Consider the following 144,179-nt stretch of genomic DNA (forward strand, 5'->3'; position numbering starts at 1 on the left):
ATGTTCATTTATTATTTTAAGGTCTTCTCAATGTTTATGTGTGTACATAGATTTTCTTGAGTATATTACTTATTAATGCAATTCCTTTTTTTACGCATAGCACTTATCCATGCATCTAATTTTCTAAATTTAGGTAATATCCATGCATTTACTTTTCTAAATTTAGGGAATATCCATGCATCTACTTTTCTAAATTTAGGGAACATCCATGCAAAATCCCTTTTTTCTTTTAGCATGATGTATTTATAAATATGATCCTTGGCTCTTACTCTAAACCTCACTTCCAAATCTTACTGCCTCCCTCTCTCTCTTATTGTATTTCTCTCCCTCATCATCATTCTCTACCTTAACAACCCTCACCATCATCCCCTAATATTTGTTGATCTCATTATGTCTTCTTCTAATGGCCTCGACTATACTCTCAAGGATACCCTTGATAGGGTTTGCAAAGATTTGTGCACAAAAATAGGCGGAGATACAAAAGCACATCTGAGAATCATGATAGAGGCGGAGATACAAAAATAGGCGGAGATACAAAAGCACATCTGAGAATCATGATAGAGGCCCACAGTCTTTGGAGCAGGATGCTAGCAAATGAGTCTATTGATTTTAGAGATTTGTATGTTTGGAATATGAAGATTGGAAGCACTATCAGCACTTGGAGGAGTTACGGGTACATTGCTGAAGAGAAGGAGTCGTCCCTTTTTGAGAGGAGTTGAAGAATAGAGTAGCCCATAAAAGTACATAGGTGTAGGAATCCTTATGTAGTTATGGTATGTTATCTTTTTGTAAACAGTATTTAAGGATGTAGCCCTTACAAGTATGTAGATGTCTTTAGTCCTCGCCTGCAAGATGATGTATCTTCCTTTCTGGAATAAAGTGGTCTTTCAACTATAGTTTGCCTTGTCTTTTTTATTAATCGCCTTGTCAAATTTTAGGTTCTTTGTTGTTTTGAGGAAACAGTATGTGATCCCAATGTAATTTCTTTTTGGGAGTAAAATTATCTCTTGTCTCGATTGGTAGCTATGTTATCCTATTCAATTTTGTATTGTTCATTGTTCTTCATGACATACTCGCTATTTCCAAAAAAGTAAGAAAAGATGCCTTCATTATTGGGGTGTAGGATTTTCAGGGAAGATGCCTTTATTATTGACATTAAAAAAGAAGTTTTTTTTTTTGGTTTAGTGTAAAATAAGAGTACACCTCTCCCACTACTATAAATATTCAGATAACCTCCATACAACTTTGTTAACCACCATTTAGCTTAGCATTCTTAGTAGAGAACACCACCCACAACCCTCCTTCATGTTGTTTGTGATGGTCATAAAAAATTAGCATTGAAGTTGTTGTTGCACATCGCCTAGGGAGGCCACCAAAGCGGAGGTCAAGCAAAACACCGTAGATGGTGCACAAGTATGGAAAGCTCTCACATCTTTACCACTTCTTAGTAGTGATGATGATATTTCTCCAGTGCAGACCAAAGTGGGTGGGATTAATTGATATATGGCGAGACCATGGTTTTATTGATGATGCTTCTGAGTGTCTCTTGCTAGAGGAAGTGTGGAAGGGAACGAACATTGTTCTCTTGCATTGTGCCTTCACCTAGGAGGCGGATAAGTGACGCACATAGAAGTAAAGATGGCAGTGTATAACAGGTATGATACAAGAGTTAAGTTGTATGTGAATGAACTTGGTTTTATTTACAATTGGAAGCAGTATTTTCGATCCTGAGGATGTAATGTTGTCATGTTGTTCTCTCTCTCACTCCCTCTTGCTCTCTCACTCCCTCTCCCTCTCAAATAATTATGTCATGTCTCTCTTTCCCTCTCTCTCCCACTTTCTTTTCTCTTCTCTCTCTTGATGGAAGGGGGAGGGAATATCTTTATTTCAAAAAAGTGAGTGGAAGTGCGGGGGAGAGAGAGAGAGAGAGAGAGAGAGAGAGAGAGAGAGAGAGAGGAAAGAGGGTGGGAGAGAGAAAGGGAAGAGGGTGGGTGAGGGGGAGAGAGTGAGAGAGGGAAGGAGAGAGGAAGAGAGGGTGGGAAAGGAAGAAATAGTGGGAGAGAGGGAAGGAGAGTTGATGCATAGGAAGGGTGAGGGAGAGGGAAGGAGAGATTATGCATAGAAAGAGTGAGGGAGAGGGCAAGGAAGGAGAGAGGGACGAGGGTGGGAGAGAGAGAGAGAGAGAGAGAGAGAGAGAGAGAGAAACGACGAGGTTGGGAGGAGGAGAGAGGGAAGAAGGTAGGAGAGGGAGAAGTAGAGGCAGAGGGAGAGAGAAAGGGACGAGGTTGTGTGTGTGTGTGTGTGTGAGAGAGAGAGAGAGAGAGAGAGAGAGAGAGAGAGAGGGAGGGTGGGAGAGAGATAGAGGGAGAAAGAGTGAGAGGGAGAGAGAGAGAGAAAGGGAAGGGGAGATTATGCATAGGGAGAGGGAAAGACAAAGGGAAGAGGAGAGGAGAGATTATGCATGGGGAGGGAGAGGGGGACACAAAGAGAGAGAGAGAGAGAGAGAGAGAGAGGGAAGGAGAGATTACGCATAGGAAGAGGGAGAGATAGAGAGAAGAGGAGATGAGAGATGATGCATAGGGAGGGACATGGAGAGAGCAAGAGAGGGTGGGAGAAGGAGAGAGAGAGGAAGAGAAAAAGGCAAGAGGTTGGGAGAGATATAGAGGGAAGGAGAGACAGAAGGACATAGAGTGAGAGGGAGGGTGGATAAGGGAGAAAGAGTGAGAGGAATAAGGGTGGGAGAGGTATAGAGGGGGAAGAGGGTGGGAGAGGGAGGGAGAGAGAGAGAGAGAGAGAGAGAGAGAGAGGAGTTAAATTGGGCTGGGCTATGAGGTGGTGGTGGAGGTTGTTAGGAGATAGTGGTGGGATGGGGGCTAGAGGTAGCAGTGGAGGGACTAGAGAGAGAATGTCCACATTTTTAAGAGAGAAGAGTTGCTAGTAAAAGCTCCCTCCACCAAGCTCCCTCAAAAAACACACTCCTCATTAAGTCCATGGGGAAAGCAACCTTCGTCCACATAATGTTGCACATCTTTGGAGCTCTGGCCATCTCGTGTCTACTATCAAGGAAACCATTACCTTCCTTCATATAGAAAGAGCTTGGGTGGCCAATGCACCAACCATTTGGTTATCTTTTCTTACCAAAAGGATGCCAAGCCTTTTGGTAAAACTCTTTTAAGCGAGGGTTTCTTACTTTATAATTCCCTTGCATTTGCTTGATGATGACTTAAGAGTCTCCCGCTACTTTCAACTCTTGCACTTCATTTTCCAAACATTTCTCAAGAGCACAAATCAAGACATAATATTTAATATTTGTTTCAACATCCATGAATATTTGTTTTCATGAGCTGAGAATCTCCCCTCATTTTCAACTCTTGCACTTCATTTTCGAAACATTTCTCAAGATAAAAAAATCAAGGCATAATATTTAACAACATTATTTGTTTCGACATCCATGAATATCTCTCCCACACCCCATACTTCTTCACCTTGAGGGTCAAACAATACAAATCCCCCTGTACCTTGTTGACATGAAAGGCTAAAGGCTCCCATCGAAGTGTATTGTGTAAGCTGTACATAGTGTCTCCATATCTTCCTCATCTTCATCCTTGCATTCCTCTCCTTTATCTCTGTGAGAATCTCCTTTTCCTATAAGCAAACAACTAAATAATCCCTTGTGGTGTTCTTAGCGAGATCAGGGTAAAGGAGAACTCTTGAAGTTTGAAGAGCCACTTAGTAAATCTCCATGTGGGGTTAGGCTTGCGAACAAAATATTGCAAGGAAGGTTGATTCATAAGAAAGTAAAAAGGGTAAGGTAGCAAGCAGTACATGAACTTATAGAAAACACCAATGAGAGTCCGTAATTTTCCATTTCTTCATACCTTTCTTTTGCTTTTATGAGTTGTCAACTTGCATAAAAGATGGGATCCATGTGCCCTAACTCTCTTTTTGTAGAAGAATTGCACCAATTGAATGAGTAGAAATGCTTGAATTAACATAGAAATATTCATCCCGATTAGGTGGTTACACAATCATGATTTTACTAATGACATCTTTGAGCTACAAGAAGGCTTTATCTTAATCTTTTGACCATTGGAAGATGACACCTTTTTTTAATTAAGCAATTTATAGGATACAACATTTTTGAAAAACATCCAAAAAAACCTCTGATAGGATTTTTCCTTTTCAATGATCCTCCTTACACCCCTTACAATTGCTGGAATTGGTAAAGAAAAAATTGCTTGTGCCTTTTTGAGATCCATTTCAATGCCATCTAAAAAAAACCACATGATCTAAAAGATTCACTTTAGTTTCTTCAATATGGCATTTGTCAAAAAAGGTCATTCATCCTTTTGCATCCTCTATCCTTTTTAAAGCAAGTTCTATCAATAGATGATCTATGCACCTTAGATAGATGTAAAAATCATCTAGAAACACTTTGATGTATTTTCCAATGTATAGCACCAATACTTGCCTCATAAACCTTTGGAATGTAGGTGGGGCATTAGTTAATCCGAATGGCATCACTATATGCATACACCCCCCAAGGTGTAAAAAAAGAAGTCATATTTTGGATAGATATGGATATGGAAATATCTAGAGTACCTATCACTAGCTTAGTACATCTTATACCTTGCAATCTGGTCCAAACTGTCATCATGAAATAGTAGAGAAAAGTAGTCCCTCTTTTTACATGCATTTACTGGGTCTAAAATTCATAGAACTACGGATTTAGGGGCCTAAAATCCATAGGAAAGTAGTCCCTCTTTATACTTGCATTTAGGAGTCTAAAATCCACAGAAATACGCCACTTTCCTCCCTTCTCTGGAGTAACCACAACTGGAGAGATCTAGTTTGAGTCTTCCACATGAAAAAGCTTTAAGTAAGTTTGTTACCTCCTTTTTTAATGTGTCATCTTAGACCACACCCAAGCACTCGAGCCTCTACACCATCGACTTACTTTGTGGCTTCAAATCAACTTTTGCTCCACCAAGGTTCCCTGATGAACTTGGGAGTAATTCTTTGCAAACAAATTGATCTAACATTTTAAAGTACTATTTCTTCTTAAAATTTGACAAGGTGCTACTAAGGAGTTTTTGATTTTGTTGGTGTCAAATGATGATATCTTTGTCTTCACTCTCATTTGTGGTTGGTGAAGAATCTTGGTGAAAAGTCTCCTTCTTTTACAAAATCAACTTGCTTTGACCTGATTTGATCATTTCCAAGAGAGAGACCAAATGCCATGGCTTCCACCTCTTTCTCTCAACAACAAGTGGGGCCATTTGAGTCTGCAGAGCTTTCTAAAGTTAAAGAGTCTTCATCCACCACTTGGTTTACATCTTTTTTGCAATGAAATTTCTCTTTCTTATAGCATTTGATTAAACTTTGGCCTTCTAGATGGTGAGTTGGTGTTGCAACATAGCTTGTGGGAATTGATACTTGCATTTGGTAGGTGGTGGGCTTGGATTTGCTATAGTGCAAGGAAATCAAAGTAGGTGTTCCTTCTTGTGAAGTATTTTTTAGGTTAGCTAAATTAGTGGGGTTTCTTTTTTAAAGTGAGTGTGTGGCCTTCACAAATATGCAATATTTTTTTTTGTAAGTACTTTTCCATATAGAATAATTTAAGAAAAATGGTTCTTCATTCTTGCATTTTTAATCAAATGGACACACTGAAGTTGGTCATAATGGACTACCATCACTTCAGCCACAAAATGACACACCCTCACCACATCAAGACACACCAAAAAGTCATTTGATAGGTATAGAATCAAGACCAAGGAATCTATGCCTACTATTTCCATTAAAAAAAATACCCATCATGATATTTCTACTACCACTATTTACATAAAAGGCATGTTTGTTGCTTCTGTATACATACCGTGCAATGATTTTAGCTCATGGCTATCGCAACTATGTCTATTGTTATTTATATATGTTTCTATCAAGATAGAGTAGCGATGTATGCTCTTGCTCTCTACATTTATACTATGACTGTAGAGAAGCCACTTCTATGTTTAACCCTATGTGTGTGTGTGTGTGTGCAATGAACAAAAGAATCACTCTGGAGGAGTGTGTGCTTCAATATGGACTCTTCTCTGCATCAGTTGGCTTCAAACCAGAATTTGAATATCAAGGTTTATCATCATGCTCACAAGAATGATATGAGCACAGGAACAAGGTTCTCTCGATTGAACTTGGCGAATCTCTCCAGGAGTTATCTCCTTAGGAACGTTTTGTTCATGATATGTTGATGGCTTTGTGGACATTAAAAAGAATTGGCAACTTCTGGATCCTAAATTCTGGTTTGATATCCTTCTCCTTTCCGTGGTTTCACCACTAAAATTCTCAAAAAATGTTGCAATGATTTTTTCCCCTGGAAAAATGCCTCTTGCGAATGTAGTGGCATAATGGATAAAATCAAAATTACAAGGAAATGTAGTTGATGGTGTGTATTGGGCTGCCGGAGGATTTTACAAGGTTCTTTTTAAAGAACCTAAACACAGAGTAGCTTTGCTGGAGAAATCGCCCCTCATATTTGGCACTTAGATGGTTCATGTATTATTGTGGTCATCGACGAATAAAGATGACGAAAGTATCATTAAGCATAAATGCCCAATTTGGGTCATAGTGAAGCATTTCTGAGAGCATTTCCGTGAACATTTCCCTGTGTTGGCTGCTTCATTGGGTAAGGTAATTTATCCTCCTTGACCTATTGAAGATGGAAATCATTTTATGATTCTCTGGGATACAACTAGGCCTATTGTTTCCTCGGTCTCTATTGGAATAAAATGTATTGATAAAAGATAGCTTGGGATTGGTCGTCAGAACTATGAGCTTATTTGGGCACCTTTGTTGGTGCACGCTTTAAATGTAAACAGTTTAGGCATATCTCCAATAAATGTCCCACTGTCATTGACAAATCACCAGTTGTGGCCCAACCTCTGGTGTGGCATCAATTCCACCTTCTACTTCTTCTACTTCTATTGCAAATGCCATTCCTATATCTATGGCTAAGCAGTAAACAAAACCAAAAGGCTCATTGCTTCTACAGCTAATCAATACGCCTCTAGATGGTTTTGTTGCCTCGAAGAAGACTTTCAAGGCACCCTAAACTTGTAATTGGACATAGACCTATGAGAATGTAGCTCATGATATGGATTCCTTAGTGGCTAACGTTCTCAATGCAAAAGCGAATACCACCACCAATGCGGTCTCGTGTAATTAGGTTCAAGTTTGTACTACTGGAGGTACTCAGATATTTGATAATTTGGAATGTATTGCAAGATCTATGCATATGGATGAGAATCATATCCTCTCATTTCTCTATCATGTATATAAGATGCTTCCAATAAAGTGTGTTACCTACAATGTACAGGGTATTTGCAATCCTCATAAATGGAGATGTTTATGGGATTATGTACATATGACGAGACCAGATATAGTTTGTTTTTGCAAGAACATAATTAGCATGAGTATGGTGGCCAGATTGGTCATTTTGCTAGATATGACATTTTCTATGCGGGAAGCAAACAATTCTCAGGTGTTTCTTTTCTTTTGCGACATGAACCGGATGGAGCCAGCATTAGAATATAATGATTCATTGGGTTGATGTATGATCGTGCAATGTATCTTGCAAGAGTGTATGGATCTCAATCTTTCCATGATGAGCAGCAAAGGATTTGAAATTTCTTCAATTCCTATCCTTGATTTTGATAACTGCTTTTGTTTGTGGAGGTTTAAACAAATCTCCACATAGGGAGGATAATACATTTGGCATTTCTCCTCTTCTTGCTCATTTTTTAGATAATGCTAACACTACGTGGTTTCGTTTTGTGCAGTGAATACTGATAGTCATTGTTGCGTATGTGGCAGGTGCTATGCTGTTGACACTAGGCAAAGAGTTGAATTGGCTAAGCGACAAATCCAGTCACTCATAATGCTCAACCATCTTCAAACTCTTACGTAAGATCAACAAAATGTATTGTGTGAAGTCAAAGTATGTGTTTCTGTGAATCAACAAAGAAAGATACAAAAATGGCAAATTTGATTGAGATGTAAGAAGCAAATCCAAGTAAAGGTTTCTCATCGAAATAATTTTTCAAAAGCTTGCATGATAATAGGAAGAGACACAAAATCGTGCATGTTAAGAAGTTTGATGGCACATGGACATCCACAAAAATGGAGCTTGCAACTAAATGTGTCAATCATTATCAAAACATATTTCAGAGTTCATTTGTTGTGGATGTTGATGTCCATGATGCTCCTATTTTAAAAAAAAAATTGTGTGCATCCCATTGTTGACAATGAATCTACTTTAAGATATGATCTCTGTTCATTGAGGAAGAGCTAACATGTGTTATAGCATTGGAAATTGGAAGTAACTTGGTTGGGATGGTTTGATGATTGAATTCTTTGTTGCCTTCTGGGATGAGCTTAAACTTCCAATCTTGACCATGATTAAAGCTGCATGGGAGACAGGACGCATGCCTACTTCCTAGAGAGAAGGCCTTGTGACTTTGGTACCCAAAAAAGCAATAGGAGAATCCTTTAATGATTGGTGACAACCAATCACGTTGATGCTAACTATCTACAAATTGGCAACTGTGCTTACAAATCGTATTGGTAGACTACATTTTATGGTTTGCGTCCACAAAAATATGGTTTTTTTCCCATAGGATAATATTGCTAATGTATATCTGGTGATGGAATATGCCAAATATACTTATCAAGACGTCCTTGTTATGTAAGTGGATGTAGAAAAAGCATTCAATGGGACTGAGGTCATGGCTGCAATGGGCATTGGTTGTGAAATGCAGTAATATATTTTTTGTTATATCAAGATAGTATTGCCTAGTGTGTTTTGGGCAGCGATCTCTCATCGAAGTGGACATTCCAAAAATTAGTGTGTCAAGGATGCCCTCTTAGTGCATTACTATATGCGATAATTGCCACACATCCACTTTTAATGTATATGGATGTCTTGACTGCACATGGAAAATTATATGGTTTGCAATTACCCAATGGTTCCCATTTTGGCCCATGCTAATGATTCTTTGTTCATGCCCAAAAATGATCCAAATTATCTCAAGTGAATCACGAGAAATTTGGAATTATTTGGTAAAGCAACAAGACTTTGAATAAACTTTTCTAATTCTTCCGTTGACTTCTTGTGTGACTGACATGTACTATTATGGCTAGGACAAATTATTTCATCAGACCACTTGGTTAGACATTTGGGATATCCATTGGCATGGTATATGTCTACGTAGGATGCCATTCATTGGGTATTGAAAAAATCGAAGGGAAGCTAGCATATTGTAAGCTTTCTACATGGCCTTTACATGTGCATCTCAAAATTGTTCAATCAATCATTATAGCCTATGTGCAATTTTACTTGCCGTTGTTGATTTGGCATAAAACAGATATTGATGTTTGGTGACATGGAATTGTAAAGGAAAACCACGCATCATACGAGAGCACTACATCTTTTGAGACGATCTTTAGTCTCCACACCTAAAATGCATGGTGGACTAAATATACTTGATCTGCAGTATCATCTCTTGGCAAGAAAGGCCACCATGATTCCCACTTTTTTAAACTTCGGCAGCCATGGGCCATAATACTTGTAGACGTATGCTTCCATCAAGACTAGAGCTTATGGCAATTGACACATTGATTAGTAAATTTGAAGGAAAAATTCTGGGATGCCCTTGTGCATCTTCCCTTCTTCATGATTGGAAATTAGCTTTGTCTTCTATTCAGTGGTATGGTAGAGACGCACTGACTAGGAATTTTCTTCGATTGGAAAGCATTCATTGGTCTTTAGTGTTTCATCAACCACTTGCAGAGTATAGGAACTACGAAAGGCCTGCTTCATTGGAGTTAACATTGTGGCTATATATATATATATATATATATATATATATATATATATATATATATATATATGTATGTATGTATAACAGATGAGGGATTTGTGTTGACTTTCCCACAAGCCTGTCTGAAACATAACTTGGGTTTGCATCACAGGAAAGTGTGGAAAACTATTACTACGTTGTTGTGGCCTTTTGAACCCATCCCAACCTTGGATGATTACAACAGACTTCATGATTGGCTACTTCTTGGTCATACAAGTTATCTTTGATTGATCTAACCTCATGCCGATACTTTATGGGGAATGCACCAGAATACTAAATGGTAGAAACAAAGGCTTCAACTAACTTGGGGTTGTAAGCTTCCTCTCAAACGTCTATTCTTATAGAGATGCCTTGTGGAAATACTTCCAATTTCCACTTTTTTAGCAAAACGCCAGACCTTCAGTGTGATAGATGTTGTAGATGTGGACGACGTGCAGAGTTTGTTCCCCATCTTCTTTGGTATTGCACGGACTCTAGGATTTTCGTGCAGGCATTGACTCGCAATCTCCGAGGAATTTTTCCTTCCTTCAAAGGAGGAAAACCCTTCTAGATTTTTGGTTAATCTTGACCATGATTAATGTCGCATGGGAGACATGATGTATGCCTACTTCCTAGAAAGAAGGCCTTGTGACTTCGGTACCTAAAAAAACATAAGGAGAATCAATGATTGGTGACAACCAATCACATTGGTGCCAGTTATCTACAAATTGGCAACTAAAATGCTTACAAATCGTATTGGTAGACTACTTTTTTATGCTTTGCATCCACAAAAATATGGTTTTTTTTCCATACGATAATATTGCTAATGTATATATGGGGATGGAATATGACAAATATATTTTACTTTTATCAGGACGTCCTTGTTATGCAAGTGGATGTAGCAAAAGCATTCAATAGGACTACATAGCTGAGGTCATGGTTGCAATGGGCTTTGGTCGTAAAATGCAGTTTTTTGTTATATCAAGATAGTATTGCCTAGTGTGTTTTGGGCAACGATCTCTCATCGAAGTGGACATTCCAAAAATCAGTGCGTCAAGGACGCCTTCTTAGTGCATTACTATATGTGATTGCCACACATCAAGACTTTGAATAAACTTTTCTAATTCTTCCGTTGACTTCTTGTGTGACTGACATGTACTGTTATGGCTAGGACAAATTATTTCATTAGACCACCTGGCTAGACATTTGGGATATCCACTAGCATGGTATATGTCTACGTAGGATGCCATTCATTGGGTATTGAACAAATCGAAGGACAAGCTAGCATATTGCAAGCTTTCTACATGGCCTTTACATGTGCATCTCAAAATTGTTCAATCAATCATTATAGCCTATGTGCAATTTTACTTGCTGTTGTTGATTTGGCATAAAACTGATATTGTTGTTTGGTGCCATGGAATTGTTGTGGAAAACCAAGCATCATACAAGAGCACCACGTCTTCTAAGACGATCTTTGGTCTTTGCACACCTAAAATGCATGGTGGACTAAATATACTTGATCTGCAGTATCATCTCTTGGCAAGAAAGGCCCCCATGATTCCTACTTTTTTTAAACTTTGGCAGCCATGGGCCATAATACTTGTAGACGTATGCTTCCATCAAGACTAGAGCTTATGGCAATTGACACATTGCTTAGTAAATTTGAAGGAAAAATTCCGAGATGCCCTTATGTATCTTCCCTTCTTCATGATTGAAAATTAGCTTTGTCTTCTATTCAGTGGTATAGAGATGCATTAACTAAGAATTCTCTTCGATTGGAAAGCATTCATCATTGGTCTTTAGTGTTTCATCAACCACTTACAGAGTATAGGAACCATGAAAGGCCTGCTTCATTGGAGTTAGCATTGTGGCTATATATATATACATTTATACATATATATGTATACATACATATATATACATATATACATACATATATATACATATACATATATACATATATACATATACATATATGCACATATATATATATACATATACATATACATATATATATGTATGTATATATAACAGATGAGAGATTTGTGGACTTTCCCACAAGCTTGTCTGAAACATAACTTGGGTCTATATCGCAGGCAAGTGTGGAAAACTATTACTACGTTGTTGTGGCCTTTTGAACCCATCCCACCCTTGGATGATTACGACAGACTTCATGATTGACTACTTCTTGGTTCTCTTCGATTGATCCAGCCTCATGCCGATACTTTAGGGAAAAATGCACAAAAATCCTAAATGGTGGAAACAAAGGCTTCAACTAATTTGGGATTGTAAGCTTCCTCTCAAACAATGTCTATTCTTATAGAGATGCCTTGTGGGAATATGAAAAACAAGGAACAACAAACTATCAAAACAAAGGTTGAATTAAAGGACATGGAAAAGAAGCCTATGGAGGACATAAACCCAAAAGATCCAAAAGCTACACATGATGCAGAAGCATCCACCTCAAAAGCCACTACACAAACCACAAAACCCATCTGTGCGACACAGGATACACAAGCCCGAAAGAAAGTTCGCTCTTGTCACATGGGCAAACATAAAGAAAACCCGACGATCCAAAGAAAGTCAAAAGATGAAACAAGTTCTAGTACGTCACTAATAAGTGAGGATGAACAAGTTTTGAGTCGTCACTAAGTACACTTAATAGACCAATCAAGAAACTACAAACCCCCAACCACCCTAAATTGAAAATCATGATCACATGACATATGCAGAACACAAAAAGCAAGCTTGGGAGAGCATGCTCAGCATGGTTGAGTGTCTTGCAGGATCACAGGTTGTAACTGAACCTCATAATACCAATCCTAAAAAAGCAACCAAAATACAAAACCCGAAGAAGTATCGCTTCCCCTTTCAAGAGGAAGACATACTCTTTATAGAAGAGTCATTAGAGACAGATTGCACGAATTATGAAGTTGAGAAAGAACGTGAGGAATTCGATGAATTCCTTACGAAATTAAAGCACTCTCTCAAAACCTCATTTGGAGGAATTCTGCTCTCATGATAGATGCAAATGTAGATGACATGCAAAGTTTGTTCCGCATCTTCTTTGGCATTGCACAGACTCATAAGACTTTCTTGAAGGCATTGACTCACAATCTCCAAGGACTTTTTCCATCCTTCAAAGGAGGAAAACCCTTCTGTATTTTTGGTGTTTTGCCATCTTGTTGGGCCGCTTTCATGGAGCACTCAAAACTATTAGGAACCATATTATGTTTTGACAACCTTCTCTAGATGCTTATGCTTTCTTTCGTGCCAATCTTCGCTAGTCCCTACATGATTGTTGACAGCTGGAGGCTATTGATACCTGATAGTTTGAAGTCTTTTTCCATTGTTTCTAGCTTTCTTCCTTGGATGACTTCTCGCATGTGGGGCCTCTGTGTGTGCGCGCGTGCACAGAAACCCTTTGCCAACCTAAGGCGTTCAAGCCTATAAAGCTGAGTAGCTGCAGTCATTGGTTGTAAAGGCCCCCAATAAAATAGTGATTCCATTTATAAGATCTACTATTTTTGGCACAAAAGAGAACCCAGGAGAGCACCATCTCGTTTTTTTGTCACATAAGATTTCACAATTATATGTATGTCGACATGCTTTGTATGACGTTGAGCAATCCAATTTACAAGATGGCTTCTGAACTTTTGTTTGCAAAGTTAATCAATGGCTCCTGCTCAAAAAACCAAACAAACCTAAGTCTTTATGCACTATAGAAACTTTAGAATTGGGCTTCCTAATCACATGCTTGCCCCTTGTCCACTCAGAACCATGTGACTTTCGAAAATCAGCAATTCAGAGGCAAGAACTTTTGCTCGGAAACTTTATGATTATGTTGTGAGCATTCATAATGCATTGTTTCTAGAGAAGCACATGAAATATTTATTCACATGTTTGATACATATCTATAGTAGAGGTGAGTGTTTTTAGTAAGACATCAGACAAGTCTTGCTGGGATGATTAATCCTTTGGCAAGCTTTGGGTCTATGAAAGCCCTAGTTCAGAGCATTTAATGAAAATTGTGGTATATAAATAACTGGGACAACTTGGACTATACAATCATTAGATGATTACAGGACTCATTAGAGCAAATGTCATACAATCATCCAACTGTTACTGTGTAACTATACTCGGACTTATGTCAGAGCAATGGGCACGTTCATCTCAAGCATGGTACGTGCAGCGGATGAAATCGAATCTGTGGTCAATTCTAAGTATTCTTAGCCACCTATGAGTGGCCTACAAGACAGGCTTGCTGGTAGGATGCTTGACTTGTTGTACTCTTCTGAGCTGCAAATGTGTTTGGCAACTTCCGTTGATTATAAAAAGGAAGGGGAGGAAAGTCTTCCTCCTTTAGCTGATAAAAGCTTTGTGCACTGCAGAAAAATTGTGTATTGTTATTGATTTGTAAGAAAAAAAAACTCATGAATCCATACATCATACATTAAAGGTAAACACACTCGTCTATATTTGAATAGTCTTGAAACTTTTCATGCTATCTCAAGACATACACCACTCAAAAAAGTAAGGTTTTCACTGAAATCTAGAGACTCTAGTAGGTGCAATGTACAATTTTGAACACAGTGGTTAAGTGTCCTTTTTTTGGTGGAGGTAGGAGGGCGGGGCATTGGGATCTAATGCCAATGTCATGTGCAAGTCTCTTACCATTTCATAACACTTTTCAGTTCCTTTAACTTTCTCTCTCTTCGATTTGATGATAATGAGCACATTAATCATAAATCAATTCCACACAAAGGTCCATAACCTGTGCGACCAGTCATGGATCACCAAAATCAAAGGAAGGCTCTTGAGACAACAGGTTTGAACAGAAAAACACTGGAGATACTGCCATTCTATTGTTTCACAAGGCAGTGGACAACGCAAGGATCAAGAGAACCCTCAGGGAAGGAAAGGATATGACATAAAAAGATATTTACACCTGCACAAGGCACATCACCTTACTTATTTGTCGCAGGAGGAACTTGCAACCTTAGCAAAGGAGCATCTGGGCAGAAGTCACCAGTACTTCACACTGTGTTTCTACTATCTGCAAGCTTTAGGTCTTTTTTGTATTTCTTTGTTGAGTGGATGCTCCAGACGTTATATTACAGATTGTATACATGTCCTATTACAGATTGGTCTCATTTCATTTTCAGTACCTTTTGTCTCCATGTTCAGAGTCTACACATGGAACGTTTGTATCATATGTTGGTTGCATAGACCCATAGGTCCTTTGTAGACGTTAATGAAATCTTTCTTTCTTTCCAAGCGGTTACAAAGACATTTGGAAGCCTTCTGTGAGCAGCCTCACAGTGAACCTCAGCAAGACCAAGGTCATGATCTTTAGCACCTCACATCAGGTGACATCCAGGCAACGCTTCACCTACATGGGATCCTGCTGAGATTGTACACGTCCTATGCATACTGTTGGCATTAGCATTTGCTGAAAGGCTATGGTGGATGAAGGATAGCCATGGTGAGAGTGTGTGTGTGTGTGTGTGTGTGTGTGTGTGTGTGTGTGTGTGTGTGTGTGTATATATATATATATATATATATATATATATATATATATATATATATAGAGAGAGAGAGAGAGAGAGAGAGAGAGAGAGAGAGAGAGAGAGAGGGTATTGCATGACTCGATTGCATGTATTGTTGTAATAACATTCAAAAAGTACAATGCTTTTATAGGCTTAAAGCCTTATCTTTTGTCCCATAGAAATCACACACTAGACAAGTGACACATGGCACACTTATCCTATCTGCACCTAAGGGTGAGATCACACATCCATAGTGAGTGTTCACACATATAGCTCTAAATCCCAACAAACCTCCCTTCGGAGCGAAGATAGAGATGCTTGAGAAGACGAGAGAGAGAGAGAGTTATATTAACGTCTACGGAAGACCCCAAGGGCCTATGAGACCAAAAGTAATACAATGGTACCATGGAAAACTGAAAGAAAAAGTAAATGAAAACATCTAACAGTACATGTGATCAACAGATGATCCTGTGTAGAGTGAGATATATTGTGATTAGCTAATGACGATACCTGCCTCACCCAAAACTGACTTGATGGTGGAGTGAATGTCAGGCCTCTGTGATGGGAGCATGTCATGTCGGCATAGAACCTCACGAATTTGTCTTTGTGTGGTGGAGGGATCTGATGCTCTGGGTCGGGGGCGTCTAGCTTGCAGAATGGATCAAGCTCTCTCGCTAAGAACGCGTGGAGCTGGAGTGCGGGTACAAGTTGTGGGCTCTGATGTCGTACTAAAGGAACTGTTGTGGGCAATGGATTCTGATGTGGATGTGTCCCACAGAAATCTGTGATGGCTCTGAGAGAGAGAGAGAGAGAGAGAGAGAGAGAGAGAGAGAGAGTATTGCACGACCCAATGATTGCTTCTATTGTTGTAATAACCTTCACCAAGTACAATGCTTTTGTAGGCATAAAGCCTTGTCTTTTGTCCCATAGAAATCACACCAAACAAGTGACACATGGCACACTAATCCTATCCACACGTAAGGGTAGGAGCACACACTCAAAGGGAGTGTTCACACATTTAGCTCCAAATCCAACAACCTCCCTTTGGAGCGAAGGTGCAGATGCTTGAGAAAACCTTCAATAGTCATAATGGTTTGGACGCAAGACTGCACTACGTGCTGAAAGGAGACACAATAGCACCAACACCTGAACTCTTATATCAGACCTGATATAAGAGCTTCACAACCTACATCATGCCCCCTTGCTCTTAGCAGGGATATGAAATGGAAATGGAGGCATTACAAGATCGAAAACACACACAAAGATTAATTCAGTTTTTGGAGGACTTCTTGGATAGGGAACCCTTGACTCACACATAGGCAACCTAGAAGGCCCAGTCATAATCTTCCTCTTCAAGAGAAAGATTTGTCATTACTGTGAGGGTATTGTCTTCTAGTGCCGTAGATGTTTTTGCTTCCTCTTCATTTTCACCTTGCATGTATCTGTGCTTGATATCTGGCCAACTTTTTGAAGCAACTTTCTTCCTTATGTCCAAGCTTTTTGTAGTAAATGCACTTGATTCTTTGGCCTTCTTTGTTCCCCTTCCAGTTGATAGCCATAGAATTGTTGGGGTTGAATGCTTTTTGGCTTGCTCCTTAAGCCGCATGTCACCAATTGGCCGACCATTTGGTCCATTCCTAGTTTTTGCGTCTCATTCACTTGAGGCCAGGCCGGTGTCTCATGTGAAGAGGCCAGTATTTTGCTGACATGGACGGGAGCCAGACTGGTGCCACCCGTGTGTTAGCAGGATGGTGTCGTATGGACGGGAGCCAGACCAGTGCCACCCGTGTATGACCTCGACTGTGTTCGATCCATGGGATTGTCACGCCATGGAAGAGCCAGTATTCGTGCCGTGTTTTGCCTATGGGACTGTCACACCATAGGGAGACTCGTGCCTGGAATTGTGTCTTACCTATGGGACTGTCACTCCATAGGAAGACCAGGATTTTATTTTTTATGTCGTGCCAGTTTTGTGCCGACAGATATTTTGTACTTGTTCCATGAACGGGAGATATGTCCATGTTACTTTTTGCACATGCACACATATTTTGCATGCTTGAAAACTGTTTTCGCATGACATGTATTCGTGTGTTTGCCTGCCTGACGTGTTACTTACTGAGCGGGGACGCCTGCCAGTGAGTCGTGAAGTCTGCCCTGTATTCTGACAAGTTTCGGTGCATGTGAACAGGTGGTAAGTATATGGTACATGTTGTTTTAATGTTATTTTATTCGAACCCCTTTATTTTATAAGGTTAGGGGTTCACACTTATTTAAAAGTGGGCACCCCCTTTGGGCACCCACTTTGGGGCCAAGGTGGGGAGCCCCACTTTTAAGTGAGTGTGGGGGTGGGCATGGTCACCAACCCCCACTAGTTCCCCCACATGCATGCGTAGAATTTACTAAGGTTATCTTCACTTTAATTTTATTAAAAAAAAGGGCCCCCCTTCAAGCGTGGAATCAATCGCTTCTCCCTGGCGCTGATTTTCACCAACCGGCGACTCTTCTCTTTCTGCTGGCGACTAGCTTGCTGCAGGCGGCTCCCTATATTCTGCACGTACCTGTCCCCAGGCGGCTGGCTGCGAACTGCACAGCAGGTGGCCACCATCTTTCTCCGTACAGCTGCGCATATTCTCATCCAGGTGGCTGCGCAGGCTGGTGTTTACCCACAGCCTGTACTCTGGCGCATGTTTTCCCCAAGGCGGCTGCTGAATTTGCTGTGCTTAGGCGGCTACTGGTTGCAGCCTGCTGCCACCACCCGAAGGCTACCTGCCTCTGTGCTCCAACAGGCTGCGCTGCCCCTTCCCAACTCTCCTCCATGCAGTCGCCAAAACATTAAACTCTGCTGGTAGCTGTGTTTATCCTCTGCTCCCAGGCGGCTGCTCCAACAGGCTGCGCTGCCCCTTCACAAGGTACTGCTGTGGCTGCTCTTAGACGTGGGCCACCTTCACAAGGCGACTACATCCCCTCCTTTCTACGCAGCCCCTCAAAGCAACTGGCTGTGTGTCCAGCACTTACAGGCTGCGTGTGCATCATCAACAAGTGGTCTCTTGCTTCTAGGACATTGTCCACCACCAGTAAGTTGTGCTCCTTTTCTCACAGCAGGCGGTGGTGGTCTTTTACGGTGACTCTTGTCTTGGTGGTTTACCACAAGGCAATTGTTTCGGCAACAAGGGTGGCTTCAGCATACCACAAGTTTTGGTCCTCTATCAACCATCTACAAGTAAGTGATTTTCAGATTTGAGTAAAGTATTATATGTTTAAATCTGATAAGGGATTCATCCCTCTACGGCCACACCCGTTCGGTGCCGGGTTGTCCAAGCTGTATTGGCGAACCTCGGTCCAAAGGTGCTGAGATCGGGAGAGCCAGGCGTTAGTACGAGAGCGCCTGTTTGTGCGTGGTCTCGGAACACCAGTGAGGCGCTCTCCGCGGAGTCCAGTGAAAGCACAGGACCGTAGAGATTGGACCACACTAGTGGTCGTTCTGCTTCGAGTTTTCTACATCGAAATTCGAGCCTATTTGTTTGGTACTGTTTTCATATGTACATGGACATTATCTGGTTCTTAGAACCCATGGAGCATTGTATTCATTAAATACTCCCAATAAATATATCATATATTGAGGGGGGGGTCGGCCCGTTCCGGCCCCAGTGCTGGTGTCAATCTTTCCATTTCTGTTCATTTAAATTCAAGTTGTTTTAAAAGTTGTCCATTTCAAATTTGTGGTTTTAAAGTTGTGCTATTAAGCGTGTGGATGTCCAACGGAGTCTTTCCCACTTGACGGGATTGGTTTCATTGGTATCAGAGCACAGTTGTTTCCCTCTTCCTAGTGGGGAAACGAACCTGTGTACTGGACATCCCGCTTTTAGCAAACTTTGAACACAATGGACAGCCAAGGCAACCCTTTGGAAGTGCCAAATTCGAGGGGTCCATCTAGTGCTTCTCGTGGGTCTGATGCCCTGCGAGGTAGACACAAGCCCCTTGAAAGGGTTCTTGATAGTGAATCCAAGGGTCAACTGTCTCCAGGAAAGACAGTTATGCTTGAACAAGAGCCTGAAGCTATGAGGGCTGAAATGGAACATATGAGAAAACTTTTGCAGACTCAAGAGCAAGAATTAAAGTTTTTGCATGAAGATCCACATCTGCAAAGTGCTATTGAAGCCAGGAAGGCTGATGCTATGGTTGATGTAACTTTTGAATCAATGGCTCGTGAAGTGGGCAAGAAACCAAGGGAGTTGGCACTTGCCTATCTCCTTCGCAAAGGTGATATCAAAGAGGGGGATGACGGAGAGCTGAAATTCAGAAATCCACCTCGTTTGAAGCATGGAGATCCCGCATCCCAGAGGCTGAAATCTTTTATGCAAAGGGAAGAGGTGACTGTCACTTCTCGACATGCATCTTCTCCCCAAGGCACTAAGCCTGATAGATTTATGTATGCCAGTGCTCATGGAGGGCATCAAAGTCACATGCATGCAAGATATGTATCTCATGGTGACAGGTCTGCTTCCAGAAAAATTTTGCCTTCTGAGTAGTCTCATGGAGAGACTATGCCATATGCAGGTAAGTCACATGCATCTGAGCTTCGAGTTCGTGGAGCACATGCCACCGTGCCCCATGAAGCTTCTTTGACGGCCCATGGAGCCCATGCAGACAGGACTACCCCGTTGGATAAGGGGAAAAGAAAAAGAGAGGACCATGAGCCTCATGCCAGGAAGCTCAAGGAGTTCAAAGCAGGTGATAAATCTGTCAAATTTGATGTCTTTCATGGTGAACATGATGCTTCTAAGGTGTTAGCGTTTGTGGCACAGTTCGACATTGCTTTTAGCGATGAGGACTTTACAGAAAAATCAAAGGTGCGCCATGCTAGCATGTTTCTGAAAGGCACTGCTGCCCATTGGTGGATCACCGAAAAGATCACCAAGGATCCCATCTCTACTTGGAAGGAATTCAAAGATAGATTTTATGCTCAGTTCTTGCCACCCAATGCGGAGCAAACTCTCACTCAAAAGTGGGACAAGCTGGAACAAAAAGATAATGAGAGTGTGCAACAGTATGTTAATAAATTTTAGAAAGTGTTGCTGGAAGTGACTCCCTTCATGCTAATCACAGAGGATGAAAGAAAGAGGAAGTTTCGTTCTGGATTGCAACCAGCATATAGATCAGGTATTGAATTGCACCCAAAACATACGTTGCAACAACTCACAGCTTCTGCCCTTGCTACAGAACAATTGGTGCTCAAGATTAAGCAGGATCAAGGAGGTTCCAAGGGGAAGGACAAGGCTGTCCCAAATCAGCAAAAGGGTGGACAGCCACCTAAAAAGAACTTCCAAGAGCCTTACAAGGGTGGTAAAGCTGAAAATAACACATCAAAAGAACAGGGCCCAAGGAAGAACAAATTTGGACTAACCCCGGAGCAAAGAGAGCAATATGCTAAGGATGGAAAATGCTTTTCTTGTGGTAGCAAAGACCACATGTTTCGGCAATGCCCAGATCGCAAACCAAAGCACGAGGACAAGCACACCAAAGCAAATGTTCATGCAGTTCCTGATGTGCAAGGTAATACAGGTCATGATGCAAAAGAGCGTATGGTTTGCAAGGCTTGGGGGCAAATCAAGGATCAGCCCGCACTCTTTATGTTTGATGACTGTGCAACTGACAATTTCATCTCTATGCAAATGGCAGCTGCATTGGGTATTGAGGTTGAAAACATGGGACCTCAAATTGAAGCTGAAGCTGCATTTATTGGCAAAGAGGTGCAGGTTACCCCTTTGATTGGGAAGTTGCGTATTCATATACAGGGCTATCTTGATAATGAGCATTTCCTAGTTGCTCCACTGAATGGATGTGATGTATTGTTGGGCAAGCCGTGGCACCATAGGCTTGAGCCCCGCAAAGACTATAAGTCTAATATGATTTCTTTTATGCATAAACGCCGCATGTACTTTATTGATGCTGGCAAAGAAGGGGATTCTATCCCAGTTGTATCACACATCCAAATTAATAAAGCAATGAAAAAGAGTCTTTCAGCGTACTTGGTTTTTGTGCGTGATAGTCTTGTGCCAAATCATCAAAATGTGGATGCTATGTCTAATGATAGGCTGAATTTTCTTAATGCATTCAACGACTGTTTTGCTGACTCATTGCCAGGTGAATTACCTCCCCAAAGGCCCGAAGATCACCGCATAGATCTTGTGCCAGGTAGTTCTCCTCCTAACAAACCCGCATACCGAGTGAGTGCTGCACAGCAAGAAGAAATTATGAAGCAGGTAAACGAGCTTTTAGAGAAAGGTTTGGTTCAGCCCAGTTCCTCACCTTACTGCTCTCCTGTGCTTCTTGTTCAAAAGAAGGACGGATCATTCCGTATGTGTGTAGACTATAGAGCTTTGAACAAGCTTACCATCAAGAACAGATTCCCTATTCCACGTATTGATGATATTTTGGATAAGCTTGATGGTTCAGCTTGCTTTAGCAGACTTGATTTGAAGAGTGGTTATCACCAAATACGCGTGGTGCCACAAGATGTCCATAAGACTGCATTCAGGACAGCCTTCGGATTATATGAATTCTTGGTAATGCCTTTTGGTCTCACCAATGCTCCTGCTACTTTTAATCGTATGATGGATAGGATATTCCGACCCCATCGCAAGTTTACAGGAGTCTTCTTTAATGATATCTTGGTTTTCTCCAAGAATGAGCAGGAACACAGAACTCATTTGGTCACAGTGTTCGAAGAGTTGCGGAAGCATAAACTTTTCGTCAATGCCAAGAAAAGTGAGTTCTTCCCTTCAGAGATTCATTATCTGGGACATATTGTATCCAAGGATGGACTTACAATGGATCCTGCAAAGATAGAGACTATTCGGAATTGGCCCGAATTGCAAAACGTACATCAAGTACGTAGTTTTCTGGGATTATGTTCATATTACAAGCGTTTCATAAGGCATTTCGCCATGATTGCCACTCCTCTACATGATCTCACGAAGAAGAAAATTGCTTTCAAATGGACTTCAAAGGAACAGGATGCTTTCTTGCAGCTCAAGCATGCGATCATATGTGGTCCGGTATTGATTGTTCCTGACTTGCACAAGTCATTCGTGGTTGAATGTGATGCTTGTGGTGATTGCATAGGAGCTGTCCTAAATCAAGAAGGGCATGCACTTGCATACGAGAGCCGTCGTTTGCATGATGCTGAGCTTCATATGGATATCTATGAGAAAGAGCTCTTGGCTGTAATTCACGCCTTAAAGATTTGGAAACACTACCTTCTTGGGGCTGAATTTGTAGTCAAGACAGATCATCAAAGCTTGAGATACTTTCTATCTCAAACCAAGCTTTCAGAGAAGCAGATGAGAATGGCAAACTTTCTTTCCATGTTTCATTTTCAGATTGTGCATACCCCAGGAAAGTAAAATGTGGTGGCCGATGCACTATCTAGGAGGCCTTATGTTGCTGCAATATCAGTGGCCTCTCATGGAGATCTATCTGCTATGAGAGATTTGTATCATTTGGATGCTGATTTTTGCCATATATGGACTGATTTGATGGCTGGTCATTCACATGCCTCTTATGTTATCAACGAGGGTTATCTCATGAAGGATAATTGCCTATGTGTGGTGAAGGATTTGCGTTCAAAGGTTATGGACGAATGTCACGCTCCACCATATGCTGGTCACAGAGGTATTATGCCTACTACTCGCATGATTAAGAGGTATTTCTTTTGGCCAAGCATGCGTAAAGACATTGAGGCTTATGTGCGTGCATGTATCACTTGCCAAAAGGTGAAATTCGATAGGCAAAAGCCTCCAGGTTTGCTTCAGCCATTGCCTATTCCCTCGCAACCTTGGGAAAGTATCACGATGGATTTTATTATGGATTTGCCTAGATCCCAGCATGGGAATGATGCTATTTGGACTATTGTGGACAGGTTTAGCAAGCAAGCTCACTTCTTGCCCGTCAAGAAAACCATTAAAGCTGATCATATGGTAAAGCTTTTTCTTGCTAATATTTTCAAGCATCATGGTATGCCTAAATCCATTGTTGGGGATAGAGATCCCAGGACTACAAGCCTATTTTGGAGGGCTTTATTTGATAATATGGGTACTAAGCTTGAGTTTTCATCAGCTTATCATCCCCAAACGGATGGCCAAAGTGAAGCTGCAAATTCAGCCATGTTGGATTTGTTGAAATGTTATGTGGCAGATCAAAAGAGTGCATGGGAGAAGTATCTTCCACTTGTTGAGTTTGCCTACAACAATACGATCCATGCTTCCACGGGCAAGGCTCCGTTTGAGATTATTTATGGCAGAGTGGTCTTGCCACCCATCCTTCGTACCAAGGATGAGATTTTTGCAGCTGATGAATATGTTCGTGACTTGGATGTTGCCTTTGGTGAGGTGCGGACAGCCATTGCAAGATCTCAGGATAAGCATAAAATGGCTGCTGACAAGCATAGAAGGGACATGGAAGTCAAAGAAGGTGATTGGGTATTGCTGAAATTTGAGAAGGCTAGGCTTCGGAAGAGGCCAGGACGAGAAGGATCATATCCTAAGCTTTCTCCTCGCTATTATGGACCCTTCAAGGTGATTCAGAAGATCAATGAAGTGTCCTACAGGCTTGCTTTACCTAGTCATTGGAAGATTCACAATGCTTTTCATGTGAGTCTATTTCAGAAATATGTGGGGCCAGATCCTGATGAGCCTGTCACAGAAGATCCGCCAGAAATTGAAGAGCTTGAGGAGATCCTCCAGCCAGAACAGATTGTTTTTCACAAGGAGAGAAAGCTACCTGCAGGAAAGCTTTCCAGGAGATACCTTGTGAAGTTTAAGAATTATTTGCCGGGGGGATGTCACCAATTGGCCGACCATTTGGTCCATTCCTAGTTTTTGCGTCTCGTTCACTTGAGGCCAGGCCGGTGTCTCATGTGAAGAGGCCAGTATTTTGCTGACATGGACGGGAGCCAGACTGGTGCCACCCGTGTGTTAGCAGGATGGTGTCGTATGGACGGGAGCCAGACCAGTGCCACCCGTGTATGACCTCGATTGTGTTCGATCCATGGGATTGTCACGCCATGGAAGAGCCAGTATTCGTGCCGTGTTTTGCCTATGGGACTGTCACACCATAGGGAGACTCGTGCCTGGAACTGTGTCTTACCTATGGGACTGTCACTCCATAGGAAGACCAGGATTTTATTTTTTATGTCGTGCCAGTTTTGTGCCGACAGATATTTTGTACTTGTTCCATGAACGGGAGATATGTCCATGTTACTTTTTGCACATGCACACATATTTTGCATGCTTGAAAACTGTTTTCGCATGACATGTATTCGTGTGTTTGCCTGCCTGACGTGTTACTTACTGAGCGGGAACGCCTGCCAGTGAGTCGTGAAGTCTGCCCTGTATTCAAACAAGTTTCGGTGCATGTGAACAGGTAGTAAGTATATGGTACATGTTGTTTTAATGTTATTTTATTCTAACCCCTTTATTTTATAAGGTTAGGGGTTCACACTTATTTAAAAGTGGGCACCCCCTTTGGGCACCCACTTTGGGGCCAAGGTGGGGAGCCCCACTTTTAAGTGAGTGTGGGGGTGGGCATGGTCACCAACCCCCACTAGTTCCCCCACATGCATGCGTAGAATTTACTAAGGTTATCTTCACTTTAATTTTATTAAAAAAAAGGGCCCCCCTTCAAGCGTGGAATCAATCGCTTCTCCCTGGCGCTGATTTTCACCAACCGGCGACTCTTCTCTTTCTGCTGGCGACTAGCTTGCTGCAGGCGGCTCCCTATATTCTGCACGTACCTGTCCCCAGGCGGCTGGCTGCGAACTGCACAGCAGGTGGCCACCATCTTTCTCCGTACAGCTGCGCATATTCTCATCCAGGTGGCTGCGCAGGCTGGTGTTTACCCACAGCCTGTACTCTGGCGCATGTTTTCCCCAAGGCGGCTGCTGAATTTGCTGTGCTTAGGCGGCTACTGGTTGCAGCCGGCTGCCACCACCTGAAGGCTACCTGCCTCTGTGCTCCAACAGGCTGCGCTGCCCCTTCCCAACTCTCCTCCATGCAGTCGCCAAAACATTAAACTCTGCTGGTAGCTGTGTTTACCCTCTGCTCCCAGGCGGCTGCTCCAACAGGCTGCGCTGCCCCTTCACAAGGTACTGCTGTGGCTGCTCTTAGACGAGGGCCACCTTCACAAGGCGACTACATCCCCTCCTTTCTACGCAGCCCCTCAAAGCAACTGGCTGTGTGTCCAGCACTTACAGGCTGCGTGTGCATCATCAACAAGTGGTCTCTTGCTTCTAGGACATTGTCCACCACCAGTAAGTTGTGCTCCTTTTCTCACAGCAGGCGGTGGTGGTCTTTTACGGTGACTCTTGTCTTGGTGGTTTACCACAAGGCAATTGTTTCGGCAACAAGGGTGGCTTCAGCATACCACAAGTTTTGGTCCTCTATCAACCATCTACAAGTAAGTGATTTTCAGATTTGAGTAAAGTATTATATGTTTAAATCTGATAAGGGATTCATCCCTCTACGGCCACACCCGTTCGGTGCCAGGTTGTCCAAGCTATATTGGCGAACCTCGGTCCAAAGGTGCTGAGATCGGGAGAGCCAGGCGTTAGTACGAGAGCGCCTGTTTGTGCGTGGTCTCGGAACACCAGTGAGGCGCTCTCCGCGGAGTCCAGTGAAAGCACAGGACCGTAGAGATTGGACCACACTAGTGGTCGTTCTGCTTCGAGTTTTCTACATCGAAATTCGAGCCTATTTGTTTGGTACTGTTTTCATATGTACATGGACATTATCTGGTTCTCAGAACCCATGGAGCATTGTATTCATTAAATACTCCCAATAAATATATCATATATTGAGGGGGGGGTCGGCCCGTTCCGGCCCCAGTGCTGGTGTCCATCTTTCCATTTCTGTTCATTTAAATTCAAGTTGTTTTAAAGTTGTCCATTTCAAATTTGTGGTTTTAAAGTTGTGCTATTAAGCGTGTGGATGTCCAACGGAGTCTTTCCCACTTGACGGGATCGGTTTCACCGCATATCTTCTTCTATAAGTACTGCAGTCATCTCTTCAAAGGGTACCTCTCGAGCCATTCGGAGATAGGTCATAATCTCATAGTACTTGGAGACATTTTCTATGCTTGATAGAAGGACTGCCGTCTCATCACCTTCATCCACATTTACTAAAGAGGAGTTGTAGAATAGAACCAAGATTACGTAAGTGTTCTCCCAAAGCATCAAATTATTTTTAGACCAAAAACTTCTGCTTGAGAAAGACTTGGGAAAATATAACTTCGAGCCCACCATCTCACCCCGTGACTCGAGTTACCTTCCCTCGTGCCACTGCACTTTGGAGAGCCAGGCGGCCTCACCCTCCTAGACCCTGAGTGCCCTAGGCTCACTAGCCCTAGATTGATGAAATCCTCACCCACCACCGAGCATCTGTAGCTATAACTCAGCCCATAGGTGCCTTCGATCAGTCCACCTAAGGTTCGATTCAGCTGATGACAGTCCGGAGCTAAGTGCAGTTTGATCCCGCTCTCACCTTCACTGCCGCAGTCGCCTACCCATCATCAGGTGCCCCTCGATGGGTATTAGGGATTTAGGGCAACATTGAAGCTTGTGGATTTGTAAAATTTTGGAACTTTTTCTGAAATATGGAGAAAATCATCAAATTGGAGCTCCAACATCCATACAAATTTGGGGCTTTTTCAAAATTGAGCCTCTTGGACCAAATTGAAGCCTTCGCATCCGCACTGAACAACCCTTACTAGGTTTTGGTCAAAAGATAAGGCTTGCTGCCTATAAAAGCATTGTACTTAAAAAGCCAAGGATCACAAAAAGTAGATCTACGATTCAACAAGACGAGCTATTGGAGCCCCCCCGCCAATGTGCGCACATGACCTCCATCACAGTCGCCTTCCACATCCTTGCCTCTGCGCCCTACCTCCGCCCCTCTTCCCGTGCAGAGGCCCCCTTCCCTTGCCATTGACTGTCTCCTCCCCACTGCCTCCCGCCTCACTACCCTCCACCTCTCTCGTCCAATGCACGCCCTCCCGCTAAGCTCTCCCCCTCCACCTCTCCTTCCTTCACTCTGTTGTGCCCTCCTGTCCACCTCCTCGCCTTTCCCTGCACCTCCTCCTCCTCCTCCCGACCCCATGAGCCACCCATGCTCCCATGTTCCCTTTTCATTCAACGCCTCCCTCCGCTTTCTGAGCTTCCCCCACCTCTCCAGCCCATTGCTTTCCCCTTTCGCCGTTCCCCCCACCCCCCCAACACACCCCCCCCCCCCAAAAAAAAAGTCGTGTGCTTTTATAGCGTTGGCGTTTGGAGTAGAGCTTTGGATGGCAATTGGTGGTCCTCTTCTTCGCGTGTGGAGCACCATAGACTCGTGGCATCTTCAACCTGCCTCTTCTTCGATGGATCTACCTCCTTTGTGGCTGTTTTCCAGCAAGTTTTGGTGGACTGTTTGCTACTGTCCAGCTACTTTCTCTCTCAGTTTTGAGAGGGGGTTGCTTGTTCCTCGTACCTCGTTCTGTTGGAGAAGTGTTGGAGATTGGTTGTGGAGTGTTCAGATCATCAGTGGCACAAAGACTTGCTTGCAGAGGTGTGCTATTGTTGTGGATATAGGTTCCCTCTTGGAAGAGGCATCTATCCTTGTTTCTCAACACCAGGTTCCCTCCTAGTATTAGGCACTTGCTACAGTGCAACAGACAGGATGGTGTCACTGCTACTCTTCTGGAAAGCAGGTTCATTTGGCCAAGGATTGCAAGACCAAATGTACACCCCGGGCCAGGACCAAGTTTTCAAAGATGGGCAATGTTCATATACAAGATGATGAGTCTGATACTTCTAGTGTCCCCAAGGCTGCAAAAGCCAGGGAGGACCTAGATGGTCAACTTCTATAGTTCTACAGATAGTTTTTTCCCTTGTGCTTCCAGCCAGAGGAGGCTTGTGGGCGGGAGAGGGGACTGTTAGTAGCTCCATTTTTGGTACATGGGAACCGTGAGTCGGAGTTCCAAGTATTAAAAATATCTGGTGAGACAAGTTCATTTTGGAGCTATGAATTGGATGTGCTCCAAGTCTATTTCTTGGTGTAGCAGAGATTATGGATTGGATTAGTTCCACGTTCATTGTTTTTTGAGGTTTTCTAGACGTGATGTGTTCACAGTCCACTATTGAGGGATAATGGGCATGTGTGTTCGGCACCTCATCATTCTATACTTGGAGTTCACTGCACACTGGTGTGGGAATTCGGAGCCAAACAAATTTCTTTGTTGTTCATGGTGGCATTGTGTTTCAAGGAAACAGGTTGGCACGTGCTCTTTCCGAGGTGTATCTGGTACTGCGCAATACTGGAGTGTCCATGGTTCATCTTCATAGTTTTTTGCACACACTGTGCTGCAAAGGGGGTGTTACAACTTGTGCATGTCATGACCCTGTGAAATTGGTACAGCACAAGTGTGGGCATGGTGGTCGGTGAGCAGGAAAAACATTTAATTGTTCATACTTGGGTGCCCGGACAAAAGGTTAATGTGTGGACACCCCGAAGTGTGAAGGGGGACCAAGGGAATAAAGTTTTTAATGTTTATAACCTTGGGTGGCCCCTAGGCATAAGTTTTAATAAACTTAAAAAGGGCCTTAGGGCCTTAGGATTTTTATGGAGAGAAGGGGCTACTCCATTTTCGGAAGTACACGCCTCTCTCCCTTCTTTCTCTCACTTGCTTTTAGAAAGAGCAAGGCGGCTGGCTGAAGCGTGGAATTTCTAAAAAAGAAAAGCGCATACAGGCTGCAGGCTGCAGGCTGCGCCGCTTGGATTCCTGCTTTTGGGGGGATAGTGGACCTGCAGGCGTGAGAGACTTTCTGAAAACAGAGGGACAGCGCTGATTTCAGGGTGGGAGAAAGAGCATACAGATAGACAGGCTGCAGGACTGCGTAAGACTTCTTCTCTTGCTTTTGGAGAGGGTTGCAGGCAGGCAGAACTGTTGTATGTGCAGGCACATCTGATTTCAGGTCTTGTTCTAGCTCTTGGAGAGGGAAAGTATTGGCTACTGTGTTGCACATCAGAACAGAAACACAGGTCCCCTCTCTACTCCCCCTCTTTGGCTTTTTGGAGGACAAGCTGGCTACTGTCCTGCAGAGAACATAGGCAGCTGCAGATTCTTTCTTTCTCTCTCTCTCCTTTGCTTTTGGCAAGAAGATGGTTGTCAGTTGGGAAGTGTGAGTTGTGAGAAGGGAACACAAGGCTGGACAGCAGGTTCTCTGACAAGTATTCTCCCTCTTCCGGCAGCAAGACAAGAGGACAAGACAGTTCGGGGCTTTTCCTCGAGTCTTTTCTTCCTTGTGGAAACCGACATCAAGACTGTAAGTTTCTCTTTCTTTGTGAGCAAGTGGGACTGCAGGTGATGTCTTTTGAAGTCTCTCTTTTCACTGGCTCAAGACTGCTCTAGAGTGGTTCTCTCTAGTCCTTTGTGAGCAAGTGGGATTGCAGGTGATGTCTTTTGAAGTCTCTCTTTTCATTGGCTCAAGACTGCTCTAGAGTGGTTCTCTCTAGCCCTTTGTGAGAGGAAGGGTTTGGCAGTTCAGAGGGTGGAAACAGGACAAGTTTGTCGGCTGTGTTGGATGAGTTTGTGGACTGGTTTTCATGGCTGAGATTATGGCTATGTGCATGGTTCAGTCAGATACTTATTCAAAGCCTCATGGATGTACAGACTTAACAGACTAGAGGTGATAACAGTGTGGTGTTCTTGGGACACAAGGCTGTGTAACCTCTACGCTAAGAGGTCCTGAGGATTTGAAACCGGCCTCTGATAGAAAACCAGAGTGCGGTAGATTAGCAATCACCCGTCCACTTGTAGTCTAGATGATAAAACAAAGCAGATTGGAGCTAGAGTGCCCAAATCTGAAAACACAGCGACACCTGTTGGCCCCAAAGCTTGGCGCCCCTTGCGGTATTTCTTTATTCAATTATAATAAAATGAATGGCTGAGTACAACACAAAGATCAGCCAAGAGTTTACACCTGTAAGTCCAATCTGACGGCCCACAAATCCTTCTCAGCACAGAGGATCTATGCACACAGATCTGTGTCTTCAAACAACACACTGTGCCTCCCTCTGATCAGCCAAGATCACTAAGCAGGCCAGCCATGGGCATACATCTGGCATAACTCAAGTGCATGATACATCTTCTTAGCTCAAACATACATGTGCTGTCCAATCTCTGTCTCAACCCTTGTCAATCTGCCATACCCCTCCTCTCACAAGGGGCCAGATAACACATATCTGCAATAGACATCAAGCAGTAGAAAGAGAGATAGATGAACAGAAACAGAGCTTACCAAGTTCAGCTCGTGAAACAACACTGGAGGAAGCAACAACACCAATCTGTACTTGCAGGCACTTGTATCCACAACCCTGCTTAACACATGTGCTTGTACTTGCCTGTACCCTCCTCCTGATGTTCACTCTTATGCTGTCCTTGAAAGTACAGATCTGAAAATCAGCACTGTACTTGATTGTACTTGCCTGTACTTGACGGTACGGTCTTTCTGCAGAGAATCAGAGGTAGCCGCCTGCTGGATTTTGCTACTGGTTACCTGCACCGTCCTGCTACAGTACTGACCAGCACCTGTACTTGCCCTAGAACTGGCCGTACAGTGTACCTGCAAAAAGTACAGGGCTGTACTTGCAGTCGTACAGCACTGTACAGCCTATATTCTGCAGTTGCAGGCGCCTGTACCAGTCCCACAGACCTGCGCTTCTCTGTCCACAGCAATCCCTGCAGTCGTACAGTACTGTACGGCTGTTGTACCGCCTTCTTCAACACACAGTTCACAGAAAAACAGCAGCTAAACCAGTCTTCAGCAGCCGCCTAGAGCTTCCTCAGCTTTTCCACGCTTGTGAATCATGCGCATGAAGGCTCCTCCACTTTTGCTCCACGACTCCCAAAAAGGGAAGAGAGAGAGAGAGAGAAGAGAGAAAGAAACACTCCTCCCCAAAATAATCCCTAGGGCCCCCAAACTTTAATAAGTTCCCTAGGGCCACTAAGGCCTAGGGGCAAACTTTAATAAACATTAAAGTTTAATGTTTCTAGTTCCCCCCTTCACACCTAGGGATGTCCACACATCTTAAACTCTCTCCGGGCACCCCCCATGTGAATCATAAAATATTCTGACTCTGCAACCACCATGCCCACACTTGTACTGTTTCATTTTCACAGGGCCATGACATACCCCCCTCTTGCAAAATGGTAAGCGTCCTCGATTGCATTGTGGTGATGCATCAAAATATCCAAAGTGAAATATACAATATGGCAAGATCAGCGTCCCAATCTCTCTAAGCCATACACATGTATCATCATTCACTGCAAACCAATGGCATAGTAATAGTCCAAGTTGTATACCACTGTGAACCATACATATCCACAAAAATCTCCATGTGACTAGTACACATATATCATAGAAGTCCCATAAACAGATGTACTTTGAGCCTCAGTACCTTCGGGTGAGATAAAAACTGCACCAAGCGACCTCTAGATGTCATCTGAGCCTGTCTGTATCAAGGGAGTGGAGGTGCTACCCCCCTCTTGAGCATCAGGTAATGCTCCAGACCCATGCTCTGCTGAACCTGAATGAGCCACAATAAGAGTCGGCTCTAACTCAAAGGCATCGAGATAAAGCTGCAAAACCTGAGGTGAATCTGTTAAGTCACCTTCCTCCATCCACTTCGCATCCATCGGTGAATAGTTCTTGAACTTCACAAGATAGCGACGGGAAACTTTACCTCGTACCTTCCTTTCTTTATGTGCCAGTATCTGCTTTGGAATCAGAACCTCATCAAGTTCCTCAACTTCCGGCTGAGCTTCATCTGATACATCCTCAGGCACATCCCCACGGAAAGGTCTAAGAAGACTCACGTGAAAAGCATTGTGAATCCTCCAGTGATCTGGTAACTTCAATCGATAGGTTACCTCACCAATCTTTTCCAAAACCTGAAAAGGCCCATAATATCGCATGCTCAATTTAGGGAATAAGCGCTCTTTACCCTTCATCTTCTTGAGTCTAGCCTTTTCAAAGCGCAAAAGAACCCAATCACCCAATGCAAACTGTAAATCACGTCTGTGACGGTCTGCGGCTTTCTTCTCTCCAAAACAAACTCGTCATCCGTGGATCACGGTCACTAATGATAGACATAGGCAAGCCATGATACTTGAAGATGTTCGCCATGAACAACTTCACCATATGATCCACTTTAATTGTCTTCCTCACGGGAATGAAATGTGCCTGCTTACTGAACCTGCATATGATAGTCCAGATGCCATCATTTCCCGTTTGTGTCCGTGGAAGATCAAATACAAAATCCATGGCAATGCTCTCCCAAGGTCTATCCGGAATAGGTAAAGGCTGTAATAACCCTGGTGTCTTTTGACGGTCAAACTTTACCTTCTGACATACGATGCATTGCCTCACAAAGGCATCAACATCTCTTCTCAAGGTTGGCCAATAAAAGAAAGTCTCCACTGCTTTGACCGTGGCGTCAATACCTCTATGACCTGCATACGGTGGAGCATGACTTTCAATCATAACCTTGAGTCGCAATGGCCTGGTAACACACAGTCTGCCATGCATCAATAAAAACCCATCTCTGAGAGTGTAATGCTCATGCCGCTGACCCTCAGACATCTAATCATACAACCTTTCAAAATCCTCATCATGGGCATACTGCTCTTTCATTTCATCAAGCTCATGATGATAAGCAAGTGAAACTGCAGAGACCTGTGGCTTGCGTGACAAAGCATCTGCCACTTCATTCTTTTTGCCTTCCACATGCACAATCTGGAAGTGAAACATTGACAAAAAGTTTGCCCAACGCATATGCTTCTCTGAAAGCTTAGTCTGCGTGAGGAAATATCGCAAGGTCTGATGATCTGTCTGTACAGTAAAATCAGCCCCAAGCGAGTAGTGTTTCCATGTAGAAAGAGCGTGAATTACAGCCAACATCTCTTTCTCATACACCTGTAAATGTTTCTCAGCATCTTGCAAAACTCTACTCTCATAGGCTATAACATGTCCCTCTTGCATGAGAACTGCACCAATGCTACTTCCACATGCATCACACTGGACAACAAAAGCCTTTCGGAGGTCCGGTAACACCAATACTGGGTCCGAAGTAAGCTTTTCTTTGAGCTTTTTGAATGCTGTAATTTCCCGATCAGCCCATCTAAACGGAGTTGCTTTCTTCGTCAAAGCATGAAGAGGCGAAGCAATTTCAGCAAAGTGCCGTATGTAACGCCTGTAATAGGAACACAATCCTAGAAAGCTGCGTACATCATGCACGGTCCTCAAAGCTGGCCAATTAAGTATTGCTTCCACCTTTGCTGGATCCATACGGACTCCATGACCAGACACAATATGCCCCAAGAAATGTATCTCCTGCAAGAAAAACTCACTCTTCTTGCCATTAACCACCAATCTATGGTTTCTGAGTTCTGCAAACACAATGGCCAAATGCCTTCTATGCTCTTCCTCAGTTCGTGAATGCACAATCATATCATCAAAGAATGTGCCCACAAACTCTCTATGAGGCCTGAAAATCCTATCCATCATTCTGTTAAATGTGGCAGGCGCATTTGTCAAACCAAAGGGCATAACCAAGAGCTCATACAACCCAAACGTGGTTCGGAATGCTGTCTTATGCACATCCTCGGGTCTAATGCGTATCTGATGATACCCGCTTTTCAAGTCAATACGACTAAAAACTGTGCCCTGTAAGCGGTCCAAGATGTCATCGATCCTCGGTATGGGGAATCGATTCTTGATGGTATTCTTATTCAGCGCCCTGTAATCTATACACATGCGCCAAGAACCATCCTTCTTCTGTACTAAGAGCACAGGTGAGCAAAAGGGTGATGAGCTAGGCTGTATCAACCCCTTATTCAATAGCTCCTGCACCACCTGACTCATAATCTCTTCCTGTTGGGCTGCACTAACACGATACGGCGGTCTATTCGGTGGAGTACTACCAGGAATCAGATCTATGGCATGATCTTCCGGCCTCTCAGGAGGTAATTCTCCTGGCAATGACTCGGAAAAACACTCTTGAAACCCACTTAAGAAATCAGCCCTGTCCTTATCTAACATTGACAAATTAGACTTAGACTCATCATCCTGTGCATCCTTTACATAAATCAAGTACGCGGAAAGATGCTTTTTCATTACTGATGAAATCGCCGAAGCGGATACAATAGGAACAGATTCCCCTTTGAGTTTTACATCCAATACATGCTCTTTCCCTCTATGAGTCAGAGTAATTTTCCTATTGTAAGTATCCACCACCGCATGTACCCTGTGGCACCATGGCATCCCCAACAAAACATCACAGCCATCCAAAGGCATGATGAAGAACTCCTCGCTGTCCACATAACCCTGTAAATGAAGCCGAAGCTTCCCAATGATAGGAGTAACGGGTTCTGCATACCCTGGACAAGCCATATTTGCCTCATGTAACGGCCCCATCTCCTCTGCGCGAATCCCCAATCGGCCAGCCAAATCTGGTGAAATGAAGTTGGCTCTAGCACCTGTGTCAAAGAAGATCAAAGCATTCTGATCTCTCACTTTGCCCCATGCCCTGCACAACTCTGTAGCTTCACCACCTAGCTGCTCCCCCACAAGATCAGGAACTAAGCCTGCAGAGGGCTTTGGTTTCTTTGGCTTGGGCTCTCCTTTATTGTCAGGATCCTTTTTGGACGTTCTTTTGAGACAATTGAATGACATATGCCCCTCTTCAGTACAGTAAAAACACTTTTGAGCATCTCTCAAAGCCTGTCTTTCCTCAGAAGTCCTTTTGGGCATTGGCAACTTCTTATACTTTGTCTCTGAAGACCCTTTAGTATCACGAGAAGCATGCCCAAATTTTTCAGCTTTCTTGCCCAATTTCTTACTGCCTTTAAAGTTTAAACCCAGATGAACCACCTGTGAGTAACGCATTAGCTGTCATAGCATTTTCAATCATCTGTGACATGTTCTTACTCTTGTCTTTATACAATAATCTCGTACCTCCTTGGACAGCCCACAACAATACTTCTCTACCTCCTCAAATAATGGCACCGCACGATAAGAAGTCACTGGGAGTAAAGCTTCCCAAAACTTCTTGTTATAATCCTCCAAACTATCACACTTTGAAGCATCCAGCTTGTGCCATGCGGTCATAACATCCACCTCAAATGTAGATGTGAGCCATACGGAAGAGAAAACCTGTTTGAATTGGACCCATGTGGTGGGTGCTATGCCCTGCAAAAGAAGAGTAGACCACCACTGCAAAGCATTGCCCTTGAGAAAAGTGGCAGCTTTCCTCACCTTAGAGGACTCTGTGTAATTCCCACCAGACAAAGCAGCATCAAACTGCTGTAAAAAGGTAAGTGCCTTCAATTTATCCTTGGCCCCACTGAATGTGTCAAACTTCACTGCAGCTCCTCCTTCCTTGTAATCCTTCGCCTTTCCCATAGGCGTTAGATTATCATATGGAAGTGGTTTCGTGAGATTGCTGCCCCCAACATTCATACCCATCATTGGGTCAACATTTCCCATTCCCATGCCAGGCATACCATACATTCCAGCCATGTTTCCATACATTCCATTATGCATACCTGGCTGCATACCACCAAACATATTGCCTTGCATCCCAGGTTGCATGCCTGCAAACATATTCCCAGCCATACCGGACTGCATACCACCATACATATTCCCCTGCATGCCAGGCTGAAAATTGGCTCCAAAAGGCCCATACATACCCATGCCTCCCTGAGGATAACCCCCAGTCATGGATTGGAACACCGAGCCACCACCAAAATAACCTGGTTGCATGTTCTGCTGAGGAATAGGTGGCTGTCCATAGAAGGAACTCTGAGAGTTTGCACCATAAGCATGCTGCATATTCGAAAACTGGCCAAAAGATGGTTCCTGTGGGATGGCACCACTATGACCCTGTGGAAGATTCTTCGAACGAACCTTCTTCTTCTTTTTCTGGGGCTCTGTGCGGGGCTCTGTGCGAGATCTCAAAAATTCAGCAAATCTCTCGCTTTGTGTGAGCTGCATAAAAGTATCCATAACACTAGCCAAGCGATCTTTGAACCGAGCATCATCATCCTCTTTACCATGCACATCTTTTGGCTGTGTTACATCCTCATAAGGCTCAACATCTACAGCCTGTTCTCCTGCAAAAATATCCTCAGATACATCTCTTTCAGGAGAAGTCTCTTGCTCTTCTTCTTCATGATAGAAGTACTCTTCCTCTGTATCAGACATGATTGCTGAATTTTCAGCGATGGCTTTCTTCAAAGCAACCACGAGCTCACCCCCTTCAGAAAGTTGATGATTGGTCCCGGCAACGGAACCTTGAAACCGGCCTCTGATAGAAAACCAGAGTGCGGTAGATTAGCAATCACCCGTCCACTTGTAGTCTAGATGATAAAACAAAGTAGATTGGAGCTAGAGTGCCCAAATCTGAAAACACAGCGACACCTGTTGGCCCCAAAGCTTGGCGCCCCTTGCGGTATTTCTTTATTCAATTATAATAAAATGAATGGCTGAGTACAACACAAAGATCAGCCAAGAGTTTACACCTGTAAGTCCAATCTGACAGCCCACAAATCCTTCTCAGCACAGAGGATCTATGCACACAGATCTGTGTCTTCAAACAACACACTGTGCCTCCCTCTGATCAGCCAAGATCACTAAGCAGGCCAGCCATGGGCATACATCTGGCATAACTCAAGTGCATGATACATCTTCTCAGCTCAAACATACATGTGCTGTCCAATCTCTGTCTCAACCCTTGTCAATCTGCCATACCCCTCCTCTCACAAGGGGCCAGATAACACATATCTGCAACAGACATCAAGCAGTAGAAAGAGAGATAGATGAACAGAAACAGAGCTTACCAAGTTCAGCTCGTGAAACAACACTGGAGGAAGCAACAGCACCAATCTATACTTGCAGGCACTTGTATCCACAACCCTGCTTAACACATGTGCTTGTACTTGCCTGTACCCTCCTCTTGATGTTCACTCTTATGCTGTCCTTGAAAGTACAGATCTGAAAATCAGCACTGTACTTGATTGTACTTGACTGTACTTGCCTGTACTTGACGGTACGGTCTTTCTGCAGAGAATCAGAGGTAGCCGCCTGCTGGATTTTGCTACTGGTTCCCTGCACCGTCCTGCTACAGTACTGTCCAGCACCTGTACTTGCCCTAGAACTGGCCGTACAGTGTACCTGCAGAAAGTACAGGGCTGTACTTGCAGTCGTACAGCACTGTACAGCCTGTATTCTGCAGTTGCAGGCGCCTGTACCAGTCCCACAGACCTGCGCTTCTCTGTCCACAGCAATCCCTGCAGTCGTACAATATTGTACGGCTGTTGTACCGCCTTCTTCAACACACAGTTCACAGAAAAACAGCAGCTAGACCAGTCTTCAGCAGCCGCCTAGAGCTTCCTCAGCTTTTCCACGCTTGTGAATTATGCGCATGAAGGCTCCTCCACTTTTGCTCCACGACTCCCAAAAAGGGAAGAGAGAGAGAGAGAAGAGAGAAAGAAACACTCCTCCCCAAAATAATCCCTAGGGCCCCCAAACTTTAATAAGTTCCCTAGGGCCACTAAGGCCTAGGGGCAAACTTTAATAAACATTAAAGTTTAATGTTTCTAGTTCCCCCCTTCACACCTAGGGATGTCCACACATCTTAAACTCTGTCCGGGCACCCCCCATGTGAATCATAAAATATTCTGACTCTGCAACCACCATGCCCACACTTGTACTGTTCCATTTTCACAGGGCCATGACAGGATTGGCATATTGGACTTGCAGACATACGAGCCATGGATGGCCATGTTGTAATCATCTAAATCTTTCCATTGAAATTGAATAAAGAAATACCAAAAGGGACGCCAAGCTTTGGGGCCAATTAGGTGTCGTTCTTCTTTTTGTTTTGGAGCACTCTTTTTGTTGTTTGATTAATTGTCTGGACTACAATTGGATTGGGTGACTGCTAGTCTACCGCACTTTGGTTTCTACCAGAGGCCGGTTTTAACATCTCAGTGTTGTGGGGTCATGACTATTTATTAGTTATTTTTGTCCTTTTTCTCATGATAGTAGGTCGTGCGAGGTTGTCGGCCAGCTCTATAGCAATCGACCAGCTTCCTTTGCATCACTATAAAAGGGGCCTCCCATTTTCACTTGATCATCTAATCTATTTCTAAGCGCATGTTCTACACCATCTGCTGGCTGGTATTGCCACTGTAAAAGCCTCTTGCTACATAATACGATGTTCATTGTCTACTCTCTCTCTCTCTCTCTCCCCTTTGCTCTACCTCTCTCCTGTGTTTTTCTTTCGCATTGTGAAACTTTATCAACAAGTAGTGCCATGCTTGACGACTGTGTGTGGTCGAAGTGAAACAAGTGGGCTACGCTAGACAACTGCACACGGTCGAAGCGTAATAAGTGGTTTAAGCAAATGATGTGCCATGCTAATTGAAGTGTAACAAGTGGTAATGCACGCCATGCTAAATGGTGTGTATAATGATACTCTCATCGCAGTGAAACAAGTGGTTAGTGTATGTTGTGTTTGTGCCTATCAACGTTTCATATTGGGATTAATTGTTGTGGAGATGGCAATTAAGTAGAACAACTAATGTATTTACATTTGTGAGATAGGTGATGTGAGCAGTACGTGTGTCGCACATGGAAGATCTTGTAAATTTCATCTCGGATTATTATTATTTCATATTATTTGTTGGCCACGTGCCAAATGATTGTACATATTATTTATGCATGCTTGTGCGTGGCATTGCTATATGACTAGCACATATGTTAGAAGAGTTTTAGTTATTTTACACTTAGTGTGTGTGAACAAGCTCTAGTGCTTGAGCTATTTTTGTAAAAGTGGAAAAGCAAGCCCTATTTTGTACGCACAACTATTATTAGTTCCTTGGGCTATATATTAAATACAATTCTCAAAATACTCATGTCGTGAACACACCACCACCACCAACATTGGATGATGGAGAAGATAGCATAGGAGAGAGTGATGCTGCCACCACAAAAATGCAGCCACCAAAGCTGAAGCACGGCACCCCAGAAGACAACGTAGCCACCAATGTGAAAAACACAGTCTTCAGGATGAAAATGCAGTAATGCAGTAGCCAAAGGAAAAGATAGCCACCATGAAGTAATCAAGAAAACGCAACCGCTTGGAATATTGCACAACACACAACCTTCTGCTGCATATGTAGGCAAAAAACGCAAGCCTTCTTCTGCTCCCAAAACACACTAAACTTCTTGCAAGAAGGGAACTCACCGCTGCCTTGTAGTGCTGGTCACCTAAGCGACTGATACCGTGATAAAGTTGCACAATGCGGAAACAAAACATAGGCGAGAGGGAGAGCGAGAAACATCAGACAATGAACATCATGTTATGTAGCAAGAGGCTTTTACAATGGCAATACGAGTGAGAAGATGCTGTAGAACATGTGCCTGTGATGATCAACAAGTGAAAATGGGAGGCGTGTGAGAAAACAATATTTTTCCAGCCCTAAAACGGGATTTTTCTAGGTATTTTATGTTTTATTTGGGGTTTTTTTGTCTTGGCTGCTGGCCTACACCTTTTAGGTTGATCGACTAGCACCCTCTCCTTAGTATATATAGCCTTGCCTATCAATCATCATTCATGTACCACTTCATTGTCATATCCGGTACCATCTAGCCACTACCCGGGACAACATCCCACTCTCTGCTACGGGGGCCACCGTGGAACAGCAGCCCTCTCTGCTATCATCTGCATTTTACATCTGCCGGTACAGGCCGCCTACTTTAGGTTGACTCCATCGTTTCACTTCAGGCTTACATAAGCGTTGTCAGCCTGTCATCAATGCTTACATCTGGGCTGACATCAGAGTTTATCTTCAGCCTTACATCAGCGCTTACATCTGGGCTGACATCAGCGTTTATCTTCAGCCTTACATCAACGCTTTCATCAGGGCTCACATCAGTGCTTACATCAGCATATTATCTGCATTTTACCACAGCCCATGGGACAGCAGCCCCCTCTACTATACATAGAGCATATCAGCATTTTTGCCTCAGCTCTCACCATCGGGACAGCAGCCCACACTCTGCTACATCATACCATCGGGATGGCAGCCCACTCTCAGCTTAGCTTCACCATTGGCATCACATCAGGTACGCAGCACCTGTGTCACCAGAGCTTGCACCACTCGCGATGGCAGCCCTCTCTGCTCCTTTTCCACTTCAGGTACACAACACCCATGTCACCAAAGCTTGCACCACTCGGGACGGCAGCCCTCTCTGCTCCTCACCACCCCTCAAGTATGTAGCACCCTTGTCACCATAGTTTGCACCCCTCAGGTACGTAGCACCCTTGTCATCAGAGCCTACAACCTTCAGGTCTCACAGCACCCTTGTCATCAGAGCTTGCTCCACTACCACCACTCGGGACGGTAGCCCTCTCTGCTCTTCATGTACCATCTCAGGTACATCAACACCCTTGTCACCAGAGCCTGCATCACCTCATCTTCCGCTGCCACTACCACCTCGGAGTGCCTCTACATCCACTGACGTGAGCCTTCAACACCGACCACCACTCGGAGTGCTTTGCCTCACATCGACGCTAGCCTTCGTCATCAACTGTGCTTCAGAGCCTGCACCCTTGTCATCAGACCCTGCACGTAGCACCCTTGTCATCAGAGCCTGCACCCTTCAGGTCTCGCAGCACCCTTGTCATTAGAGCTTGCTCCACCACCACCACTCGGGACGGCAACCCTCTCTGCTCTTCACGTACCATCTCAGGTACATCAACACCCTTGTCACCAGAGCTTGCATCACCTCATCTTCCGCTGCCACTACCACCTCGGAGTGCCTCTGCATCCACCGACATGAGCCTTCGACACCGACCAAAACTCGGAGTGCTTTGCCTCACATCAACGCTAGCCTTCGTCATTGACTGTGCTTCAACTCCGACATCCTCTTTGCTTCTGCACTGGTCTTTCTACTTAGAGTCACCTCACATCAGAGGGCTCTTGTGAAGGAGATAGCACAGGCGGAAGCAAAAACAGTAAACTTATGAAAGAGTGCAAAGGCTGGTAGCAAGAAGGGCTGGCTGGACCAGAAAACGCAGCAATGTGTGAAAACGCAGCCATTGTTTGGGGCTGATCTTCAGCCAGGAGGAGATAGGGCAGAAAACGCAAGGCAAAGATGTGACGAAGGGCAGATTTGCAAAGCTTGGAGCAGCCTGGACCTAAGTGAATGATACCATGAAGGACATAGCACAGGCGGAAGCATAAATAGTAAACTTATGAGAGAGTGCAAAGGAGATTGAGAGAGTTGGGACAAGATCACCTTTTATAACAGCAGTAAAGCTTTACAATGGCAATAGCTAGCAACTCGGTGTTGAACAATGTGCAAGGGAAGTGGATGATGTCACAAACGGGCACGTATATACGGAACCAATTCACTACCAAAACAACATACATACATCAACCATTCTTGGCATATACATGATTACCATCATTGTGAAACATTACATGAGCATATACATCCTGCAAACATAAACCAACTTGCACATGACACAGCACTAGGGGCTGAAGTTGGGCCAGCCCCCAACCCCGACCCCCCCCCCAAAGGTATCTTTATTACCAACAGAAGTATTTATATGTACAAGATGCCGGTGCCCGGAGAGTATACACTCATCCAGCCGACACCAGATTTATCCAACTGTGAAAACATAGGTAAACACATTACCTGCAACTCCTCGGTCACCAACCAAGGTTGAGTGGGGTCACCAGCCACTCCTATTGCAACACCCTCGATCACCAACCGCTCCTGTAGTAATACCCTCGGTCACAAACCAAGGTAGAGTGAGTGATCACCAACCACTCCTATACTTTGATAGAGCGGTCACCAACCCTATAACAAAGTGTTGTCCCAAACTTGCAAAACAGTAACCAGCCATGGTTTTGGCTCACTAGCCACCCACAGGTTCCACTAGATCACATCCCCAGGCTTGGTACTTGTCTAGGGACATGTTTGCTCAAGTTTCGTCGCGAGAAACCTCTTGCAAACCTGTAAAAACAGCCAAAATGGCCCTTATAATAGACGGCCAGCTCCTGTTGAGGCTCTGTTCACTCCGTCCAAGCCCTGTTCTCAGCAGAGTAGCACAAAAACAGTCCCAACAGCCATGCGCCAGCTTCTGCAAAACAATCTAATAGCCTGCAGCCTTGTAGATGCAGTCGGCCAGCCTTGTAGAGAGAGAAAGAGAGAGAAATAGCAGCCAGCCAATCCTGGGACTCTTGCTCTTGGCATGTGCTCCACCTGTAGCTCATGAAAAATGAGTAAACTTGCTGTTTTTCCTGTCCAAACAGCTCCTAACAGCCCACGCTTTTCAGATGAGTGCTCTACAAGTTAGGGCTTGCCCACTTTGGCCCTCCCACACCCAGAATAGCAACTTGTGGAGCTATTTGGGAATGCCCAGGTGCCCATCTCTCATAATTGGCCTTGGTTCATTAAAAATAGTCCAGCCTGATGTGAACTCACTTATAAAATTATAAGTGTGTCCGCCCACACTTTAAGTGAATGTGAACCCTCCACCCAATAAACCTTAGTAACATGAAATAATGAATAAATTGGATTAAGTGTGCACACTTACCACTTGCAAAACACATAAGGAAACCATATGAGTCCCAAACACGTGTGCACACGCGTATCCACCGGTTGTCCAAGCGTCCCCGGTGCCCGTGGACATTCACAGGCAAAATACCAAGCAATGTCCAGGCATCAAAAACAAGTCATCCATGCATGTGTAACTCACATACATATGCTGGTGCACAAACATTGTGGATGAAATCTCCCAACTTACATCTTGTACATCCAACTAGCCCGTTCACAGGCGTTGTCCACACAGGACCAAAAAGTACTCACCAAGGTAACCACCCTTCTATGAGTCCAGAGTCACTCACGAGAGTTACCACCCTTCCATGAGTTCATAAATCATGCCAGGAACTACCAGGATACCAATCCTTCCATGGAGCCCTTCCACATGTATTCAATCATGACATCATTCCAGACGTCTGCCAGAGAAGTGGTGACATTCCCCCGGCTTCTAATCAGTTGCCCGCAACAACTGAAAAGCTTCCAAGTAGGCTGCAAGAAGATCTGGATAATCTTTAAAATATGCCTCGTCCATCCACTTCGCATCAAGTGCTGGATAGTTCCTGAACTTCACAAGGTACTTACGGACAAGCCTGCCTCTAGCAGCTTTCCGTTCCTTGTGAAAAACAATCTGCTCAGGTTGCAATACCTCTTCCAGCTCATCAACCTCGGGTTGATCTTCCATAACCGGCTCCACCGGCTCAGGACCAATATATCTCTTCAAGAGACTGACATGGAAAGCATTATGAATCCGCCAATGATCTGGCAACACTAGCCTGTAAGCTACCTCATTGATCTTTTCCAAGCTCTGAAATGATCCATAATACCTGCAAGATAGCTTCGGATAGTTACCACCAGTCTGCTTGCAGGCGAGCCTTTTGGAATTTCAATAAAACCCAATCTCCATCTTTCAAATCCAATTGCTTTCTATGCTTATCCTCGGACCTCTATATGGCTGTCCGGACCTGTGCAAAGGCCGTATCCACATCCCTTACATACTCACATGCTCCAAATATCTCATCCTTCGTGCGAAGGATAGGTGGCAAAATAATCTTGCCATAAACAATCCCAAAGGGCGCCTTGCTCGTAGAAGTATGCACTGTATTGTTGTAAGCAAACTCTACCAGTGACAATTACTTCTCCCAATTTGATTTGCGATCAGCCACATAGCATTTCAAAAGATCAAGCACTGCTGAATTCGCAATCTCACTCTGCCCATATGTCTCTGGATGATATGTAGAAGAGAAATTCAGCTTCGTTCCCATGTTATCAAATAATGCTCGCCAAAAGAGACTTGTGGTGCGAGGATCACGATCCCCCACAATCGTTTTTGGCATACCATGATGCTTGAAAACCTGTGCCATAAATATCTTTGCCATATGCTCTGGCTTTATGGTCTTCCGTACCGGAATAAAATGTGCCTCCTTACTGAATCTATCCACAATAGTCCAGATGGCATCATTCCCTTGCTGCGACTTAGGAATACCTGTGATAAAATCCATGGCAATACTCTCCCAAGGTTGATTCGGAATCGGCAACGGTTGAAGCAACCCCAGAGTCTTATGCCTGTCAAACTCAACTTTCTGACAAACCATGCAGTGGCGCACATAGTCATCTATGTCTTTACGCATTCCTGGCCAAAAAAAGTATCTCTCCAAAGCCTGTGTAGTGGCAAGGATTCCTCTATGCCCTACATAAGGCGGTGCATGGCATTCATCCATTACTTTGCGCCTCAAATCCTTATGTACACATAAGCAATTATGAAACATCAAATACCTATCACGTATGGAGTAATTCGGGGCTGTTATACCCTGCTGAAAACCAGCCCATATATGCTGAAAATCATCATCTGTATGATAAGAATTTCGCATATCTGATAAGTCCTGATGATAGGCTACTGTAATAGAACTTACTTGAGGCCTTCAGAATAGTGCATCGGCCACTACATTCTTCTTACCAGGAGTATGTAAAATCTGAAAATGAAACATAGATAGGAAGTTTGCCCATCGCATATGTTTCTCAGATAGCGTAGTCTGTGTAAGAAAATACCGTAGGCTCTGATGATCAGTCTTAACGGTAAATTCAGCTCCCAAAAGATAATGCTTCCACATCGTGAGAGCATGAATCACTGCCTTATCTATTTTTGTTTGTTGCCGAGGCCATGAGTAGTTTTCTCTTCGCTCAGGAGATAGGGATCCAGGGGTTGTCTTCCCATCCGCGCACACGAGGAGCTGCTTGTTTCTGAGTTCGCCGATGACACAGCAACATACCTGTTCAGAGATGAGGGGAACCTCTAGAGATTTGCCAAGGCAATAGAGATCTTCTGCCGTGCATCTGGAGCACATCTGGAGTGGTAGCGACTAGCCCCTCTTCATTAGAACTCAGCTATAAAAATGGGATGCAGAGACCAGATAATACCAAATCCAAACACATGACTACAATCCCCAAAAAAAGACGTCAAAAAGTATATCTTACCTTTGGTCCTGATCAACATGATGTCTTGCTTTTGAGACTACTTCGTTGGGTTCTGAGGGGTCAACACGAGGAGAATCATGCTGAGTTTGGAGCACAGGTTCAACACTATCTTTGTCAGTAGAGACATCTTGTAAACCTCCAGCCAAAAACCCAGGCCCAAATGATCCAAACTCCAACTTTTCCAACGGTAAAGCATTGGCAGCAGCCGAGGACCTAGGCGACCAATCAATCATGTTGATCCTTGGGTCACCCGAGACCCCCATATCCACATGCCTTTCAAATGGGTGGACAAAATTGCCTACGACGTTGGTGGTCGGGCTATGCAATACACTTCCAACAACGACTCCCTCTTCTGTCAACAAGTCCCAGTCTTGTTCTCCTGCCTTTAGGTCTGTGCTTTTTCTGGTTCTCAATTTATTAAATCCATCGCGCTTTTTTGGCACATGCAGCCTTGGTCTGAAAGCCAGGGCTCCTTTATGACTGGCAGAATTGAAAGAATCTATGCCACCAATCGCTTGTCGCAGACCTCTAATACCATTTGTCAGCAGATGCTTGTCCCTCTCAAAACTTGGTTTCTACAAACAACAAAAACATGCTTTCAGGCTATATAATGACATCCAAAGCAAGTCACTAAGACAAATCAATTTGTCAAGAGATCAACATTCATACCAGATTGGGGAAGAAAGTCCCAGTTCCTTTTTTATGCTTTGAGAATCCTTCTGCAAGTATATTATTTGGCAAAGCACATCTATTTTGAAGACTGCCACCATGAGGTGACACAGCAGGAACTTCATTTCTGCCACTAGTACTCTGTGCCAAATGGTCCATATTCATTGCTTTGGATCTCCTGGGGCCCTCCAAAGCAAAGCCTCGTTGGACAAGTTTGGGATGGAATATACTGAATGCACAGGGGGCACTTCCATGCAAGCGAGAATTCTGGTAGAAACGTGCCGCTTCCAAATTCTGCCAGTGAGTAGTATAATCCCCTGTCAGAATGTCGGCATCTGTATCTCTGACTTCAGAGGTCTGCAACCGATGTGTAAGATCCCCACCAGAAGAATCAGCTTGCATCTTATCATTTTGAGCCTCTTCTTGAGTCACTTGAGCTTTACAGGTAGTGTCCGCTTCTCGTTTGCAAGCTCCAACTTCAGAAGAATGCACTGATACCATGGTCTGGGTAGCCGTGGGGATGCTATTAATATCCTCCTCGGATTGAGTTTTGGTCTTCAAATTATTCAAAAAACCATGATCACCATGGATGTTCTTATAGCTCACAAGGTCTTCTTCATCTGCAGACGAGTTCTTATCTGTGGGCATGAGATCATTGACTAGTGTCTCAGATAACACGTTCAAATGGGCAATCCTTTTCTCAAATGTATCAATATCTAAATCCACACTCTTCACTCTCCTGCTTGGCTTGTTTTCCACATCAGACAAGAAAATCAGTGGATCCTCATCACAAACACACTTGAGGGCTCCGTTATTGACGCCATCAGATACTATGGCTGGAGTAAATATCTCTACACCTACACTGCATTGGTTAGCATTCTGCGAATGCATACTATCATCATTATCATGAGATGAATTGTCCAAGCATGCTCCACTAGTCTGATCAGCATGCTCTTGTTCAGAAGTAGCCACATCCATAATCTCCTTTGATACTGTGATCATATAAGAACTAGCATCTTTACTTCTGGCTTTGCCATTGCACAAAGAGACATTGATCTGAAGACCCAGAACACCGGCATCAGGGCAATGACCCCAGCAATGTCGTTGTGTGTTTCGGAAAAATGCAGCCAGACTCTCAGGAAAGTTCTCTTTCGGGCTCTGCAGCAGCTTCTCCAGTTGTGCTGCCCCATATGCAAAGGCACTATGTATTCTGACAAAATTACCTACAGTACACACCGTACAAGGCAGGTGAATCAATTGATTAAAAGGTGGATTTTCTTGCACTGATCCAGTGAAGCCATGCTTACCTCTGTTCACACTTCGTCCAAGATTATTGAAGGGGCGCAACGGGTCCACCAAATTCATAAACTTCCGACTGAATGTTTTTCCTTGGGCATCTTCTGAAAGTGTACAATACTTTTCTCTACATGCATTCAAGTACTCCTCACTGAGCAAAAAGTTGTCACTAGGCTTTTGAGGTGGTTCCACTGCCAAAATGAGACAGCGAGTTAGACCAAATCCTCCAACTAGATCCTAGGATGCTCATGTGGCAAAGCATCGTTACTGACACAAAAGATGCATACAAACCTGCCATAGTGTGTAAGGAAACAAGAGGAATTGGACCCCGAAGACTAAGGCAATACTGGTTCCAATCAAACTTGCTGAAAAACTGAAGGAACCGGAAAAGAACCTGTGTATACCATTCAAGCCAAACAACTTCCAAATGACCATCGCTAACAGTTGAAACGATGTGCTTACTATAACTCGCAGAACTCATAGGTTTTACATGTCAAACAAATATGTACCTCCAAAGGACCCCGTAGCGAACGGTAAAAAACATGGAATACAAACAAAACCAGGACCTCCAATGCATACGTAGAGAGAAGCCCACAATGTGCTCCTAAAATCCGACTTTCATAAAAGCACCAAGCTTTTACAAGAATAATACTTCTCTTGAATAGATGATCTCTACCTATGAATCCATCAACCTGGCAAATGCATAGCATAGCATACCTTAGTAACACTTTTCAAAAGCAAAAAGCTGGCTTCATAGCATACCTTAGTGACACTTTTCAAATGAAAAAAGGTACTACAAAGTTTGTACATATGTATTCTCTTACCTCTTCCAAGAAGCAAAGGGTGCTCAATCCACCCAACTGATTGAAAGATATGTCTACGACGATGTCTTCTACCAAACATTTGACGACTGGAACCTGCATGCCAGCTTCACATTAGTGGTAGAGATTACTCATTCTCATAAATCAAGCTCCATGATATATCACAATGTGAATGCATGCCCCAAAACTCACTCCATCAAGTAAACAGGAACATTATTGGGTCATAAGCCTATTGGGCATCACATGTAGAGTGAAACATTTCTAGCTGCAGCTCACGCATATCTAGCCTAACCCAAAGAAATAGATCACCCTATCTACTCATTGTCAATGGGCGACCATAACCCAAGCTATATTCAATCCACTGCCCACACTCCTTCAAATGACAAGGGGCTCATGGGATCGTATGAGAGATCAATCATCCCTCAGACTCTTTAGAAGGGCACACTAGTGCATATTCTGCAAATGAAATGAAATCTCGGACTCCTTAGAAGGAACAAGTGACTATACTGCAAACAAAACTAAGGAGAGATGAAAGCTATCTTTAAGTGAGAACCAATAGGAAGAATTACTTTCGTTTCGTTGGATTGTGTGTGGGGAAAGACTTTATGAGCAACGTGCAATATGAACCACATGTAGTGTCAACATGGTCCCAATAAACTCTTAACTTCATATATTGGGTGTAAATTAGTATTAGATCGTGTAAAATTGGGCACATCCATGCAAATTCCCTCAGACATAATGTTGCCCGTGTCATGAGACATTTACAAAAGCTTTCTGTTTCCTAAATAAGCTATTTATGTGCGTACATGCGCATGCACATGCGTGCGCTTATTAAAAAGCAAGGATACAACCCTAGTAAAACCACATAAGAATTTGAAAAAGATTTATTAGAAACAAATAAGATTTTAGTACACAATGGTAATCGGCTGCATTATCTAGAACTTCAAAATATTTGTACAAGCTTCAAAAATAGAATCTCTATACCTGCCACCATCTAGAACAATTGACACATAGGCAAGCATAAGATACGTGATTCAGGCATGTGATTAGCTACTTCAGTACATTAACTTTAATATTAAAGAGAAGAGAACAAGAGAGATGGTACACTGACACAGCACTGGCTCCCAATAACTGTGGTACACTTGTGCCTAATGTGCAAGTGAATAATAGAGACGATAGAGAACTACGGAATAAAGAGACACATGCACAACACACAACTACCTGAACTATTATAGGTGGATACTCAGCGGACGTACGGTCTTCCTCGTCTTTGCGTTGGGCATTCATATTGCTTGTTTATTCAAGCATTGTACAACATTCACCAAAGAATAATATAAGCAAATGCTCCTTCTTGCAGGGGGGCGGGGGGGGATTCAATGGGTGACCCAATACTGTGTCGTCTTCTACATTCTCATTCTCATCCTCTTCTCTCTCTCTACTCTCCAAATTGGATGCTAAAGATTCTCACCACATAAAGGTATAAAGAAGGCCCTGTTGTGCGTTATCACAATCAAGCTCACCATATGTAACATTGGTATCAGAGCATTAGGTTGGTAATTCAACTCGGCTACCTAAAGGGAGCTGGTCAACAGTAACGACTTTGGCTTGGATACTTCCCTCTTTTAGTTGTCATGCTAGAAGATGATCGGAGAAGCATGGTCCAAGATCTCATGAGGGAGGATGGTGCTCAGTCTTGGGGTAACGAGCTCTCCTTGTCTTCACCAAATGACGATCTTCTAGCTGACAAGTGGTGTCGAGAGGCTCATGATATATGGGATTCAAGCCAAAATCCGCACACCTACTGGTGGGTCCAAGAGTGGCTCAATAGTCTCAACTCCACAGACCTTGAGTCGTGATGCAAATATTTCCCTTTTTTGATGGGAATACTTTTTGTACCCTTTTGATTTTCAAGGTCTCTTTGTGATTGCCAATATTGATGGAATCTTTTTTTGAATGCTTCTACCCTTTCTCCGTGAATGGAAGGGTTTTGAATGCAACACAGTAGCGTCAAGCTTACCGTCATACTTACTAACTATGACCTTTTCAAGGAAGTGTTGACAAGGCTTGGGGAAGCATGGGTCGATTGAGAAAGTTGGCTGAAGTGAAGGGAGATGAGAGTTAGGGTTTCATGTAGGAGACACACAGAGAGAAGAAGGGAGAGAGAGAGAGAGATATGTGGGGATAAGTCAACTCATAGAAGTATGAGTGTGTGACTCCCCTATCACACATGTATATTTGCTCTAGTACACATAGTGCACTTAGTACATTAAAAGTACTAAGTGTACTATGTTCTATACAACTTATGGGCTAGTACACACTATAAGGGTGGGCATAATGCCTTTACCCCAACAACCTCCCACTTAAAGGCAAAGTGCCCTTAAATGAAGGAAAAGAAAAATCAGCATGTACATGATAATATACAAGGCCATATCAAGGCTGAAACTGGCCTCATCCAATGCCCATCAAGTGTCTGCAATGAGCAAACCGCTCTGGAGGCAAACTCTTTGTCAACAGATCAGCCGGGTTGTCATCCGTATGAATCTTAACAAGCTGAATTTGCTTGTTCTCTATCACCTCTCTGATGAAGTGATACTTCACATCCACATGCTTCGTCTTTGCATGAAAGACAGGGTTCTTTGCTAACTGGATGGCACTCTAACTGTCACAATGCAACAATGGAATATCCCATGTATAACCCAAATCAACCACTAACCGAGATAGCCATAATGCCTCCTTGCAAGCCTCTGTGGGGCTGCAATATACTCGGCCACTGTAGTAGATAAGGCAGTGCACTTCTGCATCCTGGATATCCATGACACAGCACCTCCTGTGAATGTAAACACATAATAACCGGTAGTAGACTTCCGGTTATCTGGATGACCGGCATAATCAGAATCTGTGTAACCATGCACTAATGCATCCTGTTTGCCAAAGCAAATGCACATATCATGTGTGCCCTTCAGGTATCTCATGACGCCTTTCACTGCTTCCCAATGCTTCTTGCCAGGGTTTGCCATGTATCTACTAACCACTCCCACTGCAAATGCAATGTCCGGCCTGGTAGCAACCATGGCATACATGAGACTGCCACAAGCTGAAGCATACGGAATCTTGGCCATATCAGCCCTCCCACTATCTGACTGTGGGCTGTCCATAGCACTGAGTTTCACATATGGAGGCAAAGGAGTACTAGTCTTCTTCCCCCCGTCCATATTGAACCTCTGCAAAACTTTGCCAATGTATTCCTTCTGAGACAAATACAACACATGCTGATTTCTGTCCCGAAGTATCCGCATACCCAAAATGTGATTTGCATCACCCAAATCCTTCATATCAAAGGTCTGATGCAGCCTCTTCTTCAAGGCATACATCTCTTTACGAGATTTCCCGACAATCAACATATCATCAACATACAAGATGAGGATCAATAGACTGCCATCCAAAGCTTTCTTGGTGTATAAGCAGTGATCTATGTCACTTCTCTTGAAATCCTGGGATTTCATGAATGTATCAAATTTATGATACCATTCCCTTGGTGCCTGTTTGAGTCCATAAAGACTCTTTTTCAGCTTGCATACAAGCTTCTCCTTTCCATTCACTGCATAACCCTTTGGCTGTTGCATATAGATCTCCTCATGGAGATCACCGTGAATCCATCTGAATCAAATCCAGATCATCATGAGCAACCAAAGCTAATACAGCTCTAAGTGTGGTCATTTTGACCACTGGAGAGAAGATCTCATCAAAGTCCACACCATATTCCTGCTTGAAGCCCTTAGCCACTAACCTGGCTTTGTATCTTGGCTTTGCATCAGGTGCAACTTTGAGCCTGTAAACCCACCTGCATGGCAAAACCTTCTTTGCCTGTAGGCAAATGCACCAACTTCCATGTTCCATTTTTGTGCAGAGAATTCATCTCTGACTTCATAGCACGCTCCCAAAGAGCCTTGTTCTGCCCTCTGTAAAGCCTCCTTATAACATGAGGGCTCCCCACAGTCAGTGAGCATCAAGTAGTCAACCCCTGGAACAAACCTGTCAGGGGCTCTGGAGGGTCTTATGGACCTCCGTACCCAATGACCATCATTTGCAGGTTGCTGTCCAGCCTGCATATCACCTATTAATGGCTCCTGTTCCATGCCATAAGGTTGAAAGATCATGCCCGGTATCTCCTCTAACTGTGGGATATCCATAGGGATATCTTCTGCCATCTCTGGCTGTCCATTTGGACCATTTTCAGCACCATTTAAGGGCTGGTTTTGTTGCTGTAATGGCTGATTTACAGCCCTTTGTTGTTGTCCATGATGTCCATCATCATCAAAGATGACTCTGCCAGGCTCCTGTTGCCTTGCAGGCTCCTTATACATGCATGTTTCATCAAAAATGACATCATTGCTGCGTATAATCTTTCTATTCACTGGATCCCAAAGTCTATACCCCATTTCACCTCTGTCACCATATCCTAGGAATATGCATTTGTGAGACTTAGGATCAAGTTTGGTGCGTATTTCCCTGCGTATGTGCACGTACGCAACACAACCAAACACTCTCAACTTTCAAGTGCTTGTAGGACAGAGGCTTCCCTGTCCATACTTCCTCTGGCACTTTTCCACCAAGCCTCGTGTTAGGTGACCTGTTTATAAGATGAACGGCTGTCATAACAGCTTCAGCCCAAAAACCATGAGGTAACGCAGCATGTGACAACATAGAATGGACCTTCTCCTGAACGGTCATGTTCATCCTCTCTGCTGTCCTGTTTTGTGGAGGATCATAAGGAGTAGAGAGCTCCCTCTTGATGCCTTTAGCATCACAAAAGTCCTGAAACTGTTTGGACATATACTCTCCACCATTGTCGGAACGCAAAGCCTTCAGTGTTTTGCCAGTTTGATTCTCAACATGAGCAACAAACTTCTCAAACACTGAGAATGTATCACTCTTCAAACGAAGAGGATAAACCCACACCTTGCGTGTGGCGTCATCAATAAAGGACACAAAATATTTTGCCCCTCCCAAAGAAAGCTAAGGCATCTCACATACATCTGTATGCACAAGCTCTAACTGAGCATCTTTCTGTCCAAGAGCTTTCTTGTGGAGACACTGGAGTTGCCTGCCATATATACAATGCTCACAAAACTGAAAACTTGAGAACTTTAAAGAAGGCAAGTAACCAAAACGAGACAATTGCTCCATTCCTTTGACACTCATGTGTCCCAACCGGCTATGCCATTTTCGACAGCTCGGTTGCATTTACATTAACATGGTGACAAACACCAGCATGCATGAAGTAAAGAGTGTCCACCTTAGAGCCTCTGGCAACAACCAGTGAGCCCTTACTAATCTTCCACTTTCCACGACCAAATGTGGTAACATAATCAGCATCATCAAGCTGTCCAGTAGAAAGCAGGTTCTTCTTGATCTCAGGCACATGCCTGACATCATGGAGCATAAGCTGTGAGCCATCTGAAAACACAAGCCTCACATCACCTCTGCCAAGAATCCTGCATGCATGGTTGTCACCCAAATAAACTTCTCCTTTATTGCCAGCAGTATACCTGACAAACAAGTCTCTGCAACCTGTGACATGAAAGGAGGCACCTGAATCAATGATCCATGAGTGCATACCATGACCATCTCCTGCAAGAAGTGAATGGGCATCGAGTGAAGACGTGAATAGGACTTCATCCTCACTGTCACCTGCATGTGACACATTGACTTCTTCAATCTTGACTCCACTTTTGCCCTTTGGCTTTGCATCTTTGGCTTCATCTTTGTCTTTGTCTTTTCCTTTGCCCTTTTCCTTTTGATCATTCTTCCATTTGTAGCATTGCTTTTTGATATGTCCCTTCTTGCCACAATAATGGCATTCCAAGTCCTTTTTGAAGCGGGACTTGCTCCTTCCCCGTTCTTGGCTTTTACCCCTTTGCTAGGATCTCCCACGTGCATTCATTGCATTGGACTTTCCAACAGAGTTATTCTTCTTGTTCATCTCCTCTTGAAGAAGAGCACCCTCCACATCTGCATATGACAGCATAGCATTTGAATTGCTAGTGGCTGTCCTGAATGTGTCCCAACTCTCTGGCAAAGTGCATAAGAGAAAGGTGGCTTTGAACTCATCGTCCATTGCCAACTTTTGATTGATGACCTGGCTGACAACACCATTAAACTCATTTAGATGGGCTGTCATAGACGCCCCTTCCTTCATTTGAAGACCTATGAGTTTCTTCAACCAATACACTTTGCTTGAGGCACTTTGCTGGGCATACAAGTCCTGCAATCTTTGCCACATTCCCCAAGCTGTCTTCTCTTCACGAATGCTGAAAAGTAAAGCGTCTGACACAGACAACATGATAGTAGATCTTGCCAGCTCATCCATATCTTCCCATTCTTCAGCAGTAAGAGAAGCGGGCATTACACCCCTTTCTTTGATGGGTTTGTGCTGCTTCTTCTGGAGCAACACATTATAGCACTGGGTTTGCCAAATGTCATAATTATGCGAGCCTTCAAGCTTCTTGATGTGAAGCAATGAAGAGCTCTCACCTGTGGTTGCCATAGCAATATGCAACCTTTGTCAATGCCTGACTCCCTGCAAGATGTGCAAACACAGCACCAAAAGCACACAAAATGCTCACAGTTGTTCTCCCAAAGTTTATCTCCCACTGCGGAAGCACAAATGCAACTCTACTCCCACTGAATGTGATAAAATCACCAAAATCTGGTTGCTGCAGATTTAGGACAGCACCTTAGATGTGCTCTGTTCCCCTTCCAAAGTACTGTACAACAATACTAAGTGCTCACCAAAGATGTACCAAATCTGTACCGGCAAGTACAGCAAAATCTGTACCGGCAAGTACAGCAGCTGAAAATGAGCCTTTTCTTCACTCAAATCAATGTACAGCCATGCCAAAACTTGTACAAAGTTGTACCAAATCTGTACCAACAAGTACAGCAGCAATAAATGCTCTCCTGGCTGTCCAAATGAGTGAAAATCAGACCTTGACAGTCCTCACCACTGCATACAACAGTCCTGGACAGAAATTGAGCAAAAACCCCTTGATTGCAAGTGGATTTCTAAGGGTTCAAGGCATAAAAGTCTTCCCTGCTGCTTTGCCAAGCTCAACAAGCATAAAATCTTGAAAAGCCCCTTGATTCAGGATCAATTTCTGATCATACATGGTACATTAATGCACATGAAGGCATCCAGAGTCTTCACAATGCTTCCCCCTGGCCACATATACATCCAATACATAAAAGCCCCTTGATTTACAGGCACATTGAGTGCTTGACAGGCATCAACACATTGCCCAAAGCATCAAATGCCAATGCCTGCATGCAAATCAACCCAATTGGCACAAAAGCCCTTTGATTTGCATTCCAATTTCCTGCAATTTTGGCCCGAATGTGAGATTGCTCACATCATACAGCATGTATGAATGCCCAATGGCACAATTACATCAAAAGCCCCAAATTTTGACATCCAATTTCCTGCAAATTGACTCTAAATGTGACCAATGTCACCTAATTGTTGCCAATTTTGCTCAAAATCTGAGCAATTTGGACCTATACCTGCTCAATTGATGATTGTACCTGCTCAATTGATGATTGGACATGCAAATTCCAAAATTGAAGCAAATACCTCAGGTAATTTCTGATTAATGTTGCAGAAAGGGAGGAGTCGTATTGCTGCAGGAAAAGGGGGTGTTGGGGGGCGTCGTGCTGCTGCTGCTGCTGCTGCTGTGCAGAAGGTGATAGCTGAGGAGCTCTAGTCGTATGCCTGGTCGCTTCTTCTCCAGGCTCGAAACTCCAATAGAAGCTCGCGGGTGAATCTCCCGAGAAGCAGGCGTATGCGTGCGATGTTGGCGTTGGTGCGTAGCTCTCCTTGTGGTGGGCGACAAGACCTCCACGGGGACACATAAGCGTGCCCTTTGTTACGCCTTGGCCAGCGCTACACACGACGGGACCTCCACGGGGACCTCCACTACAGCGCTACACACGCCACGTGTTTATCCAGCGGCTCCAGCGAGACGATGATGTTTGAGCCGGTGCTGCTGCTGGGGCGCAATCGCTTCGCTACACGCAAGTTTGCTTGGTGATGGCACAAGCTCGCAACGATAGCGTATCAGCGCCAATGCGAAGCCAACGCGAAGAAGCCAAACTACCAGAAGGTTTCTAAATGCGAGGGAACCGTCTATACCGCTGGACGGAAACCACCACCAAGGGAATGGCTGATGGGCGCTGCGTAGTCTGCTGCTGACGTAGGGGCTGCAGGAGGCGTTAGATGGTTTGCTGGTCGGGCTTCTGCAGTCAATTTCCAGCTCTGCACCCTTGAGAACAAAACCCTAAAACCAGAGCTCTGATACCAGTTGAAGGGAGATGAGAGTTAGGGTTTCATGTGGGAGACATACACAGAGAGAAGAAGGGGGAGAGAGAGAGAGAGATATGTGGGGATAAGTCAACTCATAGAAGTATGAGTGTGTGACTCCCCTATCACACATGTATATTTGCTCAATACACATAGTGCACTTAGTACATTAAAAGTACTAAGTGTACTATGTTCTATACAACTTATGGGCTAGTACACACTATAAGGGTGGGCATAATGCCTTTACCCCAACATGAAGAACGTAGTGTGTTCTTCATGTCGACGTTCTTCCTCTTGAAGTTGGTGGTACTCCGTCTTTTGTCGTTTGTCTGTGTCCTCCCAAAGGATGCACTCAATCTCAAATTCCAATCCCAAGTTTGCCTGTCCTGGCTCACATTGCTGCTTGGACTCTTCCACCTCAAACTAGAGGTGTAAAGCCTCCGTAGCCTTTTTCTGCTCTTGTCAAAGTCGTTCCAAAACAATCTGATGTTCTAGAGCAATTTGGAGAGGTTGAGGGGTAGGTTGGACGGGTGCTCATGCACGGGTGGGTGCGGGAGGAGGCTTGTTGGGCTTGCATCATCTCAGTTACCATAGCTGCAAGTTGGGCAATGAATTGATTAGTACTCGTTGCAAAGCAGGGACCGGTGCGCCTGCCTTTGATGAGGAAAGCATTGCATCTGAGTCCATCTAGGTTGGTGCTCCAATATCCTCTTGCTGATCCATGGTGGGAGGCTCATTCCTGGAGTGCAAATAAACCATCCACCAAAAGTACCGGTCGGACTATTTCACGAGTTCTTCCCCAATGCAAATCAAACCATCCACCCGAGGTGGGAGGCTTCACGAGTTTCTGATCAAAGCAAAGTAAACCATCCACCAAAGAGAGAAAATTTCAGGCTCTTTCTATACACCTCAAAAGCTCAAGCATGCAGAATCTTAGAGGAACTTTTATTGTAAGTACAAAAGAGAAGCCGGTGTATTATCTTGGAAGAGAGAGAATAGTGAAATAGAAAAAAAGGTACACTGTATACCACATGGGTTCCCAAATACCCATTGAAGGGTGATAAAGATGCACAATGCAGAAGCAAAACATAGGAGAGAGGGAGGGCAAAGGAGAGAGAGAGACATCACACAATGAACATCATGTTATGTAGCAAGAGGCTTTTACAATGGCAATACCAGCCACTAGATGGTGTAGGACATGCGCCTATGAATAGGTTAGATGATCAACAAGTGAAAATGGGAGGCCCCTTTTATAGTGATGCAAAGGAAGCTGGTCGATTGCTGTAGAGCTGACCGACAGGCTCTCACGACCTACTATCACCAGAAAAAGGACATAAATAACCAATAAATAGTCATGACCCCACAACACTGAGATGCACAATTTCTAACACTCCCTCTGTAGCTCACACTGTGCAAAAAAGTATGAAGAAGATAAGCTAATGAAGATGTAACCATAGACACTCCAATAGTGCGTAGTATCAGATACACCTCGGGAAGAGCACCTGCCAACCTGTTTCCTTGAAACACAATGCCACCATGAACAACAAAGAAATCTGCTTGGCTCCGAATTCCCACACTAGTGTGCAATGAACTCTAAGTATAGAATGATGAGCTGCAGGACACACCACACCCATTATCCCTATAGATGACTCCGCTGGTCCTCGCTAGGGAACTCGAGGACTTCCGACAAACACTAGGGTGGGGAAAAAGGGAGCGTGGATCCTCTCACGGAAGTATACCCACCAAGAATGAGCCGACCTCACTGGCTAGACATGCAAGACCTATGCTATACACTGTCTACCGTGCTCTCCGACTACCACCTAGCACCACAGTATCCCTACAGACCTCTCACTCACACCACACCCACCACTGACCGCTCACTCACCTCACTCACAGAGAGAGAGAGAGAGAGAGAGAGAGAGAGAGAGAGAGAGAGAGAACACCACAAGAGCACGACACTGTATACCAAACTGTAGACAAGAATGATACAAGAGAAGTCTCCTCTGTGATGAGAATGTGCTACAATGAATGTCCTACAAGAGAGTCTCTTGCCAGAATGTGCTACAATGAATGTCCTTGTCACCCACCTGTATTTGTGAGAAATCCCCAATCCAAAACCCTAATCAACTTACAAGAAATTTTGTATCAAGAATTTTGAAGTTAATAAAACTTGGACATGTTGTTTGACCTAGCATGGCAGACTTCATGATTGGACATGTGTTCTTTTTCAAGGAACCATGATTAGACATGCTTCTATTCCAAAATGGGAGAGCATAATATTACATGCATGAATGGACATGCTTCCATCCGGAAGTGGGAAAGTATGATTGGACATGCTTCATAAGCATGATGGACTATGCACTCTTACCATTATGGGAGAGCGTATAGATGGATACAAGTGTATGGAATGGATGGTACTCACCTTAGGCACATGCACAATAAGCTGTTTAAAGATCTTGCATTGGATGCTGATTTTGAGAATGCTTGAACATTTAGACATTCATCTTAAAGCATCGAACTTGTACATAATACTGGTTGCTGATCTAGCGATTTGTATTTTGTAGGAGGTTAAGTATGTTTCTTACTTAAACTACTTTCAATTTTGATAGTTTTACAAGATGTGTAGCTTTTAAGTTGGAGGTCGATTTTGAGGCCTTTCCCTTCATCTTTTGGGAAAACAGAGACTGGAATTGGAATCAGAGCGATCGAGAATCCCCCGGGTAAATTTTTTTTTATTTTTGTTTTTAAAAAATAAAAAAAATTATTTTATTTTTCCCCTATAAGCTGATTAGGGTTTTGGATTGGGGATTTCTCACAAATACAGGCGGGTGACATACCTCACCCCTATATTGCAGTTATCCTCAACTGAAAGACATCCAGATAAGGATTTAATAAATCTGGATAATCTTCAAGGTCTTCTTAATCTCATTCCAAGAATCTCGACTCCGCATCAAGCTCCTTATCAGGTGAGTGCTTCACAACGGGAGGAGATCATGAGACAAGTAAATGAACTGCTCGAGAAGGGCTTGATCCGACCTAGCCACTCTCCCTACTGCTCGCCAGTCTTGCTGGTACAAAAGAAGGATGGCTCTTTCCGCATGTGTGTGGATTACCAAGCCCTAAACAAGGTCACTGTGAAGAATAGATACCCTATTCCAAGAATCGATGATATCTTGGATACACTCAACGAAGCTTCAATCTTCAGCCGCATTGATCTGAAAAGTGGGTATCATCAAGTTTGGATTGCACCGAAGGACATCCCAAAGACTGCATTCCGCACCACCTTTTGTCTCTATGAGTTCTTGGTCATGCCTTTTTGGTCTGACTAATGCTCCGGTGACCTTCAACCGAATGATGGGTCGGATTTTCAATAAACACAGAAAATTTTGTGGAAGTTTCTTTGATGACATTATTGTCTTTTCACAAAATGAAGAGGAACACAAGAAGCATTTAGCTATAGTATTTCAAGAACTCAGAACACATAAGTTGTATATAAATCCAAAGAAGAGTGAGTTCTTTTTGCAGGAAATCAAGTTCTTAGGGCACATTCTCCGAGCAGGTGTGCGAATGATGGATCCAGCCAAAGTCAGGGCCATTGTGGAGTGGCCAACTCCAAACGATGTCCATGAAGTGAGAAGCTTTCTTAGACTTTGCTCCTACTACCGGCAGTATGTGCGCTACTTTGCACACATTGCTAAACCATTGCATGACTTGTGCAAAAAGAGGGCTATTTTCAAGTGGACTCAAAGAAAGGAGGCTGCCTTCAAAAGATTGAAAGAAGAGGCCAGCAAAAATATTGTTTTGCATCTGCTAGATTTAAATAAAGATTTTGTAATACATTGTGATGCTTCCGATGTAGGCATTGGTGTTGTCTTAATGCAAGAAGAAAGACCGGTTGCCTATGAAAGCCGGAAGTTGCATGAAGCTGAAAAGAACTACTCCACCTATCAAAGGGAATTGCTTGTGGTGGTTCATGCTTTGACCATCTAGAAGCATTATCTCTTGGGCAATACTTTTGTGGTCAAGACTAATCACCAAAGTCTAAAGTACTTTCTTACCCAGAAGAAGCTGTCACCTATGTAGATGAGACGGGTAAAAATCTTGTCCATGTTTCACTTTACAGTGGAGAGCATGAAGGGTAAAGACAACTTGGTTGCTGATGCTTTATCCACGAGACCTGAAGTTGGTGCCATCACTATTGGCTACCACACCGACTTCACAGTAATGCGTGATTTATATGCTACAGATGCAGATTTTTCTCAGATATGGCACTGCTTACAAGAAGGAAACATTAGGATGCCTTTCTTCCTAAGGGAAGGTTTCTTAATGATGAAGGATCACCTATGCATAGTGAAAGATTTAAGGAAAAGAGTTATGGAGGAATGCCATGCCCCTCCATTTGCTGGTCATAGGGGAATTCTCCCTACCACACAGATGATAGAAAGATATTTCTATTGGCCTTATATGAGGAAGGACATTGAGGCATCTGTTCGTGAATGTATCACATGCCAAAAGGTGAAGTTTGATCGAGCTAAGTTGCAAGGCCTACTACAACCCTTGCCTATTCCAAGCAAACCATGGGAAAGCATTGCCATGGACTTCATTATTGGATTGCCAAAAACTCCCAAAGGGAATGATGCCATATGGACAATTGTGGATAGGTTCAGTAAAATGGCTCACTTCATTCTAGTAAAGAAAGCAATTGGAGCCGAATAGATGGCCATTACTTCTTTCGCTCAAATCTTCAAATATCATGGGCTTCCAAAGTCCATAGTGGGAGACAGAGATCCGAGGACTACCAGGTTATTCTGGAGAGCCCTCTTTGAGAATGTGGAAACTAAGCTTGATTTTTCTTCTTCTTATCACCCCCAAATAGATGGACAAAGTGAAAATGTCAACTTACAGATTTTAGATCTTCTAAAGTGCTTTTGTGCTGAAAAGAAAGCAACTTGGGAGAAGTATTTGCCTCTTGTGGAGTTCGCATACAACAACACTGTTCATTGTTCTACAGGAAAAGCGTCCTTTGAAGTAGTTTATGGAAGGCCGCACTTGCTGCCCATAATGCAAACCAAAGAGAAGATATTTGCAGCTGATGAATTTGTACAAGACTTGGACCAGATGCTCACTCAAGTGCATCAAGCCATAGAGAGATCTCAAGCCAAGCAGAAGAAAGCTGCTGACAAGCTTAGAAGGAAGACTGACTATAAGGAGGGCTAGTGGGTGCTTCTCAAGTTTGAGAAGGCACGCTTGAAAAAGAAGAAGGGAAAGGAGAGTCAATTCATCACACTCTCTAACAAGTATTATGGATCATTCAAGATCAAACAAATGATTAATGATGTGGCTATTCGTCTTGAGTTGCCTTCTCATTGGCAAATTCATAACGCTTTTCATGTAAGCTTGTTAAAGCCATATCATGGAGAGGTACCTTCTACTCCAATGATGGAAGATCCACCTGAAGTACATGAAGAGACTATAAAGGTATTACAGCCTAAACAGGTTGTATATCATAAAGACAGGAAAGCACCTAAAGGAAAGATTATCAAGAAATTCCTGGTAAAGTTCAAGAACTATCCACCCCTTGATGCTCAGTGGATGGATCAAGAAGACCTTGAAGATTATCCAGATTTATTAAATCCTTATCTCGATACCTTTCAGTTGAGGACAATTGCAATACAGGGGGGAGGTATGTCACCCGCCTGTATTTGTGAGAAATCCCCAATCCAAAACCCTAATCAGCTTACAAGGAATTTTGTATCAAGAATTTTGAAGTTAATAAAACTTGGACATGTTGTCTGACCTAGCATGGCAGACTTCATGATTGGACATGTGTTCTTTTCCAAGGAACCATGATTGGACATGCTTCTATTCCAAAATGGGAGAGCATAATATTGCATGCATGATTGGACATGCTTCCATCCCGAAGTGGGGAAATATGATTGGACATGCTTCATAAGGATGATGGACTATGCACTCTTACCATTATGGGAGAGCGTATAGATGGATACAAGTGTATGGAACGGATGGTACTCACCTTAAGCACATGCATAATAAGCTGTTTGAAGATCTTGCATTGGATGCTGATTTTGAGAACGCTTAAACATTTAGGCATTCATCTTAAAGCATCGAACTTGTGCATAATACTGGTTGCTGATCTAGCGACTTGTATTTTGTAGAAGGTTAAGTATGTTTCTTACTTAAACTACTTTCAATTTTGATAGTTTTACAAGATATGTACCTTTTAAGTTGGAGGTTGATTTTGAGGCCTTTCCCTTCATCTTTTGGGAAAACAGAGGCTGGAATCAAAATCAGAGCGAAAGAAAATACCCCAGGCAATTTTTTTTTAAAAAAAAATAAAAATTAAAAAAAAACTTTTTTTTCCCTGTGAGGCGACGTGGCGACTCACCCAGGCCATCTCAGCAACTCTCTTCAGTTGCACATGCAAATTCGTTTTAGAACTTGAGTTATAAGCATCTCTTTCTATTTTCCAAAGAGGGAAAGAGAACTAACTCTTTCTATTTGTTGACAAAGGAAAGTTTCCCATGCAAAACTAAACATGTGTAAAAGTTTCCCATGCAAACTAAAACATGTGTAAAAGTATCCCATGCAACCTAACATGTGTAATCTTTTTCTATTTTGAACTAAGAAAGCTTTTTAGAAAGAAATTCACCTATAAAAGGAGGTGAATTTCCTTCATTTTGGAAGAGGAGAGTTCATCTAAACTTGTGCATTTTTGAGAGCAGGAAGGCAAGAAGACTAGCTTCTTCTCTACCAAGTGTAGAGAACCATTTTTCAAGAGAGAACACTATCATGTGAAGACGGAGGTGCTACTCAAGAAGAGGCTTTGAAGAGTTGAAGAAGAGCTTGCTGATTTTCCTCATCAAAGGACTTCACTCTTGTGAGCATCCTTGCCACAAGAGAACCGGTTGTGTGACCCATTGGTAGGCCATTGGGGTGGCACACAAACGGGTGAGTTTCTCCAACACTTGTGTGTGTGTGGTAGGCCACCACATACAAACTAGGAGATTCCAAAGGCTTTGTTTTCTATCTTGTTTGATGGCGGATGCTGATTCAAATCAGCCCATACACTTGTAAAATTCTGGAGGAATAATTCATATTCCTGTGAAGGGGCTCAGTCGTTTCGAGCCTATGCTGTGTCGTCTCTCTCTCTCTCTCTCTCATTTATTCTTACATCTTTTTGGTTCAAGTATTGTTGGCTGAAAATTCACAAGTTTTACTTCAATTTTCAGCCATGGTTAAAAGTGGATTAATGTGATTTTAGCAGTGATAAGCTTGTTACGCAACCTCAGCGAGTTTCAGTCCTACAAGAGAGAGTGTCTCCTCTACTACCGAGAGAGTGCTCCCCTTATCTCCTCCTTGGGTGTCCCTCTCCTCGAAGTCCCAACCCTCATCATGTAGTGTAGAGGGAAGATCTTCCGTCACGAAAAGGAAGATGGTACTCAAGAGGATCTCGCCATCCCTTTATCCCTTGGGAAAGGGAGAGGGGTGTTGCCTCCATGAGTGCCATCGGAGTTGGCCATGCACATCGGAGATGTCGGAGGGCACCCGCGGCAACGGCGGTCGAAGTGGTCGGAGGGCACTAGCAGTGACGGCGGTCAGAGCCGTTGGAGGGCACCGGCGATGACGGCAATCGGAGATGTCGGAGGGCGCTGACAATGACCACGTCGGAGGTGCACTGGCAGGGTGCCCGCGGTCGGAGCCGTCGGAGGGCACCAACGGTCCGAGATGTCGGAGGTGATGTTGGGAAGCTCTTGGTGGAGTGTGGAGGACCTGGCTTCCCCTCCACAAGTCGCCCACTACTACTCAATTCACCGTCCCGGTGAATGGCACAGAAAAAACACAGGTGGTTCTCTGACAAGCTAGACTCCGGGCAAAACATCCAACAAGTGGGCTCCCAGGCATACCGCATACAATGATCTTTCCAGGCAAATCTTCTGGGGAGACAGAGAAATAATAAAAATGATTCAACTAGGCTCCTTGGCAACTTTCATCTAGCAAGCGAGCTGTGAAAAAAATGATTGTACTGAGAGCTCCTGGGCACTTCATCCAGCAAGCCATCACTACTTGTATTACCACTGTCCTCCCCCGGGAAAAGCATCCGGCAGGAAGGTTACTTTGACACCAACAAAAGCACAAAACCAATCTAAACAATAATCACTGGCCACTTCGTCTGGACAAAACTTTCGGCACGAAGTCCAGGCATACGAAGATACAAAATGAAACCTGGCCATGGCCAGTACATAAAAGATCCGCCTCTCCCAAGCATCATTAGCATGTGCCAAGGCAGCCTCCAACAGAACTTTTGCTTCAGGGTCAAGACTGCTCATAAACTGCCACGAAGATGGCCATACCAAGGGCTCTGCAACCAAAGAGAAAAGCTGCACATGCACATGCTGTGTTATGGCATTGCATAGCGATGAAAAAAGGATTGTGTCCTTGAGAGTTTCTCTGCAACCTATCGGCACCCCATGCCAAAAGCTCTTTAACACCTTGAGATGATCCTTCACATGCTGCAAAATGCAATGGTGTTGTGTTCTTTATCTTGTTGCCTTCTTAGGGTTAGCCTCTGAGATAAGCATGTACATGTGTAAGCACATGACAGGGGTCTGGGTCCAACTCCGCTATGTCCACCATATTGCATTGGAACCCCTCATAGGAATTTAACCAGTTCCATAGAGGTTCTACCGCCTCTCCTTCTGAGCCGAATGGATCCCAAGCCTCATCCACTGGTAATCCTTGCCATTCATCCTCCTCTTCCTTGTCACTAGATCCTTCCTCCTGAATGGAAATCATGTCATGTAGGGCAGTGCCCCTTGCACTCTCATCAGGGCCTTTTTCCAAGGGCAAGGTCACCGTCCCCCCCGGGTTAGGGATATACAAGTTGTCTTGGCCCCAATCATGGATCACTTGTGTTGACTTCAACCAAGGCCTTCCGATGAGCAAGTTGTAGGTCCCTCTAGCTGGTGAAAGGTCTAACACCACAAAATCCATTTCAAATAATAATCCCTCAAAAGTGATCGGAACTTGCCTGACTAGTCCCAAGGGCATCACTTCTCACTGGTCCGCCACTCGGATGGCAAAGGGAGCTGGCTCAGTACTTCAGAGACCCAAGACTTGCCTAGTAGCTTCAGGCATGATGTTAACACCAGAACCACCATCCACAATGGCCCCTGCAATTTGAGTTTCTCCCACGCAGACTATCAGCCATAGTCACATGGGACGCGAAATGGGGACGGGGACGGAAAAGATTGAGAATGGCCATTCCTTGTGACTATAGAGTGACATGGGACGAGAAGATGCTACCATCCCCAACATTCTCGAGTCTAAAAATGCCCATTCCCTGCTGTGACTATGCTATCACTCTCGGGCTTCGGTGATCGGTCACTTTTGGGGCAGTGAGGCATACCCTTGCTTGCTGCTTGGGCCATCGCCCACTACTACTAGATGTGGCTTCATCCATAGTTGCCTTCGAATCCATCCAATGATGGACCAAGCCTAGCAGTTGCTCTCCTATTTCTTGGCTCAAACCACATAATTGAGGAAGGGTGATTTCCACCTTTGCTCTTGCCAACACTTCCTCCCAGCTTAAATTACTAACCTTGGGTTGGGTAGACCCATCACCCGCCTTTGAAGGTATGGTGGTTGGGGGAATGACCAAGGTAGGCGCCGCTGTCAGAATACGCAGCGGAGATGATGACCAGATCTAGGAACACAAGAGCAAAACGCAATGCAAAAAATAACAGCACGAGAGAGAGAGAGAGAGAGAGAGAGAGAGAGAGAGACAGAGGCATGTAACTCTGCTCTATATACACAAAAAGAATCCTGGAATGATACAAAATGTGGCAAGGGCTGGGGGCCATTTTAGCCATTTTATATGGCCCCCCTACAGCAGTCGGCCTGCTATTGGGGAGCCGACATAGCATGAAGCTCCACGACCAGCCATGAGAACCAGTCGGCCAGAAGCATGGTGTCGGCCAGCTCATCTTGGGGGGGGGGGGGGGGGGGTTCGTGGACCTGAAGCAACACAAACAGCCAACAGCAACATGTCAGATGCAGTCGGCCAGCTTCAGAGGTCCACGTTCCACCACGGGGCTGCCACCCAAGCCACATAAAAATAGGAAAAAATGGGAAAAAAATATGGGGAGTGAGGAAAAATGATAAGACACCTACAAAGGGTGGGCACACCCACAACAGAGGCCCTGGTGTGTGTGTATATATAGACAGGAGATGACTTCTAACACCCCCTCTCAGCTCGTGGCTATGAAACCAACCACAGGGAGCTGGGGTGCCGCTTGACCAAATCCTGAGATAGCGACTTCGTGAAGAGGTCCACCGTACTATCCTCCGTCGAACAGAACTCTAGCAAGCTGAGAGGGCAAGTGTGACAGCAACGTTATGGCCATGTCCTCTGACGATATCTCCTTCCCAGCCTGAAGAACTTCTTGCTAAAGAGCCTGCAGCTTGTTAATATGCTCCCGCATTGTCGCCGACTTTGTAGGGCTCATAACCCGCATCTGTACTTCCAAGGAAATCCTCTTCATGGGCGATATCCTGTTGTAAAGAGAAGCCAAATGCTACCATATACCTCTGGCCAGCGTCATATGCTTTACATGATTGATTACCTGCGGTGTGCACTTGAGGAAGATAAACGAACGGACCCTGGCATTGACACGATCCCACACCTGTGCCTGTGCCTCCCGGTCCCTTCGGATCGACGGTAACTCCCCTTCCTCTACTTCCGCCGTGGAACCCCAACAACGACAAAATCAGCGAGGTCAAAAGACTCCAAAACAGATTCCATCATAACCTTCCATATGTCGTAGTTGTTCCCGTCCAACTGACGGTTCACCAGGAACGTGGGGAGTGTCGGGATCTTCACATGCCTCTCGGCCATCTCTAATAGATTTGCCATTGTGGGGATGTACTCTGAAAAAAGGGTGGGTAGGTGGAAACAAAGAAGAACTTACACCTGCAAGTGGTTGTCCAGCAAATCACACCGTCCTCTTGCTCCTCCTCTCCCCAAACAGTCCCGAACAGTCCACCAATCAGCAACACAACAGTCCCCCTCTTGCTCACACAAATCCCAAAACTGTCTAGAGCCTAGGCTCTGATACCATGTCAGAATACGCAGCGGAGATGATGACCAGATCTTGGAACACGAGCAAAACGCAATGCAGAAAATAACAGCACGAGAGAGAGAGAGAGAGAGAGAGAGAGAGAGAGAGAGAGAGAGAGAGAAAGATTTTATTAACGTCTTCCAAAAGACCGAACTCGGCCTATGAGACAAATCGGAGTACCTGTATGGGGTATCCTCTGTCATCCCAACAAAATGAAAAAGTACTGAATAAAAAAGCTGAATCTGGGTGTGCAAGGGATGGAGCTCTATTACTAGGAGAATGCGAGAGAGAGAGAGAGAGAGAGAGAGAGAGAGAGAGAGAGAGAGAGGCGTGTAACTCTGCTCTATATACACAAAAAGAATCCCGGAATGATACAAAATGTGGCAAGGGACTGGGGGTCATTTTATATGGCCCCCCTACAGCAGTCGGCCTCCTGTTGGGCAGCCAACAGAGCATAAAGCTCCACGACCAGCCATGAGGACCAGTCAGCCCCAGAAGCATGGTGTCGTCCAGCTCATCTGGGGGGGGGGGTTTTTTTTCGTAGAACTGAAGCAACACAAACAGCCAGCAGCAGCATGTCAGATGCAGTCGGCCAGCTTCAAAGGTCCACCTTCCACCACGGGACTGCCACCCAAGCCACAAAAAAGTAGAGAAAAATGGGGAAAAAATATGGGGAGTGAGGAAAAATGATAAGACACCTACAAAGGGCGGGCACACCCACAACAAAGGCCCTGGTGTATATATATAGACAGGAGATGACTTCTAACAACCGCTTCCTTCTCCATGGGTGGTGTTTGAATGAATTCCTCCACGGCCTTGTTATAAGCTTATTCCACAATGGATGGGTAAACTGCACCATCAAGAGGAGAAGTTGGTGTCTTTGGGGCTCCTTTGGACCGGGTGACGGCTGCCACTATTGGAGTACCAACAGTGGGAGGTGGCACCACTGCCACTATTGGAGTGCCAGCAACAATGGGAGGTGGAACCACAACTTCCACCATGTTAACCAGTGGGGTTCTAGGACAATCTTGGGCGTAGTGGTCTCGGCTCTCCGAGCAATGGAGGCATGGGGGCGAGCCCTCTGGTACAGTACATTGAGTTTGCATGTGGCCGCTCCCCCTATGACGGTAGCATATAAAAGGCCGGGTTGGATTGTTGGGAGGACGGCAATTGGCGAACCTTTGGTTAGGCCGGGCCCCATACATGTTAGCGGCCAGAGGTATTGGAGGAGCTGCTGCATAGACCACCGGGGGTGGGTTTTGATAGACTTGGGGTGTTTGTGGGACCGGCACGGGTGGGAGGTACAATTGATAGGTTGGGAGAGTGCTTGCTTGATATGGGATTTGCATAGGCAGGGGGTTGTATATTAGGGTTGCTCCGGAATGAGGGGTATTGGTGTATGCTACCGTGGCTACTTGAGCTTCTTGAGACTTGTTGGGATGATGTGGCTTGGGGTTTGTACAGAAGTAGCCATGGGGAAGGGAAGGGTATGTGGGGCAGCTAAGTAGGAGGGGCCACTGGTAACAAGGTTAATATAAGCTTGGGATTGGGGGGTAGCTACTCCAGTTGATTGAGGGTTCAAGAAGGGTGTTGGATTTGGCTGGTGGTTAGGGGCCTGGGCAGAAGTTGAAGCACTATTGGTTGGGGTCACCATGTAGTCTTTGGCGAAGAGATTAAGCGGGGTGGCACCTTGATTAACTTGTTGCATAAGGCGAAGTCCCTTGACTCTTGAGGTAGTAACACTTCTTGTCCTCATGACCCCCGCCTTTGAGCAAAAGGAGCAATATTTCTTGGTGGGACAATCATTTGGAAGATGGCCTTGCGAGCTACATACTGGGCACCATGGACTCGTCTTGGGATCTTTGACCTTGAGCTGCTCGATCTCCTTCATGAGCGTTGCCACGACTGCATCCTCTTGTTGTGACCTTTTGAAATCTTCAAGCTCCTTCTTGAGCTTGGCTAGCTCGTCCATGGAAGCGGATGTAGAAGCTACCGTCGAGGCTAGAGGAACAGTTGGAGGAGCCGAAGACATGCCAGGGATAATTGGAGACCAAGAGGTACTGCGCTCCGCCACGAGGCGAGCATTCTCCAGTTGTGTAGCTCTGTCTTGGAAGTCTTCCAGGGTGCCTTGGGGTGGAAGGGTCTCTCATCTTCATTGCCATTTGAGTAGGGAGTGCTCGAAGCACCCACTGTTGCGGCATGTAGTTTCTAGGATCTTGGGGTAGCCGAGCGACCAAAACTTTAGCTCTTGTGACAAGTTGGGCCACTGACTCCCCTGCCTTCATGGAGAGTTGGTTGAGCTCTTGAGTAATGAGGTTGAAGTAGTTCCTAGGCTGAAAGGTAGCCAAGAACTGTAGCCTGAGGGTGGCTCAATCCGGGAAGTGGTTGACGGAAAATTGACTATACCATCGGCCAACACTTTCTTCCAGCGTTGTCGGGAACAAGACCAAGCGCGCATCATCTTGGTTGAGACCTCTTGAGTCACACATGGTGAGGAACCGCCGCACATGGTCTTCCGTGTCTTCAGTGACGGTACCTTTGAAGGTTGGTAGTTTAACTTACACGCGGTTAAGGACAATAGCCAATGGCTCTGGCCTTGGAGCTGCCATAGGGTTAGAAGAGCAAGATGATGAGTGAAGAGTAAGGGAACGAGGAAGAACCCTATGACGACTGGTTCGAAGAGGAGAATGAAGGGATGAATCACCTCTAGAAGCTCTAGTCTTCGGGGGCATACACAACACTCCTCTCACCACGAACAAAAATTACCAAAAAGAAAAAGATAAAATTTGGCGATCACGGTGGGACTCTCCTAGAGGTCAAGGATAGTCTCAAACTATAGGCCCCTCTAGCTGGTGGGAGGTCTAACACCACAAAATTCATTTCAAATACTAATCCCTCAAAAGTGATCGGAACTTACCTGACTAGTCTCAAGGGCATCACTTCTTGCTAGTCCACCACTCAGATGGCAAAGGAAGCGAGCTCAGTAATTTGGAGACCCAAGACTTGCCTAGTAGCTTCAGGCATGATGTTAACACCAGAACCACCATCCACAATGGCCCTCCAGGTCCTCCACACTCCACCAAGAGCTTCCCACCATCACCTCCGACATCTCCGACCACTCCAACCGCCGGTGCCCTCCGACGGCTTTGACCACCAGTGCACCTCCGACTGTTGTCACCGCCAGCGCCCTCCGACACCTCCAACCACCGTCACCGCCGGTGCACCTCCAACCGTCGTTACCGCCGGTGCCCTCCGACCGCTGTCGCCAACCACCCCCCCTTTCCATCTCTCTCTCTCTCCCTCACCCCACCGACCATTCCCCTCATCTCTCTCCCCCTCACCCCACCAACCATTCCCCTCTCTTCACTCCCCACCGAAACCCCCCCCCCCAAACCTCTCACCCCACTCCCCCTCTCTTCTCTCCCCCTTTGCCACCCCACCATAGCCGACCAGCCCCTCCCCTCCCTCTCTCTCGTGCGCAGTACCCCCCCCCCCTCCCACTCACTCTCTAATGCGGCCAACTCACCGACCAGCCCCTCCCCTCTCTCTTGCTCATGCGCAGCACCCCCCCACCCACCCTCACTCTCTCGTGCGGCCAACTCACCGACTAGCCTCTCCTCTCTCTCGCTCGTGCGCAGCACACCCCCCCCCCCTTTTCCCCCTCACTGACCATCGTCCCCCAACCCCACCGACTACCCCCCCCCCTTTCCCCCCTCACCGACCATCGCCATCCCCCTTTCCCCCCTCACCGACCATCGCCCCCCTCTCTCCCTCCGTTTCTCACCGTCACACACTGCCCCCTCTCTCTCACTGACCCCACCCGCCCCTTCCCTCTCCTCACCGTCACCCCTTCCCCCCTCTCGCGCCCTACGACTCCCCCACAGCTCCCCCCCCCCTCCCTCTTACTCACTCACCCCCTCTCCTCGCCAACCAACGCCCCCTCGCGGCTCTGCCCCACCAACAACCTCACCTCTCCCTTCTCAAGGCTTGCAACCAAATCAAGGCCTTGCTTCAGGCCAAGCAAGTTCATGCCCATCTCGTCCAACACAAATTGCACACGAGATATCTCTCACTTTACCTCGCTGATCTGTCTTCTCCTGGACTACCATGATTGCCGCATAGACCAACTCTGACCAACTACCCCACGCCCCCATGCCCCCACTCTCTCCCCCGACCCGACCCCACACTCCCGCCCTCACCGACCAACCCCCTCACCAACCATGTCCACTGTGACTGCTCCCAACAGGAGCCCTACAGATCAGAAGACAATATATACATATTTAGAACACTTAATTTAAATGTTATTAAACAATGGAAACAACATCAACAACACAGAAATTGGAAATACTGAGAATACAAATGACACCAGCACTGGGGCCGGAAAGGGCCGCCCCCCCCCCCCTCAATACTTTTTGTATTTCTTGGAGTATCTATATTTGTACAAGTGTCATGGGCCAGACAGGCCAAATTTCTCCACAAGGGAGCGAAAACAACCAAAAAGAATGGGTTCAAGTCGATGAAGAGGTGTTGGGCAGAGTAGCCCCAGATCACAAGCTCATTCCCACCTTTACTAGGTGGACACCTGCCTTTCACTGGTCTTCCAGGACCGTACACCAACAGGCACGCCCGTATTGACGCAGGCCAAGGAGTACACCGCGGAGGAAACGTGGCCTCGTTCGCCCCAATGAGCTTTGCTCCCAAATTCCCTGGTGAGTTTAGCCTTCACTGGCTCTCAGAAGCTCTGAGAGCGCGGTTAACAACACCACACAAGGAAATACACTAGCCACACCAGGAAGAATTTTCCTGAACATGGTCAGCATATACATGCCATGCTCCTGCACTACACAACTTAAAGCATTTCCTGAATTTAAATTAGCAATTTTCAGATTTATTCAAATGAGAAAAAGAATAAGAGAGCACCTAGAACGGTGAGTACAATCCAGATACAACTGGTACTATTTGTAGCAGGTACAATCAAGCACTTTAGGTTCTTCACAAGTGTGCAAGTACAACCAACCAAGTACTATGCAGGTACCTGTACTTGTAGTAGGTACAATAGGTACACCAAGGGCAGCCAGCAGGCGTGGACAGCAGGTACACCTGGGCTGGTACAGCCATGGACAGCAAGTACAGTCGATGGACAGCAGGTACAGGCGATGGAGAGTAGGCGGGTACATGCGATGGAGAGTAGGCGGGTGCAGCCAGCTATCTTCAGGCGTGGTACATGCGATGGAGAGTAGGCGGGTGCAGCCAGCTATCTTCAGGCGTGGGCAGCCGTGAGGAGGCAAAGGAACCACCAACCCACCACTCTACATTGCATGGACAGCAGGTACATGCGATGGACAGCAAGTACAGTCGATGGACAGCGGGTACATGCGATGGAGAGTAGGCAGGTGCAGCCAGCTATCTTCAGGCGTGGGCAGCCGTGAGGAGGCAAAGGAACCACCAACCCACCACGTGAAATTTAAAGAAATATTCCATGCAAAAGAAAGGCTTATCCAAGGTTATAATACCTTAATACAAAATTTATACTTATGGGCACCCACACTAGGAAATAAATGTCCAGCCCAACTTTACGTGTGTGTGTACACATTAGCTTATGACAAATTAAGGTTCACTCTAGTTTATGGATTTCACCTTTTAAAAAGGAAAAAATGAATATACTTACCACCTGTTCACACGCCACACCACCAAGTCAGCAAACAGCATTCCACGGTACACTGAGGGCATTCCCGTCCAGTGAGCTGGCACGGCATAACAGGCAGACACACGCAAACAAGTCATGCAAAAACAAATTTATGCATGCAGGCATAAATGCATGTGCACAAATAGTGGATGAAATCTCCCTTTCATGAAACTTGTACAAGAGGTTCCTGTCGGGCACAAAACTAGCACGACAAATATAAATAAATATGTCCTGGTCTTCCTATGGAGTGATAGTCCCATAGGTAAGACACTATCTTGGCTATACACGGGTGGCACCAACAGGCTCCCGTCCATATAGCACGAAGCAAATCACACACCGTGACACGAAACTGGTTCCCGTCCATGTGACGCAGCAATGGTCACACACGGGTGGCACTGATTTGGCTCCCGTCCATGTGACACCATAAAACTGGCCCTTTCACATGGGACACTAGCCTGGCCCCATGTGAACATGGCACAAATCTGGCCACTCTATGGAGTGACAATCCCATAGAAGTGGCTCCAGAAATGGAGATGGACCAAATGGTGACACCCACCCCTCTCCTCACCCATCTCGTCAACTCAACCGACCCCCTCCCGTCACTCCCCACCGGCACCCTCTCTCGCAACCGCCACCTCTCACCTTTGCATTATGCTGCCTCACATGGCCAATCCGAGCAAAGAGCGGCCACCTTGATTGTGTCCAACCAGTTTTGGATGCTGCCCAAATGAGCCCAATCCGGCCATTCTACACAGTAGTCCGCTTGCTTTTAAGTAAGGGGTCTCTCGTATGTGCAACGACCACAAGATCTGGTGGAAGTGGCTGTGGAATATTTACAGTTCCAGATTTTGGAGCATTTACGGTGGTGGAGGGACACAGGGAATATTCCTGTCGGCTGCAGCATTTATGTGATTTATTTGTCCAAGAGCTGGCCGACCAGCAGTCGGCCAGTCCATGAGATAATCTCCAGCCTATATAAGGCTTAGGTGCTCATTGTTGTGACCATTCAGCCCCTTGTTGGCTGGGTCATAGTACTAGGAGTTTGTTAGGTATTTTACTACCTTTTCAAGGCAGCCCATGGCTGCAAGGAGCTATATGAAATACTGAATTTCCAGCTATCTCTCTCTCTCTACTCTCCCTTCTGTCTGTGTTTTTGCATCAGCATGTTCTAGATGGTGTTTAGGGCTGAAAGAAGCATCCCAGATCTTCCACATGTAACATTGGTATCAGAGCATCACGCTCAGCAAGGCTAATCCCTGATTCAGTCCCATATGAAGGTGTACAGGTCCAAGGTACAGGACAGTGCATAGGTACGAAGCCCAAGGCAAGGAACACAAGACCGGGAAGAGATCCCAAGAGGTTGGTTGGTGGTGTTCCACAAAGCCCAAAGGGGATGGCAATCCTATGAACCAGGAAAGGCTTTCGGGCAACGGTTCCAAGGGACGATGATCCTCCAAGGGGTGGAGTGAGAGTGCCAGACTCATTTCTCAGGAATGAAGACCGAGACGGTGTTCAAAGACAGGGCAGGAACGGATTGGGGACTGGATGGAACAGATGCACAGATCTTATTCAAAGTGAGAGTGGATTTGGAGACCGGGCCGGGCATTCAGTGAAAAGATTGCCAAAGTAGGAAGGATGACAAAGGGACTCCGCGAATAGAATGGGATGATGACAGTCATCCAAGAAGCAGATTGGAATCCCGTCATCAAGCTTAGCAAAGAGGGATGTCATGTGCACACACATGTACATGCTTATCTCAGAGGCTAACCCTAAGAAGGCAACAAGATAAAGAAGAAAAGATCAGAACAGAACCAGATTTTGGAGCATTTACAGTGGAGTATCTTGTGGAGGGACACAGGCAATATTCCTGTCGGCTGTAGCATTTATGTGATTTATTTGTCCAGGAATTGGCCGACCAACAGTTGGCCATGAGATAATCTCCAGCGTATATAAGGCTTAGGTGCTCATTGTTGTGACCATTCAGCCCCTTGTTGGTTGGGTCATAGTACTAGGAGTTTGTTAGGTATTTTACTACCTTTTCAGGGCAGCTCATGGCTGCAAGGAGCTATGTACACTTTTGTACCATATGAAATACTGAATTTCCAGCTATCTCTCTCTCTCTACTCTCCCTTCTGTCTGCGTTTTTGCATCAGCATGTTCTAGATAGTGTTTAGGGCTGAAAGAAGCATCTCAAAGCTTCCGCATGTAACAACCCCATTCAAGGGTGTCTCAAGAAGAAGAGCTCTTAGAAGAAGCAGTAGTATGGGATTGCATAGAATTCTTGCTCACTCTGGTCTCCTCTTTTGCACCAATGTCTCAACAAGAAGAGACAAAGGTCATAGGTCTAGGGGAACCTAAGTTTTCTCGCCTCCGGAGCGGGAGATTGTGGGTTCGTGATCGCCAAATTTTGTCTAAGTTGTAGATAACTCCGCCAGTCCTCGCTAGGAAACTCGAGGACTACCGACACAAACACTAGGGTTGCGGAAAAGGGAGCGTGGATCCTCTCAGGGAAGTATACCCGCCAAGGATGAGCCAACCTCACTGGCTAGACATACAAGACCTATGCTCTACACTGTCTACCGTGCTCTCCGACCACCACCTAGCACCGCAGTATCCCTACAGGCCACTCACTCACACCACACCCACCACTGACCACTCACTCACCTCACTCAGAGAGAGAGAGAGAGAGAGAGAGAGAGAGAGAGAGAGAAATGAAATGAAATGATATATTAACGTCTTCAGAAGGCCAAAATGACCTATGAGACCAAAAAGGTTACAACAATTGGTGGATCTGATACAATGTCTGTGTAAGAAAAGCTAAAAACAACTAAACAACTAACTGAAACTGAAACAACTATTGAGGAAAAGTACGGTACTAGGAGCTCCTAATGGATAACATCTGGGAGAAAAACTCCAGCAACAAAGGTAAGCATCATACACATCACTATCCAAAGATGTCTCTCATCGGTCGATGGCGGATATCCTCAATGTCCTCCATGGTGAGTACTCTAACTGGACGTCTCCCATGCCGTGCTAGTATGGTCCTGATCCTCTGTTGTAGCGAGAGAGAGAGAGAGAGAGAGAGAAAACACCACAAGAGCGCAACACTGTATACCAAACTGTAGACAAGAATGATACAAGAGAGTGTCTCCTTTGCGAGAATGTGCTACAATGAATGTCCTACAAGAGAGAGTCTCTTGCCAGAATGTGCTACAATGAATGTCCTACAAGAGAGGGTGTCTTCTATACTGCCGAGAGAGTGCTCCCCTTATCTCCTCCTTGGGTGTCCTCCTCCTGGAGTGTCCCCCTCCTCAAAGTCCCAATCCTCATTATGTAGTGTAGAGAGAAGATCTTCCGTCAGGGAAAGGAAGATTGTACCCAAGAGGATCTCGCCATCCCTCGGGAAAGGGAGAGGGGCGTTGCCTCCATGAGACCATCGGAGTTGGCCATGCACGTTGGAGATGTCGAAGGGCACCGGCGGTGACAGCGGTCGGAGGTGACGATGGTCGGAGCGGTCGAAGGGCACCGGCGGTGACGGTGGTCGGAGCCATCAGAGGGCACCGTCAGTGACGGCGGTCGGAGATGTCGGAGGGTGCCTGCAGTGACGGCAGTCAAAGAGGTGCACTGGCGGTGACAGCGGTCGGAGCCGTCGGAGGGCATCGGCGGTCGGAGATGTCAGAGGTGATGGTGGAATGTGGAGGACCTGGCTTCCCGTCCACAATCCCCCAACAATGGACTATGAACGCATGACGTCCAGAAAACCTCCAACAATGAACTTGGAACTCATCCAATCCATAATCTCTACTACACCAAGCAATAGACTTGGAACACATCCAAGCCATAGCTCCAAAATGAACTTGTCTCGCCAACTATTTTTTTACTCTTGAGAAACAAGTATAGATGCCTCCTCCAAGAGGAAACCCATATCTACGGCAATAGCACACCTCTACAAGAGAGCCTTTGTGCCACTGATGATCTCAACACTCCACAACAATCTCCAACACTTCTCCAACAAGAACGAGGTACGAGGAACAAGTAGCCCCCTCTCAAAACTAAGAGAGAAAGGAACTGGATAGTAGCAACCAGTCCACCAAAACTTGCCGAAAAACACCCACAAAGGAGGTAGATTTGTCAGGATCTTATGACACCTCGGAGAAGAATTACTCAAACTCAAAACACAAAAATTAATAAAACATAGACTTTGCACAAATTGAAGATCAAAACCTTATGTGAACAATTCAACAAAATAACATAAACCGTGAAAGCTTGAAAATAGAGAAGAAGTCACCATCGACACATGGTTGGGTTCAATCTCCTCTGGGTGAGTGTGGCCCATCGTATCGCTCACCCATATTTAAATATATTAATGCTTGCTTTTACAAAAAGATACTCCAAAAATATATATACCATCATAAGGCCAGATGAATCTGAACTTACGAATAATTTTAAAAGAAAGAAGAGAATCACCAAAAACAAACAAATTTTAAAAAATAAAAATAAAAAAGGTTTAATAGAGACACCCGAGAAAAAAAATATAGTAATAATAACTTGCAAAAATAGACAAATACATAACTAAATCACACACGCCCACATACACACACACACACAAATTCTTTATTGAACCTGATGTACAGTGTAGGAGTTGATAGGTGAGGATGGTGAATCAGATGCATTGTAGGCCGCGCCAGCAGGGCAGATCAAATCGTGGTACCTGATATGGTCTATAAAGTGGTACAATCTACTAAATGATGAGGCTCTCCTATATCTAGTGAGTGGGGTTGCTAGTTGTCGACAAGCAGCAAGACCCACAAAATCCAAAATAAAACAAATAAAATCCAAAAAACTTTAAGGGCTGGATAAGAACCGTTTTCACACAGCACCTGACAATGTGTGTGCCAATTTCCAAATAAGATTGTGAAAGCCAAAGAGGAAGAGTACAAGCTTGTTGCACACATGGTCCTGTCAGAATGCGCAGCGGAGATGTTGACCAGATCTGGGAACACAAGAGAAAAACGCATGCAGAAAAATAACAGCACAAAAGAGAGAGAAATAGAGGCATGTAACTCTGCTCTATATACACAAGAAGATCCCGGGGTTGATACAAAAGTGGTGGGGAGCATGGGGCCTATTTATATGCCCCATGCATGCAGTCGTCCACCATACTATCCTCCGTCGAACAGAACTCTAGCAAGATGTCATCAGCATCGATCTGTTCACGAACAAAGTGCCTCTGGATGACCATGGGTTCCACCAGTGGAAGCCCAAACCTGCAATGCAACCTCTGCATCCTCACCACCTCACAAGCAGCATCACAAGCAGCCCGGTACTCTGCCTCTGTCCGCGACGACAAGGCAAAAGATGACTGCCTCTTACTGCTCCGTAAAACTGCTCCTGGGCCTGAAGTAGATCTCCTCCTGTCCGAATCTCCTCCCCAAACTGAGTCACTCCAACCGTGGAGTCGGACTCCATCCAACAATCCCCCTCCTGTGTACAAGAGTCCATGATCCTTCGCATGCCGCAGAAACCACAGGAAACGCAATCCTCCCTCCCAAAGAGTCATCTGCAACCATGAGCTCAACTGCCTCATCAGGAAGCTCCCATCCAATCTAGTGTCCATCAACCAGATCAATGAACCGTTCTGCTTCTAAGACAAAGAGGCATCACACTGCTCACAAGGATCTACACCTGTTACGGTGCAAAAACAAGTCCTGGAAACCTGATGAAGACCATGCCAGGCCTTCTGAAACCTGTCAACCACCCCCTCTGAATTCGGAACCACAAAGCCTGGAGAAACCACCTCCTTCTGCAAGTAATCAATTGCCACCTACCTGGCTTTCCGAAAGGTCCCCGTGGAAAGAACATCCTCATCTACTGGAGGTTCTTTGTCCCGAATACGACGAGACATCAGAGCATAAGTGACCTGTTCAGTTTCCTCTGACTGACGAACACAAGAACCACCAACATCAGTACTGGAGAGTTCCTACCAACTGCTGCCATCTACTGGCAAGCTATCCACCATCTGGTTCCAAAAAGCCTGCACCTACAGCGCATCCACACTTAAGTGGCCATTACCAAACTGCCACTCATCACAAACCTGAGGACCTGGGAGAGAGAGTGCTGAAAGCTTGTAAACTCCATTCTCCACTCCGCCTTCCCAAACCACTTGGCCTGTTGCTTTGTCTCGGAGAGCAACAAAATGCTCATCAAACTCCACCCGTACGCCAGTCTTGCAAACCTGATGCACTGACAACAGATGAAAACCAAGTGCCGAAACATACAACACCTAGAAGGAATGCTTCCCCCCTCTGCCATCGGGAACTATCTCCATCCTGCCCTCACTGTGAACTGGGATAGTGGATGTATCCCCAGTAAGAATGTGACCAGAAAACCTGCAGAGATCCTGTAAACCAGAGCGAGAAGGAGTCATGTGCCTGGAAGCACCACTGTCTAGAATCCACTCCCCGAGTATCCGTCGCGGAGAGTCCTCCCATCTCTTCCCTGCCTGAAGAAAATGAAACATCAGTGTCCATCACCTCCAGGTGCACAAAAGCCGGAGTCTTCATGATTGCTGCTGAGGAATCTTCACCCTTCTCGGTCTTCCGCTTGGGACACTGCCTCCAATAGTGGCCTTTCTCGCCACAATCATTACAGGTCCTCTGCCTTTAGTTTCTCGCGGTCAGTAACGGACTTCTTCTCAAAAGACTTCTCCGACGAAGCCTTCCCTTTGCCCGTGTTACGGCCTTTCGACCGTTGGCCAGTTAAGGTCTCCGAACCTCCACCCTGAGGAGGGTTCGTGAATCGTTCCTCCTGGTCCAAGACCATGGGCACAAGCTCCTCCCACGTGATGGTGCTGAGCCTGCCACTTGTAATCAAAGACGAGTAAAATGCTGAGTACTGAGAGGGCAAGTGCGACAGCAACGTTATGATATCTCCTTCCCAGCCTTAAGAACTTCCTGCTGAAGAGCCTGCAGCTTGTTAATATGCTCCCGCATCGTCACCGACTTTGTAGGGCTCATAACCCGCATCTGTACTTCCAAGGAAATCCTCTTCATGGGCGATACCCTGTTGTAAAGAGAGGCCAAATGCTGCCATATACCTCTGGCTAGCATCATATGCTTTACATGATTGATTACCTGCGGTGTGCAGTTGAGAAAGATAAACGAACGGACCCTGGTATTGACATGATCCCACATCTGTGTCTGAGCCTCCCGGTTCTTTCGGATCGACAGTAACTCCCCTTCCTCTACTTCCGGCTGTGGAACCCCAACAACGACGAAATCTGCCAGGCTGTAAGACTCCAGAACAGATTCCATCATAACCTTCCATATGCCGTAGTTGCTCCCGTCCAACTGACGGTCCACCGGGAACCTGGGGAGTGTCGGGATCTTCACATGCCTCTCGGCCATCTCAAACAGATCTGCCATTGCGGGGATGTACTCTGAAAAGGGTGGGTGGGTGGGAACAAAGAAGAACTAACACTTGCAAGTGGCTGTCTAGCAAATCAGCCCACCGTCCTCTTGCTTCTCCTCTTCCCGAACAGTCCCGAACAGTCCACCAATCAGCAACACAACAGTCCCCCTCTTGCTCACACAAATCCCAAGAACTATCTAGGCTCTGATACCATGTCAGAATGCGCAACGGAGATGTTGACGAGATCTGGGAACACGAGCAAAACGCATGCAGAAAAATAACAACACAAAAGAGAGAGAAATAGAGACGTGTAACTCTGCTCTATATACACAAGAAGATCCCGGGGTTGATACAAAAGTGGTGGGGAGCATGGGGCCTATTTATATGCCCCATGCATGCAGTCGGCCAGCGCTAGTGGCTCTCCACGACTGCATGAAGCAGTCGGCCAGCAGAGAAAACTCCACGACTGCATGAAGCAGTCGGCCAGCAGAGAAAACTCCACGACTACTGATTAGGCAGTCGGCCAGCCACACGACTGCTGAATGGGCAGTCGGCCAACCACACGACTGCTAAATGGGAAAAAATAGGAGAAAAATGCGGGGAGTGAGGAAAAATGATAAAACACCTCATAAGGGCGGGCACACCCACAACAAAGGCCCTGGTGTATAAAAATAGACAGGAGATGACTTCTAACAGGTACTAGATGTACAAGGCAACATGGGACAACCTGAGGGGCATAAAGTGGACAACATATGGGGATAATTGAAGGACCAACCGGCCCTTTTCATGTTTAACGATGGTTATACATAAAATTTCATTTCTGCAGACATGGCTACCGCCATGGGATTGAATCTGCAAGATATAGATATCCACATAAATGCATGTGTTGCCTTGAGGAGGGCATGGAAATGGATGTAACGGCTCTGATTGGCAAACTTTGCATTCACATACATGGGAATCTTGATCATGAGAGCTTTTTTAGATCCCTTGCAATGGTTGTGATGTATTGCTTGGAATGCCTTGGACGATTGCCACGAGCATGTGATTGATGTTAGCACCTTTGGTGATACCATACCTTGTAAGTAGCATACAAATTAACAAAGCGATGAAGTGATAACGTAGAGCATGAGAATGTGCATAGGAAAAATATTTGACTAAAGATAGCTTGGATTTCATGCATGCATATAAATATTGTTATGCAAAAGCCTTCCCAAATGAACTACCACCTACAAGCCCCGAGAATCACTACACAGAGCTCATTCCAAGCAACTTACCACCCTATTAGCCACTATACCAAGTGAGTACAAGCCAATAAAAAGAGAGTACGGCACAGGTGAATAAAATATTTAGAAAAGGGCTTTATCTAGCCGAGATCCTAGCCATATTGCTTGCCATGTCCTCCTCGTGCAAAAGAAGGATGGATGCTGTTGGATGTATGTGGACTATAGACCACTCAATAAGAATCACTTTCAAGTTTCTTGAGCTGGCTATGCCTTTTGGTCCCATGAATGCGTTTGGCACATTTAACCACCTAATGGACCGCAATCTTGACAATCACATGAGGTTTGCAAGACGTTACTTTGATGACATATTGGTGTTCTACACGACGGAGGAACACTGTGCACACTTGGCCACAATGTTTGAGGAGCTTTTGAGACATAAGCTCACATCAACAGCAAAAGTGTGAATTTTTCCTCTCATTTTCCATTACCTTGGACATAGTTTCCAAGAAAGATGTGTGCATGGACCCCAAGAAGATAGAGACAATCAAAGAATAGTTGGACCTGAAAACTGTGCATGAGAATCACAGCTTGTTGGACTTATGTTCATACTAAGAAAGGTTCATCCATCACTTTGCACACATAAACTCTCTATTGCATGATCTAACAGAGAAAAGAGCTATGTTTAGGTGTATGGCAGTTAAGTGAAATGCTTTTAACAATATCACGGATGCGACCATCTTGTGGCTGGTACTTATCATCCAAGACTTGTATAAGCCATCTGCAATTAAATGTGATGTATGTAGTGATTGCATAAGAGCTGTTCAAATCAAGAGGGTCATGCGATTGCTTAATGAAAGCTGAAGATCTTAGGCTTCAAATTTGTATATCACCTACTCGACATAAACTCCATGGATACTAGTTTTCAGTTAACAGCTAGTGAGTTTAACTGGAGTCTAAAGAGCTCAATGGGTGTTGGTACTCGTGCCTGAGACCAGTATGTCAGATACGAGAATGGGAGATTATCTAATACAATATGTGTATTGCACATTAATCTTGTTTAATGTATGGAAAAGGTTTGAATGAATGCATCATTTTTTAGTAGGATTTAACATATTCTTACCACGTGTAAATGGCAATAGGGGCCCGGGAATGCTTGGGACTAGCCCCAAAGGCCTTAGTGTTTGCAATGTGTGTATTTGACTTGGAAATGTCTATATGGATACGTGGTAAGTATGACTACAACTTCATTTAATGTTTTAAGTTGTTTGTGTAAAGGTTTATACCTAACACATTGACGCCTCTTTTAAATAAGAGGGCAAGCATTTTATAAGGGCACCCTTCCCATGAATGTGGGAGTGTATGGCAAAGGATTCCCATCTTGCATGCTTCCCACAAAGTGCATGGCCACCACAAAGTGCATCGTGGGTAAAAAGGACGTCTCCATACACATAGCACCCACCACACCTCCACATGGGCACCACCACCTTCTAATAAGGTTCTTCATTTTGAGAAAAGGAACGGATTTAAGGAAACTCTAATAATTCATCGCTTTGTTGGTCATCTAGGTCACCCTGTATTATAATTCGGCCTACTTGTGAGCTTGCATCGCCACCTCAGCCGAGCCCCATTTATTGGTCGCCTGTGTACCACCTACAGAGCCCAAGTGCCAACCTAATCTCCCATGTGTGCTGCCTACAGCACCCACCATATCAATTGTGCGCTGCCTGTAGGCAAGGTTGTTAGAGACATCAAAGGCGTTTGGTACGAGCCGGGTATGATACACGCCTCGAAAGACTCGTATTTTTTAGAGACGTTAGAGGCATCTATTTTATATATATATATATATATATATATATATATATATATATATATAGAGAGAGAGAGAGAGAGAGAGAGAGAGAGAGAGATGTTGTATAGAGGAAAATCATGAAAGTATGTGAGGCTTGCAGATCCTCGCAATGGTGACTGTTGGAATGAGCCAGGTAAACACATTACCACAGAGGAGAAATTGAACATGATTGTTGCTTCCTACATTAAAGAAATCCTTTCTTGTGGGGATGCAACAAACATGTGTAACCAATCTTGTATCTTTCTCTTGTCATTAGGTAAGTACTCCAAGGTGCGTATAAGAGATTAGTTGAATGAAATTTTTTTTATGAAACTGTTATTCTTATTAAATTTGATTTCTATGTATAAAAAGATGCATAAATGAATTTTTTTATTATAAAAGTATTATTCTTATTAAATTTAATTTATATGCATAGAAAGATGCATTAAAAAAAATTATTATAAAGTGTTATTCTTATTAAATTTAATTTCTATGCATAGAAAGATGCATAAAAGAATTTCTTTATTACAAAAGTGTTATTTTTATTAAATTTGATTTTATGTATAAATAGATGCATAAAAAGATTTTCTTTTATATAAAAGTGTTATTCCCATTGAAGTTGATTTTTATGCATAAATAGATACATAAAGAATTTTTATATCAAAATTAGAATTCTCTTAAATTCTATGAGTATTTATATATATATATATATATATAGTGAAAGTTGAGAGAGAGAGAGAGAGAGAGACTAGAGTGTGTATGTATGAGCCTTGAGGGAGGGAGAGAGGGTGTGTATGAGAGAGGATGAGAGAGAGAGTGTTCGTTAAAGAAAGAAAGCTGTATTAAACGTCTGCAAAAGGCCAAAATGACCTATGAGACCAAAATAGTCCATCCTCATCATCTGGATACATCATCAAGATTCAAGGGTACAAAGTAAAATGAAATAAACTGGTAGAGTATAGAGAGAGCTCCAAAAGTGGGTATAAAAAACATCATCATCCTAGTGTGTTTGAAGTTTGAACTTTGAACTTTGGGTCTTGAGAAAGGCTTTTGGGAGGGAGGGAGAGAAAGTGTGTGTGAGAGGGGCTGCCTTGGGCCCTTAAAACCCCCGTCTAAAGACTCAAACTAGCAAATATACATATATATATATATATATATATATATATTGTGGACGGCTCGATCATGCAGTCGTACGGCTCGATCTGTTAGAGGCGCGCCTCGTAACAACTATGCCTATAGGACCCACCACCACCTGTGTATCTCAGCTTCTACTGTCCTGCAGCATTTATTTCCTCCCTTGTCCACTGATTGCTGCCCTCCACAGCCTCAGCTTACTCTTGTTCCACTAAGTCCCCGCCATACACATGGGTCACTCTGCTCTGCTTTCTGTGTACTTCTTCCCACTGATTACTTCACCTGTGCACAGTACCCTCGGCTGCTTCACTTCCACATAAGCTGATTTGTTGCCAGCCCTTTGTTTCCCCTCATTTTAACATAAAAGAACCAATCTCTGGAGTGAGAGTCACTTCAAACATTTTAGTGGACTCAAGCTCTGATAAAATTGTACCTGGTTTGCCCCACAAAAGCTTTCCTAGACACTTCACACAAGCTGAGATCTACAGGCTATTGGTGAACTTGAGCCAATAATACAACAGATCACACCAAATGAACCCCAATAGCTGAATGATCAAAGCTTCAAACAAAGAAGGAGGTTTTAAAGATGATTATCGTCTACTTGAGTGTAATTCTAAATGTGTCCCAAAACCATAAAAAATACAGCAAGTTCTTCAAATACTAAGCAAAATGGAATGCTGGGCATAGACAACCTTCTTCTGCCTGCTGTGCTTGCTCTGCAAAGACAAGTTTTGCATACCTCAGCATAGATGCATTTCACTTCTTTGACTTGAAACCCTGAATTGTGACTACGCTCTTCCCGTTCAAGTATGGCAGACACATCGTTAGCCCAAGTATCATTGAAGTGGTGACGCTCACTTATAGCCGTAAGGTCTATGTCACCGTCAGGAAGATATGTTTTCAATGGCACGGAACCAAACGGGAAGACCTAAAACATGCAGTTTAAATTCAGATCATAGAAGTTGTTCAATCTTAAACTGCATAGTGAGCTATTTCAAATATAGACACCTAAGAAAAGACATACAAAGATGTATGACAAAGGGCAAAAAGAGAGATTGACAAGAGGTAAGATCTCAGCCCTCTCATCTTGTAAAAAAGGGATGACCCAGTATATGTTCTCTTGAAAGGTGTGGCTCAAATAAGGGTTTGAAGTGCTTCTTCACCTTGCATTCAAATTCTCTTTCGATTAGCCGCTCTACATAGTTGATGACGGCCATCCTGCGTTCTTCTGATGGCCTAGAAGGCTGAATTTGGCCTAAGAGCTCTGCAGTTTTCTGCTCGGCCTCCACCCATATCTGGTCGTACTCTGAAGAGTTGAAAAGAGAAACAGACTGTGACCCCTCGGGCAAGAGGCCATTAAGCACATAATGGCCCATCCAAGCCAACTTTCTACGCCTCTTTGATTTGTGAAATTTCCTCTGCTGGTGGGCAAGCCACACTTCTAAACACACACACACACACACACACCAAAGAATATATACTGTAAAGAAGGGCAATGATCACAAATCCATATTTTCTGAAAACATCATAAACCCGTATATCAGAAATTTGCATAGCATAGAGCAAATATATTGAATTTTTTTTCTCTCATTGTTCAATTTTAATATTACAGGTGATGGGCACCCAGAAGTTCATAGCAAATTAGCAGATTGTGCATTTTCACTGCACTGAAATGGAGAGCATGAGCACGTTTGGCGATTGCATCGTTCAAAAGCCTCCAATCCATGCCTACTTGCACAGAGATTCTAGGGCAAATATTTACCTGTTAGTTAAGCTTCATCCAGGGTTGAGATGCGGCGATGAGACCTGAAACCCCGCGGAGATGGATCATTTATTTGAGGTAATCAAGCACTTCCCACCAGCCATAGAGACCACAATTAAGCTAAAGCAAGGCATGTTTGGGCAGTCGGGGCCCGCTTTATGATGTGGGTCGATGGTCGGCGAGAGTTTGATGGGTCTGTTTTGCGTTGGCACAGAGAGAGAGAGAGACAGAGAGAGACAGAGGGGAGAGGGGAGAGGGGGGGAGGGGGTCTCTCTCACTTGATGTAGAAACGCACAAAAGACGAATTGGATTCCCAGTATGGGAAAGCGCACAGGCGATTCTCTCTCTCTCTCTCTCTCTCTCTCTCTAGGTCTGCTTCTAGTAGCAGCAGAGTGCACCCCAGCTGTTGGCTCCACCTGGGCTTGTAACCTCACTCACCCCTAAAAGTCAGCACCGTATTATTAACTAATGATTTTTTATAATCTATCGTTATCCATGAGTTCAGATGTTGCATTCACACGTGGGCTCCCTCCTTCGAGCATCCCACCACACGCACAAGCCCTTCTAAGTGAGATAAGGCTTTTAATTTCATGGTACATGGTTGCTGTTCACATTTCTTTCATGAGATGTTCCCAATAGATTCCGATTTTTTCCCTGCCTCCTTCAAGCGTGTAGTTGAGTTGGTAGAGCACAGTCGAGCTCCATGATGGATTTGTGTTAGCTCGCTAGAGCATAGTCGAGCTCCATGATGGATTTGTGTGAGCTCGCTGCTATACTGAAATCTCGATGGCAAAAAACAAAGAAAAGGTAGGAAAAATCGAAATCTTGTCGGGAGGGTGGATCTAGTCCATTTGGTCAACAAGCGTGCCATTCGCCGTGTAGCTACCAGGAAACCAAGTCCACTACTTCTTTCTGCACCCACAAAAATCAAAGCTTCAATGGTGTGGTGCCAACTGTTTAGATGAGTCTTTTCAAGTCATAGCCATTATGTCTTTGGTTCTCACTTTGAGATAGGATGAGTTCAGTCTTTTAAGAGTTGTCTCTTGCCACCACTAGTAGTAGGGGATGTAGGTACATGACAATTGAATCACATGCAACAACATTTGTGGGGTAGGCAAAAAAAAGATGAAGGTTACAAGGAAAGTGGCAAAAATATGAACGTGGAAATTATTGCTAACAATTGAATCACATGCAATAGCAGTTGTGGTGTAGACAAAAAAGATAAGGAAAGTGGAAAAAATATGAATGTGGAAACTATTGCTAACAATACTCATAGCTAACCAAGCATGATTAAACTTTTGTGTTTCTAAGATTAGTGCTTTAGTTATCTATTTTGACCATGGACATTTGATTTCTCTTGTTGACATGTCATGATATGATTATTTTTTCTTTTTGTAGGAGGGAGAGATGCATGAAGAATCATTGAATATGATTATTAAAAAGGATATTAACTACTTGATAATATGTCCTCGATAAATATGTGGGTTTTGAAGAGAACATCCTCCTCCTAAGGAGCCAATAATGTACACAATGTCATCAACACTAGTTATAAACTGCAATGATGGAATTTCCTTATTTAGTCACATTAAGATGCGTTTTTTCTATGCAACATGGAATTTCCTTATTTAGTGATCAAGATGCATTTTTTCTATGCAAAAGGATATAGTGCACACATCAAACATAGACCATATGACAACCTATATAATATTAGGGTAGTCTAGGATATGACAAAATGCCTCTCAGTTGAACCTACTCAAATGACAACCATACTACAAACACACATAATATTAGGGTAGTATAGGATAAGACAAAATGCCTCTTAGTTGTGAACCTACTCAAAGCCGAAGGGATCATAATCTTAGGATAGTCTACGATAAGACAAAATGCCTCTCAGTTGAACCTACTCAAAGCTGAAGGGATCAAGTCTAAATGCCATGACCAACCTAATAAGGAAGATAGAATCCCCCAGTGTCGCATGCATCCATACACATCACAACACGGCTTTTCATCCATCAAATTATAACAATGAACGAAAGGTGTCTCCTAACATGAAGTCCATACTACTACATTTGTATATCGGACTAGGTGCAAATCTTAGGTGGCTCAAACAAAGTAAATAACCATTTTTGGGCTAAATGGGAGAATAGAAAGCATGGCATGGGTTTATTAACTATATTTTATGATTTAAAATAAAACAAGAAATATAAAATGTGTACATAACACCTAATGGTATGACATTACATTTTTAAGCTATCTATTTTTTTAAAATCAATTTTGGCCATGTAAAACTTAGTTACGGAAAGACAACCAACTTACTTAGTGCAATAAAAAAGAGACATCATAGAACCCTTTTTAGGAACGAACGTGAAATGGATGCTTTTCACCACATATAGGAGGTAATATAAGTTTGATCTATCATGAATTTTTGCTTCATAGTTATGAACTCAAGACCGTGGTACTTTTCTTTACAACTTATTTTATAAAGTTCCAAGTGGGCTATTAAGTTGTATAAAAATATAGTTCCTTGTCTTCTTATAGTAGGCTAGCACTTGTGTTGTTATTTTTTATGACATTTTCTAAATGATGTGTGATTGTTGTTAGATATAATGCACTTACATTATTCTTTATCTTTATGTTTAAATCATGGAAAGCATAGATCCATGTCATGTAAGGACCTACTTGAAATAATTGCATATAAGCTTGTGCACAACCCAAAGGGTAAAGGAGTTCTAGGCAAGGACATGGGCCCACTCAATAAAATTCTTAAAAGATCACCATTGACTAGATTACCACATTTATCTTACTACTATATGGGAACGAGATGATTGAAGGTTATATATATTTTTCTTGATGTCATTTGAAGTCACACTCTTTCATGAAAGTAGTATTACATAAAAGTTGAAAAGGCAAGAATGAAACGGGTTTGATGAGCCTTTTCTTATTTTCCCAGTAAAAGGTTATATGTGCACACAATAACAATAAATACCAACTCTCAAAGTGGACTTGAAGCATGGCTTTGTTGCACTTCAAACAAAATGTCTAAGATATTAAAGTTTATATTAGTGCCTTCTTCTTTAAGATGCAGGCCTCACCATTACCTTTCATTATGAGTGTTTAATTTCTTCCAAAGGGTAGGATGACTAGTATCATACATAAAATCTAGCTTGGGATGCTCAAATTTGTGCTCTCCTAGGAGGCTTGTAAAATGGACACACATGAGGTCATAGGCTTGCTCAAGTGACACGGTTGTAGTGATTATAAGTGTGATCAACCATACAACATAAACTGTGAATGTAGTGCCATCAAATGATACATTCCTAAAATGGGTACTTTTAAATTCCTTCAAGCTGTACCTCGCAAAACCCCTCCATCTATTGATTTCTTCCAAAGGTTAGGACGGCTAGTAGTATACACAAAATCTAGGTTGGAATGCTCAATTTCTTCTCTCCTAGGAGTCTTGTAAAATACATTAACCTCAGCGAAGCCCTTCACAAGTAAATGAAGAATACATTAACCTCAGCGAAACTCTTCAAGGTATTACTACTATCACAGACACCTTTAGAATTTGAGGAATTAATTCAAATATAGGGCTGCCACATGATGATCATGAAGCTACCCACTAGTGGCCCCATGTTTGGTATTGATACAGATGCAATCCCTACATTGAAGGAGATTAGGCGAGTGCTTTTAAAGATAGTAGATTGCATCAGAAGAGTATTTCACCATACTTACAAGTGTTTACAAGAGAAGTATTTATTTGATCTTGCATCCACTATACTTGATGACGATGGTGCACTTCTTGTCATCAAGTTAATGTATCAAGTGACAAATATATGCTTCAAGGTAGATTCAAAAGGATATAAAGTAGGGCGCCTCCTTAGTGTACATTGTAATACTGAAGTCGGGAGCATTCATGGATCTATGGTGAGCCATAATATTTTCATGTTGTTTGCATGCTTTAACAATGTATGCTTGATTGCACTTATAATCACTACAACTGTGTCACTTGAACAAGCCTATAGTTTTGTGTATTTCTAATGGCTGGTCCTATTTTCATAGGGTTGTTGACCACCAATGTCTATATTTTTCCCTATTTCCATAGTCCTAAAGTAAAGAAAAACCACTTTGTAATTGATTGTTGAAAACTTGTAATTGATTGTTGATAACTCAATTGGTATTAAAATAAATATTATTGTGTATTCAAAAGCAAGCTTACTATTACAAAACATTCTTACAAAACTATCATTCTTACTTAGAATCATGTTATTGCGACTATGAGCAATAAATGTGAATTTTTTTCTCTTGCTTTAGTAGGGATCTGTGCTCCATGTGCTATGAGCTGAGAGGGAGATGGTGGGCTGCTGTCTCACTACCATCTTCATCTGATTCATACTTGCTGGCAACAACTTCTTCCTCGTCTTCCTGATCCTCAGCATCTTCCCCATCTTCATCTTGATCCTTGGCATCTCCCTCATCTTCTTCCTTTTCCTCCTTTCTCAAAGGTAACTTGTCTTTGCCTTTGTCTCCAAGAGCCATGGTTTGACTCCTCAGCATTTTTCCCTTTAAATAAAATTATAATGTCCAATTTAATGTACACAACAGACGCTTGTTTTCATATAATGATATAGATCCCGTATAGGAATTCCATCTTATTTTACCAATATATCAAATATTAAAATAAAACTTACCACTCTTGCTTATTTTTTTGGCAATTCCTGTAGATATCTTTTCTCCTCATCTTTTGGATACTCGTCCTTGGGGTAGTCGAGGAGTGGACACATGATATATGTATTTATATCCCACATGTAATTCTGTCTTATTTCATCAGTACATTAAATCATTAAAATAAAACTTACTTTATCTCTTGGATACTCGTCCTTGGGGTAGTCGAGGAGTGGACAAGTGAGATATGCAGTTATATCCCACAGGTCCCGAGCTTTTGAGCCACTGTGTACATGGTGTTTTTGTGATGAAGGTCCCACCATTCCTTTATAATAGGCGGCACATGCTATATGCTTTTTGTCATGAGACCTCATGTACTTCTTGAAGAATTAATCAAACTCACTTATACATCAAGGGACAAACCATAGACTTGAATCAAATTGATAAAATTTAAGCATAACATAAAAAATGATATAGAGTAAACATCACCATCAACACACTATTGGGTGCAATCTCCCCCCTCATGCGTGCAGCTCCTCCTTCACGACATGAGTATTTTGAGAATTTTATTCAAAATATAGCCCAAGGAGCTAATAATAGTTGTACATACAAAATAGGGCTTGCTTTTCCAATTTTATAAAAATAACTCAAGCACTAGAGCTTGTTCACATACTAGGTGTAAAATAACCAAAACTCTTCTAACACACATGTGCTAGTAATATCTAATGACATAGAACCTCAGGTTTCATCCATACACACCATTGATCAATGCTAGGTTTGCAAGCAAAACCAAAACGATAGAGCATTGGATTAAACCTAATAGACCACAAATGTAGTTAAACAATATATAGCATAGTTAACATTTATTTCTATAATTATAGCCTCTTCTTCTCGTCAAACACCATTACTGACAAAATACTAACTTTATGCTCTTTAAGCAACATTATACATGAAGCTAGGGTATAGAGTCACTCCTCATTGATGCAATTTGGCTTCTCATTCCAGTTAGTTTGAGCTACTAGACTACATCACCATTTAATTATCACATTAATATGAGTTTAAAAGTGAAAATTAATATACATATATGACATAAAACAAGAGACTTTACTTAAACCAATCTTCTTATATTTCTGGGTTTGCTACCAGAGCCGATCTCCTTGGATGCATCTTCAAGGTGGGATCATTTTTGTAGTATGCTTTCCTCCACCTATCTTTAAATTCTTCATTATTACTGATAGAATCCTTTAATATTTCTATCTCCTTAGTGACAGAAAGGTACTCATCGTACATATTGAGCAATACATATATAAAGTACATGTATCTTGCATTTCTATATACAAAGATACTTTAGAAATTACCATACTATTACCTCTAGAATACAATTTGTGCCATGATCATAAGAGGTCAATTATACCAAGAAGGTTGCCCCCTTCATTTTTGCTTCTATAAAAACATGTGCATCCACCTCATTCATCCTATAAAAGTGGCATTACTTGAGTTGAGAAAAATAAAGTAATAAATAACAATAGCAACAATATAGATTATGAACAAACAATGGTGTACATCTCTCCCTTATTCTCTCCCTTTATGTCCAAGAGAACTGTATTAACATAAGAGTGGTACTCTACTTTTTATTTAAATGTTGATTGGACATAATCTATATTTATTATAACTTAATCAATTAGTCAATCTTAATAGAGTACGAGCATTCCAAGAAGTTATCTCTTTTTATTTCCTCCATCCAGGCTACAAGACAATGATTGTTATCCCAAATGTACAACATCTTCTCAGATAGGAAAGCCCACTTGGATTCTTATACTTGATCTTTAATTTCTTCATTCTTTGCTTTCCATATATTATCCCAGCTATCCTTGTTTGCATTAAGTACCTCTCTAGTAGGATACTTGGATGATTTGAGAGAGCAAATAAAATTTTCCCTACCCCCAGCATATCCATTCGTGAAATACTCCACACATAACCATTGGTACTTAGAGTGAGCCCGTTCTTATTGTTGTAGAGTGGAATGGGAGGTAGGGGAGTTAATTTTGTCACATGTTTAAAAGAGTGGTCTATACTTATTATTATAATTGATCCACATCCTTACTTTAACTTGATTTGTCATATGTAAATGTATTTGCATACTGGGTGAAAGCATGAATAGGTGGCTCAACTGGTGTCCATGGACACCCAGGTATAGAGCTATTTGGCACTTAATACTGGTAATTTAAAGGGTGACTCAATCTTAAAAAAAGACTTTAAAGAAACATTTTTTTAAAAGTGAAGCTAACTGAAAAAAGTGGAGCCAACTGAAACGTCTTCACGACTCCACTCCTCTGAGAGTAGTGGTCGTGAGATACTCTCTCTCTCTCTCTCTATGCACAAAACTCCATCTCTCTCTGTCTCTCTACCTTGAGCATGCACAGAGCTCTGCACATGCTTCCATCTCTCTCTCTCTCTCTCTCTCTCTCTCTCTCTCTCTCTCTCTCTCTCTCTCTCTCTTCTGTGGGTGCAACTGAGAAATTGAATCAGAGAGCTCTGTACAGGTTTCCATCTCTCTCTCTCTCTCTCTCTCTCTCTCTCTCTCTCTCTCTCTCTCTCAATTCTAATCTTTGTGGGCAACAAAGAATTCATTAGTGTTGGAGCTCTCTCTCTCTCTCTCTCTCTCTCTCTCTCTCTCTATATATATATATATATATATATATGTGGAAGGCCCACAATCAGCAAACAATTGAGACTTGTCAAATGGAGCTTGCTAAAACTGTCCAGGAATTACAGGTGTTTGGAAGTCCTACTGAGGGTAATTTTTATCTAAGATTTGTTGAACAGGTGTAGAGCGTAATCACTTTACAGGGTTGTTCTGAGCCAGATGGGGAGTCACTTTTGAAAGCACAGGTTTCGAAGGCACCAGTACGTAAGGTACAAATGAATTCCAAACGCATGCAATAGCTTGGTGAGGCTGACATCATTTCAGTACGGAAATATGAGGCCATGATGAAGAGGGACTATCGAAAAAGACGCCTTACTCAGAAGCAGGCTGAAGGTGCGAGCAATAGGGAGGAACCTACTATTGAAGAGGACATTCAATAGTAAGGAAAAGGAGGCCTTCTGAGACCATTGTTCACCACATTATCTCAGAGTTGAGTGTTTATGGAACAGAAGACCAGAAGGAAGTAATCCAAGCAGTTCTAAATGACAAACGTATTTTACAATGCACACAAGATAAAGTTCATGATCACTCCCTTGATATTCTCTCTGCATTTAGGATCTCCCTACAAGCGTTGAAGAATCCAAAGTCTAATGATGAGCTTTTCTTGAAACGTAGTGCTTTAACCATGCTTGTGAATGGATTAATGCAACTTAATGACACCAGAAACAAAGGTATCAGTCTTATCGAAGTATCCAATCTACTTGGTATTCATCCACGGAACCTCTATGCCACTATGCGCAGAGTTGATAATGATGTTGGCGCTTCAAGCATACTACCATTGGACTCATGTAAGAGACAATCGATGCATGGAAAATTAGATGATGAGGTGAAGGAGATAGTTGTCAAGTTTTGGACAGAGCAGACTAGGGTTTCTCCAAATAAGAAAGACATCGTTCGACGACACACTGGCCGCAAGCAATACATTGAGCATCCAGTGCACTTGCTAGATGAATCTCAGGTAATAAGGAGTTACATTCTTAACTTCCGTTGCTATTGTCTGTTACTATGTGTTATTTAATGCATCCCACTTGCATCTACGCAATTGCATGCAAAATAGCAATCAAAAGCATATGTGCTATTTTGTGCTATATAGCACTAGGCTTCTATTTGCTTTTTTTGGCTTGTTTGTGTTAACTAATGTATATCGCTTGTATGTCTCCTATAGTCCTCAATGTGTGCTATATACTGCATTTCAGTAGAATGGGGTAATAGTCTGCTATTGTGTGCTAACCAGCATTCTATAGCAGATTATTCACAAGCATTATACTAGCATGTTTGCTATTGTATACTATTATGGTGCTACATAGCATTGAAGATCATACTAGTTATTGCATAGCATACTAGTATGTGCTATTAAGTGCTATTCTATGCTATATAGCACAGTAAGCATGTTTGCTATTGTCCACTAGCATGTGCTATCTAACGCTGTGCACTGGCATGTGTGTTATTGACTGCTATATAGCAGTCACGAGATTCACAAGGTGATGCATCTGTGCTATGGGGTGCTATTCTTTGCTGCAGTCCACATGCATATGTGCTATGGTGTATACCAATTATTGCATAGCAGTTGCATCTGTGCTATTGCTTGCCATTATGTGCTATGTAGCAACCAAGAGCATCTGTGCTATTATCCACTATTGTGTGCTATATAATGCATTGCACTGGCATGTTTGGTATTGACTGCTATTGTGTGCTATATAGCATCCAGGAGTATACAAGTTATTGCATAGCACTTGCATCTGTGCTATTGCTTGCTATTCTATGCTATATAGTAATCAAAAGCATATGTGCTATTATCAACTTTTGTACTAGCATGTGTGGCATTGACTGCTATTGTGTTATATAGCAGCCAAGAATACATCTGCTATTGTCTACTAGTATGTGTTACATAAGCCATAGCACTTGCACATGTGTTGTTGTCTTCATATGTGTGCTATGTAATGCATTGCATAAGAATGTGTGTTTCTGGTCAGCTATTGTGTGCTATATACTGCATAGCACATTGAGTGCTTGTTGTACTAGAATGTGTGTTTTTGGTCAGCTATTGTGAGTGCTATTATATACTGCATAGCACATTGAGTGCTTGTTGTACTTGTGTAAGATGCATTGACATAAATGTGCTATTATGAGCTATATTGCACATTCCATGTGGGATTGATTGTCAAGTATTGCACTACTCCCATGCACTATACTAGCATGTTTGTCATTGTCTTCTATTGTGTGCTATATAGCAGCCAAGAATATATCTACTATTGTCTGCTAGTATGTGATACATAGTCCATAGCACTTGCACATGTTTTTAATGTGCGCTATGTAAGGCATTGCACTACAATGTGTGTTTTTTTAAGCTATTATGTGCTATATACTGCATAGCATGTTTTTCATTGTTAGCTGTTGTGTGCTATGAAAAGATTCTGTGTTATTTGTCTCTACTATGTGCTATATAATGCTATGTGCTATATAATGCATGGCAGAAGCATTTCTTTGCTATTGCACTACTACTATGCGCTATACAATGCATATCACACAGTATTATCATATGCTAGTGTGCTATATAGCTTACAGTTTTGAGTTACTTTAGGACATTGACCAACTAATACATATGTGTTATCTACAGACATAGTATTTCCTAAAGTTAAGAGAGACCCACCCAATAGTGAAGATTGGGCAGAGGTCTTTTGAGAAGCTCAAACCATGGTTTATAAGAAAGCTAAAAGATCGGAACACATGCTGCTGTGTGTACCACATACAAATGCTGTATACAATCAACTACATTCCGATGCTGCTCGTTTTCATGAGGGGAGGTCATGTTCATGTGCCTATGACATTTGCAAAAAAACTGTGCTTGGTGGCAAATGTGCAGCTTCAGAGCACTCGTTGTCTGGGATAACAAAACTATGGAAATCATGTGTATGTGCAAAGAATCAAGATTCAACATTTCACACAAGTACGAATGTCTTATGGGCAAATGTGATAAATGCGGTGTGAAGAATATTCCCTTTTGTCCATGTGAGCATCAAGAGACAAAAAAAACAGTTGTAGTTCAAGTCTTTGAAGATGTTCAGGTTCAAAACAAGAATGGTGAAACAAGGAAACGAAAGGTGTTGTCCATCAAGCATTTGGTTGTCAGAGAATTCACAAAGCTTCTCCAAGAAAGAACAAGGTCCTTCATCAAGCACAACTTTACATACAGATGGCAGGCTGATCAATATAGAGAGTGCTTGAAGGTGTTTCCTGTAGATACCATAGTCTCTGTGGTGGACTTTGCTGAGAACTACTCATTCAAAGAGCAGAATGAGATTCAGTCAATGCATTGGCACACAGACCAATGTACAATCTTAGTTCACATTTCTTATCATCGAAGCGATAAAGATGACAGCATAATTAAGGAAATGCACTTTTACATTTCTGATGACAAGCTTCATGATACCCTCTTTGTCCAACATTGCTTCCTTATTATGCACAACACGTGGCTCAAAGATCAAGGTTTGTGTTTTGAGCAGCACTGGGTGTGGTCTGACGGTGCAGCTTCACAATTCAAAGCTTCAAGACCATTCTACTTTGTTGGTGGATTTTACAATCTGACAGGGACAGAGATGACATGGAACTTTTTTGGCTCAGGTCGTGGAAATGGGGAACACGATGGCACTGGTACTGTGGTGAAGAGGGCCCTAACACATGAGTAGCTTAAGACAGACGGTCTGATTCTTAGGCAAGCTGCAGATGTTGTTGATTTTTTGACAAAAACAATGTCACGTGGTGCATCTAGCTCCTATGCTCAGTCAATGAAAGTAGGCCCTGACATAAACATGACTTTTTGGCTGATAAAGCCCGAAGATGTAGATAGGTCAAAAGCGTGGGGATGTGAGATTGTTAACGGGTCTTGATCCTTGCATAGCATTTGCTGGTTTTTGCGTCATGATGTTACTCAATTGAAGACCAGGCGGCTATCATGTTTTTACAATGCTTGCATCAGAAGGAAGTGGAGGTCTTGCTATAACAAGGCCTATGTTAAAAAAATGGGAACACATTACACTTAAACCACAGTTGGGAAATGAGATACCAGCAGATGAAGCTTTGGCTGATTATGCTATGTTTGAAGGAGGACAGGATATGCTTAGTTAGCTTATCCTTGAGGGAGACAATTATGCTGTGAATGTAGAGGAGCAAAATGATGAAGGTGTGGACTTCTATATTCTTAAATGTGTGAAGACAAGGTATTTGACTGAGAAATCTCTCAGAGATGCATGGGGAAATAGATTTGCGAGAGGCACTTATGTGATTACAAGGTACTATTACAAACAAAACAAAGACAATCCCCAACACTATACCTTGCTTGACAACATGGGTGTCAGCCACATGTACTCCCATCTTGTTAGAGCGATCAAGTTTGACATGCCTTTGGTGGATGCTATCCCTAAGACTTACTACTTGGCCCCGTCGATCCACGAGTCTATATACCATGCCATGCCTTATGAGGTATAGGCCAAATGTTGTATGCAGGCTTGGCATCTTTGAAAATACTAATCTTGAATATCTTACTTGTTTTGTTTTTGTAAAGTTTTCATTATAAAGTTGAGTTGGTCATTATTGGGTACTAGCTACCTTTTCATTATCCATGCTATAACTGGATTAGTATAGTGGTGGTGGTGTGCAAATTTTTGCTTAGTCTTATAGAACCCCTATCGTCTATTTGGATTTTCTCCCTGATGTGCAGCATGTTGTTGGATGTTGTACCTTACTACATTGATCTCTTGTTGAAGTAAGAGGTATGGTTGTCTCTTTTCTATTGAATATTGCCTTATTACCTGTGGCAATGGGAGTTAATTGAAATTTTAATTCCCTGTCCTTTCTACCCTATACTGACTTGATCCTGCAAGTTTTTATGGTATTGCTACTCCTTGTGACTCTTGTGGACATATGCTAGTATGGCATTCTACCCTATTTTGCCTTCTTGTGTGTTGGGACACTAGGTGCTTTATGGCACACATGTCTTTGTCACAAGTGCCAACATAGGTGTAGTCATCACTTAGATGTTTGACATGGTTGTCAGACAGGACTGCAATATAGCACACATCTGTGCTATATAGCACATATGCGTTAGTGGACATGCAAGTGATGTCTGTCACATACATGTGATTTATGGCACACATGTCTTTGTCACAAGTGCCAACATAGGTGTAGTCACCACTTAGATGTTTGACATGGTTGTCAGACATGACTGCAATATAACACACATCTGTGCTATATAGCACAGATGAGTTAGTGGACATGCAGATGATGTCTGTCACATACATGTGATTTATGGCACACGTCTTTGTCACAAGTGCCAACATAGGTGTAGTCACCACTTAGATGTTTGACATGGTTGTTAGATAGGAGTGCAATATAGCACACATCTGTGACATCTTGTGTGCTTATACTTGACATAGGCAGCCAGTTAAGGAACAATTGGTACCACTTAGGAACAATAGAGCCAACAAAACCTGAATAGTGCTATATAGCACTACCTATTAGACTAATCTTCAAAAAAGCAACAAAGCATTAAACTTAAATCACTGTAGTATTCGAATAATTGTATTACAAAGGGTTTCAGAGTACACAATATCGTATAAGGGTATCCTATTACAAAAAGGTATGGGAGTACCATTGTACAAAAAGATCATCTACTTATTGTTGACTAAAGTGCCTAATCACGAAGGCAAACATGGTGTCCTTTGGATTAGTAATCATGTGAGTATGTGTATACTCCTGTGGGCTCCCACTTTGCCTCCATTTCAGTAGATGGCAAAAGAGTCCTGGTGATCCATGTCCTCTAGCTCAAAGGTCGACGAGACAAATAAAATAATTTTCTGGATTTAGTAAACTTTTGTATCGTGTATCGTCAATGAGGAGTATATTGTCTTCATTCCATTCTCTGTAATAGCACCACAGATCATGCAGGTCCTTGAAGAACACTGGTTTCTCTCTGTCAGGAGACCTAGGCACACCTGGGATGTCCTTCAGGTTGAAGTCAGCCGTCTTGCACCTGTCCTGCATGATCCTGTCAATAAATATATCTGATGGCATATGTGGAAAACAAGAAGACAGCGCTGCTTCTATATTCTTTTTTGAGCAGCTTCTCTATAACATAAGATTGAATTAGCAACTACAACTACTTAAAAAAGTGCTACTGCTTTTTTGCATGTTGATGCACTTGTGGATGCTCTTATAGGTAAAATAACTTCATGCTAGCACATGCTATGACTTCCCCGCGGGCCCATGTCATTGGAGAGGCTACTGTGCAGGATAATATCTCAAAGGTTAGTGACCAGTTCGATGAGCAAGGGCATGTCGAGGCTACTGTGCAAGATGATATCTCACATGTTAGTGACCAAGTGGATGAGCAAGAGCATGTAGAGGCTACTCTGCATGAGCAGCAAGATGACCAAGTGAAGGACACCCCTGACTTGAATGAGGATTGCCCATGTCATTGGAGAGGCTATTGTGCAGGATGATATCTCAAAGGTTAGTGACCAGTTTGATGAGCAAGAGTGTCGAGGCTACTATGCAAGATCATGTCTCACATGTTAGTGATGACCAGGTGGATGAGCAAGGGCATGTAGAGGCTACTCTGCATGAGCAGCAAGATGACCAGGTGAATGACATACAACAGACTGATGACAGTATGCACGAGTAGCAACATGACCTTATAGTGCCTCCTCTGCGTACAAAGACCCGCTTTTATTAGTGCTAGATTTGAATGGCCTTTTGTTGAAAAGGTATAGGGTCACATATGTTGCTAGGGGGGTACCTATTCATGCCATCAACCAAATCTACGATGTCATTGTGACGTCGAGGGTTGCCAACATGGCACACTTCCATTATGTGGCCAGACCCGATTTGGCCCATATCAACACCATCACACACATATGCATCAAACTTGATGTCATCTCAATAGATTTGCTGTTTGCATTTTGACATCCTACACTGTCACCTGTGTCATCAGCTCTGGTATAGCCTCCTTGGAGGCATTTGCCTGCATGGAAACATTAACTTTACTACTTGCATCTTACACATTAACTTCACTACTTGGAACCTTAGGACCTGCAGGTACGGCCTCCTTGGAGGCATCTTTCAAAGTAGCCTTTTTGTCGGTAGCTTTTATAGGAGTAGCCATGACATTGGAGCCATTTGAATGGGATCTTTGTCCATATTTAGGCATAGGGGGAACACTTGCAACATGCATAGGAGGTAAGCATACACACACACATCACTGCATTCTACTCAAATACTTAAATTGCAAGTTGCAAAGGAGGAGCAAAAAACATCAAAGGAATATACATTTGCGCAAAAAATGGAATACCAAATCAAACAAACTCATTCAAATTATGGCAATGCCTTTGGGCTACAAGAAGACAAATGAATGGATGTCAAATGGCTAAGGAGCCTCATCTGACATCTCATTAGAATACAACTTCTGCTTTACAGAGGGCTTTTTTTTCTTTAGATGATAAGAGGGACATCAAGTTCATCACCACCTAGGGGCTTTGAGTTTAACTGTTGCCGCTTTAGGGTAGGCTTCGCTGGCTTCAAGGCCTTCTCTCCGGCTCACATGCGTTCTATGCCAACTGATCGATCGCATCGTTGCCCATTGTAGATTCAGCTTCACTTGCCCGCTGCATATGTGGTGTAAATGGGTCATCCATAGTTGTCGAGCCAACCACCTTATCCTTGCTAGCATGTGAGAATTGCTCTACAGGTCAACATCTTCAGTTGTAATTAGTCACTAATTGGAAGGAAAGTACACTTCATTTGAAGATGTCAATGAGCTTACCAATGACTTGAGTGGAGAGGTGCTCTGTCCCTTCCCCAGCCACTTCATGTGCAAACACAAATTTTTCCTTCTCTGTACCTGGAAATCCAATGTGATATATAAAATGCATGAACATCTTAAAATACTGATGGTATAAAACCCATGTTTAACTTACCAGATTTATGCTCTTTTTTTATAATTGTCTGTTTTGGCCCATCATCCTCTTTCCCCTGGCAGGAACTTCTTGGTTGCAGTCCCTTGCAACACAAGCACCATACTCTCTGCAGATATGAGCAAAGCATAACATGTGGTAGACATGGCAGCAGGGCAGTGAGAAGGCATCTAGTGCAGTATCATCAAATGGACACCCACACCTTGTGCACACTCCAACTATGGTGCTTTGTTGGTTGCCCTCAACAATAGATCGAGGGAGAGGCATGATTGTAGTCGACACTCTTGTCTCACATGTCATATCCATGCTGCCACAAAAGTTTAGGTAGACCATCTCTCTTTCATACTCCATCTCAGTTTTAGTAAGCAGTGTCTATAAAAACAAGAAAGAACAATCAATTAGTGTATATGCTAGTGCTATGTATTATATAGCACATAGCATAAACCAATAGTATAGAAGCTCTTCAATAGCACACAATAGCAGATGCAAGTGCTATGCAATAACTGGTATACTCCTGGTTGCTATATAGCAAACAATAGCATGCAATACCATTGTTAATCCAATTCTAGGATTTAACAAGAGCCACCGTCATTATCTTACATCAAGGAGTCACGATAGATACACCAAAGAGTCATACATTCAAGATATGAAGCAATAGTGTCCAAAGCTACAACTTGGACATGTGTCGATAATGGTGTGATAGAGTATTTATGGCAGCGTGTGATAGAGTATTTATGGCAGCGTATGATAATGGTGTCGATAATGGTGTGATAGAGTATTTATGGCAGCGTGTGGTAGTAAGTTAGGATGAAGTCCTAACTGATGTACTTCATAGAGTATTTATGGCAGCGTGTGATAATGGTGTCGATAATGGTGTGATAGAGTATTTATGGCAGCGTGTGGTAGTAAGTTAGGATGAAGTTCTAAGTGATGTACTTCATGGATATATTATGAGAGTAGTCATTGTAATAGCATTAGGTCTCTTATGAGCCTAAAGTGCCCGGTCGGCCCACAGTTTAAGTGAGTGTGAACACTTATGGCCATGTATATAAGTGAATTTATCTCATAATACAACATACTCTCCCATTATGCAATAGAGTCTTGCTCTTGCTAATCGTCTTGTTAATCTCTCTTCCTAATGTATGCTAGTGAGTGTGTGAGTGAAGTGAGGTGAGAGGAGGGACGAGGACCCGTAGTGCAATGGGCGGTGTGGTAACGCTCGCGAGAGATGCAGTGGAATTGCTTCTCAAGGAGTTGTAGAGCTTGGAGACCTCAAAGGTTACGAGCTCGGCCATTGGAAAGATCCTCACGATAGTTACAGTTCACCAGGTAAGCTCTTTTTGGATGTGTTTCAAGGAGGGTTAGGGTGAGCCATAATATTTTTGGCGCTGCTGTCGGGGAGCTATCCCTTGGCTTTTTCCATCGTTTTGTCTCTAATCTATGCATAACCCATTGCTCATTATCTTGATTAGTGGTTTCCCATGAAAAAGATGTGGATTTGATGGTGATTTGTGTGGATTTGTGTGAGATTTGGTGGAGAATAGTTCTCTTTTTTGTTTTTGAAAAGAATGTTTTTTGCTTAATTTTTAGATTAATTTATTATTTTTGTTGTTGTTTTTGTGGTTTTTCATGTTCTTAGGGCTTGCACATAGTTTGTATTAGTCTTAGTTTGCATCCATTGCATCAAAGAATGTAAGAGAATGCATTTCTTAGTGAATGTTAGCTCTCTTTAGTTTAAACATAGATCTAAGATCATTAATTCTAGTTTAATTGTGTGTTTTTTTGTTGAAATTGTTTGGATTAGAGTGTTAGTAAGTATTAGGAGTAGCTTAATCTTTTAAATTTTTTTTTAAAAACCATAAAAAAACCTTGAATTTGACTAATTTCTCTTAATAGACTAGTTTTTGTCATTAAGGGTAATTAATCTTGTTCAAGAGACTAAAAAATTAGAAAATCTGTTAATTGGAATCTAAATTGATAATATGAGTAGTCAAAATTGGAGTTTTTGAGTGTTTTGAGAGCATCTAGATGCATCAAAACACCTAATTACATCAATCTTTTGATCAATTGGAGAAATTTGAGACTCTGCTTAATTTTGCCTTAAAGAGGAGACTATAATCAAGAGTCTAATTAATCCCATAATTTAGATTAATTTACACAATTGTTGATGCATAAAGATTAGTTTTTCCTTGCTCTGTCCAACGATATGCTCAATTGTTTGAATTAATTAGGGATTAATGATTGATTAGAGTCAAAGTCCTTGATTAGTATAAAGGATGTAAAGATTAGTGAAAGGATTAATATTAAATTAATCCTTAATCACTTTTTTACATAACTCATTAAGGCTAATGAGCATTCAATGAGAAGATGCTCATGAGTTGTCAATTTGTCCATTTTTTGGGGGTCATTTATGAAGGGTGTAAGGGTGTCATTTAAAAGGTTGACTTTTTTGATTCCACTTACCTTTTTTGATTCCACTTATCTTTTTTGGGAAAATGCCCATATCCCTTTCATTTTAAATTTAAAAAATATTCCCCCCTAAAAGAGAAATTTGTATTTCCCAGTAGACTTTTTTTTAAAATTTAATTTCCATGTGAAGTTCGGTTTACGTGTAAAAACCGTTTCACGACTTGAAACACCAGTTCATGCGATAAAAAAAATAAAAAAATAAACAAAATCGAAATTTAATTTCCACGTGAAGTCTGGTTTACGCGTGTGAAAACCGTTTCACGACGTGAAACACCAGTTCACGTCCAAAAAAAATCAAAATTTAATTTTCATATAAAGTCTGGTTCACGCGTAAAAAATAAACAAAATCAAAATTTAATTTCCATGTGAAGTCCGGTTTACGCATGTGAAAACCGTTTCACGGCGTGAAACACCAGTTCACGTACGGCCAAAAAAAAATCAAAATTTAATTTCCATATAAATTCTGGTTCACGTGTGAAAACTTTTTCACGGCGTGAAATACCAGTTCACGTGGTAAAAAAATAAAATAAATAAAAATCAAAATTTAATTTCCACGTGAAGTCCAGTTCACGCGTGAAAACAGTTTCACGACGTGAAACAGCAATTCACACGGTAAAAAAAACCCCAAAAAAAACGAAAATTTTTCGTGAAGTCCAGCGTGAACCGTTTCACAGTGACGTGGGGAAAAAAACTCTAGAAAACACCCCTGTTTGGAGGCTCGTATCTCCTAAATTGTATATTCGATGAAGGCGCTCTAGGGCTCATCGAAAAGTTGACATCGAGCTCTTCGACTTTGGACCTAGCCATTTGAAGTCAAAATCGATCATTTTGGCCTCCGACCAGCAGCCTAAAATTCGACACCCAAAATCGAGGCAAAAAAAACAACCCAAAAACCATGAAAAATCGTAAAAAACAACACGAAAACGACGATGAGCCATATTAGGGCTACTTTTTGAGGGTCTAGACGACAAAATAACGGACAACTCAGGGAAACAAAGTTGTATTACTCCAAAAATACTATAACTCTCTCATACAAAGTTTTTCAAAATTCCTTTTGGAATACCCTCAAAAACGTGTTGTGAAACAGGGAAAAAATTCTCGAGAAAATTTTTCGTCTTGAGACAGTGATGGAAAATAAGTTTTAGGACCTCCTCTTCCATCTGGGAAGTTTCTAGCCTATGCTTTTTCTGAAAAAATATCTCAGGTCGTTCACGTGCATATAGTGCCTAAGCTAATGCAAACAGACACTCTTTTGATCCAACGAAGAGTACGCCAAGCCTCTTGAGGCTGTACGGGCTGTGGGAAAGTATAACAAGCAAAAAAAAAAGAACTGTAATTGCTCATTAAGGAGCATTTAGGCACTCAAACATGGCCACGATAGAGGGATTGCTAGGGATTACACAAGCACTGAACCCAATGGCTCACATCTTCGAGCCATTGAGATCTATGCCATAAATTCACCTCCCAATGCCATTGGCCATGCCTATAACCAGCGTGTCATCGGGTTTTACACCCCCTATGACTTCGATCCCACTGAGCTTTGGTCCCTTGCCTAACATTCCCGCAAGTCCTATAAGTACCAACCCTTTCCTGGATGCCCACACCTTGGACATACCGACTAGTCTAGGAAGGGGGGTGGCCTAAGCACTCACTGAGTCTCTTCCAACAAGAGCACTAACATACAGCCTCAATGATTCATATAGAAATACAGTCGTACAAATTTCCAAAATTATGGACAAATATGACAGAACAACTGACCCTGTTCAATTCATTCAAATGTTAGAATAGAGATGTGAAGCCTTTGGAAATCCCAATTGCCCCACTAAGGTACATGCGTTGAACTTATGCTTAGAGGGAAAAGCTAGTTGATGGTTCATTGCATTGATGCTGCTGGCTATCAAGAACAACTTCAAAACCTTGAAATCAGCCTTTATACATAGCCTTTCCAGACAAGGTGATCGATGAAGTGCAGGAATAGAACTCTATTCAATTGAGCGTCAACCAAATGAATCCATTAGAGACTTTATCCTTCGGATAAAACTCTTGGACTCACGTTGTGAGTCATGGAAAAAATCAAACGATGTTCAATTGAGGAGATGTTTCATGATGGGTTTGAAGAATAACAACTTACACAGCTTGATCATTATATCCAATCTGGAAACATTCGATCAATGTTGCAAAGAAGCAATACGTTTAGATGACAACATGCTAGAAGATGATCATGCTACGAGGTGTTCCTCATCTAAACCAAGTGAAGTAATGGTGGCAAAAGAAAGATCGATCTCGGAATTGACATTCCCCGAATTTTATGCAGCCTTGCTTAAAACCTTACAGCCAACATCTTTAAGAGAGGATGAAAACCTTCAAAACCAGACATCCTTAATGCCTATAAAAGTTACGAGCAAAATGGCTTGTGTTGAATGCAATCACTACGACCATCCCAATCCTCATTGTGCATACAAGGCACCTGTTCTTCTATACTGCATATATTGTAAAAGCTTTGACCATGATACTAAAAAGCGTCTCATTTCATCTTGATGGACTCAAAACCTCCCGTGCACTAAACAAAAACAGTCCAAAAAGGGTAGAAACTGCTCAGGAAGCAGTTAATTGAACACTTCAGTGTTTCTATTGTCGTGGACCTCACAAGTGGTAGATTGCACAGTCTGGAATACTTCCATGTCCATAGTCACTGACACCTTGCGACCAATGTGTGAACGATGTGGCATTAATCACATGTTCCAAGATTTTCCACAAGACGAGTTGCCTCAATGCAACTTATCTCACAAAATACAACTCTTAACATACAAAACGGGCAATTGTCCATGATACCATTGAATGTGCTTACATGCTTACAAGCCAAGGCACAAGAATCAGTCAAAAGGAAAGCAAAAGACAATACCTCAACATGGGTAGAAGAACATGCTTTAAAACAGAACCCAAAAGAGAAAACAAAACCTTCTAAATCTAAGATCGAATTAAAAGACATGGAAAAGGAGTCTATACAAGACATAAACCCAAAAGGGAACATAAACACGAAAGAGCCAAAAGCTATACAGGATGCAGAAGCATCCACCTCAAAGACCACCACACAAACCTCAACGCCCATATGTGTGACACAGAATACAAAAACCCAAAAGAAAATTCGATCTCGTCACATGGATAAACATAATGAAAAACTGACAATCTAAATAAAGTCACAAAATGAAACAAGTTCTAGTACATCACTAAGTGAGGATGGAACAAGTTCTTACTCTTCGCTCAGTGCACCACATAGACCAATCAAGAAACTAGAACCCACCCAACCACCCCAAATGGATAATGATGATCACATGACATATGCAGAACGCAAAAAGCAAGCTCAGGAGAGCATGCTTAGCTTGGTTGAATGTCTTACAGGGTCACTGCTTGTGATTGAACCTCATAATTCCAAATCTAAAACAACAACCAAGATACAAATCCTAGAGGAGTACCACTTTCCCCTTCAAAGGAAGACATACTCTCTATAGAAGAGTCATTTGAAACAGACTGAATGTCTTACAGGGTCACTGCTTGTGATTGAACCTCATAATGCCAAACCTAAAACAACAACCAAGATACAAATCCTAGAGGAGTACCACTTTCCCCTTCAAAGGAAGACATACTCTCTATAGAAGAGTCATTTGAAACAGACTGTATGAACTATAGGCTTGAGAAAGCACGTGAGGAATTCGATAATTCCCTTACAAGGTTAAAACAATCTCTCAAAACCTCATTCAGAGGAATGCTCTTCTCTCATGATAAAGCTAACATCATATCAACACTTGCACCTTTAATGGCTCAACTTGAGTTATACAAGGACAAAATGAACTACATAAAACAAGAATGTTAGGATTCGCAAGTTTCCAAAAAGCCCTCATTAAGAATTGTGAGAGGGCCACGTGCCATTGTATGCATTGGGTACTCTTGAAAAATCTGAGACCCAAACAGAGGATGAAAGTGAATGGGAATATGAAACAGACATAGGATCTGAAGCTGAAACAATAACCAAAACACCCATGGTTCCTTTGGAAGATTCTATCATGGTATGGTTGGATTTCCCTACAGGCAATGATGTTCAGCACAAATGCGCATTGATTAGCCCTCGGAGCAAGTCATAACATCATGATAATAGACACTTGGGTGTCATTTTGGGACAACCTAAACTCACCCTGACAACCAATAGTCTTGCAAAAGGAACCAATGAACAAAACATTGAAGTTCCAGGTTACTTTATATATACTACTCAAACAATCGATGGTGATATGGAATTTACATTTCATGTTACCCTCAATTCCCTTAAGTATGATGTTGTCTTTGGTGGACCTTGGATAAGTGAATCGTTGTATTCACTAGATGAATCCATGCAAACAGTCACCTTGAACACTCCTACCGGCAATGTACAATTGTTATTACAGGAGGAAGAAACCTTGCAGGAGCTAGAAATTCCAACATATCTTACTGAAAAGATCCCTAAGATTTTGGTTGGATTGGAAATTACAAATTAAATCACCACAACTCAAGCACAGCTTTATCAAACACGAGAACACAATCTCATGACCCTCGAGCTATGGGATTTGTTAGGTCAACCAACACTCACAGTACATCCTGAAAGGATTACCTTTACATAGACTTGAACATGCCATGTCTGGGGTACTTTGAACATACAATGTATATTGAAACTAACCCCCTCACTTGCAAGTTTTTTGTGGTTGAAAATGTGTTGGAAGTAGATTTAATCTTGGGGCATAAATGGACTATTTGCTGCCCAAGCACCACTGTGCTTTGCTAGCGATAGAGTCATCATGATGGTCAACGACAAAAAGCTGACAATACCATACTTCCAGGAAGAGGATCCAACTTTAATGGATATCTATGATGCTGAACGCAAAAGGATACAAGCCTCTTCCACAAAAGCCCCTCTACACAATGACCTACCATATGCGTCAACAACCAACTCCGATAAAGCCTCTACTCCTTCAAACCCATCCTCACCTACGAAGTTCGATGTCAAAACCTCGCAATCAGCAGCTATTCCTAAGAAGTTCCCATAGCCAAACCATCTATCTCTAACAAGGAACTAAAAGGAAAGACCCTGGAGTCTATGCATCTTCATCAACAAACCTCACCAATGGAGATAACCACATGCTCAAAGGCCTCGTATCGATATCCACTCCACAAGAGACTCTAACCTCATCATCAACAATGCCAATGAGTCTCAAACCTACCGCCTCAGCACCAACCAAAGTCAAGGAGGGCCCAAAACCCTCCACATCAACCCTAAAGAAAACTCCACCAAGACTCCCACAATCACGATATCTTAATAGTATCAAAATGTGGGTGGAGAAGCAGCTACTTGTAGCTCAAGGCTACTATGAAGGTGCCAATCAAATTTGGGTGCAAATTCATGACCTAGAAGACAAAAAAAAACACCTCTAGGTCAAAACCTGCAAATTCACGGAATTCCATATCATGGAATTACAATTCCATCTCACGGCTTAAGGACCTGCACTTTCACATTTAAGCCTTATCATGGATTAAGCCATATCACTAATAGCCACTATATAATTGTTAAGCTTATTGCTTACTATTCTTTGGCTAAATTAATATATAGCAACTACTCCATGATGGATGGGGGAGCTATGGTGGACGAAATCTTGGTCAATAGTACAGTCCATCACCTGAAATTTTCCTTTAAATCACAAACCTCTCCAAACGATGCCACAATCTTCACAACTCAATTGTTTTCAATCCCTAGTGAAGATATCTATATTAGCCTCGCAAAAGTCGACGTAATTCTTTCAATCCTCAGGACAAGTGGCTACTTTAACACAGAGCAGTTCAATAAGAGTCTATATGACTCAATTCTTGTACTTATTGAAAAATCTGCTTCTACGAGCACACTTAATTATGCATAAAAACGTAAAAAGCACATGGGTGGAAGAAGACAGGATCAAGTCCTAATCAACAACATGTGACAAGAATCCTAGCACACAAAGGAACATCATCACAAGCCAATTACTTCAAATGAAAAATGTCACTTCAATGAATCAAATGAGGAACTGAGAATCACCATCTCATTTTGATGATTAAGTCTACGTTCCTCCAGATCCTTCTCTCTCTTCTCTCCCATTATTAACATCTCTTAGTGTCCCCACTATTAAAATTACAGCAATGTGATGAGTTATGGTGGATCAAATGCTAGAATCAACATCATTAACAAAGTGATTAGATGATAATTAAGATGTGAGTAATTAACTAATAGCTTAATGTAGGCATGGATAATCAAAAACCAGCAAATTCTCATTAGGCCAATGCCTCAATTTATAGAGTTTACATCCAAGCATCTAATCCCACTGATTTCTCCTTGATTTACTCCACCTCTTGTGCTTGATTCTCTCCACCTCTCCCAGAATATCTCCACACTTCCTAAATCTTCTCATGCTACCCTTTATTCTCTCCCAGTAGATTCTTCTCACCTTTTCACAGGTTCTCTCACATTTACAGATTCCCTTTTACAGCCTCTAACCAAGGGCTTGTTCCCGCACACCCTATTCACTTGTATATTTCAACACCTCCCCTCAAGTGAATACTCCTAGCACACTTGGACCCTATACCAAGTTTCCCTCTTACTTGATAGTCCGCGAGACCAGTGCCTAACACACCTCCCCTCAAGTGAACTTAGCACACCTGGACCTTATACCAAGTTTCTCTCTTACTTGATAGTCTGCGACCAGTGCCTCAAGTCCCTAAACTCATAGTCCTTGACACACACACTCTCTCTCTCTATGTGTCCAAGGCTACTACAAGTGCCCGTGACCTTGACTAAAGTGCTCACACATACATCTACCACATGGCCTACATCATCGGGTGGCTCAGAGGTGGGTTTTACTTTGTTGGGGTAGGTTACATTGGGTTGTGGGATCTCTCTCTCTCTCTCAGAGATTTTCACATGGCTCCTCACTCTTTTGAGCCTCACATCTTCTCTTGCCTTCAGTCTTCTTGTCATGGCAGCTTCTCTTCACGCGTCCATGTCTTCCTCTTCTTTCACTCTTCTTGTTGTGGCAGCTTCTCTTCTCGTGTCCATGTCTTCCTTCAATGCTTCCTTTAGCTTTTCTTCTTGGTGTGGATCTTCCTCTTGGAAAGAGATGTTCTTCTTCTTTCATGGCTCGGGCCATGAGGAGCTTGTCCGTCAGTTCTTGCTCCATGTGAGTAACATGTTTAAACATTTTGTTGAGAGTTCTTTTAGACTTTTGATGTTTATCTTGCGTCATTATGCAATGCAAACCCAAATCTATGCGGGAGGTCTTACCTCTTGCCTTATTCTGGACAAGGGCAGTGTCTGATCCCATTTTTACACTGATATAATGTGCCCAATACATAATGCATATGGCATTCATTCTTATGCACATTCCCAAATGCAACTCTGGCTGTGAATAATCTTGAATTTGAGTGTGATTTGCAGGAATTAACCAAGGGTTAAATGCAAAATGATTATTATCAATCACAAATTTTTATCAGCATAATTTTACCAAAAATTACATTAAATCAAGGGTAACCAATTTGTACGGAATGGTTGGAGTATCAAACCAACTCTGAATTGCAATATGAAGTTATAGGGATCTATATCAGATACCTAATGGTTAATTTGAACCCTCAATTGCACCAAAATATAGTGATTAGTACTGATTAATCACTAATTACCAAATTAATCCTCTATTTTGTGTGCAGAAAACAGAGTATGCGGGGAGCCCAGATCCGAGGCCTTAGAGTTCAAATGAGCTCAAATCCTTTCAAGGCCATCAATAGCAATTAGTCTAGTAGAGGATTAAGCCAAGAAACACAAGATTTGACCAAACATTGAATGCTTAATCTCTGTTTTACCAAAGGATCTCACTGTAGACTTGATCAAATCAAATTCTGACTTCACCAGCTTGTAGAGCATGCTCGAAAAACCTCGGGGCTAAGAGGAATTAGAGTCATTGCAACTGATAAAGAAGAAATCTCATTTTTGACTCAAAAAATAGGCGCCAGCGAATCAGCGAATTTTCGGAGTTCTACGCAGCGGTTTGACGTTTCGTCTTGATGGGCTGAATCGTGGGGATGATGGCTATATGTGGCTAGAAGAAATGGGTCTAATTTGATGTGTGCAAGGAGATAGAGCTCCTCCACCAGCTGGGGGTACAGAAGGCTTCTTGAAAATAACTAAAAAATTGATTATTTTCTAATTATCTACTAATCCTAATTAACTAGATAATGGGCTCATAAACTTGATGGATTCTAGGTTGGCTCTGATACCATGTTAAAATTACAACAATGTGATGAGCTATGGTGAATGAAATGCTAGAATCGACATCATTAATAAAAGTGATTAGATGATAATTAAGATATGATTAGTGAGTATTTAACTAATAGCTTAATGTAGGCATGGATAATAAAAAACCAGCAAATTCTCATTAGGCCAATGCCTCAATTTATAGAGTTTACATCCAAGCATCTAATCCCACCGATTTCTCCTTGATTCACTCCACCTCTTTTGCTTGATTCTCTCCACCTCTTTTGCTTGATTCTCTCCACCTCTCCCAGAATATCTCCACACTTTCTATATCTTCTCATGCTACCCTTTATTCTCTCCTAGTAGATTCTTCTCACCTTTTCACAGGTTCTCTCACATTTATAGATTCTCTTTTACAGCCTCTAACCAAGGGCTTGTTTCCACACACACCCTATTCACTTGTATATTTCAACACCCACTAACAAAAATCACATGTAACCTTGCCAATGATTGCCAAAAATAAAGTGAGCCAAAAAATTAAAATAAAAAATGTAATCATTCGCAAAAACCCCCACTCCATTAGGAATTCCTAATACACCACCACTAACCTCTTCATTCATTAACTAGCTTTTCTTATTCCTTCCGGAGGAACAAAGACCATTGAACGTCATTCAACATCAACGTCATCGACAAAGCTTGTTCATTCTCTCCACCCAAAGGTTTTCAACGGGATCATGCAGACGCGATCGTCATCACTCAAGAAGGGGCGAATGTTAATCCAATTCTAGGATTAACAAGAGCTACCACCATTATCTTACATCAAGGAGTCACGATAGACACACCAAAGGGTCATACATTCAAGATATGAAGCAATAGTGTCCAAAGCTACAACTTGGACGAGCGTCGCTAATGGTGTGATAGAGTATTTATGGCAATTCTCGCTTCAAGAGCATGTGGTAGTAAGTTAGGATGAAGTCCTAAGTGATGTACTTCATGGATATATTATGAGAGTAGTCATTGTAACAGCATTAGGCCTCTTATGAGCCTAAAGTGCCTGGCCGGCCACAGTTTAAGTGAGTGTGAACACTTATGGCCATTCATATAAGTGAATTTCTCTCATAATACAACATACTCTCCCATTGTGCAATTGAGTCTTGCTCTTGCTAATCTTTCTCCCTAATGCATGCTAGTGAGTGTGTGTAAGTGAAGTGAGGTGAGAGGAGGGACGAGGACCTGTAGTGCAATGCGACGGTGTGACAATGCTCGTGGCGGGAGATGTGGTGGAATTGCTTCTCAAGGAGTTGTAGAGCTTGGAGACCTCAAGGGTTACGAGCTCGGCCATTAGAAAGATCCTCACTACAGTTGCGGTTCACCAGGTAAGCTCTTTTTGGATGTGTTTCAAGGAGGGTTAGGGTGAGCCATAACAACCACACATGCCAGTGCAATGCATTATATAGCACACAATAGTGGATAATAGCACATATGCTCTTGGTTGCTACATAACACAGAATGGCAAGCAATAGCATAGATGCAAATGCTATGCAATAACTGGTATACACCATAGAATAGATGCATGTGGATTGCAGCAAAGAATAGCACCCCATAGCACACCATAGCACATATGCATCACCTTGTAAATCTCCTGACTGCTATATAGCACACAATAGCAGTCAATAACACACATGCCAGTGCACAACATTAGATAGCACATGCTATTGGATGCTATTTTAGCTTGGTCCTCAACTGTAATTATGATCTGATTGTAACCCGAGTACCCATCTAAAAAGCTATATGCCTCCTTGCCTACCACTCTTTCAAGCACATGCTCAGAATATGGCAAGGGGTAATGATCCCTTCTGGTGGCTGCATTAACCTTTTTGAGATCAACGCACACTCTGAGTTTCCCATTCTTCTTTGGTACGATGACTATCGGAGAAACCCATTCTGAGTGCTCAATAGGGTATATGAATCCACATTTTACAAGCTTTTCAATTTCCTCTTGTATAACCTTTGCGTACTTAGGATTCATTGGGTAGGGACGTTGCTGGACTGGTTTAGCCGTGCTAATCATTGGAATCGTGTGTTGCACCACAGAGGGTGGAACACCCTTCATATCATGATATGTCCAGGCAAATATGTCCTTGAATTCCTTAAGAAGCTTTGTAAGTGCAGCTTCTTCCACCTTGGTGAGGTCTTAAGCAATAAAAACTGGTTTAGACTCCTCACCCAGATATGCTAAGTCTATCTCCTTAACTACCGCAGGGCCATCGTAGACACCGCTACTCCCATTGGTAGAGACGTTCATTGGGCTTTTGTGTAGACCACTTTATGTTCCCCTGTGGGTGGTGAATGATTTGAAATGCTCGGGTGTGGGGTATAAGTCTACTGGTTCTTGTTGTGCCAGGCTTTTTTCTTTCAATTCCGTCTCCTTTTGTTGTTGAGCTAACTCTTGGTTTTGCCGCCTTCTTGCAGTACGACTTAGTTTTGGCTTCTCTTTGATTTCTAATTGGGCGACGTCATGAGGTTGCGGAATACACCACATGACACTTTGGAGGTATTGTCCCCAATTATCCGCTATCTTCCGATGAGGGTCAATAGCTCCTACTTAACTAAGCCATTTTGCAGTGGATCGCTCTTTGTTTATTGTGGTTCGCACCTTAGCTCAATAGCGTTGGCGCTTATGTCTCGTTTTCTTCTTACCAAGTTTTTGATTTTTGTTTCTATCAGATTCCAACTCACTTGGTCGATCTTCACTTGTGTCCTCGGCGGATGAACTATAGGAGGTCACTGTCCTAGGCCTTGAGCACCTTGCTTCCACATTTGGGTGTGGGCATTCCCTCACTAAACATTCTTTCAAGCAAAAAGGGTGTTTGCCCACTGCCTGATGTCCTATCCTCACTTTCTTCCCGAATGATACTAGGTATAGCTAACGGTTTATGATTCCTGTGAGGCTGAACTTGCGTAGGAAACACTCTGTTTGGAATTTTGATTTTTCTTGGGTTTGGCTCCAGTTCTCTTTGTGTTTCTTCCACCAAACCCCTTAAGTGTTGCACCAAACCCCTTAAGTGTTTCTTCCACCAAACCCCTTAAGTGTTGCACTTGTTCAATCTCCTCAACTGAAGTTCCAATCTTTTTCTTGAGGGTTTTTGGCCCACGTGGCTTGTCTTGGGGAGTCTCAGTCAGTTTGGGTGGTCGAGAGGGCATTAACTGACTTGGTTGTGGGGCCGAGGAAGTTTCCTTTTGTTTCTCCTTATTTATGTACTCGCTTGATTCTCCTTCGTTGAGCTCTCGAGTGGGTTACTACCTTAAGGTAGTGGCTTTGGTCCCCATGGTTTCTATTGAATCGGAATCATCTTCAGGATCATTCATATACACGGGGTCGTCTCCTGTCCCTATGTTAGTCTTTGAACTAGGCTTGGAGCTCGTGGCATTAAGCGATCTCTTCTGCCGCATTTTCTTTTTCTTTGCTCGAGCAATTGATGCAGTATCCCTCTCTTCAAGAATGTAGTTTTGATTTTGAAGCATTTGACCGTGTAACTACATTCGCGGGTACGACAGGTATGGTTCCTCGTGCCTGGTTGGTGACCTCAACCAAATTCAATGGCGTAATCTTGGGTGCACTAGGATTATGTGGACATTAAGCAATCAAATGATCTATGCCACAACGATTACATGTAAGTACCGGCATTCCAATGTGCTCCCTTGATTTGGTTGCATCTGAGTAGCGATCTTTTGTAGCCTATTAGGGCACTCCACTACACGATGCGGTCCACCACACTCGTAGCATTGAAGAGGTGGTCTCCTCGCCAATGTATTAAGGTTTTGCCCTCTTGTGCGAGAGCAGTCGCTTGATATACAGGCTTGACTTGCCCGAAATGATCCTCCATGTAGTACTGGGGAGTCATTTCAAACGTATCAATCCCGTATAGAGCAGTGGGGTCTATCTCCTCTTCATAATCCCTACACGCACTATGTGACTCACAACCCATCTGGTCTATTGCAGTAATCCTTTGATGTGGAGGTTGTGGTCCTAGCACTGGCGGTGGTAACGGCACGGACTGGACTACATTCGGGTTCCTTGGAACTATATGCTGTGACGGTTGCTCGACAGTTTGTGCAGGCATTAGCGCGGGTACTTGAGGTGTGTTTGACCAGGCTAGTGGTGCCTGATTTGCCAACATTTGCTTAAGTACTAGGCAATCTTTAGATTGATGGCCATACTTACCATATGCATTGCAATTCCCATTGAATTTGACTCTGAATGTGGGACATTCACTCGTGCTATGTGGTCCTAAGCAAACCGAACACCATTGTTGCTCTCTTCTTGGGTACATATGGCTATTTTGAGGAGCTCGATTACCCCTAAAGTATTCTTGGAGAGCCTTAGTAAGGTTGGTCACATACATTTCAGATATCTTGGGCTCCTTGGCAATAGGTTTTACCGTCATTGGCTCGTGCCCAGATACTTGCGAACTAACGGATTTTGTCTCCGAAGACACCTTTTTACCTGCAATCATCGAGTTGTCTTCTAACTGGATTGCATTGGCAGTGATGACTGCTTCCAACATTGTAAGACCTCTAATGACTAAGCCATTGTATATGTCCTCGTGGCGCAGTCCGCGGATGAATCTATCGAGCAGTTGGTTGTTTTCGTCGGGAGTGCAGCGAGAATTTAGATGCTTCAATCGACTTACAAAGTCTCTCATTGACTCCCCTTCCTCGCGTTCAGCTTTTTGGAGTTGAGATGCTACTCCCCAAAGCACACCCTCACGTATGTATTCTTTCAAGAACAATCTCTTGAGAGTGGGGTAGTGAGTGCGCTCGTCGTCAATCCTTAAGGTTCGATACCAATCTCCGGCCTTCCCAAGGTTAAGCCTAAGGCTTTACACTTATGCAACTCATTGTGCTCTTCTAAGGAATCACACCGGTTTCAAAGACTTCAATGTGATTCCTAACATCCTCGTTACCACTAAATTTTTGAGTGAGCTTAGCCACTTGTATTGCCTTGCTTCTAGGTTCTCTCTCAGGCATGCCCTGCATGCTTTCTACAATAGATCATCCGATCGTCTGAGCAAACGCTGCGACATCACCTAGGTGAGCAGGCATAGCTGGTGGAGGCACTTCTGGGATAGCTTGGCTGATAGGAGTTGGTGTTGGTCTGGGTATGTTGGCAAATGATGTAGGATATGATATGTGACTAGGCCTAGCTCCTCTTGGATAAGGGTGGTGATAAGGCGGTCGTGGAGCATATGCCATTGGCATACCAAGAGGCGTAGGAGCTACATGAGCATGAGTAGCGATAGGTACATATGGTCGATAGACACTGGCACACACTGTTGTAGGTACTGTTCCACTAGGTAGCGGCGTCGTACTAACTATAGCGGTAACAGGTGCACTTTTCGTTATGCTCATCATTGGGGTAGGCATTGTGGATTCCTTAATGGAAAGTTGAGCCAAGGTTGGAAAGCTAAAGTTACTGCTTGTGAGCTCAACGTGCATTGAGACTCCAGGCGAAACAACATATGAAGGGTCTATGGGACTCATCGAGGGAGCCAATTGTGATAGGGTTGGTTGTTTGGCCTTGCCTATATCCAAAAACCTCATAGGGCCAGTGGAAACTAGGTTCACTCCCCTATTTTGCTTCTCAAATTGGATAATTCTATGAATAACCTCACATATCATTTGTTGTTGCTCCTCTAGATTAGTGGCGCTAGATGTAGATCGTATGACTTCTAACCAACCTACATGGTATGTGTAACCCGTGTATAGGTCAGTTAGAATCTCTGTGTGTAGATCATATTCCCAATTTTCATTGAGAAATATCCCATCGAGACTTGGTGTGCCAAACGGTTCTCTTGAAGTGGACGCAATGTCACTTCTTATGGATTGGCTTCTAGGAACCTCTACTTTAGGAAGAGCATCGGAAGGTGGTAGCTCAGTAGGGCCCTCATTAAACGAAGTGGGTAGAATATCCACATGGAAACTCTTTGGGAGGGTAGGGTCTACATAAGATGTGAATGGCGAATCCACTACCCCTCCTTCTTCATTTACTTCGCTTGTTGCATGTTCAGAGCGTGTAGCTCTACTAAAGGTCTCTATTAGACGACTAAACATGCTAGATCCGGGTTGTGGGGCCCAAACTGGCATGTTTTGGCTTATCTCCTCAGGGTTCTTGGTAGGGTGCCCTTCCATGGCTTCTAAGTCAGAGGACGAGTCACTATCCGCTATTCGTGGATCTTGGGTCGCACTTCCCTGGGTTCCAATTAAAGGCCAAGATGCTAACGTGGAGGGATGGTGTGAGCCTGCGTAAACTAAAACGCTTTCTAGTGGCTTAGACTCTAGCACCCGACCAGAGCGTAGATGCATGTGACGTGGGTACCCTACGGGCATTGGTAACTACCCTTGAAGTCCACACAAGTGGTTTCTTAGGTGTTTCATACCCCGTTTTTACTTGTTTTTGTATTGTTTTTAACCTGTTTCTAACCCCCTTACTTATGGTCGAACCTGAACTAGGGTGTGTGATAACTTGAAACGAGCGTATCGTTTAAAGGGTCCTAGCGTGCTTTACAGCACCGTGTTCGCCTATACAGAACTCCTGTGGTCCTCAAAACAGTCTGTTTCCTTGTGGGGGAACGGGTGAAGGCCTATTTGTTTGTGGAGGAAAGGGTGAAGGCTTTATCCCACATGCTCATTTCACTCCTTAGGGAGTGGGCTACATATAGGGCTCAACTTCCCATAAGCTCTCACTTGAAAGAAAGCTATGGAGGCTCACTCTCCTATATATATATATATATATCTAGAGACCGGGACCGAGGCCGTGGGTCGGGGTCAATTGGGGGTTTTTCTTTTCAATTTTTTTTTCTCCAAATAAAAAATCTTTCCTCTTCACACGTTTGGTTTTTTTCTTTTTAAAAAAATTTAATTCTTTATTTTTATTTTTATTTTTTTAAAATTATTATTATTATTATTTTTGGTTTGGGATAAGTTTTCTAGGGTTTCTTTCTAGGGTTCAGACTTTGCCGTGGCGCAGTTCGCACACAGCGCAGGCTTGGGAATTCAGAAATCCCCCCTCACACATAGAAAACCAGAGAACAGAACGCACGCAGAGTGAAAAAATAACAAAAGAAACAGAATTGCAGAAGACAAATTGTAGAAACTGATTTCAAAACACGGAAACACCTCAACAACAAACACACAGTCGCCTTTCTTGCAGTGTAAATTTCACTTCACGCAGCAGCCCGAGCTGCAAACTGGAGCTTGGTGCAAGGCATCTCCCCGGCAGCGGAAAGCAAGCTCAAACAGAATGCAAGGGTGTGTCACTCACTGCTCTAACTGCCGCCGTGAAGGATTCCCGTGTCGCAGTAGTGAAGGAGGAGCTGCCGTCGTCGCTCTACCGCCTCGCCGTTATGCCGCTACACAGTGCTCGATCGCTCTCTCTCACTCACTCTCTCTCTCTCTCTCTCACACACACACACACGCAGGAGAAGAAAACCAAGGAGATAAGGCAAGAGCACTCTTGTATTCAACACATGAGAATGAGAGTTTTAGGGTTACATTTGACTCTTATAGGTGACTTGGCCGTTCACACATGGACGTCCATACATGGCCGGCCGATCCTAACCCTTACCCTGCTGATATTCAAGGTGCGCCTTTCATCGACGATCACCCAATCCCTTTATCCTTAACATATGGTGCCGACAAGCCTGGCCCATGACTCAGAATATTTAAATTAATGACGTAAAACAAAGTATGTCTCAATGTCCGTTTGATGGCACGGAAGCGGTAGAGCTGTCTACGCCCTTATAGCATGCCACACTTCCACACACGCATGCAAACACACCAGAACACCAGACCAAAGAGCATGAACAAGACTTATATTTCAAAACGACCTTGACCTTAACAGAATCGGATATCCCAAGATATCCCAGACACCAGCTACACCAAGCACCCGCTCACAATCAGCCTGCTCCAGCTCCTGGTCGCTCCAAATCCCTTCGCTCCTTGCTTCTCTGCAGCAGCCCTTCTCGTTCTCTGCTCTGCACCTTAGCTATAGTCTTCTCTGCTACACCATCAACTCACTGCCAGTCCTCACGCAAAGAACCAGTCACCCTTCTGACTTTGTCACAAACCCAACAACCAGCCCAAGCCACACAATACCAAAGGCCCACCAAGCCTGCACCCTTCTGCACTTCGCCTACCTGTAGCTGTCTCCCCAGTCGCCTTAACAATTCAGACTTTTCACTTGATAATCCAGGCGCCTTCCACTAGCACCAACACCAACCTATGCTTATTCCCTTCACACCAGAACCAGTCACCTACGCTGGCTGTCTTCACACCTCTGCCCAGTAGCTTGCCTCTACACGGCAGCTCACACTCTCAACCACACAAAGTAACTCCTAGGCGGCTCCCACTCTTAGCTCCCTCTCTGCTGCAACCAGTGCCACACACAAAAAACACGTGGGCCCCTTCTGTCCTCGCCAACAACTCTTAAGCAGCTCCCACTCGCAGTCCTCCTGCGCCAGCTGTGCCTATCAACCCATAGGTGGCCTCCACACACGTCGGCCACCAGCAGCTCCCCTTTACTTTTTGTCTCCCAGCTGCGCCAAAGGGAGCCCCTCTACAAGGCCCGTCTGTCTGCTGTCTGCAGCACCCCGTGACCTTCGCACACCAGCGGGCGGCCGTCCTCCACTCTGCAACACGGCCTCCTGTCTAGCACACACACAGAGGTGGCCTCCTGCGTCAGCTGTGATTCTCTGTGTCCACTTCTCTCCCTGCTTCTCTTCTCTGTAGCTCTCACACCAGAACCCACGGGGCTCTCTTCCCCATCGGGTCCCCGCCGTCTGCACCCGTCTGCTTCTAGCAGTATCACCTGCGGCTGCTCCAGCCACCGCACAAAGCACACGAGCCTCTCACCCGTCAGCTCCCAGCTGCCACCCAAACGCACACACGGGGCTCCTCTGTCCTGTGCTCCCACGAGACCCCCACCCCTTCCTCACTGCTGCACTGGCCAGCTTCGAGAAGCAAGCTAGCGGCAACTTAATCCTCCACGCCACCTTCCAAAATAAGGCCACGTTTATTTTTCTATTTTATTTAATTTTGAAAATTGGCCACCATATTGCTTTCACACCAATGCAAAGGCTCATGGCTCCCTTTCCTATTATTGCCCTCACGCTCCACACACACTTCAATACAACCTCGAGTGGCCGCTTGTTTTTTGACGTGCCCGCACAAATCAAATGGCCGCGCACAAATACGAGCCATCGAACAACTGATACTGCCTTCAGCAACTATGTTCCGAACGAGCCTGTGCTTCCAGAATCCCAACATTGTCTCTGCACACACTTCCATCAAAACCCTATGTCTGACTGCCGCATCCTCGATGCCCATACCGAGTTAATGGGTGCCCCCATGACTTCACCACAACACGAACAACACTCATGTACACATGTACAAGTTGAGTCTGATGTTCCCACAAAACTTCACACATATTTAGCAACCCCCTTTCTTCTGCTGAGACATTTATGTCCAGCAGCTGCACAATCAGAAACCACTTATCCCCCTGGATTAAACAAAAACCTCGGTGCATCATCCAGTCCTTTTTGCATTTTCCTCCATCAGATAACCATTGATACACCCTGTCAGTCATGACCTACTTTCAGCAACCCCCTTGGCTCACCATATATGGCCTCATCACCATCTACTGTTGCACTTCCTCCTCCAGACTAGCTCTCATATCCTTGTAATGGAGACCACCACTCCTCACCTCTATTCTCCTCTGTCACATCTGACCCCCATTCATAATCATGTACCGAAATAACACACATCTCATCATCAACTCCCATCTCATGGTCACCCAATTTGCCACCCACATCACTGGCTTCCAACCCTTCCTCTGGGCAATCTGCCAGACTCGAACTATAACCAAACCACTCATCCATATGCTGAGCATCCACATGAGGTGTGTCCACCATACACTCACTTCCCTTCAGCCCATCAACATCACACACAGCAACCTCGTGCACTGCAGACTCATCGTTGTCGCTTTCCTGCAGTTTCTCCAACTTCAAGACCATTGGCGATCCTGCAAGATTCTCCACATCTTGCACAGGCATCCCTACCAAGTCTAAGCTCCCCAAACTCCCAGGCAAAGCACCTTGGTCCCCCTGACCAACAACAATAGTCTCACATGCATCCTCACCACTCACAACCACCAACTCATTCTCTTGGGCATGACAAGGAACACACACCTTGTGATCAGCATCCACACCTGCGAAATCTCTCACACCATCAACCAAAGGAGCATCCACAGCTCACCATCACTCACACCATCACTCCTTTCCTGCTGCACAACCGGCACGCAAGTAATCTTCTCCAAGGAAGCCACCTTCAACAGATCATCTAGTGCACTATCAAGTACACTGTCCAGCTCACCATCCACACTCTCACCACAGGTTGCAATATCCAACTCATCACCCGGATTATCCATACGGGCTCCATCCACAGCATCTTCACTAGTGACACCTTGATCATCACCCTCCACCTTGACTGGTTGAAGTACTGGTACCTGCTCACAATCCACAACATCATCTATAACCTCATCCTTCTCCTCCTCACCTTCTGAAAGCTCTTCAAGGCTGATTCCAGAAACCTCATCCTTCTCCATTCCCAACAGGCTAATCTGTCCCATACCCTGCTCTGCAAATGTGACCTTATGGACCTCACAAACGCTGGGCTGAATTGCATCCTTCACCTGCATACTAGGGCCACTCACCCTATCACTCATTCCCAAAGACAATTGATATATGCCACCATTAATTTTGGCTGGTCTCTCACATTGCGGACTGATATGACCCCACTCACCACAATTCCGGCATTGCACATCACTCAGCAGATACCCTCTCCCTCTTCCAATATCTGCAGAATTTCCTCCAAAACCAGATGATGCATCAGTCTTTCTTCCCATGACACCTATGCCTCGTTCTTTTCCTGTGGACTCTATCCAATTCACGCTTAAAGACTTCATGAGCTCCACTGCATCATGAACCTCCCTCTTCAAAGAATCCTCCTGTTTAGGAACAACAGCAGCTTTTCTTCCAGGATGCATACCCTCAATCTCTGGCACCTTCACAAACCTCCTCGGCTCTTCCCGCATTCCCAACTGCCTCAAACGTTTCACCTTCCACTCCTTTTCACGAGCAACTCTAACAGCCTCCTCAAAGCTACCCAGGTTCTTCAGCTCCACCTTCAGACGGATCGTTGGCTCCAGACCTGCCACAAACCGCTCCCTCTTTATCATCTGCGGGGGTACTTCGGGAATCAGAGCCTCACACCATAGACTCCACAGTCTACCAAACTCTATCAGATACTGATCCACATCCTGACCATCCTTCTGCTGAATGTTACACAATTCCTTCCACACTTCATTCGGACTCTTCACATGGACAAACTGTGCCAAAAAGGCAGCTCTGACTACACGGTACTCAGGATCCTGTCGATGAACATTCCTGTGTGTAGCCACAAACATCTGCAACCATACTTTTGCATCACCCTGCAAGCAATAAGCCAAAATCCGAGAAAGGATCTGCGGGGTTGCCCTGTCTTTCATCAAGGCTGTAAATTTCATTTTCTCCAGAAACCTGGTTGCATTTTCCTGTGGCAATCCCCAATACTCCGGAAAATCCTGAGCCATTTCCAAATCTTTCTTCACACAGCCCCTATCTCTTTCACAAACCAGAGGAAATCTGCTCCTCTGTGGAGGCACCAAAAAGTGATGGCACGGAAGCGGTAGAGCTGTCTACGCCCTTATAGCATGCCACACTTCCACACACGCATGCAAACACACCAGAACACCAGACCAAAGAGCATGAACAAGACTTATATTTCAAAACGACCTTGACCTTAACAGAATCGGATATCCCAAGATATCCCAGACACCAGCTACACCAAGCACCCACTCACAATCAGCCTGCTCCAGCTCCTGGTCGCTCCAAATCCCTTCGCTCCTTGCTTCTCTGCAGCAGCCCTTCTCATTCTCTGCTCTGCACCTTAGCTGTAGTCTTCTCTGCTACACCATCAACTCACTGCCAGTCCTCACGCAAAGAACCAGTCACCCTTCTGACTTTGTCACAAACCCAACAACCAGCCCAAGCCACACAATACCAAAGGCCCACCAAGCCTGCACCCTTCTGCACTTCGCCTGCCTGTAGCTGTCTCCCCAGTCGCCTTAGCAATTCAGACTCTTCACTTGATAATCCAGGCGCCTTCCACTAGCACCAACACCAACCTATGCTTATTCCCTTCACACCAGAACCAGTCACCTACGCTGGCTGTCTTCACACCTCTGCCCAGTAGCTTGCCTCTACACGACAGCTCACACTCTCAACCACACAAAGTAACTCCTAGGCGGCTCCCACTCTTAGCTCCCTCTCTGCTGCAACCAGTGCCACACACAAAAAACACGTGGGCCCCTTCTGTCCTCGCCAACAACTCTTAAGCAGCTCCCACTCGCAGTCCTCCTGTGCCAGCTGTGCCTATCAACCCATAGGTGGCCTCCACACACGTCGGCCACCAGCAGCTCCCCTTTACTTTTTGTCTCCCAGCTGCGCCAAAGGGAGCCCCTCTACAAGGCCCATCTGTCTGCTGTCTGCAGCACCCCAGTGACCTTCGCACACCAGCGGGCGGCCGTCCTCCACTCTGCAACACAGCCTCCTGTCTAGCACACACACAGAGGTGGCCTCCTGCGTCAGCTGTGATTCTCTGTGTCCACTTCTCTCCCCGCTGCTCTTCTCTGCAGCTCTCACACCAGAACCCACGGGGCTCTCTTCCCCGTCGGGTCCCCGCCGTCTCCACCCGTCTGCTTCCAGCAGTATCACCTGCGACTGCTCCAGCCACCGCACAAAGCACACGGGCCTCTCACCCGTTGGCTCCCACCAGCTGCCACCCAAACGCACACACGGGGCTCCTCTGTCCTGTGCTCCCACGAGACCCCCACCCCTTCCTCACTGCTGCGCTGGCCAGCTTCGAGAAGCAAGCTGGCGGCAACTTAATCCTCCACGCCACCTTCCAAAATAAGGCCACGTTTATTTTTCTATTTTATTTAATTTTGAAAATTGGCCACCATATTGCTTTCACACCAATGCAAAGGCTCATAGCTCCCTTTCCTATTATTGCCCTCATGCTCCACACACACTTCAATACAACCTCGAGTGGCCGCTTGTTTTTTGACGTGCCCGCACAAATCAAATGGCCGCGCACAAATACGAGCCATCGAACAACTAATACTGCCTTCAGCAACTATGTTCCGAACGAGCCTGTGCTTCCAGAATCCCAACATTGTCTCTGCACACACTTCCATCAAAACCCTATGTCTGACTGCCGCATCCTCGATGCCCATACCGAGTCAATGGGTGCCCCCATGACTTCACCACAACACGAACAACACTCATGTACACATGTACAAGTTGAGTCTGAGGTTCCCACAAAACTTCACACACCGTCCTCATAGGTTAACAGACAGGGAGAATGAGGTAGAAGAGAGGGAAACTCTGGCGAGGGAAAGGGGAGAGTCATTCGTGCGTAAAAGACACCACTCCTATAAATAATTTTACCAGTCCCAAATTTAAATATATTTTAAGTCTTAAAAGATTATTTTAAAATAAAAGATTCTTTTCAATTCTCACCTTAGGTATGCTATGAGATGGAGCTATATAACTCAAATACTATTCCACCTATTCATGCTTTCACCCTACTGTTAGACGATCAATGGTGTATGAGATAAAGTTAAAGATGGTTGAAGTAGTTTATCTTGAAATTTGTTTGTGTCAACATTGGCATCACCTTCCTCATCTTATCTTCTTACAACACCTCCCTTTTAGGGTCTTCTTTTTTGGCCTCTACACAATTTCCTCTTCCTTGTCCTCTTCTTCGTGGGCAGTTTGTTATTAGGCCTTCTTTTGTGGCATCGTTTGTGAAGGCACCCAATCTTTATTCTCATTGTCGGTGTTGTGCTTTCTATGTGTATGCTTACTTTGTTGATACTTCTATGCTACTTTGGGTTTTCTTTGATTTGACTTTTTCTTGAGACATAATAGGTACATTCAAAGTTTCTTTTTCCCATCTTTCAACATTCAAAGAATTTCCTGATCCTTGTATTAATACCTAAGCACAATTCATAAAATGTCACCTTTTCACAATTTTATCCTAAAATGATGTAGTATTTAAGTGAATGATGAATTCTTTCTAGATCATTTATAGGACAAACGATAAAGCTTTTTATTGTATCATGAAGATACATAATCTCTCCATTATCCATTGAAAACGGAAGTGGCACATTTTTTTCCTCGTCGTCGTGCAAGAAGTCACAAAAACACCCACATGATCATGAGGTAGTGCAACACCGTGAACCAAATCCCTTCTTGCCTTCGTAAAACCATGCCTTTACCCACTTCTACTTTATTGTGAATAAAACCCACAACACAATCCCTCTTTAACCTTTTATGCATTTGTGTAATTGACATCATTGAAAAAGACATATCATCTCATATCCTTGACAAAAAAACACCTTAACTAAAAAGAAAACCTTTCAAACTTTTTTTTTCCACAATCAACCATATGATAAAAAAATATATTGTTATAAATATAATGAATTAAAAAGAAAACCTTTCTAACTTTTTCCTCACAATCAACCATGTGATAAAAAATATACTATTATAAATATAATAAATTAAATAATTTAATAAATATGCTAATATAATATATTTACTATACTATAAATATAAATATATACTAACTTTTTATAAATACTAATCGTAAAAGTATACCCTTGATTAATTACTTTTTATGAACTGATTTTTTTTCCAAGAAAAGATCCTTTCATTAGTTATATAAAAACGCCCGTAGGGCTACAAAAGATCCTCTCCTGCTCACAAGAAATACAGAGCAGAGAACAAAGCAAGGCAGCCAAGGAGACTCTCCCTAGGTGCTGAAAAGTGCAAGAATCAGTACAAAGAACTGAGGGGCTATATCATACAATAGGAGGGGGGGGGAAGCCAAACAGGTGGCCTGTAGTGCCAATGGGGGGGGACACCGCGTATAGAAGGGGCCACTGTGACAGGTGGTGTGAAAGGCCTTGCGCCGCAAGATTGCCTCATTCGTCGAGTCACCCCGGATGTGGTCATACTGTCCTCGTAGGGTGTGGATCAACTCCTGCCAAATCCCCCGAACAGTCTCTGCTGGTGGCTCCAGTCTCCCCTCAAAGGCCCTGAAACACCGGGCCCTCTAGGTGAACCAGATGGTGAGGCTACTGAGGAGCTCCCATCGTAGATCCCTCTCCTGTGTCCAGCTGGCGGACGAGAAATCCGGTGAAGGAACAAGGCGAGGCTGGCCCCTAATGAATCTGATGGCCTGGCTATCCTGCTCCGTCTCATAGCCCATAGTAGGCCCCGACGAAGTCGACCAAGCAGCAGCACCCCACGTATACATATCCTCTGGAGAGAGGGGGGCCAGAATACACAGCATCTACAGCCAAATCTGCTACGCATGAGGGCAGTCCCATAGGCAATGTCTCTGTGTCTCCATAGGGTGGCCGCATTGCAGGCCGCCGGAAGACCGCTATATAGACAAGCCAGGTGCCAACTGCTGAGCCCCTGTGGGCGACCAGCCACTGGAAAGTCGAGATCCTGCAAAGGTCAATATGCCACTTCCGAGAAGCGGCGGCCACTACCCGTATCCTCTGAAAGGTGCACTCTATAACCAAAGGAGACTCCACCTCCACTCTCTGAAGTCTACCCTCATCCTGAATCTCATAGTAGAGGCATCTACCATCCTCAGTGCAAGCTCTGACAGCAATCAAGATCTCCAACTGTGTAAAGGCTCCCATCCACCCGTGGGACCAATAGCTCGAGAGGCGTGAACCACTCCTTTGTGAGTGCCTCTTGAATATCATCCCTCATAATCAACCCCCCTCTGAAGTGACTCAGCCTCTCCACTTGGATCTCCTCTGGGAGACTGCAGAAGGCCTTCCAGTCTCCAAAACTACATGCTGGGCCTGTCGCCAAAGGTCCCCAGGCTAGACAAGGCCAAGAACCCAGCATATGACCCTGCTCTTTGCGAACCGCTGGGCTCCAGATGAGCGGCTGTCTGGCCCGCTCCTCAACACAAGAAGGAGGTCTCTGAGAGAGCCCCGGTCTCAGCAGCTCCCAAGCTCTCAGGATGCTCAAGGCAAATCTGTCCTCCCATCCTCTATTAAGGCCTATCCTCCTCATCTCTATGAAGATCCATCGAATCTCTGGTGCCCAAGTGCCCCCCCTGCTGGGGGAGCCCGAGCCTGCAGCCGATGCAAAAGAAGCTCTTTCCAAGGCTCAGCGCCTGGAAGCAGCCCCCGAACAATAAGCTTCCCCAATAAGGCTCTACTTTGATCGATTGGATCTATAATGCCCAAGCCTCCCTGGGCCAGCGGAAGTGTAATACTTCCCAAGCAACCTTTGCCCGGGCTGGCTGACCGTCTTGCCCTGACCAAAGAAAGTTCCTGATCAGCCTCTGTACCTGGCTGATGCAAGAGTTTGAAAAGATCCAGCAAGACGTAATGTACCACATGGTTGCTAAAAGCACCTGATTTGCCACCACCACCCTCCCAGCCACCCCAAGGATAGCTGAGCTGTACTCCAATACAAAAGCTTCTTCTGAATGTTCAGAAGAAGCAGGGCAATCTGCTGCTCAGGTGACAAATCTAGTCCAATCTGGCATCCCAAATATCGCAATGCTGTGCCAGGAGGAATCCATCTAAAACCGAGGTCTGGGCTCCATGCCGGAGTGGGAGCGCTACTCATCCAAAAGGCCACTGTCTTGCACCAATTGATCAATGCTCCCGTAGCTGCACTAAAAACCTGGAGCGATTGCTCTGCCCGAAGAAGATTGGCCTCCTGGCCATGCAAAAATAAGCCCATGTCGTTAGCAAACTCAGCATCGAGCAGGTCCTCCCCCCGGACTACTGGGAGCTGGAGTTCTCTCAAACCAACCTCCTCTGCCTATCAAATACATACTCATAGCCTCAGCAAAGAAGAGAAAAAGAAACGGGGCGAGAGGACACCCCTGACGGACTGATCTGGTTAGCTCAAAACTCGGCCCCCGTCCTCCTGCTTATGAACTGATTTCTTATTTAAATAATTAGTTAAAATATATTTAATACATATATTCATACTACACACACACACACACACACTAAGGTTAAACATATATATAATAATATCATAATTATATATATATATATATATATATATATATAATTATGATATTATTATATATACTTAAATAATAAATACATAAATAAAATGAGAGGGGGCGACGACGGGCATGGGGTAGCGCAAGAGGGAGGGACGATGAGGCCAGGAGGGAGGGGCTAGGAGGGAGGGGCTGCCGAGAGGCATGGGGGACGACCGACAGGGCACGACAAGGGGGCGAGAGAGAGGGGATGGTTAGGGCTTAACCCTACCCTCGTCCTACCATATTCGGAGGGGCTAGCTGGTCGAGAGAGAAGGGTGACTAAGAGAGAAGGGGGTGACGAGCCAAGCGATCAGGAGGGGAGGCCGAGAGCGACAATTAAGAAAGGGAGGTACTATTGACAGAGAGAGGGAGGGAGGGGCGAGGGCTGAGTGAGCGAAGGGGCGAGGGGCGACCGAGAAAGTGAGGGAGGGAGGGGCAAGGGGTGACCGAGAAAGTGAGAGGGAGGGGCGAGGGGTAACCATGAGAGGGGGTGGAAGGGGGGACGCTGTCCCTACATAACTGCCACCTAGCTTACACACACACACACACACACACACGCACACAGATATATACATATATACATATATACATCATGGCCGAGGGAGGGAGGGGCAAACGGGCTGGTGGTCCCTCCCCCCGCCCGAGAGGTGGGGGGTTTAGGATTAGGCCCTAACCCCCTCCCCCTCCCCCTCTCCTTCCCCCTCCCCTTCTCCTCCTAACCTACCTTCCAACCCGCCGCCTCTAGCCCTATCTGTCCCTCCCTCACCCACCCCTCGAGACGGGGAGGGGCCTGGTCACCCCTCCCTCCCAGCTGGCTTGCTTGCCCTTCCTCCCATGTCTCCTCTCCCTTGCCCCTCTGCCTTGCCCCTCCCCCACCCTTCCCATTGGTGGGGAGGGGCTAGATCGACCGGTCCTTCCTGGCAAGTTGACCTTCCCTCCTTCCCTCCCTCTCAATGATTGGCCCTCCCTCCCTCTTGGTTGGTAGTTTAGGAGCTGTCCTAGATGGCTGGCCGGAAGGGAGGGCAGGAGGGGGAGGGAGGGCCCTCCCTCGTGGTGGTCGGGAGGAGATGAGAGGGAGGGAGGGGCCAACTAGCTGGCCTCCCTCTCTCTCGGGGCGGTGGCAGCCGACACTGCTCCCTCCCTCCCTCCCTCTAGGTGGGCACCCCTCCCGCCCGGGAAGGGAAGAGAGAGAGAAGTACATGGATTTTAAAGTGTATTAAATTCGAAAAAACTATATAATGATTACTACATAAACTAATATATAAGATTACAAAATATATTTAATATTTTTTTAAAATTCATATTAAAAAAGAAGTAATAATTTATATTTACACTTAAAATAATAAATACATCATAGTTGTCTATGCATTTAAAACAAATTTTAAACTTTCATAAAACAATCACCTCACTTATAATGATTGAAATGATGTATATAGATTGGAGAGTGTATTGAATTTAAAAAAACTGCACAACGATCACCATAAACCAATATAAAAGTTACAAAATAGATTTAATAATTTTTAAAAATCTATATCTAAAAATAAATAATTATTAAGATTTATAATTAAAATAATAAATGCGTTAGAGTTATCTATCTATTTAATATATCAAATATTCTCATTAAAGAAAAAATTTAGACTCTCATAATGATGACCTCACTTATACAACGATTGAAATGATATTTTTGTTATTGTTAGTTATAATATATTATTTTATATATTTTAGATTTTATTTTACTTATTTATTTATTTATTTATTCTCTTTTATAGCAATCCTTTGCCAACCATGTGCCCTAGTTTGCCTGGATAGACGGAAGACTCTTTACACTTGTAGCATGAGTAGCATGATCCGCGTGTAGCTCAATCCAATGGGATTTGCATCCCTTTCGGAGCTAGGGATTCAACCCGTACTACCGGTGCACGGAAGCTTCTCCACGAATGGAGAAAATGCTATGAACATCACTACCTTGACATCGACTTTACACACACAAGCTCAATCTTGCCATAGCTCATTCACTCATCATCCCACTCATTCATGCATCCAATACAAGAAGAAGGCTAAGCTAATGCACACACAAGCTCCCTCATAAGCACACAAGCGCAAAGCACACTTCATTCTCAAGCACTTACTTCCCTAGCATGCACACAAACCTTGAAGCTTAATGGAACTTGAAATAAACATGCATTCTCATTCACTACTCAAGCAATGCCTTGCCCATGGATAAGCTACAAGCTATGGAGAAGCTTAAGCTTGAATCCACTACCACACAAAGTGTCACGTAGGCTGTAATGCCTGTGTGACCGAGACGGCAGACCGGATGGCCATATCCGGGGTTCAGTGGGAGAGGACGCCCATGCGGAGTCATGGGTGGCCAGGCTAGTGTGGACGGCAGGCCACAGACTATATAGCCTGGGGGATGAGGGGCAATCCTCATTCTTCCTCTATGGCTGGGCCAGAGGCCGTCCCCTCTTGTGGTAACGCCCGTAGAGCGGCGTTACGGATATCTAACACTGGTATCAGAGCGTGGTTCGAAGGGATCATGAGAGTCCGCACGCGAACGGGGGATCGGAGCCCACTCGATGGTTTTCATCCACAATCTTCTCACCCTTATCTCCACAAGGGAATGTGTGGAGGGAGGGGGGCCAAGATTTTTTGAAGGGAAGAACTCTTTCTCTCTCTCTCTCACTCTCTCTCCCCGTCACACACAAGGAGCAGCATCGTAGGTAAGCAAAATTTTTGTTGTTTTTTTTTGGTTTCTGCGTTGAATCGCTTCGAAAAACTCTGCGTTGAAGGTTTTCAAAGGATTGAAACCTGTGTGTCGAGGTGGGGGGCGCAGACCAACCCCCACGAAATACACTAAAGGTGGGATGAAGGAGGGCAAAAACCAGCATGGCCAGTCGCACGTATGCGTTAATGGGGGGGGGGGGGGCGAACAGCAGCCCCCTACCTCTCGTAATGCTGTTGTGCAAGGGAGGCGCAGGCGACACAGCGAAAACCCCATGAAAGAAGGTTGAAGCTCGTGTGTGTGGGGCGAAGGCCCAGGGCGAAAACCAGCCCAGGACCATTAGCGTGGGGGGGAAAACCAGCCCCACGAAAACTATGCGCCATTGTAAGTCTGCGTCTTCTGCGTTGAGAGCCGACTTAAACACTGCGACTTGCATTGACCTGCTTGTGCACCGTCTGAAGATACCCGGCGTGAGCCAGCCGATTTTCATGGACCTTCTGGTGCGCCGTCTGAAGATACTCGGCGGCTAGCCTAGGCGGCCAGCCCAAGCGCCCAGGCCAGCCAGGCCCAGGCGGTCAGCCATGGGGGGCGGCGCGCCGGCCAGCCCCAACGGCAACCAGCCAGGAATGGCGGCCAGTCAAACCAGAGCAGCCGGTGACAGACAGCCCACAGGCGGCCACCAACTGCCCAAAAAAAAAATCATTTATTAAAAAAAAATAATTTTCATTATTCATTTTTGTGAAATTAAAAATGAGAAAATTCAAGGAAACCCTCTCTCGACTGGGGAGGAAGGATACCCCCCGCAAGAAATAATCCCGGCAAGGCACCTCTCGATCATTTTAATTTTTGTTATGAGTTGCAGGCATTTTCTCGTGGATCGGAGCATCCCGAAAGCGTCCTTGTAGAGGCTCGCAACGCAACACAAATCGACAGGCGATCGTAAAGGGGGGTGACTATTATTCTCTCTCCACCACTGCTCATTTTTATTAGCGTTTTTTTAAAGTAATTTTTGAGTTCTCGCATTATTTTTTGCAAGAGTTAAAAATGTCTGCTAGGCGTAGTGTGTCCCCACCGCCTTCTACTTCTCTAGGTTTTTCCAGTCTCTTATCCTCGGTCGCGGGTTTGACCCCGACCGAATTGTCAGGCCGTACACGCCCGACCGTTGTTCGGTCTGGAGCACGCTTTTCGATCACTCGTGATCTGCCAGCACCCTCCTCGTCCCTCCTCGTCTATTGACCCCGTCTTAGGACCCAGCGAGCCCACAGGCCGCATTGGCTGATGACCCCTTTCTGGCCGATGAGCCAGAGGACATGAATACTGACGTCGCCGAGGGGACCGAGGAGGACCTCTTGGATTATTATGACGACGACTATGACCTATTGGACCCTGCTGATGTCCTGACAGAGACGGAGCTCTCTAGTGGACTGTTTAAATATCTTAATGCCAAATTGAACACTATGGGTAAAGTCCAGGCTGATTTAGTCACGATGCTACAGAGCATCTCCACACGGTTAGATGCACTGACAGCCGCCTCGGCTAGTACTCCGACTCCTCGTGGTAGCCGAGCTCCTGCAGCACGGGTGAGCGTAGCCTCGCCAGTAATTGCAGGAGTACAGGCCGATGCGCCTGCGGGGCCGTCCGTAGCGACAGCTTCGTCGTTGTTAAAAGACTTAAAGCCGCCTAGTTTTGGTGGCGAGGAAAAGGAGAGAAACAAGGACTCAGTCAATATGTTTCTAGCGAAGTGGTCAGATTTGCACGCGCTGCGACAACAACCTAGTCGTATACAGCCCGTAGAGGCTAGCCTCTCATTAACCGGCAAAGCTACAAGTGGTGGATGAGTTTAACAACTCGCCCTGCCACTTGGACGGAATTTGAAACAATGTTTCGAAAAGAATTTTTGCCTGTTAATGAGGCAGAGAGAAGCTGGGAGTTATGGGACAAGTGCTCGATGGAGAACAAATCCCTAACTCAGTACATCTCAAACTACAGGGAGATAGTACTCAAGCTAAAGGGAATCGATGCATTCCAGACATTGTGAGGCTTTAAGAGAGGCCTCAAAGATGATTACCTTGAGTACGTAGAACCCCTACAGCCTAAAGACTTAGCAGAGGCAATTCAATATGCACAGATATTCGATGACATCAAGTGCCGTAGTGCGCGTGGTGGTTCTAGCAGGGCCGAGGGTAGTGAAAAGAGGAGGTCAGGCCTCAAAAGAAAAGGGTTCCGCAGTGAGAAACAAGGGGATAGGACGGACCAGGAAGGACAGGGTGGTCATTGGTCTAAGAAACCGCGACCATCCAGAAAGAAAAGAGACACCGAAAACCAAAAGAAAGAGCAATATATTAAAGCGCGAAAGGAAAATCGCTGCTTTAATTGCAATGAAGTAGGCACACGAAGGCTGAGTGTCCAAAGCCTAAAGCTAGCACGAGTGGCAACGAGCCCAAAAAAGATGGTAAATCTTCTAGGCAGTTGCATACAGTGCAGAGACCCTCTCAGTTCCGCAGAGTTCAGAGAGATGACAGTGTGTCATTGTGATGAGCATCACGCTTGTTCAGTCACACCAGCGATGTGGCAGCCTACTGTAGGTCCTCATGACATGGTGCACATGTATGGCACCATAGGTGGCCGTAGAGTCACAGTTTTTATTGATGATGGAGCTAGCCACAACTTCTTGAACTACTCGTTAGTCAAGAAGTTAGGATTGACTAAGACCCGGAGTGATCATGAGTATACTGTTGGCCTAGCCAACGGATATGACAAAACGGTATGGAATACCGTAGTATTGGGGGTCCCATTATCTATGCAGGACTATGAGGCTCCGCTTGACTTTCAGGTCATGCACTTAGCCAGAGCAGACGTATATCTAGGTAGGGAGTGGCTGTACGGCTTGGGCCCTAGTCTAGCTCGGAATTACCTACATAATACGCTATGTTTTGAGCACGGAGGTAGAGTCATCACCCTGTAGGGCGACCGTACTGTCCCTACCACACCACTTATTTCCTCCATGGAGCTGTGTACAGCGGTCCGCAGAGACCAGATAGCAGAGGTATATGCTTGTTACCCTCTTTTGAATTCTGTTTCCGTAGATGAAATGATAAATGATGTTTGCGTAGATAAACAAGAAAAACAAAATAACCTTGGACGAGACCCACTGTTTGAAAACCCTATTTGGCATGCATGTGATTCAAACAAGAAAAAATCCAAGGTGAATGAGACATTAAAGAAAAAGTACGTAGATACTTTAACGAATTTATTAGAAAAAATCCAAGGTGAATGAGACATTAAAGAAAAAAAATAACCTTGGACGAGACCCACTGTTTGAAAACCCTGTTTGGCATGCATGTGATTCAAACAAGAAAAAATCCAAGGTGAATGAGATATTAAAGAAAAAGTACGTAGATACTTTAACGAATTTATTAGAGGAATTTCAGAATGTTTTTCCTGATGATTTACCAAATAGTTTACCACCATCTAGAGAAGTAGACCATGGCATCGAAGTTACGCCATGATCAAAACCTATAAGCAAACCTGCTTATAGATTAAGCCACTCCGAGGCACAGGAGGTGGAAAAACAATTAACGGAATATTTGAACAAAGGCTTTATTCGGCCTAGTTCAAGTCCGTGGGCATCGCCTATTCTTCTGGTAAAGAAGAAAGATGGATCTATGCGGATGTGCATAGACTATAGGGCTCTTAATCAGATAACGATTAAGAACAAGTATCCGATGCCACGCATGGATGAGTTGTTTGATCAACTCTATGGATCGAGATACTTCACGAAAATAGACCTGAGATCTGGGTATCATCAGGTTAGAATTAAACAAGAAGATGTTGCGAAGACAGCATTTAGGACCCGTTTCGGGCATTTTGAGTTTTTGGTTATGCCATTTGGGCTAACCAATGCTCCAGCGACGTTTATGACGCTAATGGGCAGTATTTTACGTCCATATCTGGGAAAATTCGTAGTAGTTTTCCTAGATGATATTCTTGTGTACAGTAAGACACAGAAAGAACACATAGAGCATTTGCATCTAGTGTTCGAGTTGTTGCGAGAGCACAAATTATTTGTGAAGAAAAGAAAATGTGAATTTTTTGAAACAGAAATTCACTACCTTGGCCATATTATATCCGCCGATGGTATGCGGATGGAGCCAGAAAAAGTAGAGGCTATTCTTAAATGGCCAGCGCCGCCGAAGAATCTCGAGGAACTGCAGATTTTTCTTGGCATGTCGGGGTTCTACCGACAGTATGTGAAGGACTACGCGAAGATCGCAGTCCCGTTGACTGACCAGTTACGGTCAAAAACAAAAAACATTAGTTGGGGGGACGCCCAACAGAAGAGCTTTGACAAGCTCAAGGTGACCGTTAGCAGCTGCACCTGTGTTGACAATTGTCGATCCAAATGAGCCGTTTGTTTTGGAAACAAACGCTAGTAATGAGGCCATTGGGGCCATACTTATGCAAAGGGGACGCCCAATTGCATTTGAGAGTAAAAAGTTAGATCGTGTGCAGCGTAACTACTCGGCTTATGAGCGAGAGTTACTAGCGATAGTTCATGCACTGAAAAAGTGGAGACACTATTTATATGGTGCCACTTTTGAGGTCCGGACGGACCATGAAAGTCTGAAATGGCTTTCAAGTCAAAATGAACTGAAGGGTAGAAAAGCTCGGTGGGCGGAGATTCTACAGGAGTTTGACCTTCAGATACGTTACCAGAAAGGTAAATATAACGTGGTGGCAGATGCACTTAGTCGCATGCCATAGATTAATGAACTTAGTTTCACAGTCTTCAAGAATGATTTCTTGGAGTCCCTACGTGGTTTATGTGAGCACGATCCATCTTTTACAGAGGTCTGGCGCGCTGTATGCGTACGCACTTCTTCACAGACGCGACCACCTCCCTCATTGGCACGTATTGCTAGTCCGGAGAGATTGGCCGAAGGTGCAACGAGAAGGGAAGCGAGAGTTAGTCCGGAGAGACTAGCCGTGTCTTCTGGGTATAGTTTGGAATCGGAGAGTTCTGACGTAGGCCCTTCATCACCTTTGACTACCACCACGGCTTCAAAGGGGAGTGATAAACTTCGTCGGGGGGAGAAATATGCTAATTACTCCATTGACGATGGGTACTTACTCTACAAGGGTAGAATATGTGTACCAACTATTGGTGACTTTCGGGCCCAAATTCTTAAAGAAAGTCATGATAGTCCAAGTGCGGGTCATCCTGGGATTCAGAAAACCTATGCACTAGTAAAAAGACAGTTTTATTGGCCTAGTTTGTTTAAGGATGTCCAGACTTATGTGCTGAAATGCAATAAATGCCAGGTCAATAAACATGAACGTCTTAAGGTTGGAGGACTACTCCATCCGCTGGAGATTCCTCAAGGGAAATGGGAAAGCATTTCCATGGATTTCATTACCGGTTTACCCAAGACGACGAGGGAATGACTCGGTGTGGGTGGTAGTGGATAGGTTAACTAAAATGGCAAAGTTTATTGCCATGAAGAAAACTGTTAAAACGCCAGAGTTGGCAAAACTCTTTATTGAACATCTCTACAAGCTATATGGCCTGCCCGCAGATATAGTGTCGGATAGAGATAGAAAGTTCAACAGTCATTTTTGGAGGGAAGTTTTCAAAAAGCTGGATACTACTCTGAGTATGAGTACGGCAGATCATCCGGAGTCTGATGGTCAAACTGAAAGAGTTAACCAAAGTCTAGAGGATATGTTGCGTTCTTATGTTAGTAAGAAGCAATCTAATTGGGAAGAGTACTTGACCTTATTGGAGTTTGCCTATAACAGCTCCAAACACTCAGTGACTGGATTTACACCATTCATGTTAATGTATGGATTCCAGCCGAGATCTCCGATGGCTGTAGGCCTAGAAAAGAAGAAGATTCAATCTGTCAAGGATTTCCTTGAAGATATGAATGATATGCTCAGAGCCGCACGTGAGAGCATTCGTAGTGCTCAGGATCGCACTAAAACTTATGCGGATAAAGGACGAAGAAAGGTGACCTTTGCAGAAGGTGACTTTGTATTCTTCAAGGTTCCTGCGTAGTCAGAAACCATGAAAACAGGAAAGTGTGATAAACTTTCTCCGAGATATTGTGGTCCTTTTAAAATCCTTAAGAAGATTGGGGACGTAGCATATAAACTTGAGTTACCAGAGAGTTCTCAAGTCCATCCTGTCTTCCATGTCAGTAAACTAAAGAAATCAGTTCACGGGTTAGAGAACGCAGTTTCTCCAGAGATTTTGGTGGACTTGATAGAGCCACCGAAGATACCACATGAACCTGAAAAGATTCTATAGTATCGTGATAGACAACCCCGACATAAAGTGTACCAGGAGGTACTTGTTAAATGGACAGATAGGGATGAGGAGGTATCAACCTGGGAACGCCGTAGTGCAATTTCCAAAAGGTTTCCCCAGTTTGTTTTCGAGGACGAAAACTCTTCTTAAGGGGGGGTAATGTCACGTAGGCTGTAATGCCTGTGAGGACCGACGGCAGACCGGATGGCCATATCCGGGGTTCAGTGGGAGAGGACGCCCATGCGGAGTCATGGGCGGTTAGGCTAGTGTGGACGGCAGGCCACACACTATATAGCCTGGGGGGATGAGGGGCAATCCTCATTCTTCCTCTATGGCTTGGGTGGTGAGCCAGAGGCCGTCCCCTCTTGTGGTAACGCCCGTAGCGGCGTTACGGATATCTAACACAAAGCCTAATAGAGAATCCACAAGCATCAACAAAGAAGCATGCACACTAGAGAATAGAGATGAGAAGAGAAAAAAACATCTCATTGCATTGAATTGGAAGAGCATTGCTCATACAATAGTGTAGATGGGGAGAGAGAAGAGCTTGCACCTCTATGAACAAGAGGGAGAGCTAGTCTCAAGAGAGCTCAAGCATGAGTTTAGCCCAATGTGTATGTGAGCTCTCAAATGAGCCACTATTTATACAAAAACTCCTAAAACTCCCAAAACTTCCCATGTGGGATTATTCTCAAGCCCACTCCCACACTCACCTACAACTTGGAACTCTCTACAAGAGCCCTAAATAAGAATGTCAAGTCTCTCCTTTTCCTGCTTCCATCTTTGTGTTGCATCCTTGCATTGATCACCACTCGTCACACAACATTCCCCCCTTCCTATTTTGCGAACGTCCTCGAGCACGTAGATGCCAAGGAAGAGTAGAATCTCCAGTGTGTACTTGCAAGCAAAATGATAGATGGTTTGTGTGTTCTTTTTTTTTTTGAAAGCAAAAGTACTGACAGACAATAACAAAACAAGCAATTTTACTGAATAAGACATGACAATAAACGTCCAATTAGCTAGAGGAAGGAAACATTGAAGCAGTGTAGAGATTGAATAGGTTAGTTCAAGCCTTAATAATTACTACATGCAACTAACTAAAGTAAAGAATGTTTTATGCCAAATGTATTGTTCTTTTCCTAGAAGGCAAAAGACAACAGTTAATCGAGGGACTATCAAGTAGTATACTGAGCCTATGCTAAGTCAAAGATGTCAGTTCAACATTAATAAATCTAACATAATTATGTAGTGGCAGACTCTTGATATTGCTTAGTGTTTGGTTTAATATTTTAAGCACAACGGCGACCATCCTGGATTAGACAAGCATTTCTCTTGGTGCCTTTCTGTCCTCTCTTTTTTTAATTAATTTATTTTTTAAGGACAGGGCTCTCTTCAAGAGTATGTTTGCGCACCCGTGGTATGGCTATTCCTTGCTACACAAGGCATTGGTCTGGGAAAGGTATAGACCTCCCTCGCCTACCATGAATAACAAGGCAATAGGCCACAAACATATACACTTTTCTTTTATTTTTGTCATGCCAATTTTTGTTATGGAAGGTTTATTAGATTGTCCCTAAGCAATGTCCTAGTAAGGGCAAGATATCCACTGACGGTCCTATGATTAATTTAGTCTCTTTGTCCTAGGTATGGAACTCTACCTTTAGCACAAAACACTAATTACTTTGTATTGCTAAACGGGTAAAAACAATTATGGTCAAACTTACACTATCAAGTCTAAAGCTACTAAAATGCTGTCCTAACTCTAGACCAAAGGAGATGCATATTGCCATGCTTAGTAAAGTGAAATTTATAAACAATCAAGCAACAAGAAAAATACAGAAAACATTAGAGATTGGCATGAGTTCACCTGTTTCCGTTAAAGTGCTGGTTGGTGAAGAATTGTTTGCACTTGATTGTGTACGACTGTCAGTTGGTGGAACTGAAGCGAAAGATGTAGTTTGGTGCTTGTATCTGTTTTATTCCGACAAAACAAACTAAAGAGAAAGAAAATTAAAAAGACAAAACAAACTAAAGAGAAAGAAAATTAAAAAGATAAAAAATAAAAAACATTGGTGCTAAACACCGGATTTGGCCGAGGGAAAAAATCCAATGGGAAAAAGTGCCCTAGCTTCTAGTTCTTATTAAGAGAGTACAAGTGCTAGTCTTGCATTGGGGGTGGATGTATGTCTGCATTCTCAGGTGGGTGGACATCAATAGCTTCAGGATGTAAAGATAACCCAGAACGTAATCCTACCCATGGAGTAGATGGCAAGGGAAGAAGTGCATCTTCACTAACATATGGTATGGGCACAGTAGGAAGGCTAAAGAGGCACCTATGGTTTTGAAACCGTTCTAAAGACTCACTCACATTGAGCCAAAATTGACATGTAGATTCATGGGGAAGAAGAAGCTACAAAATGGGAGACGAAGGGTGTCTTCGGGCCATGTTTGAGCTCTTTCCTCTTCCGGAAGTCTTTGTTGGTTGGGTCCACGTTGCGGCATCATAAATTCCCAGAGATTATGTCGTTGAGGTGTGACCCCCACATGATCTACTGCATTATACCAGTGCCATAGCGACGGAAGTATGTGCGACACTGCCAACATATATGGGAAGCATTCCCCAATACCATACGAGCACAGTCACGGCAGTGTGGAAACCGATGATGTTGCTGGTAGTATAACTCCACAAATTGTCTTCCACAGCAATCCTCGCCCACTGGGGCATAAAAATATCGAGAGTGCATTTGAAAAGGTGCAATGCTGTAGCCCCCTTGATGGTCAGGGTGAGTGCTATCTAGGTCCAAAGATGGACTGCATGTGTCCAGCCAAGTCTCCATTTGGTTATTCTACACAACACATAAGGGAGTGTTCAGATTTTTTTATTTAATGCAAGTTGAACGAAGAATGCTAGTATGTACATGCATGACGGAAATAGAGCTGATAGATTCGATAGATGAATTGCCAAAAAGTAGCTTTTGTAGCATGATAGCTCGTTCAAGAATGTGTTTGTTTTTGGATGTAACATTATGCAAATTGTTTGTGGGGTGTTGACGTATGGCACAAGTTCCTTTTTGTTGGACTCTTTTTGGTACCCATTTCAAAGTACATGCAAGAGATTGAAGTTTAGTCGGAGGTGTGAGATTATAGCGATAGGCATAGGAAATGCATTGGGACAAATAGGAGGAGGTGTGAATGGAGATGTTTGAACACTTCTGAGCTTTGGCAACCATATGGCAGCTCTGTTCTTGCCATTCCATTGGGCTTTCAAAATTTTCTTGGGTCTCCAGAGTGCCCAACTCTAACACCTATGCCTGTAGACTTAAGGTTGGTAATGCAATTTGATTAGGGAAAGAGTAGAATACCGACGACATTCCAAATAGTTGGAGTTGTAGGAAGAATGCTCTTTCCTTGATAGTCAGGGAGTCTACTTGTGTAGGAGCCTGATTGAAAGTTGTCGGCTTTGTAAGACAAACTTTGACATTGCTTGTGTTTTGAGGAATAGACTCTGAACTTGATTCAGTTGCAATATCCTCCTTCTGATGTGTTGCCTTTGAGATAGAAGTGAGTAAAGGTGTCCACTTGCCTTTTTCTTCCCATGTCAGTTTGGAGTATCCCTTCCTGTTCGAAACCTTCTGATGATGTCCGATTGATGCGTCAGCTTGTGTTTCCACCTGGACTCTTTCAGGCTTGGTAAGGCGTGGTTTCCAGTATTGATTTGGTTTCTGTAAGTGAGGTGGTATTGACTACTTTTGTTCTTGAGTAGATTCAGGAACATAATTATGTTTTGCTGCAGTAGTCCCTGCATTCTTCTTTGGTAGCCACAAGGTAGTAGCACCCTCGTAGTAGCCTTGTGCTTGCAAAACCTTCTTTGGGATCCACCGTTGTTGAGTGGTCTTGTTGGAGGTGGAACTGTTGGTTTTGGTGAACCTCCTCTTTAGCTTTGTATTCCTTGGATGTTCCTTGGTAGCATTGGGTCTTGGCTTGCGAGCTGCTTTAGGTAACCAGATTTGAATTCTAAGTGCTTCCCCCCTTCCGCCGTAGCCTTGTACATATAAGAGAGATGTTGGCACATGCCATCCTTGAGTATTGTCATTGTCATTATTCACCCAAATCATTGGATCTTTTGAGGTTGTCTCTATCACAGTAGTGATGGTCTCCACCTTTTGGAAAGATGGGAGTGCCGAAGCACTTGATCCTGTAAGGTGAGTAGAATTTATCAAAAAGGTGTATTGTCGTGAGTTCCAGTCCATACCGCATCTGGTGGTTCTAATCCATGATCTGCCTAGAACAACATCCACCACTGCTTGGCTCTTGTTAGCAACATAAAAAGTCATGTGCATAGATTGATCCTGAATGGACATATTAATATAGCACTTGCCTAGGACTGGGGTTTCATCACCAGAGAAACTCTGGAAGTTCAATGATGCATTGGTGAGCAAAGGTTGGCCTAATGATGTCCACGCTTCATAAGACAAAACATTGCAGTCGACTCCCGAATCTACCTATACCAATGGGTGCTTCTCCTGAAGTTATCCTCCTGGAAAGATGATCAGCCCGCTGATGCATTTTTCCCTTCTTTACCGCTACTTCAAATTCAAATTCAAGTAGAATAACAAACCAACGTACAATCCTTCCGGTTGCACATGGCTTGTTCACAAGGTAAAGCAAAGCTTGGTGATCTATGAAGAATGTAAATTTGTTGGCCAAAAGGTAATGCCGAAACTTCTTCACAGCATAGATCATAGCTAAGCCTTCTCTTTCTGTGGTGGTGTAATTCTTTTCAGCACTATTCAACTGGTGGCGGCTAGCATATGAGACTGGAAAGTCCATTTTGTCCTCGCCTG

At 43.8% G+C, this 144,179-nt stretch overlaps 1 protein-coding gene across 2 annotated transcripts; it reads right to left on the bottom strand.

Moving 5' to 3' along the window:
* Positions 1–13,760: 13,760 nt before the first annotated feature.
* On the bottom strand, positions 13,761–87,395 carry LOC147626943 (uncharacterized). 2 transcript variants are annotated; one of them, XM_086815498.1, is made up of 10 exons: positions 86,944–87,395; positions 86,345–86,622; positions 85,921–86,109; positions 48,413–48,505; positions 48,098–48,280; positions 47,880–47,982; positions 47,600–47,779; positions 46,293–47,515; positions 45,624–46,198; positions 13,761–14,278 (listed from the first exon to the last, which is right to left on the bottom strand). In XM_086815498.1, the coding sequence occupies exons 2-10, from the start codon at positions 86,555–86,557 to the stop codon at positions 14,131–14,133; spliced, it is 2,907 nt and encodes a 968-aa protein (XP_086671624.1). In that variant the 5' UTR covers positions 86,558–86,622; positions 86,944–87,395; the 3' UTR covers positions 13,761–14,130. The 2 variants fall into 2 exon arrangements, with proteins under 2 accessions (XP_086671624.1, XP_086671625.1); XM_086815499.1 differs by having other exon boundaries at positions 86,345–86,619; positions 86,944–87,345.
* Positions 87,396–144,179: the final 56,784 nt, after the last annotated feature.

The sequence above is a fragment of the Cibotium barometz genome, chromosome 21, assembly GCF_041138505.1.
Source record: "Cibotium barometz isolate CiBa-2024 chromosome 21, ASM4113850v1, whole genome shotgun sequence".
NCBI classification, from domain to species: Eukaryota; Viridiplantae; Streptophyta; class Polypodiopsida; order Cyatheales; family Cibotiaceae; genus Cibotium; species Cibotium barometz.

Excerpts from the sequence above, each read along its gene's own strand:
- LOC147626943 (XM_086815498.1), bottom strand. The coding sequence starts at position 86,557 with ATGGGCCATTATGTGCTTAATGGCCTCTTGCCCGAGGGGTCACAGTCT. Across the intron at positions 48,506-85,920 it reads TGAAATGCATCTATGCTGAG|GTTCCAGTCGTCAAATGTTT; the intron begins GTATGCAAAACT and ends GCTGGCATGCAG. Across the intron at positions 46,199-46,292 it reads GGACTTTCTTCCCCAATCTG|AAACCAAGTTTTGAGAGGGA; the intron begins GTATGAATGTTG and ends TGTTGTTTGTAG.